Genomic DNA, 144,179 nt, shown 5'->3' on the forward strand with positions numbered 1-144,179 from the left:
GGAAAACACATGGATCGAATTAGATTTCAGATCTATTTATCAAAATCAATCCAATCCAATCTAAAACGTATAATGTCCTATGATTTTGTTGTTTTATTATTATATTTACAATTTTACTTATAATATGTTCAATTTGTTATCATTTTTATATTATTCATGTATTATTATAATTATCTAATAAATATTTTGGATTCAAAATAAGATTTATTTATTTATTTATTTTAACTAACCTATAATTTTATTTCTATTGATATGTTATTGTTAGTTTTTTTAGACATTGTTGGTTATTTAAAATTTGATGATGAGACTTGTTATATATAATTATATATTTAATTTTTTTAATTTACAAAACCGCAAATCCAATCGAAATCGCTTGAAATTGGATTGGATTGGATTGAATTCTTTAAAAAATATCATCCAATCCAAATTACATCGCAAGTAAAATTAGTATTCAGACCGGATGAATTTTTTATTCAAAGCTATTCCAAACCGCACAGTGAATACCCCTAATAAGTGTTAGACGACTAATTGCAAGGTACTCTGATCCCTTCAATTTTGTTTTCAAACAATATATAGCATAAGTAAATGATATCTATAAGTCTAAAAGCTTATAAGGTCTAATTTTATAGTAATTTATAGGCTTGTGTTAGTGACTAAGCAATATCTATGATTGGTCAAAGATCTTTAATTTTTAAGTCCTATTGGTAGAAGCTTGATTAATTTAAAATTTTAGAGGTAGTGATGACTTCAACTCAAGTTTGAATACACCATAAACCAACAATCATCATTTTCTTAACCAATTCATTTTACTCTATTGCCACCTTTCCATCTTTAGGCCCTAATTGAGTGCCTTGCTCAAGCCTTTTGTATATCCAATTAGGGAAATATATCTCACTTGTTTAACTCCATTCTACATTAATGTTCTTCTTTCCTCCCACTATATCAAGAAGCATCATTCCATAACTATAAAGGTTAGATTTATGATAAGGGTTGCCGAAATGTCTATTCCACACTTCTTGAGCTATATACCCTACTGTTCCTCCAACATCTGACATGGAAATAAGACTTTTGTTCCTAGCTCAAAGTTTTGCTATTCCAAACTCTAATATCTTAGAACAAAAATTTTCATCCAAAAGAATATTATGCGGCTTTATGTCAAAATGTAAAGTCTGAGTGTTGCATCCTTTATGCAAGTACTCGAACCCCCTAGCTATCCCTTGATTCACAATTTGATTCAGCTTCTCCCAACTCAACAATGTAGTAGTTTCAACTCCTTCATTTTTGTAAATAAATTTGTCAAGGGAACCATTTAATATAAATTCATAAATAAGAACTTTCTTGTGGCACTCAAAGCAGAATCCAAAAAGCGTGACAACACTAGCATGAGAAGTTTTACTAATGCTAGCTACCTCATTGATAAACTTTTTACCATTTTCTTTGAATGGATTCAACATTTTGACTGCCACATTAGAACCATCGGATAACTTTTCCTTGTATACAACACCAAAACTGCTTTGTCCTAGTTTAACTTTGAAAGATTTGGTCAGTTTCTTCACATCAGAGAATTTATATCCTTTTATAGTTAACACACCATGATTTTTAAAAAAGTTTCAATATCTTGGTTATCTTCTGTCAGAAAGCAGTATTTTTTTAACCATCTTGGTAACTTATATGTAAAGTAACAAATACTGAACAATGCTGCACTGCAGCTGCTGTAGCAACTGTTAATTAGCAAAAAAGAATTAGAAGAACATCTAATATGCTTTTAATTCTATAAACTTTTGTTTTGAAAGAAAAACCAAAATAAATAAGTGTAATCTGTTATACTTCTGGGATCTTCCTAAAGAAAGTTATGATATTTGGCTTGAAATTGATAGAAACTATTTCATGGTCTACCCCCTTTTAATGTGAACAATTGAAAAAGTAGTTGAAATGGACAGATGCCCATAGTAAAAGAGTAAAAGCGTAAGCTACAAATGTTCAGATCACTAAAGAGTCATGTCCATTGCCATGCATAAAATTATTGTAAAGGATATAAAAGTTTAAATTTTTTCATACTTGAGAAAAGAAGAGAAATGTTCTTAAGCATTAACACTTGTTTACTATTCAAGAAGAGTTGATGATTTCTGAATATTCTGGCCAATATAATACGAAACTACCATAAAAGAAAAATATGAAAGGAAACCTTTGGATGTATTATAAAGAATGACTTTCTTAAATCTGGTCCAGTGATTACCTACAGCTGTAATAGTGAGACCAAGAGCAAAACTAATGTTGTTCAATGGTTCCAAGATTCAAAGCAAAACATTCTGCATCACCAATACTTTTAGTCAACAAGAGAATGGAACCTAGTTGCACTTAGTTGGGCCTAATGAATAAGGGCACAAGATACCCAATATTCAGTGTTAATGGATGTCAGTGGAAAATAAAACAAATAACATCGGAGTCTGGATTCATGGAGATGCAAGCGGTGGGCATTCTGGTTGGTATGGTGTGTTGCACAATATCATTCAATTCGAGTATTTTTGTCAGACTACGTACAATATGTGCATGATTAAATGTGAATGGTATGATCCAAGTTCGCGACTAGGAACACAAAAGCACAATGACTACAATATCACTGAAATAAATGTGACCAGAAAATATACGAACTACGACCCTTTTATTCTACCTTAAAATGCACGACAAGTATACTATTTAACTTATCCAAAGTCATACAAGTCTAGTTCGGTGGTTATGGTTAAGAATAGGTTGAGAGGTTGCATCGAGTATGATGGAAAAAAGGGTCACGAACCTTACCAAATTGATGACCCAACTCCTTCGAAAATGGTGGTTGATATACTAGTGATCCAATCACTCTTAGGTCGGCTGTTATGGATAATGACATCATTGACCTTAAGGTAGATGATGAGACACTACCACTAGAGGACAACAATGTTCAAGAAGAAGAGGGGTGGCTAAAGACGAAGAAGACGAATTTGATGATCAGGAAATTACCGCGGAAAAAGGAGGATGATGAACCAGAGGAAGAAGATTATGAATCTGAATAAGGTTAACGTAAATATATCTTAACTAGCTTGTTGTATGTTTATACTTTATTTAGTAAGATCATATAATTATAACGCGCATTGGCCGTAGTTCTATCGTATGTATTTCTTTATCAAACTTTGATTAGATTGTAATATAATTACATTGTTTCAGATAGGGATGACGGTAGGTTGACGTGTTATGAGCATGTTTGTTTTTATTATGACAACGATGACCATCAGGCACCATAGTCATTAGGGCTTTGTTTTGATTAGTTTAGAAGCATCTTATTCCTTCGTGTTTTTATTCTATATATTTGATATTTCACATCATATATAAATCACTGTTTTTAGACAAATTACTAATTTATTCTTTACTAATTGGCAGTTAATTATCAATAATTAACTATAATAGTCCATTATAAATTTTTAAAAAAGATTAAAGCTGCAGTTGGATTCACCATTAGAATTACCCGACGGTAATGATCATCCAATGTAATAAAAAATAATGCCACTGTCAAATTTACCGTCAAATTTTTTCGATGGTAACTCAGCGCAAAGTCACAATGTTAAGCGCCAAATTTACTGTCAGATAATTTCTGACGTTAACTGATATCAGATTTTCTTAACCTTAACATCATATTCCGTTGCTAATTTTGCTGCAAATTACTGTTGAAAAAATAAATTCACTGGTAATCAGTTTCCGGTGTGGTTTATACCGTAGATTGTATCCGACCCAAAATCCTACGGTAACCAATTTACCGATGAATTATTTTCGTTATTCCACTGGTAAATCCGAGGGTACTCAGCATTTTTTGTAGTGTTATATTCAAAGCTTGTGAGAATGATCCGGTTACATATGGAACATAATAACATGAAAATAAATTCGAACGCATTTTATCCTATTAAGCGATGTATTATTTGATAAATTATTTTAACATTTTTGTAAATTAATAAGAAAAATATATCTTTTCATATTTAGCATCTATGCATATCTACAACTTAGATGGTAGAGAAATACATTTAAAAAAATTGCCAAATGACAAATGAGAAAAGATACACGTTTATTAAAATACTATTTATACATAAATATTACCAAATTTGGAAAATGCATTAGATATGCTAACCTTATTAAGTGGTAAATCCACACATTAAAAGGGTGTCTGCATACATTATTGGTGAGTCGTGTTACACTCAAGAATCAAGAGTGAGTGAGAACAATCAACAATGTTACCAAAAAAAGATAATGATGATCGCACTTACAAAGTTCACTCTGTACGCCGTAAGAGAATTCATTGGGTATATGCATATTTCTTTCACCTTATTACAATATTCTGAGATATATATATATATATATATATATATATATATATATATATATATATATATTATTTGTCAATTATCTGTCATATAAGAATATATATTTGATGTTCATAGAATGAAATTGGTTATATATTGTTGTAAAAAAATTAATTATGCTATCATAACAGATTTACTTATTCTATTGTTGAATGTTTAATTATTCTAAAAGTTAATTATTCTGTGAAAAAAATACTTGAAATATCATAAATTTGTGTGTATGAGATTATTGATTAAGGTTTTTTTTGCTAATTTTAATTTTGTGTTCATTGAATATTCTTTTTACAGAAAAATAGTATGTGTGACTGATTGGAGACTTTGTCACATTTTTGAGAATAATGAATCTGATGATGAATATGGATAATTTTTTATTCTATTTTATTTTACTTATATGAGTAAAGGATAAATAAATCCCTCGCCTCTTATCCAGCATACATTTAAGTCTTTAAAAATTGAAAAATACATTTAAGTCGTTGAACTTCTCAAAACTTGGACGCATAAATCCTTCCGTCCATCTAATGCTGTGAAATGTAATGGAAAAGTCTGACGTGAATGCCGTTCTACAAACGTAGCTGTTATGCATGATGTATGACATGGATGGTTTAGGAAAAAGTTTAGGGCCAAGAAAGTCCCTAGATACTGAAACTATGAAACAGCATCGTTTTACTCCCTATCCCCTCCCAAGCTTGTCCCTTTGGTTATTATATGTATTCTCTATACAACCTTAAACCTTTGAACACAATACAAAAAATCCTACAGAAAGATCAAAAGCCAGACTCACACTTTCTGCCTAAAAAAAAGACTGCCCAAGCTTCTTCTTTAGTGCCCCCATTTATCAAAACAAACAAAAAACTCTAAAGTCCCTAAACCCCCAAACGACATAGCACTTTCATCACTCATTCTCCCTTTCAACCCATGGTTCTTCACATTGCTGCAGTCGTCTTCCTTGCAACTGTAGCCCACACTATTCTCCCTCAACATTGCCGCCACCATCTTCCGAGCTCATTGCCGCCACCTCTGCTGCAAAGAGAAGACACCTCCGTTGGCTCTACTTTATCAAAGACTCCTTGGACGTGCTGCGTTTCTTTCCACAAACGGCAAGCTGCACCTCGTCTGCTTCTTCTTCCCCCGACAAGGACGCCATTTAGGCACTAAGAATGATGAGAACACCGTATAACCTTTGTCTTCAACAGATCCCATAGTTGCTCCAATAGTGTTAGTAGTTAGGAATTAGGGTTGATTATGCATTTCTTTCTGAGTTAGTGTTGTGCCTTCTACCTTGTTCTTTATTTTTAATTTCTCAATTTCTGAGTTAGGGTTGGCAAAATTAGTTCTTGCTTTGGTTTTTGGGAACTCATTTGGGAGATTCTTCGGAGAGTTTCTAATTAGAATTCTTGGGGTTTTGCTACCTTTTGCTGCAATTTCTCTTACTGGAATAGTACTACTTTAGAGTCATAGGGAATATAGAAAACCAAAGGAACGAGCTTGTAAAGGGTGATGACTCAAACGACATTGTTTGAGCATTGGGGGCTTTTATGTCCCATTACCTTTTATACCATCCACGTGAGATACTGTAACATCTACGTCTACAGAATGGTATCTATGTCAGACGTCTCTGTTACGCTTTGCAAATACAGATGAAAGGAGAGATCCAGGTTTTCAGAAAATCAGGGACTTATCAATCTTCAGAGACTTAAATATTCACAGGATAAAAAGTCAAAGACCTATTTGTTTTTTTCTCTACTTAGATTGTTATTGTTTATTGCTTTTGATGACTTACATTATCAAATGGCTATTTCATATATATATATATATAGTAAAATATAAATAGGACCGGATGGGAGGATGTATCAAACACTTGGGAGACTTTGGAGAGCCTTGAACATGTGTGTGATTACATTAATAAGTTTGATGCCAAGTATGGTAAAAAAAGAAGCTAGTATATATCAAATATATTTCAATTCAATACTATTTAAGAAATATTAATTGAGTAACTATTCAATGATTTTTTACTATTACTTTTAGGTGAAGATATCTTCACATGAATAGTCATATTTAATTAAATAACTTTGAGTGAGTTTCTGTGTTCTTGAAGTATAAAATCAAGAATTATTGAGAATCTCAAGAAAAAGAACAAAGAAAAGGCATCGTCATCACGTCCTTTCATTACAAATCGATTCAAATTAAAATCGCATTAATTTGAATTTGATTGGATTCTATTTTTTACAAAACACACGGATCGAATTGGATTTCAGATATACTTATCAAAACTAATCAAATTCAATTTAAACTGCACAATGTGCTATAATATTGTTGTTTTATTATTATATTTATAATTTTACTTGTAATATGTTCAATTTGTTATATATTTTTATATTATTCATGTATTATTATTGTTTAATAAATATTTTAGGTCCAAAATGAGATTTATTTATTTATTTTAACTAATTTATAATTTTATTTCTATTGTTATGTTGTTGTTAGTTTTTCAAGATATTTTTTAGACTTTTTATGTCATTATTAGTTATTTAAAATTTGATGTTGAGACTTGTTATATATATTAAATTTTTTTAATTTATAAAACTGCAAATCTAAAGCACTTGAAATTGGATTGGATTATATTGAATTCTTTAAAAAAATTATCCAATCCAAACCGCACCACAAATAAAATCAATGTTCGGATTGAATGAACTTTTTATTCAAAATCGATCTAAATCGCACTGCAAATATCTCTAAGTGTTAGACGACCAATTGAAAGGTACTCCGAGCCCTTTAATTTTGTTTTCAAATAACATATAGCATAAGTTTTGCTATTTTGAGAATTTTATTTATCAATAAGTCTAAAAGTTTATAAGATTTAATTTGTAGTAGTTTATAGGCTTGTGTTAATAACTAAGCAATATCTATGACTGGTCAAAGATCTTTAATTTTTAATTCCTATTGGTAGAGGCTTGATTAATTTAAAATTCTTAGAGGTACGGTAGTGATTACTTCAACTCAAATTTGATTTAGTTTGTAAACATTGTCACTCTCTTGAATCAAATTCATAGAATTAAGTATTTCGAGCATTTTTTGAATTTGTAAAATAGTTCAACTTCTATGATTTTGTAAAGATATTTGTAACTTATTCTTGAACTGAATATTCAATTAATACTTCTTTCTCATTTATTAATTCTCTAATTTTATAAAATCATATATTAATATACTTGACCTTTTATAAAATATTAGATTTTTACACTTTGCACTGACTAATTTATTATCACAAAATATTATTGTGGGGGTATTATATTTCTCGTTTAATTCTCCAAAACCTCTTCTTAACCATACTGTTTGTGTCGCACAATACTGTTACTGTATATTCTACTTTTGTTGTGGAGAGAGCTAAGACAAAAAAATTATACTAGAATCAAAATAAAATTCAAATTCTGAAGTACTTTTCTTATTAGTTATTTTTATATCTCTAACCCAATCACTAATGGTGTATCTAACAAGATTTACTTTACTTTATTTTATAATACCAATTGGATTAGGGAAAATTCAATCGATGGTAATTTGTGAATAGTCAAAGAAATTAAATGAAGATGATTTGTATTGAAGTTGATGACACGCTGCAACGAAGTTCTGCTCCTTTTTCATCATAGCAATGTGTTATCTTAGATTCATGTAGGATATGAATCAGTTGGGAATTGTGGACAATTTTTTTCTCTCTCTATATATTGATCCATCAAACATTCCTTGTCTCTGTCCAAGAATCATAATCTTTAAGTTGTTATCTTTCTAGAACCAATCACAACTAATGCGTGAGAAGAGCAGAAGCAAAAGCATAACTAGTAACATTCATAGCATTGCACAACCAATTATTATTATTATTATTATTTCTTTGCCCTTAACGTGAAAACTTGAAAAATAACATTCTTGCTCTGGCAGTAAGATCAAGTACTTATCTTAGTGAATGCCCACAAGAACCAATATGTGCATAGTGCCCAATGACGAACTTTTGAATATAATGTGATGTACTAATTTAACAAAGTAGAAGATTCTGCAATCGATCTTACAGGAGAAGACAGAGCAGGTCTTGGTGGCATTTTTATGGAATCTATGCTGCCTTCTAACATTTCTACAACTTTACTCATTGTAGGTCTATCATTTGGAATTGTTTGAATACACCATAAACCCACAATCGTCATTTTCTTAACCAATTCATTTTCCTCTATTGCCACCACTCCATCTTCAGGTCCTAATTGAGTGCGTTGCTCAAGCTTTTTGTATATCCAATCAGGGAAATATATCTCACTTGTTTGACTGATTGACTCCCTTCTACATTAATGTTCTTCTTTCCTCCCACTATATCAAGAAGCATCATTCCGTAACTATAAACATCAGATTTATGAGAAGCTTTGCCGAAATGTCTATTCCATACTTCTGGAGCTATATACCCTATTGTTCCTCTAGCATCCGACATGGAAATAAGACTTTCCTGCCCAGGACAAAGTTTTGCTAGTCCAAAATCTGATATCTTAGGACAAAAATTTTCATCCAAAAGAATATTATGTGGCTTTATGTCAAAATGTAAAATTTGAGTGTTGCATCCTCTATGCAAGTACTCTAACCCTCTAGCTATCCCTTTGGCAATTTGATACAGCTTATCCCAACTCAACAATGTAGTAGTTTCAACTCCTTCCTTTCTATAAATATACTTGTCAAGGGAACCATTTGATATAAATTCATAAATAAGAACTTTCTTGCGGCCTTCAAAGCAGAATCCAAAAAGGGTGACAACATTAACATGAGAAGTTCTACTAATGCTAGCTACTTCATTGATAAACTCTTTACCATTTCCTTTGGATGGATTCAACATTTTGACTGCCACATTAGAACCATCGGATAACTTTCCCTTGTATACAACACCAAAACCACCTTGTCCTAGTTTAACTTTGAAGGAGTTGGTCATTTTCTTCACATCAGAGAATTTATATCTTTTTATAGTTAACACGCCATGATTTTTTAAGAAAGTTTCAATATCTTGGTTACCTTTTGTCAGAAAGCTATATTTTTCTCGCCATCTTGGTAACTTGTATGTAAAGTAACAAATACTCAACAATCCTGCAATTACTGCAGCTGTTGTAGCACCTGTTAATTAACAAATAAATAATTAGAGGAACGTCTAATACTTTTAATTCTATAAATTTTTGTTATGAAAGAAAAACCAAAATAAATAAGTGTAATCTGGTATACTGTTGGAATCTTCCTTAAGAAAGTTATGATATTTGGCTTGAAATTGACAGAAACCATTTCAAGGTCTACCCCTTTAATGTGAACAATTGAAAAACTAGTTGAAGTGGACAGATGCATAGTAAAAGAGTAAAAGAGTAAGATACAAATGTTCATATCACTAAAGAGTCATGTCCATTGCCATGCATAAAGCAACTGATATTTAATTTTAAATGTTATTTCCAATTTAAGAAAAAAGTATTGTAAAAGATATAAAAATTTAAATTTTTTTATACTTGAGAAAAGAAGAGAAATGTTCTTAAGCCTTAGCGCTTGTTTACTATTCCTCAGTGAAGAAGAGTTGATGATTTCTGAAGATTCTGGCCAATATAATACGAAACTACCATAAAAGAAAAATATGAAAGGAAACCTTTGGATGTATTACCAATAATGACTTTCTTTAGTCTGGTCCAGCGATTACCTGCAGCTGTAACAATGAGACCAAGAGCAGAATTAATGTTGTTCAATGGTTCCAAGATTCAAAGCAAAACATTCTGCGCATATAAACACCAATACTTGTAGTCCACAAAAGTACACAATGCCTTCCTGAGTCCATAAATATATGTATATCACTGGAATGAAGGCTACTTAGTACTTTCTTTCAGTGGCAACTTTATTTAGAGATTTCAGTTTTCTATGATTTTCACAAATAAAATAATTTAGATTAATACCTAGTATTTTTCTCAACATATCATTGCTTATCTCAACATCTTGATTAGTACTTTTGTTGCTACACTTGCATGATCTTGTGGTTCAAAACATTATTGGGACTTAAGATGTAATTAAAAATTTAATCTGAAAACAGCGTACCTTTTTTACAGCTTTCGGCAACAATTATGCTATCTTTGCATATGCACATGGTCTGCCTAGTAGTTCCATTATATGCACAATACCCATCAGAAAGCTCGCACTCAGCACAATCCACAGCTCTGTTCCAATCAAGAACAAACCCTTTGCTCATAGCTGCACCAAACTCATTGATCAAGTCACCACTATTGATCTGATCATGCTTCACTGCCACCATAACCTCAGCATCACAAGAGTTAGTCCAAGTCCTTCGACCAATATCCGTTCCAACCTCAAACACATAAGACTTCTTCCCCTCACCATTTATCAAACACTTGATAGGCACGGCACCAACCACTGAAGGCTGAGAACTGCAATTGAAGTAGAAAGTGATGTTCATATCCAAATTACTGAAAGACAAAGGTATGTTCCCTATGGAAACGCTGTTCTTTGCCCTTGGACATGGATCATTCATCACATCAATGTCAACAAGTGTGATTGAATGATTCACATAGTTTATGTCTGTAACATAGTATGTGTCAGTTTTCAGTTGGAGGATAGGATAGCCTTTTTTTGAACATTCAAGACCAAAATCCGGATAACCGCAAACTTCTCCGACGGCGGTGCCGGAACGTTTCCAGAAAGGGTACTTAATGGAAACTTCATTACCACAATCAGAAGGAGCACAAATTGGTGATGAATCAGCATAACATGTCATGAATATGGTGGAGAATAATACACATAACAAGTAGAAAGCTTTTGACATGGTGATGACTGTGTAGTTGGAAACTTTAGAGTTGATATTTTGAACAACGATTTTTATTGATATTTGATATTATACATAAATGGACACATAGATCGGTAAATTTCTTCTTTGAAATGAAAAGTATTGAAAAGGACCCGTGTAGACTTTCAAGTCAACTTAATTTTCTTTATATAATTTTATAACTGTTCTTCATCGATACTTGGTAGTTGCTGTTGTATATAATAAGCTTTAAGGGAAGTTTCTGTGTTCATGGTATTCAGTGGAGTCCAAAACACGGCAAAGACTAATTGCCTATCAACACAATCAAGTGAGAAGTCGTCAAATTGTAAGAGAAAAATTGTTAATTAAATTTTGATGATGGTAAAATAAACACCAAGTCGTTTTACGCATTCGAGTCAAGATGGATACATAATCATTCGGCGCTGCTATGGTTTTCTTTCACTAGAAATATATAAATTAAGTAGGGTGTTCAAATCCAAACCTATTTAAATTAAACTGTTTATTTAGTTCAATTTAAATCGAAAACAGATTAAAATTACACTAATTCGAATTCTATTGGATTCAATTTTTTGCAAACTGTTGTATTTGAATGGATTTCAAATCTATAATATTATTATTTTATTATTATATTTACAATTAGTAAAAAATTAGACACCAAACACAAAAAAAATACCATAGAATTGGCCTCCTAACAAACATACTTGTAAGTTGTAAGTTGTAACTTGTAACCCAGCATTTCTCGTTCCAGCTATTCACTAATTCAGTAGTTCTAATGAACTTTCTCAGCAAGAAAACAGGAATTCATTTTTCTTCACACATAGAGCGGGTGTGATAATGGAGGGAAAGAAGTTGCAGGTTTCGTGACACGAGCACAGTCAGTCGAGAACAGTCAACCAGCTACATTGTCAAGAAAATGCAACCACATATATTTATTCATATATGTAGTCATGTTCACACAGCCACACTCAACTCTGTCCGATCCTCTTCTCCACTCAACCAAAAAATGCATGCTTTGGCTTGAATTTCTACTCAATCATTCGTGGGGTTTTCTCCGAGACCTCCTCTCCATACAGGTAGGCCTTTTACTCTCTTGTTCTTTTTTTTATGGCAATTATTAGTTGCGTTATACTCATTTTGGTCCTTGTAGTTTCACATCTGATTTATTTTGACTAATATAGGTCAATTGAATCAAAATTGATTCGTAGATAACAATCCTAAGTTAAATTGGTCATCAAATGTGAGTCAAATTAGTTCATTTTAGTCATGTAGTGTAAGTTTTTTAAAATCTATACAAAGACGAAAGTGACTCTCTTGTGTTCAGAAACCAATTGAGCAAATTAACCCCATTTGCTTTCGGTACTTTGAGTCATAAGACAGTGATCTGATTGCTAAACCAGTTGTAATTTATTGTTATTAGCAATGGCTCATATATTTTCTATATAATAATGTGGAATATATGTGTTAATTCAACACGACGCACTCACTATGCTATGCTTGTATTGTAGACACACATGAGGAGCATCACGTAAATGTCTTTGTTGACTCTTCAATAGAAACTAGTGAGGTTGGATACTTGAATGTTACAAAGCTTCAGGAATTTCAATTATTGTGTCTAGTTGTTCTCTTCCATGATTAGAATATACTTCTAAGGATTTAAGATAAGGAGATTCATTAAGGATAAGTTCCATTTCTCTCAGAAATTTCTGATATAAAGATAAATATGTCATTACAATCCTATTTCTCGTATGATGCATTAAATTTTACCTACTTTTGTTACTTGTCAGTAATGGTTACTCGTAGGTATATACTTTCTCATAATTTATATTCCCTTCTTTCATATTTAAGTTTTATAGAAGTATTGCACTCTAAGATTATTGGTATGGTGTTTGTAAGGACTAAATGCATTAATGTCTATTCCTGCAGGCTCTATGGAGTCATTTAACAGAGAAGCTAGTGGTGTGAGGGACACTGGTCCACTTCACAGTGTGAGAATAGCCTCCCCCTTTCGACAAGTGAGTGGTCCACTATATGCCACCAATGGAACTGGAGATATATTGCAGCAGAATATAGTTGTGACAGGAAACATTGTAGTGCAGAGCAATACAAGAACTTTTTCTGCTTTCCACAGAACAAGTCAACATCACTGGAATAACAACAGTAATAGGAGAAAAGAATACTTATTGATGTCCGGGCAATTGGGAATGTGTAATGATCCATGTTGTACTGCCTGCCCTGCTTACTTAAAGGTTGCTCAGCATGAATACTCAAGAATATCGAATACCTTTGGTCAAAAGGTGCCTTTCTTCCTAAAAGTAGACTTTTATTTCCTTTTTGGAAAACACAGTCTCCTATGAAAATTTTCATCTAGATTGTGTTTTTTTGCTGTGCATCTGGTGGTGTTATTGACTTCCCTTCAATGTTTTTCCTTTCCTACATAGTTTTTAGATACTTGATTGAATCATATTTCACAATGTCCTTCTCAAGTTGACTGCAATTTCATATTTATGAAACATATATATAGTTTTTAAAGGTACCTTTTTATAGCATATAAATCTCGACGCACTCCGCTCTCAACCCGTTTGAATTCTATGGTTTACATCTTCCTTGACCTCTCCATTATTTTGAATAATACACCAAAGGTACTTAGATCGTTTTAGTTGTAGTAGGGTGCTTTCTCCAATTTTCACTTAGTATTTTCAGTTCTCATGCCAAACTTACATTCCATATATTCTGTCTTATTACAGCTTATGCGCAGACTATATACTTCCAAACTTCCCTCTACAAATCCAGTTTCTGGTTAAAATCTTCTCTTGATTCTCCCATAAGATGATGTTATCAACAAAAAACATGTACTGTGGTACAGATTATTGGATATGCTTAGTAAATACCTCCATAACCAATGTGAAAAGATGAGGGCTTAGAGATGACCCTTGGTATAGTCCTACACTAATGAGAAATTCTTCTAGCACACCACATTGAGTCCCCACACTAGCTGTAACTCATTGTATATTATCCTGACATTCTCCTTTATTTAGAGAAAATTTTTAATTGGATAAAATGACTGTTTCTAAAACCTAAAGATTCCTTAACACTTGAAGCGTTTTGTTTAGATTGTTGTATGTTCTCAACAAGATTTACATAAATGCAATGCTCTAGAGCTACAAGATTTACATAAATGCAATTCTCAACAAGATTTACAAAAATGCAATGCAACAAGATTTTAATAATTCTTTTTTGCATGTAGACTTTGGAGTAAAGTAACTCTTTGGGCTTTCCTTGGGTACTTTGCTCATGTGGTTGTATCACGGTATGTCATTATTGACATATGTTACAAATAAGAGAATTATATGATATTTCTATCATATGTTAAAATATCAAAAAGAGTATCATAGATGATCTGTTCTGATTAGTTTCTGTGGGATTTTAGTTTTGATATTATTATAAGCAAAATACTAAATAGCTTGATAAGAAGTTGCATAATATGATGTGTGCAACTGAAAATAAGTAAATAGAATTTTGCTTTTCTTGTCCACCCATGATTTCTCTTTCATGAGCAAAGTATTATCCAGATTCATGATTGGTCAATACTTGTTTTACAAAGGCCATTATGACAAGGTTTACAACGTAATTTGATCATCTTGTAATTTTTCTATTTCTCATTGCGGGCATTATTCATTACTAATTTACCATTATTGTCACATAATGAAGTATAGCCCGTTCACCTATATATTGTGGATGTTCAATTGTTCACAGTTTCATAACGATCATGATGGAGATTTCAAGGGTTTTACTAGAAAAGTTTTCTCTTTCTGCTCTTCATGTATTCATGGTGTTATCAATCCTCACACTAAAGTTGTACAACAATGGAAGATGATTCTAGCTACTTTTTGCATGGTTGCAGTTTTTCTAGATCCATTATTTTTCTTCTTATTCTATGTACAAAAGGTATGGTGATTTCCTATCCCACAATTTTCAGTTACTAACGTTTTCTTCATACTATTACAATTTCCCTTAAATTTTCCCTTTTTATTGTGCAGGATTTGAAGTGTATTGATATTGACTGGAAATTTAATACGACCCTTGTTTTATTTAGAAGTTTAAATGATTTTATATATTTCTTGAACATTCTTCTCCAGGTAATTTTTTAGTGACAACCTTTTTAGAAATATTTGGATGAACGTATATGAGAAGAGTTTTCTAGCATCAGAAGAAATAGGGTTTAGAAACTCTTGCATCAAATAAATTTTCTACTTCAGAAATATGAGAGAATAGGTATCTATAGGTGATAAATGATAATCAATTTATGAAAATTGGCTTCAACAAGTATATTGGGTCACAACTCACAAGTAATTGAGAAGAATAAAATATAATTTTTCATTCAACAAATAAAATTAAGTACCAGTTTGTTCAAGTGTATTATTTTTTATGGAGAATTAACACATGACTTTAGCTTAACTAACTCATTCCAGCTGCAATTTTTACAGTTTAGGTTGGCATATATTTCACCTGAGTCAACAATGCTTGGTGCAAGAGATTTAGTTGACCATCCAAAGAAAATTGCTCAACGTTACTTGCGTGGCTATTTTTTTCTGGACTTGTTTGTTATAATTCCTATACCTCAGGTAATGTCTTGCCATCTTAATATCTTCTTCATGGAAGCATGCCTTTATTTTTGTTTCTTTTTTTTTTTTGGGCTGACTTACTCACATTTTAGTTTAGTATACCAAATATCAAGTGTGTCCATTACCATTTACCAGCAACATTTTATGTGACGTGGAGAGGTAAAAGCCAAACTATACAACATAATACTTAAATTATTTTATCTCCATTTTTTCAAGAAATAGTCAAATTTGATTCAAAATTTCTTTTGCAATTAACTTGTATCATGTATGTTTGACTTGATATAAAAGGAAAGTTATGTAAGTTCTTGCCTTACCAATTTATAGAGCTTATTAGCTTGAATTTGTTAACTATATATATATATAACAAGAAAAAGAATTTCATTAAGGTATAATGGAAACAGTATAATAGAGTGGAGAAAAAGAGTCCTCCCAAAAGAAGTTCAAAAAATCACAACTAAAATGAACTGTAGCTTTCCAATCTCTCATCATGTCTGAGATGGAAAGTCCTCTGAATAAATCATATCCTTTACACCATATAGATGCTAAATGCCTAATTCTATCCCAAACCATAGCTTTTCCTGAGAATCTATCATTAAAAGTGGAATATGTTGCACATTGGCACAAAGATTTTGCCTCTTTCCCTTTCCCAAAACCTGCAAACCTCATCAAGAGAACTGATCTACCAAACCGAGGCATACTAAAAATGCCAAACAAAGAACTCCACAAGGAATCAGCCATAGGATAGTGTAAACACAGATGAGACGCTTGTTTCTATTTTTCTTTTCTTTTCTTTTTAGATTTGTTTAGTGCAATACGATTTCCCTAAATAAATAACAAGTATATGCTAGAAGCTGTAAGATTTTCCACGGTCTATTGTACTTAACATTGTCAAGGTCCATTTATTTAACAATGGTGAAGTGTATCCACATAAATAATATTTATCTTCGTACATTCCTTCATGTAACTTAATGGGGTTAGATCAGTAGATGGAAGTCTAAGATGAATTTTGTCCATAAGATTTGAGTTTCGAATTTTCGGGAACTCTTTTGGGAAGAAACCGTGCCATTTATCACTCGAGGTTTTGGAGTCTTTCTCTGCCTAACATTTAATTTCTGATTCTTGTTTGCAAAGCTCTGTCTACTTAATGTATTTCATGCCAAATGGTCACCTTTTAATTTTTTTTTCAATTGGCATTAATCATAGAGGCTCTTGATAACTCGTCAAGAAACTCCAAGTTGTTTGTCATTTAAGAAAAATGACTTTGTCACTAGCAAGTAACAACTTCGATGCTGCAGAGGCTCAAGAACTTCATGGGTTTTAGTCAGCTAGTTGCTAACTTGCTAGCCTCGTCTTTACAAGCTGCTTCTTGTGCGTTTTTAACATGTTCAATTTGAAGTCGATTTATTGTTACTTATTTTTATTTGGTTTTCCAAAGAATTAATGGTCGATAACATGTGCTTGAGAATACACCATGGCAACGTAAGGAAAGATTTTTCAATCTTTGGAAAAAGATAGAAGCAACTTTAGATTTATTATGTACTCATTAAACTTATTGTCCTGATATAAATAGTGAAATCTGTGCAGATAATGATGTTGTTTGTTGTTCCAAACTACTTGGGTTCCTCAGGAATGAATTATACTAAGAATCTTCTGCGTGCGGCTATTCTTGTTCAGTATATCCCCAAATTATTGGGGTTTCTACCTCTGCTACGTGATCAGTCTCCAACAGGGTTCATATTTTCAACGGTCTGGGAAAGTTTCTTTATACATCTTCTCGTTTTTATGCTATCTGGACATGTTGTTGGGGCTAATTGGTACCTCTTTGGTCTACAGGTGAGTGAAACAACATATTTAGGCTTATTACTTGATTCAGTGCTTTTCATCTCCATATAGTTGCTAGAACATGATAAGTAAATTATAGGCAAATGAAAGTGATTTGTCATTGTAAGAGCGGTAGTGTATAGCATCGTGCATTCAGAAGTTTAAGTCTCCTACCTTATCACTATTATCATTGTGCAGTTCATCCAACAATATAAATTAGTGATGTTTTAATATATTTTCTCCACTTATATCCTTATGCATTAACTTGTCTTAAATATTGTAGAATATGTATATCGAACATTTAAGTAAGTTGGCGATTTCTATGTGCATCAAATGTGACTTATCTTTGTAGATGTAAGAGGCATTATTGTTATTTTGATTTAGTAAATGAAGATTAATAATCAGTTGTTAACTTTTGTCCCTTATTCCCTTCCTTTTTCCTCTTCCAGAGAGTTAATCAATGTTTGCGTGATGCCTGTCGTAATTCTAATATTACTGGATGCATCGAATTCATAGACTGTGGATATAGGCGTTTGTCAAACCAGACATCACATCATTGGAATAACAATGTGAATGCTACTGCCTGTTTTAGTTCCTTGCCTGCCGGTGCTTTTACTTTTGGGATCTATGCTAACGTTGCACCACTTGTTATACATAAAAACTTCATCAAGAAATATGTATATGCACTGTTCTGGGGCTTTCAGGTATATATTTCGTTCTTTTTTCTTTTGGTTGCTTCGGTGCTAGTTGCATAAATTATCAGTAAGGCTTATGAGCAAGTTTCCATCTTGCACCTTTTTAGTTGAACGACACTTGTCCTATCTTTTTCAATCAATTTAATTAATTGACAGTACCTATTTTAGCAGTTGCGATTCCTGTTATTCTTCCCTTGATAAAGTTAATAATTCTTCCCATTGTGGTTGATCTCTCTTTCTCTAGAACCCAATACTGGCAAGCCCTTTGTGTTTAGTGTTGAGCTGAAAGAGATTGCTGGGACTTCTGAAATCTGAACACATGTAAGAATTTGGTACCTCGACAATTATAGAAGTAGAACAGCTGCAGAAACACACTAACGGTAGTAGAAATGGATGGAGCAGGAGCAGAATTAGGAGACTAGAACAGAGAATCGAGATGAGAAAGAGATATAAACTAGGTGCAGAATGATATCAGTGTATTTAGTGTAAGGAAAGGACAAAGATCGTGACAGGGGTACCTCTCTCCCAAGGGTCTGAATCTAGTCGAATTTCCTGAATAATATACTCCAATCCTTGTTCTCCCTCTGAGCATCCTCCTCTCTCCTCTAATAAAATTAGCACACACTATTTCCCCAACGTACTATTTCTCTCCCCTAAATGATATACGAGTAACATCATGCTATTAGATGCTCTAATATCATGTCAAACTAATAATATCTTAAAAGATTTAAGAGATGATAAATTAATATCCTTAACAATATGTTATTCTGATCTTTGATATAGCAAATCTGTACTCTTGCTGGTAATCAAACCCCAAGCTCTTTTGAGTGGGAAGTCCTGTTCGTGATGAGCATCATAGGATTAGGACTGTTCCATTTAGCGGTTCTCATTGGACACTTACAAAGCAGTAGTCAAGGTCTTGTACAGAGGTAGAAATTTATGCTCCTTCTTCTGTGTTTCCGTTAACTATTTGATCAATTGTTTCTCTAACTCACCTGTTCCCCTTTAATAATCTCAGCCATGCTAATGTGTAAATTCATCTACGTATAAATCTAGGAAATTTTTTTGGTGAAATTGTGAAAAATAAAATTGGGTGAAGAGTGAAGATTTTTTACTAAATTTATAAAGAACATGTGTATTGCACATGATAACTTTTTTTGGTGGGCTTTTTCTTTATTAAAAGAAATAATTTTCACTCTTTACCAAATCTTTTCTCGTCACCATAACATTACCCATAAATCTATGATATCCACATGCCTCTGTGTGTTTGAATATAGCTTGACCATTTTCTTTCAACTTGAATCTAACCGTTGTTGTGTAAGCACGTTCGGGCATTTCTATTGGCAGAATTTTGTTTGGGCTTATTGTATGAATCTGGAAAAAAGGATAGTAAACTGTATAAATAATATATAAATTATGACAAATGCTAGGGGCCATCAGAATTTGTTGTTTTTGGTCATTACTTAGCCATCATCTCAATTATTTTAGTCTAGTTCCTTTAGTTTAATAATCCAGCATACTTTATTCCATACTTTTAAACATTGATGGCTAATTGATGGCCAAAAACAATGATTTTGATGGTCCTCTAGCCTTTCTGTATAATTATTTGTCACAATACTGCTGCTTAGTCATGACATGCTTTTATCGAAATTAAGGTTGGGCATTTTGCACTAGCACATAACCGATATAAGACACTGATGCTTTGTTATTAGTTGTTATTATTAATGAAGTGATTTTTTTTTTTGAAACTTGGTTATTGTGTTTGAAACACACTTAGAGAAATTAAATATGATTTTGTTATCTTAATATCCGACTAGAAGACTTAATTTGCCCATCAGACTAGAAGTTAATTATACATATGAAGCTGTTTATCTATGGTCAATAGTAAATAATAACCATTTCTGTTATATTCTTCATGTTTGCCTCAGAAAAAAAATGTTCCAAGTTATTTATTTTGTAATATTTTTAATTTCTACGATTTTTGTTTAATAGAGTAATAAAAATATGATTGCAAATTTGATAAATAAAGCACTTTCAATAAGTAATAAACAGTATAACTAAATCAATAAAAAAAGTCAAAAGAAAAACATTTCTTTAACTTATAAAAAGTTTGTAAAAAAAATTATTATTGGCCCAAATGGATTCTTAATGTGTTTGTTTTGCTTACAGGAGAGTTGAAAACAAACTTAGAGAAAGTGCTGTTGAGGAATGGATGAGTGATTGCTGCTTACCAGAAGATCTAAAATGGTAGAAACATTGCTCTTTTTGACAAATCACTTCCACACTACCAATATCATATTGCTCAATTTTTTTATTCAATTCATTGGTCATTATTCATTAACTCCCTGTGCCCTCCTATGTTAATGTGTATGGGCAATTTACTGTTATAAAGAGTTAAAGGCACAGTCACTGCTGAAGATCGTGTACATGCCATCACTGATTGCCCCCTTGTTTTACTAGTAAATCAGCTTCCTTGAAAATATGACCATGTTTTTCTACTACATATATGATTGTAAATATGCATTTGGTAATATGATCATCTCAGTGGCATCATTATTTTGCAATCCATTTCGATATGATCATGTCAATTTTAATGTGCGTAACAAATAATACTGGTTTATTACTCTATTAATTCTTAAACAGTGCATTTCAAAAGTCTTTTACATTTTAATTTGTTTGTTCATTACAAATTTACAATCATCCTTTTTTCTTGGATTAAGTTGTGTTATTGCAGTGATGTAGAAAATTTGTAATATGTGAGGAACTATTGATATTATAATAAAAGCATGAATGCTTGAATACTATGAAAATAGTATGCCTCCCACTTTTAAATTTTTATGCCAGTTGTATGCCTCATGAAATTGTGGATTATACAATGTACAAGTGACAGAATAATTTTATCATGCAGGAGAGTAAGACAGTCCGAAACGTATAATTGGGCTGCAACTAGAGGGGTTAAAGAAGAAATGCTTATGGAGAATATGTCAGAGGATCTCCAAAGAGACATTAGACGGCATCTCTTCAAATTTATCAAGAAAGTAAGCACTAGAATATCCGTGGCATATGATTTGTTATTTATATTCAGACCAATTTAGCATGCTTGCACTTTGAGATGTTATATGTTTGATGAAATCTGTTTCTTTCATTTAAAATTGTTTCCCTTGAGATCTCTCTTCTTGTATGTAGCCTTCTAGTATTGATGTGGAAGGTGGAAACCAGTTTGGAGGCAAATCTTTTTGCACGTTTGTCATGAAACGAAACCAATGACATCCAAGACCCGTGTGTTTGTTTGTGTGTCTATATATATATATATATATATATATATATATATATATATATATATATATATATATATATATATATATTTGACAACTCTGAAAATTCTCTCTAAATATTTGCAGGTTCGAATTATTGCCTTGATGGATGAGCCCATCTTTGATGCCATTTGTGAGAGATTAAGGCGACGTGTATACACTAGAGGAAGTAATATATTGTGTCGCGGTGGTTTGGTCGAGAAGATAGTCTTTGTTCTGCATGGAAAACTAGAGAGCATTGAAGAAGATGGAACTAGAGTTTGCTTATTCAACGAGGATGCTTGTGGTGAAGAACTATTGATATGGTGTCTTGAAAATTCTTTAGTTAGCACAGGTATAGCAATGCTTGATGCCATGCTGTGACAAAATTCTTGACTAATTGATTTTAGATAAATTGGCACATGTTCATTGATGATCAATATGATTGTGCTGCAGATGACAAAAAATTGCCCCCTGAATGGAGGTTGCTTAGCAGTAGGACGGTAACATGCTTAACCGACGTCAAGGCCTTTTCACTTCGAGCTGTTGACCTTGAAGAAATAATAACCCGTTTCACAAGATTCTTGCAGAGTCCGAGGACGCTAGCAGCCATAAGGTCATTCCCCTGTCTTATTATATCTCGATTTCTACTTTGGGAGGGTCTTGTTAGTTTATTACCGCTTTAGAAATATGAAAATTAACCAAAAGTTGTACTTGCACACACTCCAACTTCACAATTGAATGCTGAAATTTCCATGGTTTCATTATAAATTTTCTTCTTCTTTCTGAAGAAGAAAGATAGTTAGAAATGCCTTTAATGACATGTAATTAGTAAGAACAAGCATGTTAATTTCCAAATCCATGGTTGACGTATATTGTTTGATAACTGCGATATTTTAGGTATGAATCGCCTTATTGGAGATCCCTTGGAGCAAGTCGAATTCAGGCTGCATGGAGAGACAAAAAGAATCGACTACGTGCTGCTTCACAAGCAAATTAGGCTGTAGAGTGTAGATGTTCGGTTTTTAAAACTAAATACTCGTTGCTTGCTTGTTAACTATTTGCAAAATTGCCCTTTTGTTGCGTGTAAAATTATTTAGTACATAATAAAAAAAGTTACAAATTCTAATTTTTTTTCTAATGTCAAGATATATTAAATTATTTGTGTTGGTGTGAATCTTCGACGCTTAGAAAGATTCGACCACAGTACATAAAATGTCGAAGTACACCATGCATGTTGTTGAGTCAAAAAAACCGTTGGAGTTGAATTTTGATTAATGACATGTGAGGTAAATATTTGAGTGTACTACCAACTCGACTCCTATCACTTTTTTAGAAAAACAATGCGACCTCTCAAAATAAAAACGATCCACTTCGGTCCTTGTCTCCTACTTCTATGACACAACGCGGTCCGTGCAGTGATAATTTTCCGTCAAGGCCTGACAGAAAACCTGAGTTGTCACATTAGCAATGTGACCTGTCACGTTAGCTTGCTGACGTGTTCGTTTTGTGCTTAGTTAGATAAGATCAAATAGACAGGGATTTAATTGTCCACCTAAACATCTTCAAAAACGACATCGTTTGCGTGGGAGGAAACTCTTTAGTTGCTTTGGAGACTGTGTTTCCATAAAACCCCATCAACGAAGCTTCACGTTTACAAGAAAACCCTAGGAGAAAAGGTTCATCCCTTGTCGAGACCATTGTTGACGCTTTGTTGGTGGAGGAAAGCGCTGACGTTGCTGCTGGCAAGGATGCTGATGACATCCTAGTTGATAACGGGTGGACGGTGTTGTTGATGGAGCTGGACGGAATCCTCTGACGACACTTCACACGGTTCATGTTAGTGACATTCTAGAAAGTGTTTGTGCCTTGTGCTTTATGTGGTCTAACATGACGATTTTGATTCTGACAACTCATCATTGTTGTCTGCAACCCTTTGTGGTCCTGTTTATAGAAAAGTTCAAATACGAATAATTTTTTTGTATTTTAATAAAAGTTAAATATTGTAGTCATAGTTAACTGTTTGTTTAAATATTTTATTGTTAGTATATGTTAGTAAAGTTTAAATAAATAATTACAGATGTCTAAATATATAATCATTTCTGTGTTTCATCATGGGAGAAGATTTGGCAGAGACTCTGAGAGAAGTCTCTGCTACTTACATAGTAAAGTGAAGATGTTTTCCCTTTTAAACCTGGATTATGTAAACTTCTTTGACTTTGTTGAATTATTTAAAGAATTGAGTTATTGGGAGTATAAGTAGATGTTCTGACTTGATATGGGAGCACCTAATATAGAAGCTACACTTCATGTCATTAAAGGAGATATGGAGGTTAATTAGATTAGGGAAAATAAGTTGAGGTACAGAAAAACTGATGAGTTGTACATTTATTTTGATCACAATGTGGATATGCCTGAGGTAGTTAGAGAAGGTTTGGTTGAAGAGACTGTTGTACTAGGTTCATCATCATGAGATGGATATGAGATAACAGAAGAGGATGAGCCATACAAACCTCCTCTTCTGGATATGAGACAGATGATATCAATAGTGAGGAAGAGAAAAAGAAGAAAAAGGTACCAAAAAATGGAGTTTCAACAAAGATGTGTAATGAGACTATTGGCTATGATACAAAAGATAAGAGTACTGATGAAGAACAAAGAAATAAGAAGAAGAATAGTGTGCCAAAAAAATAAAAAAAAAAGTCACCTAAGAAGAATAAGAGTAATAAGGCTGGTCCATCTAGTAGCAGGCCAAGAAGGACTGCTAAGAAAAGGGCTTCTAGGAAATCTTCTGGTATTATAAGAAGGCATATCTTAAAGGATGGATTAGCCAATAAGGGGATGGAGGGTCAAAATAATAGGCTTGGGGTATTGGGGTTGGATCAATAGAGAAGAGTGCTAGGCCTGTAGGTGAATCAAATGAGGGTGAGGCTCTTAATATGGGTGATGGGCTTGATAACCCAAGCTCAGTCCCAACTAATGTAGAGGTGGATAGTGATTATGATAAACTTTATAAGTATGATAGTGAGGCTTTCAATAGCCCAATTTTTTCTGAGGATGAAGGAAGGACAACTTATGACTCTTTTAGTGAGGATACTGAATATGGAGAGGTTGTGTTTAAAGTTGGACAAATATTCCCAACAATGAAATTGTTCAAAAAGGCTTTGAAGGACTATTTAGTATTTGAGAGAAAGGACATGTTATACATAGAAAATGAGAAGTATAAGCTGAGATCATCATGTGCAGCTGAGAATTATCCATGGTTGATATTAACATCATGGAATAGTTCTAGTAGATGTTTCCAGGAGAAGACTTTGATAGATGAACACACATGTGCTAGAGATTATGGCAGCAACATGGCTGATAGGGATTGGGTTGCATCAAAGCTCATTAAAAGACTACTTATCCATCTTGAGATGAAATCGAGACAGACAATGGATCACATGATAGAGGAGTATAATGTCCAGCTTAACCTAAAAATGATTACGAGGGCTTTAAAAGTTGATAGAGATGTGGTTGTTGGTAATGCAAAGGCACAATATGCGAAAGTTAGAGATTATTTGATGGAGCTTCATCGGTGTAATCCCGGATCCACAGCATTGATGGAAACAATGCCACAGCTTGAATCTCTCCCATTGTTTGATAGGTTATACATAATTTTAGATTTTTCCAAGAAGGATTTTAAGCAGGGTTGTAGACCTTTAATTGGTCTAGATGACTATTTCTTGAAAGGCTATTATAGTGGTCAACTACTTATTACAGTGATATAAGATGCCAATAACTACTTTTTCGTCATAGCATATGCTGTTATTCCTAATGAATTTAAGGACGCATGGAAGTGGTTCTTAACTTTGTTGCAAGAGGATTTGGGAGAGGTTACTCAGCACGGATTGAATTTCATAAGTGATCAGCAAAAGGTAAATTATACTTTTGTGCTTAACTCTATTGTGCACTTGATAAAAATTTCTTGTAAGAATTTTTTTGTGGTTGTCTAATAATTGTAGGGGATGGAGTTAGTTATCAAAGAAGTAATGCCTAATGCAAACCATAGAAATTGTGTGCTTCATATTTGAAAAAACTTCATCAAACACTTTAAGGACCAACAAACTAAGCAAATAGTATGGGAATGTGCAAGGTGCACAACTTTCCAAGAGTTCAATTGCTCCATGGAGAAAATGAAGCAAATCAATTTGGGAGCATGAGAGTATCTTTAGAGATGCGATCTAGCAGTGTGGATGAAAGCCTACTTCAGCTATGGGCCAAAGGTTGACAATATTACCAACAATATATGTGAGGTGTGGAATGTCAAGATCGTAAAATGTCGAGAAAAAAAAATCTTGACAATGTGTGAAGATTTAAGATGCTACCTGATGAGAAAAATGACAACACACAACAAGAAGCTAGAGAATCATCATGGTCACTTGACACTAGTGCAGTAGAAGAAATTGGATGAGTTTATCAAGTCTAAAGCTAAAAAGTGAAGAATCATCTGGGCTAGAGACAATAATAGACTGCTGTTTGAGGTTCATAGAGGAAGTAGCAAAGTTGAAGTTAACCTCCATCAAAGGACCTGCACTTGTAATGCTTGGCAACTTACTGGTAAATTGACAATCATCATAATATTATGCCTCACAGTAACTTTAATTTCTAATTCATACTTATTTTGTTGTGGATTTCATTTATGTGGTGTTTGTTTTTAGGAATGCCTTACTGTCATGCAGTTGCAGCGATGTATAAAATTGGACTCAAGCCAGAGGAGTATGTGCATAAATAGCTCACCATGCAAGCAATTAGGGCAACATACATGCATTGCATCAAGCCTGTTAATTCAGAGGAGTACTGAACCCCTTGTAATGCTCCAAGAACAGAACCTCTCATCATTAAGAGACCAGCTCATTGCCCCAAAATGAATAGGAAGATAGATTCAGTAGAGCCTGAGATGTTCACTACTAAAGCTAGAAAAACTTTTGAAGTGATATGCAGCAAGTGTGGATAGATTGGACATTACTATGAAACTTGTAAAAATGATCCAAAAATCCAAACCGGCACCCATTGACAAAGAAGGAGAGAAGAGTTACTAAGGGGAAGGACTTGCAAATTGTACCATTTGACTCAAGCCAGAATAGATCCCAGGTACTTTGGGGTTCGAACTGCACCACTTAGTATATTCTTAGGGGTTTAAGAGTTGCATGTGAACATTGTGAAGGGTTTATCTTTCTCATATTGAAATAGTCAGGGTTCGACTTGTGTCACTTATGTTAAGTTGTTTATATGAATATGATGAAGGTTCTAATGGAAACAATGATATCAATCAACTTGCACCACCCATAGATCCACTGGTAATATCTATTAAATTGTTATTTATCCATATTGTTGTTAAAGTTACATATTTGATTCTCCCTATACTCACATATATGTGTTACTATGATAGACAAAAGCAAAGAAGAACAAGAAGAAGAACCCAAAGACATTACCAAGGAAGGGGTAATTCAGAGTCTCAGGAACAACAAGAGGAAATTTTTCTTTTACAAATTACACCCCAAGCAAAAGAGGTATAGTGGTTTGTCACTATTGTTCAACATATTTCAACTAATTAACTCATTGCTTTCTTGTTACAGGTTGCAATAGATTCTATCAACCTGAATTAGCCACCTCCTCAATCTAACTCCACACACAACTTCAATCATGCCCAAAGAAGAAAGCACCCTATTGTTAGGCCCCAATTGCTCCCATATCGGGTCCACCTTCAACTGGATTATCTGCTCCACCACCTAGTCCTCCAGTAGTGGGTCTCAAACCCTGTGTTCCAACCAACCAAAATGTGAATCTGAGGACAACAGCAACTAATGTCCCCCATCAACAAAGTGTTATTTCTGCTGAAACCATAGATGCAGCAAGTTTCGGGACTGCAGCAAGACTTTTCAAGTTCATTCCTACCCCTGGTTTTAGACCTCCGAAGAATACTTGATCTCTGTTGTTTTGCTGTTGACTTATATGATATCAAACTGAACTCTTTTTTTGTTAATTTGATGTCAGTGTTTATAAATTAGGAAAAACTATGCTCGATTTAAGTGTATGCATGTTTAGGTTAGTTTGAAACTCTACTAGACTGTGTTGGATGGTGTTTTAATTCAAAGCTATATATTGGCCTTCTTTTTGTTGCTAAAGGGCTATATGTTGTCCCTTTCTCATACTGAAGATGAACATGATCTGCTTGTTTTGTGTAGCTGTTTTATATAAAGCATCTGTTTGGTTTGTTTATCCAATATTATCCATTTAGAAATCTGTGTAACTACATACTAAAATGCATCAAAGTACTAACATATCATCTTCATTGCATCAAAACATTATCTCATGTCAATCAACATATATTCTTCTAAAGTTAGTAATACAATTTAAACCCAGAATCACATAAGGTTTCATGCCAAACAAATGCCTTAAACAAATTTGAGATTACAATTTCAAATACAAAATTAATAATCATAGCTTTAACATTAACGCAACTAACACCACTACCGACATTACAATTCTTAGCTTCAAATTCTAACCCAGCAACTTTATCTTCTAGATCTCTGAGTTTCTCAGCATCTACAACAGCAGCATCAAGTATCTAATTTTGATCTGGCTTCTAACCCTCCATAAAAAGAGAATTTCTGGATAACTCATCAAATGATGCAACATAATCATCCAACCATGCAAAGTATTTGCAATGAGGTGTTGAACTCTGTATAATATACCCACAGCTAAGAAGATGCCACAAGGAGATAAAATCAAAGAAAGTCAAATTAAATTTTAGATTGCCTTGAAGTGTGGACATCCATAAAATAACCTGCTAGGGTTTAGTTCTGTTGAGGAGAGACACAGAATTGCATGCACCCCACAATGACATCGTGGAGTTCTCGGTGCACCAACATTTCCTGCAAAGACGATTGTAACACTTTTGCCTTCCTCTTTAACAGCTTCTCTTCCACTCCCGCCAATGGAATTTGATGCATGCTCCTTGCTCCTGCTCATGGACCTGCTACTACTCCTAGGGTTTTCTTGTAAATGTGAAGCTTGGTTGATGGGGTTTTCTGGAAACACAAAGTCTCCAAAGCAACTGAAGGATTTTTTTCTCGTGTAAACAACATCATTTTTGAAGACGTGGAGGTGGACAGTTAAGCCCCTGCCCATTTGAACTTGTCTAACTAAGCACAAAACGAATACGTCAGCAAGCTAACAAGATAGGTCATATGGTGCGCGAAATTGTGAACAATACTTTTCACAACTCTCATAATCCCCGGTCATGAACTCCAAAAACTTGGTAGTTCAATCCCATGGCATTACACAACTTCGCACAACTAACCAGCAAGTGCACTGGGTCGTCCAAGTAATACCTTACGTGAGTAAGGGTCGATCCCACGGAGATTGTTGCTATTGAAGCAAGCTATGGTCATCTTGTAAATCTTAGTCAGGTAAACTCAAATGTATATGATGATGAACGAAAATAACATAAAAGATAAAGATAGTGATACTTATGTAACTCATTGGTAGGAACTTCAGATAAGCGCATGAAGATGCCTTTCCTTCCGTCTCTCTGCTTTCCTACTGCCTTCATCCAATCCTTCTTACTCCTTTCCATGGCAAGCTCATGTAGGGTTTCACCGTTGTCAATGGCTACCTCCCATCCTCTCATTGAAAGCGATTGCATATGCCCCTGTCACGGTCATAGCGGAATTCATCTGTCGGTTCTCAATCAGGCCGGAATAGAATCCAGTGATTCTTTTGCGTCTGTCACTAACGCCCCGCCCTCAGGAGTTTGAAGCACGTCACAGTCATTCAGTCATTGAATCCTACTCAGAATACCACAGACAAGGTTAGACCTTCCGGATTCTCTTGAATGCTGCCATCAGTTCTCGCCTATACCACGAAGACTCTGATCTCACGGAATGGCTGGCTCGTTTGTCAGGCGAGCACTCGGTTGTCAGGCGATCAACCATGCATCGTGTATCAGAAATCCAAGAGATATTCACTAAGCCTCAGATGCGTGTAGAACAAGAGTGGTTGTCAGTCACTTTGTTCATGAGTGAGAATGGTGATGGGCGTCAATCATCACCTTCATCATGTTGAAGAACAAGTGATATCTTGGACAAAGAACAAGCGGAATTGAATAGAAGAACAATAGTAATTGCATTAATACTCGAGGTACAGCAGAGCTCCACACCTTAATCTATGGTGTGTAGAAACTCCACCGTTGAAAATACATAAGAACAAGGTCTAGGCATGGCCGAATGGCCAGCCTCCCAATGATCTAAGATAGCATAAAACTCAAAGATAGCTACCAAGATGTCAAATACAATAGTACAAGGTCCTACTTATAGAAAACTAGTAGCCTAAGGTGTACAGAAATGAGTAAATGACATAAAAATCCACTTCCGGGCCCACTTGGTGTGTGCTTGGGCTGAGCAATGAAGGAATTTCGTGTAGAGACCTTTTCTGGAGTTAAACGCCAGCTTTCATGCCAGTTTGGGCGTTTAACTCCAAATTTTATGCCAGTTCCGGCGTTTAACGCTGGAATTTCTGTAGGTGACTTTGAGCGCCGGTTTGGGCCATCAAATCTTAGGCAAAGTATGGACTATCATATATTGCTGGAAAGCCCAGGATGTCTACTTTCCAACGCCGTTGAGAGCGCGCCAATTGGGCTTCTGTAGCTCCAGAAAATTCACTTCGAGTGCAGGGAGGTCAGAATCCAACAGCATCTGCAGTCCTTTTCGGTCTCTGAATCAGATTTTTGCTCAGGTCCCTCAATTTCAGCCAGAAAATACCTGAAATCTCAGAAAAACACACAAACTCATAGTAAAGTCCAGAAAAGTGAATTTTAACTAAAAACTAATAAAAATATACTAAAAACTAACTAGATCATACCAAAAACATACTAAAAACAATGCCAAAAAGTATATAAATTATCCGCTCATCACAACACCAAACTTAAATTGTTGCTTGTCCTCAAGCAACTGAAAATCAATTAAGATAAAAAGAAGAGAATATGCAATGAATTCCAAAAACATCTATGAAGATCAGTATTAATTAGATGAGCGGGGCTTTTAACTTTTTGCCTCTGAATAGTTTTGGCATCTCACTCTATCCTTTGGAACTCAGAATGATTGGCTTCTTTAGGAACTCAGAATCCAGATAGTGTTATTGATTCTCCTAGTTAAGTATGATGATTCTTGAACACAGCTACTTATTGAGTCTTGGCCGTGGCCCAAAGCACTCTGTCTTCCAGTATTACCACCGGATACATACATGCCACAGACACATAATTGGGTGAACCTTTTCAGATTGTGACTCAGCTTTGCTAAAGTCCCCAATTAGAGGTGTCCAGGGTTCTTAAGCACACTCTTATTGCCTTGGATCACAACTTTATTCCTTCTCTTTTTTTTCTTTTCTTTCTTTCTCTTTTTTTTTCGGTTTTTTTTTTTTCGTTTGCTTCTTTCTTTTTTTGTATTCACTGCTTTTTCTTGCTTCAAGAATCATTTTTTTGATTTTTCAGATCCTCAGTAACATGTCTCCTTTTTCATCATTCTTTCAAGATCCAACATTCATGAACCACAAATTCAAAAGACATATGCACTGTTTAAGCATACATTCAGAGAACAAAAATGTTGCCACCACATCAAAATAATTAAACTGTTATAAAATTTAAAATTCATGCAATTCCTTCCTTTTCAATTAAGCACGTTTTTATTTAAGAAAGGTGATGGATTCATAGGACATTCATAACTTTAAGGCATAGACACTAAGACACTAATGATCATAAGACACAAACATGGATAAACATAAGCACTAAAATTCGAAAAACAGAAGAATAAAGAACAAAGAAATTAAAGAACGGGTCCACCTTAGTGATGGCGGCTCTTTCTTCCTCTTGAAGATTCTATGGAGTGCTTGAACTCCTCAATGTCTCTTCCTTGTCTTTGTTGCTCCTCTCTCATGATTCTTTGATCTTCTCTAATTTCATGGAGGAGAATGGAGTGTTCTTGATGCTCCACCCTTAGTTGTCCCATGTTGGAACTTAACTCTCCTAGGGAGGTGTTTAGTTGCTCCCAATAGTTTTGTGGAGGAAAGTGCATCCCTTGAGGCATCTTAGGGACTTCATGAGGAGGAGGGTCTCTTGTGTGCTCCATCTTTTTCTTGGTAATGGGCTTATCCTCATCAATGGTGATGTCTCCCTCTATGTCAACTCCAACTGAATAACAGAGGTGACAAATGAGGTGAGGGAAGGCTAACCTTGCTAAGGTAGAGGACTTATCCGCCACCTTGTAGAGTTCTTGGGCTATGACCTCATGAACTTCCACTTCTTCTCCAATCATGATGCTATGGATCATGATGGCCCGGTCTAGAGTAACTTCGGACCGGTTGCTAGTGGGGATGATTGAGCGTTGTATAAACTCTAACCATCCTCTAGCCACGGGCTTGAGGTCATGCCTTCTCAATTGAACCGGCTTTCCTCTTGAATCTTGCTTCCATTGTGCGCCCTCTTCACATATGATTGTGAGGACTTGGTCCAACCTTTGATCAAAGTTGACCCTTCTTGTATAAGGATGCTCATCTCCTTGCATCATAGGCAAGTTGAACGCCACCCTCACACTCTCCGGACTAAAATCCAAGTATTTCCCCCGAACCATAGTGAGATAATTCTTTGGATTCGGGTTCACACTTTGGTCATGGTTCTTGGTGATCCATGCATTGGCATAGAACTCTTGAACCATCAAGATTCCGACTTGTTGAATGGGGTTGGTAAGAACTTCCCAACCTCTTCTTCGGATCTCATGTTGGATCTCCGGGTATTCACCCTTTTTGAGTGAAAAGGGGACCTCGGGGATCACCTTCTTTAAGGCCACAACTTCATAGAAGTGGACTTGATGCACCCTTGAGAGGAATCTATCCATCTCCCATGACTCGGAGGTGGAAGCTTTTGCCTTCCCTTTCCTCTTTCTAGAGGTTTCTCCGGTCTTGGATGCCATAATGGTTATGGAAAAATGAAAAAGCAACGCTTTTACCACACCAAACTTAAAATGTTTGCTCGTCCTCGAGCAAAAAGAAGAAAGAAGAGAGTAAAAGAAGAAGAAATGAAGAAGAGGGAGATGGTGGTGTTTAGGTTGTGTGAAAATGAAGGGTGAGGTTGGTGGGGTTTTATGAAGGATGGATGTGAGTGGTGAAGAGAAAGATGGGATTTGATAGGTGAAGGGTTTTTGGGAAAGAGGTATTGAGGTGATTGGTGAATGGGGGAAGAAGAGAGAGGGGGTGGTGGGGTAGGTGGGGGTCCTGTGGGGTCCACAGATCCTGTGGTGTCAAGGAAAAGTCATCCCTGCACCAAATGTTACTCAAAATCACGTTTTGAGCTATTTCTGGCGTTAAACGCCGGGCTGGTGCCCATTCCTGGCGTTTAACGCCAGGTTCTAGCCCTTTTCTGGCGTTTAACGCCAGTCTGGTGCCCCTTTCTGGCGTTAAACGCCCAGAATGGTGCCAGACTGGGCGTTAAACGCCCAACTGCTAGGCTTACTGGCGTTTAAACGCCAGCAGCATCTTCCTCCAGGGTGTGCTGTTTTTCTTCCTGTTTTTCATTCTGTTTTTGCTTTTTTCATTGTTTTTGTGACTTCTTATGATCATCAACCTACAAAAAGGATAAAATAACAAAAGAAAGTAGTTAACTATAAAACATTGGGTTGCCTCCCAACAAGCGCTTCTTTAATGTCATTAGCTTGACAGAGGACTCTCATGGAGCCTCAGACATACTCAGAACCGTGTTGGGACCTCCCAACACCAAACTTAGAGTTTGAGTGTGGGGGTTCAACACCAAACTTAGAGTTTGGTTGTGGCCTCCCAACACCAAACTTAAAGTTTGACTGTGGGGGATCTGCTTGGCTCTGTTTTGAGAGAAGCTCTTCATGCTTCCTCTCCATGATGATAGAGGGATATCCTTGAGCCTTAAACACCAAGGATTCTTCATTCACTTGAATGATCAACTCTCCTCTATCAACATCAATCACAGCCTTTACTGTGGCTAGGAAGGGTCTGCCAAGGATGATGGATTCATCCATGCACTTCCCAGTCTCTAGGACTATGAAATCAGTAGGGATGTAATGGTCTTCAATTTTTACCAAAACATTCTCTACAAGTCCATGAGCTTGTTTTCTTGAGTTGTCTGCCATCTCCAATGAGATTCTTGCAGCTTGTACCTCAAAGATCCCTAGTTTCTCCATTACAGAGAGAGGCATGAGGTTCACACTTGACCCTAAGTCACACAGAGCCTTCTTGAAGGTCATGGTGCCTATGGTACAAGGTATTGAAAACTTCCCAGGATCTTGTCTCTTTTGAGGTAATTTCTGCCTAGACAAGTCATCCAGTTCTTTGGTGAGCAAGGGAGGTTCATCTTCCCAAGTCTCATTTCCAAATAACTTGTCATTTAACTTCATGATTGCTCCAAGGTATTTAGCAACTTGCTCTTCAGTGACATACTCATCCTCTTCAGAGGAAGAATACTCATCAGAGCTCATGAAAGGCAAAAGTAAATCCAATGGAATCTCTATGGTCTCATCTTGAGCCTCAGATTCCCATGGTTCCTCATTGGGGAACTCAGAGGAGGTTGGTGCATGCCCATTGAGGTCTTCCTCAGTGGCGTCCACCTCCTCTCTTTCCTCTCCATATTCGGCCATGGTTATGGCTTTGCACTCTCCTTTTGGATTTTCTTCTGTGTTGCTTGGGAGAGTACTAGGAGGGAATTCAGTAATTTTCTTGCTCAGTTGACCCACTTGTCCTTCCAAATTTCTGATGGAGGACCTTGTTTCATTCATGAAACTTTGAGTGGTCTTTATTAGATCAGAGACCATTGTTGCTAAGTCAGAAGTACTCTGCTTAGAACTCTCTGTCTGTTGCTGAGAAGATGATGGAAAAGGCTTGCCATTGCTAAACCTGTTTCTTCCACCATTATTGTTATTGAAACCTTGTTGAGGTCTCTCTTGATTCTTCCATGAGAAATTTGGGTGATTTCTCCATGAAGAATTGTAGGTGTTTCCATAGGGTTCTCCTAGGTAATTCACCTCTTCCATTGAAGGGTTCTCAGGATCATAAGCTTCTTCCTCAGATGAAGCTTCCTTAGTACTGCCAGGTGCATTTTGCATTCCAGACAGACTTTGAGAAATCAAATTGACTTGTTGAGTCAATATCTTGTTCTGAGCCAGTATGGCATTCAGAGTGTCAATCTCAAGAACTCCTTTCTTCTGACTTGTCCCATTGTTCACAGGATTCCTTTCAGAAGTGTACATGAATTGGTTATTTACAACCATTTCAATGAGCTCTTGAGCTTCTGTAGGCGTCTTCTTCAGATGAAGAGATCCTCCAGCAGAGCTATCCAAGGACATCTTGGATAGTTCAGAGAGACCATCATAGAAAATACCTATGATGCTCCATTCAGAATGCATGTCTGAGGGACATTTTCTGATTAATTATTTGTATCTTTCCCAAGCTTCATAGAGGGATTCTCCATCCTTCTGTCTGAAGGTTTGGACTTCCACTCTAAGCTTACTCCATCTTTGAGGTGGAAAGAACTTTGCCAAGAAGGCATTGACTAGCTTTTCCCAGGAGTCCAGGCTTTCTTTAGGTTGAGAATCCAACCATATTCTAGCTCTGTATCTTACAGCAAAAGGGAATAGCATCAGTCTATAGACCTCAGGGTCAACCCCATTAGTCTTGACTGTGTCACAGATTTGCAAGAACTCAGCTAAAAACTGATGAGGATCTTCCATTGGAAGTCCATGGAACTTGCAATTTTGTTGCATTAGAGAAACTAATTGAGGCTTAAGCTCAAAGTTGTTTGCTCCAATGGCAGGGATAGAGATGCTTCTCCCATAGAAATCAGGAGTAGGTGCAGTGAAGTCACCCAGCACCTTCCTTGCATTGTTGGCATTGTTGTTGTTTTCGGCTGCCATGTGTTCTTCTTCCTTGAAGAATTCGGTCAGGTCCTCTAAAGAGAGTTGTGCCTTGGCTTCTCTTAGTTTTCGCTTCAAGGTCCTTTCAGGTTCAGGGTCAGCTTCAACAAGAATGCCTTTGTCTCTGCTCCTGCTCATATGAAAGAGAAGAGAAAAAGAAAAATGTGGAATCCTCTATGTCACAGTATAGAGATTCCTTGAAGTGTCAGAGGAAAAGAAAAATAGAAGAAAGAAGGTAGAGGAATTCGAACTTGATGAGATAGAGTTCGAATTGTGCATTAAGAAGGAGTAGTACTCCATAAATAGAAGGATGTGAGAAGGAGGGAAGAGGATTTTCGAAAATTAATTAAAAAGATGTTAAAAACATTTTCAAATTTGATTGATAATTTTCGAAAATTGAAAGTGGAAAAGAAATCAAGTGATTTTTGAAAAAGATTTTGAAATTAGAAATTAAGAAGATTTGATTGAAAACTATTTTGAAAAAGATGAGGTTAAGAAGATATGATTAGTTTTAAAGAGATGTGATTGAGAAGATATGATTTGAAAACAATTTTAAAAGATATGTTTTGAAAACAATTTTTAAAAGATTTGATTTTGAAAATTAGTGACTTGCCTAACAAGAAAAGATATGATTTAAACATTAAACCTTTCTCAACAGAAAAGGCAACAAATTTGAGATGTTCAATCAAATCATTAATTGTTAGTAAGTATCTTTGAAAAAGGAAAGAAATTGATTTTGAAAACATTTGATTGAAAAGATATGATTTGAAAAAGATTTGATTTTGAAAACTTGAAAAAAAATTGATTTTGAAAACAAAATCTTCCCCCTAGCACCATCCTGGCGTTAAACGCCCATAATGGTATACATTCTGGCGTTTAACGCCCAAAATGCACCCTTTTTGGGCGTTAAACGCCCAACCAGGTACCCTGGCTGGCGTTTAAATGCCAGTCTGTCTTCTTCACTGGGCATTTTTGAATGCTCAGCTTTTTCTGTGTAATTCCTCTGCAGCATGTTCCGAATCTTCAATTCTTTGTATCATTGACTTGAAAAGACACAAATTAAAAATATTTTTGGATTTTTTTAATAATCAAAATGCAACAAGAATCAAATAACAATGCATGCAAGACACCAAACTTAGCAGTTTGTATACTACTGACACTATATGAGACATATAAACACTCAAGCCAAAAGAATTCAAAGATCAGAGTAAGAAATCATCAAGAATTACTTGAAGATCTTTAAGACACATGAATGAATGCATGCAATTGACACCAAACTTAAAATGAGACTAGTGTCTCAACAAGAAACATAACATATTTTTGGTTTTTATGATTTTGTAAAATTTTTTTTTTGTGTTTTTCGAAAATTAAGTGGGAAAAGATATCAAAATTCTTAATGAGAATTCCAGGAATCAGTGCAATGCTAGTCTAAGACTCCGGTCCAGGAATTAGACATGGCTTCACAGCCAGCCAAGCTTTCAAAGAAAGCTTCGGTCCAAAACACTAGACATGACCAAAGGTCAGCCAAGCCTTAGCAGATCACTGCTCCAAAAGCAAAATTGATGAAAATCAACAAGCTCTTGTGGTGATAAGTTGAAACCTCGGTCCAATCAGATTAGACATGGCTTCTCAGCCAGCCAGATTTCAACAAATCATCATGAAACTCTAGAATTCATCTTCAAGAATTTCGAAAAAAAATAAATACCTAATCTAAGCAACAAGATGAACCGTCAGTTGTCCAAACTGAACAATCTCAGGCATTGTTACCAAAAGCTTGCTCAAAACTTGAACAATCCCCAGCAACGGCGCCAAAAACTTGGTGCGCGAAATTGTGAACAATACTTTTCACAACTCTCATAATCCCCGGTCATGAACTCCAAAAACTTGGTAGTTCAATCCCATGGCATTACACAACTTCGCACAACTAACCAGCAAGTGCACTGGGTCGTCCAAGTAATACCTTACGTGAGTAAGGGTCGATCCCACGGAGATTGTTGCTATTGAAGCAAGCTATGGTCATCTTGTAAATCTTAGTCAGGTAAACTCAAATGTATATGATGATGAACGAAAATAACATAAAAGATAAAGATAGTGATACTTATGTAACTCATTGGTAGGAACTTCAGATAAGCGCATGAAGATGCCTTCCCTTCCGTCTCTCTGCTTTCCTACTGCCTTCATCCAATCCTTCTTACTCCTTTCCATGGCAAGCTCATGTAGGGTTTCACCGTTGTCAATGGCTACCTCCCATCCTCTCATTGAAAGCGATTGCATATGCCCCTGTCACGGTCATAGCGGAATTCATCTGTCGGTTCTCAATCAGGCCGGAATAGAATCCAGTGATTCTTTTGCGTCTGTCACTAACGCCCCGCCCTCAGGAGTTTGAAGCACGTCACAGTCATTCAGTCATTGAATCCTACTCAGAATACCACAGACAAGGTTAGACCTTCCGGATTCTCTTGAATGCTGCCATCAGTTCTCGCCTATACCACGAAGACTCTGATCTCACGGAATGGCTGGCTCGTTTGTCAGGCGAGCACTCGGTTGTCAGGCGATCAACCATGCATCGTGTATCAGAAATCCAAGAGATATTCACTAAGCCTCAGATGCGTGTAGAACAAGAGTGGTTGTCAGTCACTTTGTTCATGAGTGAGAATGGTGATGGGCGTCAATCATCACCTTCATCATGTTGAAGAACAAGTGATATCTTGGACAAAGAACAAGCGGAATTGAATAGAAGAACAATAGTAATTGCATTAATACTCGAGGTACAGCAGAGCTCCACACCTTAATCTATGGTGTGTAGAAACTCCACCGTTGAAAATACATAAGAACAAGGTCTAGGCATGGCCGAATGGCCAGCCTCCCAATGATCTAAGATAGCATAAAACTCAAAGATAGCTACCAAGATGTCAAATACAATAGTACAAGGTCCTACTTATAGAAAACTAGTAGCCTAAGGTGTACAGAAATGAGTAAATGACATAAAAATCCACTTCCGGGCCCACTTGGTGTGTGCTTGGGCTGAGCAATGAAGGAATTTCGTGTAGAGACCTTTTCTGGAGTTAAACGCCAGCTTTCATGCCAGTTTGGGCGTTTAACTCCAAATTTTATGCCAGTTCCGGCGTTTAACGCTGGAATTTCTGTAGGTGACTTTGAGCGCCGGTTTGGGCCATCAAATCTTGGGCAAAGTATGGACTATCATATATTGCTGGAAAGCCCAGGATGTCTACTTTCCAACGCCGTTGAGAGCGCGCCAATTGGGCTTCTGTAGCTCCAGAAAATTCACTTCGAGTGCAGGGAGGTCAGAATCCAACAGCATCTGCAGTCCTTTTCGGTCTCTGAATCAGATTTTTGCTCAGGTCCCTCAATTTCAGCCAGAAAATACCTGAAATCTCAGAAAAACACACAAACTCATAGTAAAGTCCAGAAAAGTGAATTTTAACTAAAAACTAATAAAAATATACTAAAAACTAACTAGATCATACCAAAAACATACTAAAAACAATGCCAAAAAGTATATAAATTATCCGCTCATCATCATATTACTAACGTGACAGCTCAATGTTTTCCGATCCATCAGGCCTTGAAAAAAAATGACCCACATGGACTGCGTTGTATCACGGAAGTAGGGGACAAGAACCCAAGTGAATCATTTTTATTTTGAGGAGTCGCGTTGTCATTCTAAAAAATGGACAGGGATCCGGTTGGTAGTTCACTCTAAATATTTAGCTCATGGTCAATAAGGATCGTGGGGGTTAAGTGCTTAGAGGCCAAGGTAAAGGAAGAAACGTGAAAGATTCAGCTTGGGGAACAAGGTCTTTCATGGTCAAGACAAGGTCGTGGGTTGTGAGAGACCAAAGAAAAGTGAAGCTAGATCATGGGAGAGAGAGAGAAGCATTTGACAACCCAACATTGTTGTCTATAAATAGAGAAATTAAGAAGAATCAAAGAGGACTTCAATCTGAAGCACTTTAAAACTACACAGAAATTTTACAAATTCCAAGTCACATTGACGCCAAGAAGAACCATGGATTGCAAGTGCATGTAAGTGTCTGAAACTAATTTAAATATATTCATTTCTTTCTTTTTCTGTAATAACCAGAAAAATAAATAAATAAATAAGATAGTGGAGCCCACTCTTTGATATTTTTCTTTCTTTTCTAATCCTATCCCCACACACTCACTCTTCTTCTCACTCACACTTTGTAAAGAAAAGAAAAGAAAAGAGAAGAAATAGAAAGATTGAATGAAAAAGAAGGAAAGAGAAGAGAGGAAAAAGGAGAGGAGGATGATGCTGGCAAGGACCATGCTGCCGTCGTCGTCGTAGAGGAGAGAGAAAATGAGAATGCGAGCAAAGAGAGAAAGGGAATCATCACGGTTGGAGCAAGGATATGCTTCTGCTGCCATTGAGCCACTCTGATGTCGTCGCCATCATCACAGCTGCAGGCATGAAAGCTCGAAGAGAGAGAAACAACTTGAGAGATATAGTGATGCGGAGAAAGGGTCTTCAGAGAGAGAGAGAGAGAGAGAGAGAGAGAGAGAGAGAACGCGACCAAACACGAGAAGAGGGGGAGGAGGAACTTGCCGGAGTAGAAGAAGACCTTGTCGCCGTGCCTCTGGTTGCCGAGAAGCGGCGTTGCTGACGCCAAAAAACACGCTAGAGCTTCCAAACTCACCGGTTCCATTTTTTACCTTATCTCACCATTTCAGTCCCTGTCTTACTCTTGTTCTGATTTATTTTCAGCCTCTATTCTATTTTGAATTTTCCAAAATTGTATCTGCATTTGCCTTTTATTTCAATTAGAATTTATTGCTTTTGCCTGGTGTTGTGACCATTATTGCGGCCATTATTGCTATCATGAGAATTGAAGTTGTTGTCGTTGTCCCAATCCCAAATTTTGCGCTCTTTCATTTTATTCTACTTCAACCATTCTAATCCTTTAATTTGGTATTCAGGATTTGGTCTCTTCGGTTTCTTGGGATCAAGTTATGAGTAGGCTTTTCATTTATAATTATTGACTTTTTTGGTTTATGCTATTATGAGCTTTTAATTATATTTATAAAATTATTATTGAAGAATTTTAATTTGGTTAGAATAATTGATTTATTAGAGTTGAATAATTATCTTTGTGAAGCTCATACCTTAAAAATTTTACATGAGACTATATGTATGTTTTATGAAGTTTTACATTATTTTAGAATATTTGATTTTACTCGAATATGTATTTTTGAAGCATTGAAGTATTTGTTGATATTCACTTACTTTGAAATATGTTTGAAATTCTTTATGATTGAGAAATTATGATTGAAAAGAATTTGGATGTGAAAGTTTTATTTGATTTGATATAATACCTCATAAATTTAAAAGATTTAAAGAATTTATTGTATTTGAAATTATATATTTTGAATTGGTTTAGGAGGCTCGTATTAGAAAATCATAGTTAACGGCGGTTATAACGTTATCCTAGATACATCTGATTCAAATCTCAGCTAGCTAGCATGGGCATTGCTAGCCTAATATGTAGGTCACACGTTGGATCTGTTATTTCGTTGGACACACAAGAGAAAAGGGAACTATTCTTAGAAGTGGAGCCACCCAAATGTGGACTATTTGATTTGATTTCTGTACTGAGAGCTCTTTTATTGATTCAGTTATTTGTATAAACTACTATTTTCTTTTAAAATTATCTTGTCTTGACAATAATGTTTATTTGATGTCATGTAGACTATAAATGTATTGTCTAGTAATTGAGTTGCAAAATTCATTCTATTTTTTTAAAAGTATTTTTCAGGAACAAATACTCGAATATGTGAGTTTTTCTATTCAAGGGTAATAATGTGTAATGAGTATCTATTCTTTGTTGAATTTTTAGACGTTATGTGCTCTATTTGCCACATGCCGGATCCAACCATATTGATTTATTTTATACTTTTATTAAAATAATGTATAACTATTCATTCCAGTAGTTGTAAATTTATTAAAAATATTTGTAACTTGTTTAACTTATATTCGAATTTGTTAGACTTGCTAGGAGACTATTTCTCTAAGTGCCCGTCATGGTTCATTTTGGACCATGATAAAATAGTATCAAAGCTTTAGGTTAATTTGTGTAATATGGAATAAGTGTCGATAAAATTATAATTGTATAAATAGAAATATGCCTATTTGTAGAAATTGTGACACTATTAAAATTCATGGAGATAGAATCTAAAATTCATGAAAATCTATATAAGTGAAACGTCTTGAACAGTGATATAAATTATTAATTGGCATTTAATGACATTACTCTTATTTATTTTAAAATCTTAAATTATTATTTTGTTTTAATTTTGATATAACTTTTATTGATGTTATCCTTTTGGAATATGAGTTTATTTGGTGTCTAGTTGAAGAAATATTAAATTGGTTGGCTAATTATAATATAAGCAATGGATAATGGATTTTTGAGAAATTAAAGTCATAGCATGAGTTTTTTTAAAAAGAGTAAATTATGATTTCTACCTATGGAAGTTTAGAACGTTGATAAATCTACTCAAGAATAAGTAAAACTACTCTTTTTATCTAAGAAAGATGGACTTTTACTAACAAAACTATTCGAACCCTAAAAAATTATTTGAAATTTCTAACATACCCTCCAATATGACCTAACTCTAACTTCTCTTTTTCTTCCATGTCACTACTTCTCCAATCCTAAACTTTACCACTATTTTCATCCTTAACTACCACCGTCACCGTCACCACCGCCGCCATCACTACCTCTACTACTCCCGGACCGGTTCCCAAGCTTTATCTATTAGCTCAAAACTTCACCCCATCAAGAAACACCCAATTCAGCCAACTTAAGCACATGCCAGAGTTTGAATTCACAAAACCTAGAGACCAGATTTATAATTCACAGCCTCAATTAGTGTAACAATAGTGGAGATATCCAATTTTCCATTAAACCCAATGCCCGCAGAAGAAGAAGCTCCACAGTTTCAGATGCAGAAATCTATTCCCGACCATAAAATCATACGAACAACCAAACCCGACTTCAAGCGCCTGATCCTCAACCTCACAGTTCTCTTCTCATTCATGCTAGGTTTTATGTTCCTATGAAAATCCATCAAAATCTACCACGCTCCACTCCCCTTCGACCGAATCGAATTCTTCTCCTTGCAACTGGAATCCAATCCCTTACTTTCCGTGCTGATTTCGAGCCATATTTGCCGGCGTCAAGACTTGGTCGGATCCTGGCGGCGAACATGGGAGTAAACAGTGAAGCAGCAGAGAGAACCCCGACACGGCAGAGAGGGCAGTTTATGTGGGAACAAAGTTAAACATCGTTGCAATCAACATGGAAGGTTTGTGAGTAAAAGAGGCAAGGTTCGAACGTAATCATCGTCTTCGAATTCGAAGTGACAAATGGCACAGTCGCAGCATGAAGATGAACAGCGAGAAGTGTCGTTGAGTTAGCTGGTGTATAGGGCAGCATAAAAGGAGAAAGAGATGGTTTTGATGGTGATGATGTTAGTGGTGGTGGTGGTTGGAGATGAGAGTAGCAGTGAGAAAGGATTTGGGTGAAAATGGTAGCATGGAGTAAAAAAAGAAGTTAGAGCTAGGTTATATTAGAGGATATTTTGGAAATTTCAAATAATTTTTTAGGATTTGGGTAGTTTTGTTAGCAAAAGTCCATCTTTCATGGGTAGAAAGGGTAATTTTGCTTATTCATTGGTAGATTTATAAGCGTTCTAAACTTTTATAGGTAGAAATAGTAGTTTACTCTTTTAAAAAAGTTTTTTTTTTCAAAGTCATTGAATTTTCTATGGTTGAAATTAATGTTTGGTTGTTAATTAGATTGAATTTTAAGTTTCTATACTTGTTATATTCTATTGTCTAGAAAAAATGTTTTAAAAGTTTGTTGAGAATCTGTTATGGCAACTGAAATTTGCATATCAAGGTTTCACTTTTTGCTACTTAATTATTGCCTTTAATGATATATAAGATTAACAATTTGTTTTAGACTTGGGACTTGGGAACTTATTAGTTATTATTGCTTTTTATTTTTGTAAACCGTGAAAATCTAAAGAATAAAAAACTTGACATATTTATTGCATTGTGAGTTTGTGACCTTTTATATATGACATGTGAATTTTTGGATAGTACATTGTAACTTTTCATTCTACTTAACTTAAATATGTCTTTTGGTTATCATAATGCACTTTAATCAGTTAGGTGTAATTAAAGAAGCTCACTCATAATGTTGATTTCTTTCAGAATGCGATTTTACTATTCTTATGAGATATATATAGTCCAAAATTTTCTAATTTTATAAATTGCATGTTTGAAGGTTATGTGTTATTTGTGATATGTGATTGGTACCATTAGTTCGATTACAAGTTAGTATTTTAGATATATTAGATTAAAAAACCCACCATTTTATTCCCATTAAAGTTTTGAAGGCCTTTATCGTAATAATTGCAATGGAGATACTTTTGTCAAAAAAAAAAAATTGAGTATTGTTATAGATTTTTAGTTAATTGATATTAAATAAGACCATTTTTATCTTAGAGCATCACATTGTGTTATGCTATATATTTGGTGTGCCGCATTTTATTGATATGATCTTTTAAAATTTGAGTTTATTTGGCTTTAGTTGAATCAATGTTAGAAATGTTTTTTGGATACGTTAAATGATTTGCAAAAGAATGGTATTAGATAATTAATTTATAATTGAATTTATGTTTACTTAGGTTAGATTGATCCATTGGGAATTCTATGAAATTGGATTGACATGTTTAACTTATTTTGTAATATTCGACTTGTTATTGAACATTTGAATTATTCCATGATATGAAAGTCATTAATAGGGTGTTCTATGTTACTTCATATTAGAGTACTCTTTATATCTTTTTGAGTATTCTTGGAAAAAAAAAAGAAAAAAAAGAGTAAAATAGAATAATAAATTATTCTTATAGAAACGTATTAAGTAATGATGGCACTGGATTCGATGGTTCCAGAACGTTTGGACCATTAAATGATCCCATAACAAAACATGTTTTTTAAGTTTTTTTAACAACTGTTAAATAGTTTTTTTCTAATTTTAATTACAAATTAATCCCATATATTTTATTTAATTATAAAAACTATTTTTTATTTTATAAATTATTATTTTATTATTCATCTATTATGTTTATTAACAATCAAAATAAAAAACAATAACGAATTAGATCTTCCATTGATCGTAATAAACTTTTTGGCCATTCCAATCAATTAAAAGTTTATATTTGATCCATGACGTTCGTTCAGGGCTGTGAAATCGTGTTTATTTGAAAATCAATCGATTGAATTTCAGGTTTCCCATAACTTAATCGATTGGACTACAGATTATCACAAAACAATAGACTAAAAATTGCAAGGCAGCATGATTTTCGTAAAAATCAATCGATTGGTCATATTACCCAATCGATTGAACGATGACTAAAATGTTGGTTTTTTAAAATTCAATCGATTTCTTATACTACCCAATCGATTGAATGCTCCAAAGCAACTTGAGGTCTCACAATTCAATCGATTGGTTGTGTTACCCAATCGATTAAAGTTGTCAAAGCAATATGGATTTGCCCAATTCAATCGTTTGGTTGTGTTATCCAATCGATTCAATTGTGTACTACGCTGTTTTCAATTTTCTTATCGTTTTTATAAATTATTATCTTATTATTCATCTATCTTAACTTTAAAATTCTATCTTCAATTTTTAAGACTTTATTTTGATTTAGATACTCTAATCTTATCTTTTCTTTAATATTATTATAAATTGGAATCGTGTATCAATCTCTTTATGTATCATGAGAGAGTGGTGCAGGCTTATGACTCGATGCCTGGGTAGTTATAATGTCTCTTGACTTATCCTTTTTTGAAATCACGTATTGGCTGGTAATGAATGTTCTTATTTTTCACAAGAAATTCGTTGCTGGAAATGTTTCTCCTTTTTGAGAAATTCATATCAAACAGAAATTCATATCAAACACCCCCAACTGAAAATACCGTTGGTGCAGGGGATATTGGCGGTGCATGAGATATTCAATATTCCCTTGTTTTAACTGCTTTTTATGTCTGCTCAAATGTTTTGTATTGAAATCCAATTATCCTTCTGTGCTCTTCATCGTGCAGAATGGCGAATTGCCGAGTGATGCTGGTGTCATCCCCGGAGCTGTGAAACAAATGTTCGATATATTGGAGGCTCAGAGCACAACATGAAAGTAAGGTTATTAGAGCTTTACAATGAAGAAATAACAGATCGTGTGCCTCTGAGAAAACTGTAAAATCTGAAGATGATAAGTCTAAAAGTCATGTCGCTCTAATGGAGGATTAGAAAGGGGGCTTCCATTGTTAATCTAGGAAGAATTGATTAAAAATTTGTAATATATATACTTCATATATGTCTTAGCAATATATGAACAGATTATTAAAATGCTTTGATATATATTGCATGGTGTTTTTTTTCTAGTCAATATTCAATAGAGAGGTCAAATCTTAAAAAATGAAAAGAACAAAATAAAATGCAAACAAATAAAAAGATATGGAATTTTTTACATAAATTAATTATATAAAATAAAATATAATTCACAAGACATAAAATTTGTATGGCATTATTGTTAAAATAATAAATGAAAATGACATCACTTCATAAAAATATGAGTTTTTTAAACTAAAATATCTCTATAGTGCATAGAAATGGAGAAAAATTGTAAAAGCTTTCAATCGATTGGGTAACACAACCAATCGATTAAATTGGGCAATTCCATATTGTTTTGATGACTTCAATCGATTGGGTAACACAACCAATCGATTGAATTGTGATACCTCAGGTTGTTTTGAAGCATTCAATCAATTGGGTGGTATAAGCAATCGATTGAATTTTAAAAAACTCACATTTTAGTCATCGTTCAATCGATTGGATAATATAACAAATCGATTAATTTTTGCAAAAACCATGGTGCCTTGCAATTTTCAACAGTCCAATTGATTGAGTTATATAATACCTGAAATTCAATCGATTGTTTTGATAATCTAATTGATTGATTTTTAAAGAAACACGATTTCACAGCCCTGGACGAATCAAATATAAACTTTTAATCAATTGGAATGGCAAAAAAGTTTATTACGATCAATGAAAGATCTAATTCGTTATTGTTTTTTTTTATTTTGATTGTTAATAAACATAATAAATGAATGATAAAATAATAATTTATAAAATAAAAAATAATTTTTATAATTAAATAAAATATATGAGATTAATTTGTAATTAAAATTAAAAAAAGGCTATTTAACAGTTATTAAAAAAACTTAAAAAACATATTTTCTTATGGGACCATTTAATGGTCCAAACGTTGTGGGACCATCGAATTCTTAGCCAAGTATGTTGCTCTTGGTATATCTTGTTGACTTATTCCTCTGTTTATTGTCAAATATATGTATTGTTTCTGATTTCGTATTTATGATCTACTTACATGTTTACTTATTTTGTCTCCATTTTTAAATAACTAAATAATAAATAAATAAATCCTACATGGTTTTTTATTATGTATCCCTTAATAAGTTCTAGATACATTATTTTTTTCATGGGATTCGGCATTTCTTGATGCATATATTGATTAATTTTGAAAGTAATAAAGAGCATTATGAACACAAAGAAATCAGAAAAAAAAAACTCTATTTTCTTTTATATTAAAAAAATCATAAGGTTGAACTATTTATTTATTTATTATTAAACTAAAATATTTGAATAATTGAACAATAAGCAGTCATGAATGTGAATTTTGAATACCGTATTTTGTCTGACCAAATTATATTATTTTTTAAAAAATATGATAAAATTAAACCAATTGATAATTTGGTTTGTGTTTATTATATGACTAAAAAAATTAAAAAAATTAGTTCTATGAATACAAAAAAATGTGTAAATTCTGAGTAATTAATAAATAATTAGTTAATAAATTAATTATTATTTAAAAAAAATTAAAAACTTAAATTTTATAGTTTAAAGAAGTAGAAAAAATTAAAATATAAATTTTGACACAAACTTTAAAGATTTTAGTTCAAAATTAGACTGTCGAACCAAACCGATTGAATCGAACTCAAAACGGGCCTAAAGTCCAATCCAACATCACATTAATGAAGCCACTTCCCCCTCAAAGTGAAAGGGAATCACGTTGAATGCAAGAGGAAAGGGGGAAGAACTTCCAAAACCTAACCTCACCTTCAATCTCATCTATCTTTTGATCTGGAGTTTTGATTGATGAGTCGTCAGCGACCATACATTCGTCTTGAAATTCTCTACAAAACTCATAAATCAATTTGGTAAGAATCTAGAAATTTCTTACTCAATCACTCTTCCCTAATTTTGAAATTTAAGGTTTTGGTTTTGAGAGATTATGTGGTTTTGATGTTCTAGGGTCGAATTAACTCATGGATAGTGTTGAGCTTTGTCCATTTTATCCGTGGAAATGGTAAAAACCTTTTGAATTTTTGAAACCTATTGAATTTTCGAGCCCTAAGTTAATTTGGGTGAATTTATATCGTATTAGATTAAATTATGTGTTGTGGAGACAAATTGATGGAATTGGAAGGTTGGATTAAGCTTGGGTGCTGGAATTTTGATGGTGGAGGCTTGTGATCTTGCTACTTTAAAGTGTCTTTGGCTTAGGGAAGAATCGGCTAAGATATGGTTTTGGTTTCTCATAGATAATATGTAATTTCTTATGAAAATTTAGGCTAGATGACCATAGGATAGGTTGGAATGTATGATTATGTTAAATGCTTAATAGACTTGATGAAAAATGATGAATTAGATTAAGAATGAATTGGTGGTTGATGCTTATAGTTGATGGTTGATGATATTATAATTTGAATGAATAATGGTGATACTTTAAAGATTGAGTATCAGGTTGTATTGATTATGAATTCTTAGGTTGAACTTGATGAATTTGTGTATTAATGGGTCATGAAATAAATAAGAAATGATTAGGTATGTTTTGGGATATGGTTGGTTTGAGTTAGAACTTGAAAACACTTTGGCTTTGAAATGGAAATTGTGAAAATAGAGGTTTGTGAATTTTATGCAAAATTTGGTTTTTGACCGAATTTTGGCGAGCCATAATATGGCTTCCGAACCCTCGATTTCTATCAAACTTGTTTTATATGAAAATTGGGTCAGTGAAATTTGCGCCATTCTTTTAACGAAAAAATTATGCGCGTCGAAAAGTTTCTCTGTAAAAGAAAATTCTGCAGCATTAACAGCTTTTTGGCATTTTTGAGGGGCTTGCGTAGGCGAGTGCACACGCGACGCGGCCGTTTGGTTCTGTCTAGATGTGTCCGCGTACGCGGGAGTGTGCCGCGTACGCGAGAGGTAAAAAATATATTCTCACGTATGCAGGCAAGTGCCACGCGACGCGAGTGAGGTAAATGACACCCCCGCGTACGCACAACATGGCATGCATACACGGGACCCTATTTTTTTAGCAACATTGTGTTTTGTGATTTTAACATGATTTTAAACTTCTAAATCTCTATTTTTACTCTTTAAGACCATAAACTTAGTTTTAACCATAGTGAGAGGGTTAAACTTTGAGGGGGTGGCGACTTGGAAGTAAAGAAAGGTTTGGAATAATAAATTGTGGTTGAGGAAGTGCGGAATTGATGATGATGTACGTTTGATGACAGAATTGAGAATGATAAGGTTTAACTTGTGATGTAAAGACGGTTCTAGTAGTAGCATCTATAGTTGTAAAGACGATTCTCATGATGTTTTGAGAATCTCTAGTAAAACATCTCAAGCTAACATAGTATTGTACATTAAAATGTCTAAGTTTTTTTTATAGATACTGTATAATGCATACATTTCGCCAGGAAGAAGAGCATAGTTTCTTTAATTTTTGGATAAGTGGAAATAGGAGAGTTCGCCAGGAAGAAGAGCATAGTTTCTTTAATTTTTGGATAAGTGGAAATAGGAGAGTTTTGTTAGGAGCTGCATAGATGTTTGGTCATTGGCTGATTCTACCTTTTGCCAATTGAGTTTTTTTTTTTAATCGATTAGCATAAGTGCAATTGAGAAATTAAGGGAGTAAGGTCAACACTTTGAAAAAAGTCTTACTCGACTCTAGCTTGTCTTACTAGTTTTTTTTTTTTATTTTGTACTGTAATTATTTAAAAATTCTGATTTATCTTTAGACTGAAGAAATCACTCTAACTTAAGAGACATTAAAAGATAAGACCAACACACCAAGAATAGAAGGGGCGGAAGTTCCAGGTGCAGCCACAACCAAGAAACCTGGATTGTCACAATATCCTATGCATCATTATCCAGTGGTCCATCCTTATCAACCTTATGGTGGAGTCCTCCCTATTCCCTTTAATCCTATTCCAAATGGCATGGCGTATTTCAACCAGTATCCTTCTACTGCCGGAATTACATCATATCCGCAGTTTTGCCATGTCTCGCCGTATTCTAGTGGACACAGTGATAGGAATACATGGGCTGGACTTTTGAATGATGTCATCAACAACAAAAAGCCAGAGTTATAATCTATATATTATATTTTAATTTTCCTACATTTTTTTTTTGGTATAGGATCTTGAATCACAGACTTTTGTGACGTTGACATAATAGGCTATTTATTATGGTCGTTTATGGATGTGTTCGAATTGAGTAGAAAACTGATACAGAAATTTGTTTTCTTTTCATATTTCTTTTCATGTTTAAGGTATTTTCATGTTTCTTTGGTTCAGATGCACCCGACATAATTACCCTATGGAAAACTATATTGGCATTTCATGAATATTGCATCACTGATATGTTGAATCCAATGTACTGATACACTGCTAATGTGTGTGCTGCATGGACAATAATTGAGGAGTCAGGATTGATTTTTCCAATGTGCTTATTTGTGAAGGGAAATAATTCTTTCCTGTTAATTTTACTTCTTGTCCTTGGTATACTATGCTATCATTTAGGCTGTGCTTAAGAGGTTGATGACTGATGTACCTTTTGGAGTTCTTTTGTCGGGAGGACTTGACTCATCGCTTGTCGCTGCTGTGACCAATTGTTTTGTGGCTCAATCTGCAGCTGCACAACAGTGGGGATCGCAGTTGCATACTTTCTGAATTAAGTTTGACCTGAGCTCGCGCTCGATGCCTTCTCTTGAAGATGTCCTGCCTCAACTTCCTATTCTCACTTTGTATGTCCATGAATGGTTTCCTTTCTATGTTTTCCTTTTTGCTCTCCAGCATCCTTTGTTTCTCTATTGCCGCCAGTGCTGCAGCCTTGTCATCCGATTCTTGATTGTTTGCTTCTTCCTACAAATTCGGTTTATGTTCGAGAGCCACTCAACAATAGTGAAGCATAATTGCAAGAATAAACCTCCCAAATGCTGTATTTAAAACTACCAAAATATCAAAAGCATCGGTAGGAATGATGCACTATGGAACCAATAAAACATGAAAAAGAAAAACAGCAACCCCACTTATAGACTTAGAGCTATCTTTAAGATCACTCACATTTGCCAGCGTGCCAGCTTTTATGCCTTCAGAACGGATAATCTCTTGAACAACAAAGTGTAAGAATGTGGTCTTGCCATCTGTTCCTTTTACATCAGATAGTTTCAGGAGTGTATCAAGCTTAAATGCTTGTGCACCACCGCTGAATGTTCCATCATTCATACGGTTGCCAGTTTTGAGAACAGTTTCAAGAAGCTTGAGGAACAGTCAACTGTTTCTTAGTTCCTTACAAGCAACCTGACATATCGGATGAAGGTGCAAGAAGAATCAGATTTCAGGACAAGAAAGGAAGGGGTCACACAAATGTGAGGGCCTCAATTTGAGAAACGGTCGAGTTAGTGAGTGCGTGGCAATTGCAGAACACACTATTGTTTATGTCTATGTATAATTCACACAGCAGAAATCTAACTCCTAACTTCTAACTTGATATAGTTAAACAGAACACTAAAAACTTATATCTCCTAGATACCACATTTTAAAGGATGCATATTCTTTATGGGATTAGTAACTGTAAACATACTCAAAAAATGATAAAAATTGCGTACGAAGGAATCAGACTTTATTTTGTACTACATGAATATTTCATATGAAGGGGAGAAAAATGTACTTGAAAATGTGAAACTCTGAACTAATTAATTCCCACAAATTATAGGTCCAACCGCTGAACGAAAAATAATCAGCATATTAACTAACAATTCAACAATTGGATTACAGAAATAAAAAATATGTAGGACATAAATGAGTCAGTTTAAGGACTCACTATACCCAGCTACTCAAAGTTTACATTGTTACTTTTGCCAGCCTAAGATTGACAGAATAATATATCTTGATGATACAACACAACGACCTTAACAACTAAGCCTTGTCTCACTACGTGCAGTTTGCTACATGAACTAAACAGCACCATAGTGTTCTACAATATAACAATATATCATGTTTATTGGGGTAATATTCCCTCTAAAATCAGTTTATCATCTTATTTGGGATAATCAAACACTTCAAAACTACAAAATTTTAATGCCATGATCATGATTTGGAAATTGTACCTCTAGAACTGCAAAAGGCTCGATAGTAGAATTGAGCTCCTCTTTAAGTGTACTCATGAAAACAAGTGCTTCCATTCGCTTAAAAGCAAATGGAATGTCAACCATCGCTTTCAAGAACTGATCAGCAGGGCCAAGTTGAGATAGCTCACCAGTAAAAAGTCTAAGCTTAAGTTGTTCATCAGTCGTCAGTGCCTCTTCAGTAAGGTTTGGAGGAACTCAGCAGGCAACTCATTTCCTAACAAACCAAAGACAAATTTCAAAGCTATTATACAAGTGGAAGCAGAGACAAGTTAACATTTCTATATGATAAACAGATTTCATCATGATTTACCAAGCAAGCTTCAAAAAGTGATCAATTCACTTGTTCAGAAAACAGTTGTCTGTACACTAACAAAGACTACCACAATCTATGCTCCTCCTTACTCAACCATGATATCATAAATCAAATAATTTCAGAACAATAATCAAACCTAACAACAGCACTACCACAATCCATGCTCCCCACATGCAGCAAAATGGTGCTAGAGTCAAATAATCAACATGATACTGGTTGTCTATAATGTTTTAGGGCAGCAGTGTGACCATGCAAAGTTTTGTGTAACTTGTGTTCCCTACAAAATCTAATATTACTATCACAATTATCAACAGTTTCTTACAAAAAATTGAAGGACCAAGAAAATCATGTTCATAAAGTGCATCACATACTTCTTCCATTGTCACGTTCAATGCTCGCAACAGAATTAATAAATTCTGTGCTTTCTTTTTGTCAATGATCTGGATATACTGAGGTGAAGGGTCTTGGGCGGAAGACGCTTTTCCTCGTTGACCATTGTTTTTATCCACAGCGTTATAACCAAAAAGTGTTTCTTATGGAATGATCTAGACTTGATTTGATTCCAAACCATTGATTGATCAGAGTTAGCTTGAACCTTATCCCAGAAAAATGGCCTTAGCTTGGCTTTAGGAGCATCAACATCACTTGTGCCAGCTTCAATGTTCTCATAGTTTTTGGTTTGCTAGCCCTGATTGGAGGTGGGTGAGGAGGAGGTATACCACCCTTCGAAGGTGGCGGAGGGCGAGGGCCAGGTTTGGCACCAGCTGGAGCTGAGGGAGGTGGAGGAGGACTAGGTTTTGCACCTGTTGATGCAGGAGGTGATGGTGGTGGAGGATTAGTCTGGCCCCAACTGGTGCAGGAGGTGGTGGGAAGGGAGGAGAATGTTGGGCACCAACTGGTGCTGGGTGTGGTGGTGGTGGAGGTCCAAGACGTGGAGCACCGCCAACACCAACCTGTTGTGGTCCATGAGTAGCCAGGGTAGGGCAGGGGCAGGGGCAGGGGCAGGGGCATTACCGAAAGGCCTAAACGAAGGAGGCTCAGGGGGGAGAGGATTCAGCCTGCCAGGTGGAGGTTTTAAAGGAGGCATTCCATAAGGCATGGTTCCTGTCCACTGGGAATGAGTTTTTACTTCAAATGGTGATCCCGAAGTAGCAATAAAAGCTCCTATTGATTGACTTTCTTGAACCTGGGGCTTCTTGTTGTCAACCAAATTATTACTTGATGATTGGAACTCAAGTTTCTCCCCTTTTATTGAATTTTCAAATCCATAACTGGAAGGACCTGTGAGACAAAAAATCAATTTCAACAAGATTAATACAATTCTTTAAAAATAAATAAACGAATGGTAGTATGAATATGATACGCACCAAAAGTTGGGGACCAGGGGAATTGAGACAGTGACATAAATATATTCTCTGGTCTCAGTCTCATGCCTCTGTATTTTCTATCTTTAAGACATTTCATAATATAGAAATAATTATGACCAAAAGCAAATACACAATCTAAGAACAGATACAAAAAGCTTCAGCAACTTTAGACAGAGACTTGAGCAGATATTATCTATATATATACCTGGAGAGCAAAAGCAAGTTTGGAATGCTGGAAAATTGAGGCTTGTGATCTCTATGAAAGGAAAAGATACAAAGCCACACTCCATTTTGGTACACTTCAGAAACTTCAGCAACACAAAGCTTCTTCTGCAATCTGAGGATTGGTGTGGACCTCATTTCGCCATAGGAGCCACTCTCTAAGAACACAAACTCTTTTTCAACTTCCCTTACTTTTCCATCCTTCATTTGGTACACATGCACACTCCTGATCAACTCTGCAAAAATTTACCCAAAAGAAAAAAAAAACCAAAACAATTAAACAGAAAAAAAAAATAAGAAAAACCTCAATTTTGCACAACCCCATCAATAAAAAATCGATTTTTTCCCAGTGAAATGAAGGGGAAAAGGAAGCTTTATATGAAAATGAGGCATGAAAGTTGAGAATCTATAATATGAAAGGTGAAGTGCATGGTGGGGTTGAGGTGGTTACCTTCTCTAATGGTGTTCTTGAAGACTAGGAGGGTGGTGAGCAAGGTGTTCTTCATGGTAAGGTTGAAGATGCTACCATCACTATTGGGTACGAAGCAGGAACAGTGTTGTTGTGGTGAAAGGAATTGATTCAGCAGCGGAGACTTTAACACAGCGACGTTGAATGGAATTGAGAGCAATCTGAAAAGATGAAGAAGATAAAAGAATAATTTTGATTTTTTATTTTTTAGATATATTTTTGTTTTGTTGTTTAAATTATTTGAAAATATAAAATTAGGATTAGTTGAATTTTAAAATTTGATTGATTTAAAAGAATATTTTTATCTAATCAAATAAAATAAAAATGTTTAAGATTTTTTATAAAATTAAATAAAAAAATATGTTTTTAAAAATAGTGATATAATATATATTTAAAAAAATAAATATTAATATGAAAAATAATTTCATATAATTTATTATTATTTGTCTATATTTTAAATATATCAGTACATATAAATTTATTATTGTACTGAAACAACACTTTATTTAAAATATACATAAATTTCTAAAATTATTTCGAAAGCATCTCAATCAATTGGTTATAAGCTCAACGGACTGTTGTTAGTAAACAAAATACTATTTTTAAATTCTACAATATATAAAGCATCAGATGAATTCTAAGTATATTATTATGGGGTATGGACACATGTAATTATTATTAGAAACTAATTAGTAGCACACTAACATTATTCTCAGAAAAGGGGACCCATGTTCTAATTTTAAAGAAAATAACTAAAAAAATTTATATCCACACTTGGTTTGCACTGTGTGCATCGTCTTGAGTTTCTTAGGCTGCATTTGTTTTTAGAGACAGGACAAAATATGACACTAAAACAGAGATGATAGGATGAAAATACTAAAAATTAGTTTTTATGTACTGTGTTTGAATACGATGGACAAAACACTAATATAATATCTAGTATTATGTTTGGATACACATGGACAAGACTAAAATATTATACGAAATGACTAAAATAATTCTGTAATTCCAAATTTTCTACATTAATACAAATTAATTTAATAAAAAATAAGAGTACGTAGGAGTACAGACGGAACTTGAAAAAAATATTTGAAGAGGCAAAAAATTTTAATAAAAAAATATATTAGTATTTATATTAAAATAAAATTTATAAATATAATTATTTTATTTTAAAATTTATTATTAATATGTAGGAATACATATGGTTAATATTAACAAAAAAATAAATTTGAGTTTGATTAATAAAAAATTTTGTTTAAGTTAATAAGCCAAATTAATTTTAAATAAAAAATTAATTTAAAAAAATTCATTTTTACATGAAAAAATAATTAGTTTTTGCATAAAAAAATCTATTTTTATTTAAAAAAAAAACTAATTTTTTAATCTAAAAACTGATTTTTTCTTTATAAAAAACTGATTTTTCTTTAAATTATATAAAATCAATTACAATTTATAAATTATTTTTTTAGCATTTTAAAAAATCAATTTTACTTTTGATAATATTTATCTTTCAAAAGTTTTAAGATTAATTATTTTTGTTATTATTTTTATTACAAATCAAATAATATAATATAAGATTAAAATGGTATTGAAGTAAAACGATAAAAATAAAAGAATTATCTACCTCTAATAAAAAATTCTACAGAAAAGAGAGAGTACCTGGAAAAGAAAGAGATAGAGAAAGAACAGGAAGAAAAAAGTAGCTCTGAACAACGCAATAGGAAAAATAAGAAGGGGTAATAGTGGAAAAAAGGAAAACAAAATTTATAAAATTGTCCGTGTCCACTCTTCCAAATCCCGTGTCCATCATTGTCCTTCGTGAAAGAGTGAACACAAAAGTATAAAAAAACTGTCTCGGAGACAATATATTCACTGTCCATGTCTCTGCTTCCAAACAATTTTTAAACAAGTGTTGTCCATATCTCCATGTCCTGCCCCCGAAAACAAACGCTACCTTAAAGCTTTAGATTAAAGATGTCAATGGGGTGGGGAGAGGATGACTCCTGCTTCCCATCCTCGTCCCCATAATTGATTCTTGTCTTTGTCCTAATTTTCGTTATGAGAAGATAATTGTTTTTATTTTCATTCTCTGTATTTTTTATGAAATCTTATTCTCCATCTTTTTATGTTGAATATTTATATAAAAATTATAGTAAAAAATAAAAATAAAAAACAAAAAACAAACTACAAAACATTATTACAAATACACAAACATATCTTATCTAAGATTCTAAGTTTAGAAATACAACATAGTAAATCATATTTTGTAAAACAAAATTTTAAAATACAATTTTTATTATAAAAAAAGTCATAAAATAAAGTCTTTAATATCAAATATTCTTCCATTGTTAGTATACAACTTCTAACAAACAACTCCATGTTCTCTATTAAAACAACATAAACATGAATATGTTAACATACATGATAAACAAGAATACCATATAATCAGCAAAAATGGCAAAAACAGAGAAGGACAAAAAAATACATAATAGAAAAGATTATACAAAGAACACATAACAGAAATCATACTAATTAATATTTTAAACTACAATAAATCAGTAAAAAGGACAAAAAACATAGAGAGAGATAAATTATAAAGTGCAATAAATCAACAAAAGAACACATAATAGAACATATTATTCGATATTTAGAATTTAAAAAACACATAACAAAGATTATAAAAAGGAGGAGTATCAAACTCTAACTATTTCATAATTATAAACCCTATATGTCTAATTGCTTTAGATAAATAGACGGAGAGAAAATCAAACCTGAAGTCAAGTGAATGGAGAGGGGGAAGAGGACTGGAAAATGGGCAATCGGTGACTGCTACAGCATCAGCAGCGATGCACTCCAGTAAACGACAAGCAGCGAAGAGAGGACGGAGCAGTGAGATGCGACAACGGAGAGGAGAGAATGGACACGGCAACAGTGACAAGAATGGACGCAATCACGTAGATGTGGGAGTGGAGAAGGGAAGAACGCCACGCCCGAAGAGAGAGAACGATGTAGTGAAGCTGTGAACATGACGACACAGTAATGGCAAGCACTGAGCAGGAGGAGTGGCCGGTGACAACTGACGAAGGGGTATGGTGCTATGGCTATGACTGTGGACACAACTATGGGAGTTTTGAATTTTCGAAACTGGAGAGTTGGGGCTTGGAGACGGTGTAGTAACTATGGAGTAGTAGGATAGAAGGGAAGATATTCAATACGGTAGGGTTAAGATTTTCAATAGGTGAAATGACTAAAATTTTTCTATATTAAAAATAAATTAAAGGTATTTAAGTAAATTTAAAAATTTTTTGAAATTATCGAAGACGGAAAAAAATTTCCGTTCGAATTTTCATGTCTGTCTCAAAAGGATTTTAGTCTCCATTCCCACACAAAAAATTTTTCGTATTCGAATCTCCATTTAAGGCAATTTCTACGAAAATTTTCGTACTTCTAGAAATTTTAACACCCCTACTTTAGATACATCGTTGTCTATAAACTAAAACCGTTGATTAAAATTATAATGTCTTCTTATTCTAGGATAATTAGAAATTAACAATGAAAAGTTCTCAAAAAATAATCAAATACAAAAGCAAAATTGAAGACACAGTTATCAATATCATAATAATTAGAATTTGAGGGACAAGGTAAAAGAAAGTGGAACTAAATATAAAATAATTTTGTTCATATAATTAAAAATAAAGGTGACCCATTTTCTATTATCACTACTCATTGGTTGTAGTTTAGGGCTCGTTAAATTACCAGATAACTATTAAAAGTAATCAAAATGTTAATAATTGATTTGGTAATTACCAAAAGAGAAAAAACCAAATATAATCTATGATTTGAGCCATTCTTGATGGTACAAAACAAGTTTAGATAATAGTGCCATAAATGACCTAACTCCTGCTTATTTATCAAACCATTTTTTTTTTATATACCAAATGCCATACATACGATCTATCAGTCTAAAATCAGAAAACAGTTTAAAGGATATAAACCAAATCTAATATTATCGTTGGTTCTGTGCCCTTGACTTAAGAAGGAAAAATAGAGTGCTGCCCGTAGTGATAGAGGATGTAGTGGCCACACGGCAAATAGTGGCGAGATGCGACGACACTGTTCACTATAAGAAATTCGTCGAACACCAGAAGATTTACCAAAAAAATTTACAGGTAATATGTTTATCGTTGGAATAAATCCGACAATATAAACCTCATCAGTAATTGTTTATTGGCAGTTTTTTCATCCGCTACTTGTAACACCCTACCAGAAAGAATATAATAAACTAAGAGCTTTAAAGAACAGAAGAAATAAAAATTAGGAAATAAAAAATGCAACATTTAGAAAACGAGTTAACTTGCGTATTAAGAAAACTATAGCTATCAGTTATAAGATAACAAAAGTTAGAATAGAGGGCTAAAGAGACAAAATAACAAGCTCCTAAGTCAGTCCGCGAAGTCAAAGCTGACCGGAGAATATATACACACATATATACATATCCAAAACCCAAATTTACATAAACGAAACCCTGTCTCTCCATAAGCCTCTAAGAGGGTCAAAAGGATCGAGTCATGCGGAGAGGAAACTAAGTACGTATATATATACATAACTGTACAACAAAATAACCCAATAACCACTTCGCTTAAGAAGTCCAGACGCCTAATGAGGTGCCTCTCGACCTGCATCTGAAAAACAACAACATAGTATGAGGTGAGAACCAGAGGTTCTCAGTATGGTGAAGGTGCCACACATATAAGATATAAGGTCCTGGGAATGCCAGAGGCAATCCTAGAACGCCGACACTCAGATTATTAAGCTTAAAGTATTAAACAGAAACCATAAAAAGGTGATTTTCTAAGAGTATCTAGGTCTAACTTAACTTAATCTTAAATCTAAGTCCCACTGTCTTTCCTCCATACATCCATCTCCATCAACAAATCACAGACAAATAAGCAAATAAAAGCAAGCATAAGAAAGTTACAAGTACTGTAGGTAACAAATATACATTTAACATAGCAAATACAATTAGGCACTCCCAGTTAATGCACAAACAAGTAAATCAAGTAATATGCACATGATGCATGCCTGTCCTATGACTGATGAGTCTCATCTGTCGGTTATCAAGCCAACCCGACAAGTCCGGTTTGCTAAACCTTTGGACTGTCCCCCAACGCGCATCCCATGAGTCTATGCATAACTTTTTCTTATATATATATCAATCGCTCAATGGGGGTACCATTCCCGGGAATTTATAAGTGCCCATTCACCCTTACGTTGTAGGCTCAACAGAGTATCGAGTTTTTTACCTGGTACACGTGGTGGCAAGCCACAGTACTTTACCTAGGGAATCTCGTATCTCAGATCATTTGATTATTCAAGCCAAGTATCATACATGATCATCTGTAACATTTCATAATCAATTCATCACTTTTCAACTTTACTTCACCTCCAAGTTTTCCCCATTTCCTAACTTCATCTGATTATCAGGTTTAATACTATTATTTATGACTAAAGGAATGAAAATAGAGGTTTATAAGTTTAAAATAGGGTTTAAAACTCAGAAAAACATGTTTGCTGAAACAGGGGCCACGCATACGCATGAGCCACGCGTATGCATGGAAGTGTAAAAAGGCAGCTCGCACGCGCATTTCCTTGTCATGCGTATGCGTAGGTGAGTACATTCACGCGTACGCATGGGCGTGCGTTTTCCCAAAAACCTGATTAGGCAGAAAGCTGTAGATTTACATAATTTTTAACCAAACTTCTGACGCACATAACTTAATCATTTTAAATCGTTTTTCATTCGTTCTTCGAACGACATAAACTTCACGAACCCAATTTTCATTTAAAGCAAGTTGGAAACAAATTGAGGGTCCGGAAGCCAGGTTATAGCTCACCAAAGTTCGGCCAAAAACCAAAATTTTTTACAAACTATCAAAACCTCATTTTCAATCAAAACAAATCCCATGACATTGATCACCAAACATGCACTTTCTAACACATTATGTCGTTCTTCATTAACACATCAACCACCATAAAAAATCATGCCTCAAACCAACAATAATTGCACATACACTTTTCAAATCCAACAACCAACACCATAGCTTACAAATCCTAAATTTATATACTTATGTCCTCAAATGATTGATCAATAATTCACTAAACCATCAACCAACCAACAGCACCAACCAAACATATTTATTAGCAAAACACTAAACAATATATATACACATACATTCCAACATATCCTATGGTCATCTAGCCTAAGTTTTCACAGAACATTATATATTAAATACAAGAAACCTAAACCATACCTTGACCAATTTTTCACGTATTGTCTAAGGCAACTTACTAAAATAAACACAGCCCCCAAAAGTTCAATAAAACAGCTTCCTCCAAGTTCTGATATCCACAATTTCAAGCTCCAATTATTTATTCACAACCTAACATACATTCATAACACATATACACCCAATTTAATACCCACAACACAAATTCAGAATATTTAGATAGAATTATAATATCCTCAATTTACCCAAGCTTCATATAAGCAAGAGTGAATATTTTTCTCAAACTAATTGGATCCTAAAACATCAAAAACAAGGAAATTCAACACCTCCACAAGATTTTTTCAAAAATTGGGGAAGAAGAGGATGAGAGTGAATAAACGAATTACCTATGATATTGTTCCAGTAGAATCGTAGAGCTCGACGCGGTGGTCGCGTGGCAGCAAACGGTGCGGCGATGGAAGCTCGAACGGAGGAGATACGGCGTTTGGAAGTTGGAATAAGGGTTTCGTTCCCTTTCTTCTCCTCGTTGTGTTCAGCACTGCCTCTATTGCACTTGGAGAAGAAATGAGCTTTGGCTCATTTAAATGCTGGGCCGATTGGGCCCACGGGCCCGGTTTGGATCCGGTTCAATCGGCTCGGCCCATTCGGTCCAATCTTAGGCCAAATTCTTTGAAATTAGTGTCCAAATTCTTGTTTTGATGAGCTCTATCCTAATTTAATATAATATTCACATTTTTAATTTTCTTTATTAAAAATTAATTTATTAACTAATTATTTACTAATTTAACGGGGTTTACATCCTACCCAGCTAACAAAGAATTTCACTCTCAAAATTCAAATTTAGTTACCTGAAAAGAGATGTGGGTAGTCCTTCTGCATATCTGATTCGAGTTTCCAAGTATGTTCCTCAATACCAGCTCGACTCCAAGCTACTTTTACCAGTGATACTTCCTTCCCGCGTAATCGTTTAATGCTCATGTCATCAAGCTTCCTCGGGATTACTAGAAGTGTTAGATCTTCTCTCACTTGAATCGGTTCCAGTTCCGGAACATGACTTACATCAGGAGTATACTTCCAAAGCTGTGACACATGAAAGACGCTGTGCAAGTTTGAAAGGCATGGCGGTAAAGCAATCCTATAAGCCACCGGCCTAATTCTTTTTAGGATCTCAAATGGTCCAATATAACGGGGATTCAGTTTCTTAGTCTTAATGGCTCTTCCCACTCCGGTGGTTGGTGTAACCTTCAGAAAGAAATGCTCTCCATTTTCAAACTTCAAAGGCTTTCGCCTTTGATTAGCATAGCTCTTCTGACGACTTTGGGCTATAAGCATTCGGTTACGAATCTTCTTTATCTGCTCAGTAGTTTCAGCTATCATCTCAGGCCCTAACAAACTTCTTTCTTTAGCTTCATACCAACATAACGGAGATTGACATTTTCTGCCATATAAAGCCTCATATGGAGCCATTCTGATGCTCGCATGGTAGCTGTTATTATAAGCAAACTCTACTAATGACATATACTGATCCCAGCTCGCCGGCTGGTCCAAGACACAAGCCCTTAGCATATCCTCCGAGGTTTGGATAGTTCTCTCTGATTGACCATCTATTTGAGGGTGATATGCAATACTCAAACTTAACTGAGTCTCAAATGCACGCTGAAAATCTCCCCAGAATCTCGACGTGAAACAAGGATCTCTGTCGAATATAATGGTGGAAGGTACGCTGCGAAATCTGACAATCTCTTTGATGTACATTCGAGCCAATTCTTCCATTGTGCAACTTATCTGGATGGGGGAGAAAGTGAGCCGATTTTGTTAGTCGGTCCACAACCACCCAAACAGCGTCATAACCAGTCCTAGTCCTAGGCAAACCTATCACAAAATCTATTACGATACTCTCCCATTTCCATTGTGGAATCTCTAAAGGCTGAAGGGTTTCTGATGGTCTCTGATGTTCGATTTTAACCTTCTAACATGTTAAACATTTAGATACATGCAATGCCATATCATTCTTCATTTCTGGCCACCAGAACATTGATTTCAGATCTTGATACATTTTGGTGCTTCTTGAATGGATTGAAAACCCGCTCTTATGAGCTTCCTTCAAGATACTTTGTCGCAAGTCTCCGACGTTTGGAACAATAATTCGGTTCTTGAACCTCCATAAACCATCCTTATCTTCTGACACTCTCCACTGTTTTCCTTGCTCAATCGGCAGCAATACTTTACGTAACGCTTCACCATCTTGATGAGCCTTCAGAAGTTCTGATTTTTGAATCACTTTAAATTTGCAACTGACTCAAACATAGAATTCTGGATTCTTCCTTAACTCCCAGTTTCAAATCTTGAAATGCCTTTAATAACTTTTCTTCCCGTAGCATCATCCAAGCTGCATACAAAGACTTCCGACTCAGGGCATCCCCCACAACGTTCATTTTTCCTGAATGGTAATTCAATTCGAAATTATAGTCTTTCAAAAGCTCCATCCACCTCCTCTGACGCATATTCAACTCTTTCTGCTCAAATAGATACTTCAGACTCTTATTGACTGAGAAAACGTGAAACTTAACGCCATAGAGATAATGCCTCCAGATTTTAAGAGCAAACACAACGGCAACAAGTTCTAAGTCATGAGTCGGATAGTTCATCTCATGCAGCCTTAATTGTCATGAGGCATATGCTACAACATTTCGGTGCTACATCAGAACACACCCCAAACCCTTTAATGATGCATCACAGTACACTTCAAACGATTCACTTGGCTCAGGCGATACCAACACGGGTACAGTAGTCAACCTTTGCTTCAATGCTTGAAAACTCTCCTCGCACTCCAAAATCCAGACAAAAGGTGTATCCTTCCTAGTCAACTTAGTTAAAGTTAAGGCGAGCTGTAAAAATTTCTTAATGAAACTCCGATAATACCCTGCCAAAGTTAGCATATAACTTCCTGTCTTTTAGAATTTGCAGCACAGTTCGCAAGTGATCAGCATGCTCTTCTTTAGTCTTAGAGTAAACAAGAATATCATTAATGAAGACAATAACAAACTTGTCCAGGTACGGCCGGAATATTCTGTTCATATAATCCATAAATACTGCCGGAGCATTAGTTAATCTGAAAGACATCACCGTATACTCATAATGACCATAATGCGTCCTAAAAGCAATTTTCGAAATATCTTCGCCTCTAACCCTTATCTGATGCTACCCGGATCGCAAATCAATCTTAGAGAACACACCGGCACCCTGTAACTGATCCATTAGGTCGTCGATTCTAGGTAATGGATATTTATTCTTCATAGTAATCTTATTCAGTTGCCGATAATCGACACACAAGTGCATGCTCCCGTCCTTCTTCTTTGCCAGTAACACTGGCGCTCCCACGGAGAAACAATTGGTCGAATAAAATGCTTACCCAATAGATCTTTTAGCTGAGCTTTCAGTTTAGCTATTTCTAAAGGTGACATCCTGTAAGGAGTAATCGAAATCGCACCGGCTCCAGGCACCAACTCAATCGCGAATTCAACCTCCCGGTCAGGTGGAAATTCATTAATATCATCCAGAAACATGTCTGGAAATTCACATACAACCGGAATCTGTTCTAAACTCTGATCATCACCTGATACTCCCGCAGTTAATAACATAATACCCTGACATTCAGTTCCAGAACAATTTACTATCATAGAGTTTAAATAGTAACTATTCACCACAACTGGCGCTTCCGACCCTTCTGGCATTAACTGTACTGACTTCTTAGAACAATCAAGCAAAACATGATTCTTGGATAACCAATCCAATCCTAAAATGAGATCAAGACCAGTCATCAGCAAACAAATCAAATCATGCACAAATTCATGTTGTTGTACTCGAAATGGAACTTGTGGACATCCTAATCTAGTCACCATAGCTTCATGAGTAGCATTATGCACTTTCAAATTATAACCTAAAACCACCATTCTCAATCCTAGTTCATTAGCCATTTCAAATGCAATAAATAAATGTGTTGCTCTTGAATCAAATAAAGCATTTAAGATTTTACCAGCAATTTCACAGTTACCTCTAATCAGTGTCTCAGATCCCTCAGCACCTGTTGCAGAAGTTGTGTACACTCTTCCTGGCCGCTGTGTCCTACCAATCTCATACTTTTTCTTCTTCGGACAATTACTGGCCAAGTGGTCGGGGTGTCCACAAAAATAGCATACTCCAAGTTCTGATCTGCACGGAACTCCAGAATGATACTTCCCGCACCTTTGACAGTTCAAATCCTGTTGTGGCTGCTTTCCAAACCTTTTTCCTTGATTAACATTAGTATTCAATCTTTTATAATTGCCCTTACCTTGATTCTACTGCGGAACAAAGCCACCACGCTTGAAGTTCCTACCTCTCAGAGCAAAGTTTCTCCCCGGAGTTCTTTGAAAAGGCACCCTCAAACTTCCTTTCTCTGCTGTCGCCTTTCTCACACATTCCTCAGCCACGCTACTCTTATTCACCAATTCAGAGAACACTCTGATCTCCATTGGGGCAACGAAGCTCAGAATATCGATTCAAAGACCTCCATCATATTTAATACATTTCCACTCAGCAAAATCTTCAGGCGCATCTTGACAGATATGAGAAAAGCGACATAACTCCTCAAACCTGCTAGTATACTCAGTAACAATCATCTGGCCTTGCTTTAATTGCATCAATTCAAGTTCCTTGGTATTTCTGCTTGAATTAGGAAAGTATTTCTTATAGAATTCTGTTCGGAAGACCTCCCAAGGAATCGCAGCACCATCTGGCTGCCGAATACGTCGTGTTCCCTGCCACCAACACTGAGCCTTGCCTTGTAGCTGATAAGTTTCAAACTCAACCCATTGCTCCTCAGGAACCTGTTGATCCTACAGTGCCCGTTCCATAGCCTGAATCTAATTGTCTGCATCAGTGGGATTTGAGGTTCCCCTGAAGGTCGGAGGGTGAACTTTCAGAAATGTTGGAAGTGTCATAGGACCGTCCTCATCATTATTATTCCCATGATTACCCTGGTTTATTTGATTACCCAGTACCTCGGTTGTCCCCTGCATAGCTGCAACCATATTTCCTAGGGAAGCCATAAAGTTTATTGGGTCATTCTCTGCAAAGCCAGGATTAACAATGTCTATCCTACCTCTACCTCGCCCGCGACGGCGTCTGCGAGTCGACATCTGGTCCCTATACAAATCAAACAAGTGATATTAAGTTGATCAGTCTCAATATTGCAGGTTTAATGCTTTAAGTTCCAAATGCATGCTCACAAATGTTTATGCCATGTATATCAGTTAGATATTCTAATAGCACATAGACACATATACAGAGAATGCACAGAAGCATAATGAGTCCGTGTTTCAGGCTCTATAGGAACAAACTGCTCTGAAACATAATGTAACACCCTACCACACAGAGCTTTACGCTTAAGCCGTAAAATAGAGGTGATGTTGTATTACGACCTCTAAAATAAAAAGTGTACGTATAATAGCAGAAAGAATATAATAAACTAGGAGCCTTGAAGAATAGAAGAAATAAAAATCAAAAAATAAAAAATGCAACGTTCAGAAAACGAGTTAACTTGCGTACTAAGAAAACTATAGCTATCGGTTATAAGATAACAAAAGTAAGAATAGAGGGCTAAAGATACAAAATAATAAGCTCCTAAGTCAGCCCGCGAAGTCAAAGCTGACCGGAGAATATATACACATATAAATACATATCCAAAACCCAAATTTACTTAAACGAAACCCTGTCTCTCCATAAGCCTCTAAGAGGGTCAAAAGGATCGAGTCATGCGGAGAGGAAACTAAGTACGTATATATATACATAATTGTACAACAAAATAACCCGATAACCACTTCACTTAAGAAGTCCAGACGCCTAACGAGGTGCCTCTCGATCTGCATCTGAAAAACAACATAGTATAGGGTGAGAACTAGAGGTTCTCAGTATGGTGAAGGTGCCACACATATAAGATATAAGGACCTGAAAATGCCAGAGGCAATCCTAGAACGCCGACACTCAGATTATTAAGCTTAAAGTATTAAAAAGAAACCATAAAAGGGTGGTTTTCTAAGAGTATCTAGGTCTAACTTAACTTAATCTTAAATCTAAGTCCCACTACCTTTTCTCCATACCTCCATCTCCGTCAACAAATCACAGACAAATAAGCAGATAAAAGCAAGCATAAGAAAGTTACAAGTACTGCAGGTAGCAAATATACATTTAACATAGTAAATGCAATTAGGCACTCCCAGTTAATGCACAAACAAGTAAATCAAGTAATATGCACATGATGCATACCTGTCCTATAGCTGATGAGTCTCATCTGTCGGTTATCAAGCCAACTCGACAAGTCCGGTTTGCTAAACCTTTGGACTGTCTCCCAACGCACATCCCCATGAGTCTATATATATATCAAATCGCTCAATGGGGGTACCATTCCCGGGAATTTATAAGTGCCCAGTTACCCTTACGTCGTAGGGTCAACACATTATCGAGTTTTCGACCTGGTACACATGGTGGCAAGCCACGATACTTTACCCAGGGAATCTCGTATCTCAGATCATTTGATTATTCAAGCCAAGTATCATGCATGATCATCCGTAACATTTCATAATCAATTCATCACTTTTCAACTTTACTTCACCTCCAAGTTATCCCCATTTCCTAACTTCATCTGATTATCAGGTTTAATACTATTATTTATTACTAAAGGAATGAAAATAGAGGTTTAGAAATTTGAAATAGGGTTTAAAACTCAGAAAACCATATTTGCTGAAACAAGGGCCACGCATATGCGTGACTGACGCGTATACATGGAAGTGTAAAAAGGCAGCTCGCGCGCGCATCCCTTTGTCGTGCGTACGCATAGGTGAGTACAGCATGTCACGCGTACGCGTGGACATGCATGTTGGTCCATTACGCGTACGCATAGGGCTACTCGCGTACGCACAGGTAAAAATTCCATGCCACGCATATGCGTGGGCGTGCGTTTTCCCAAAAACCTGATTAGGCAAAAAGCTTCAGATTTACATAATTTTTAACCAAACTTTCGACGCACATAACTTAATCATTTTAAATCATTTTTTATCCATTTTTCGAACGGCATAAACTTTCACAAACCCAATTTTCATTTAAAGCAAGTTGGAAACAAATTGAGGGTCTGGAAGCCAAGTTATAGCTCGCTAAAATTTGGCCCAAAACCAAAATTTTTTACAAACTTTCAAAACCTCATTTTCAATCAAAACAAATCCCATGCCATTGATCACCAAACGTGCACTTTCTAACACATTATGTCGTTCTTCATTAACACATCAACCACCTTAAAAAATCATGCCTCATACCAACAATAATTGCGCATACACTTCTCAAATCCAACAACCAACACCATAGCTTACAAGTTCTAAATTTATATACTTATGTCCTCAAATGATTAATCAATAACTCACTAAACCATCAACAACCAGCAGCACCAACCAAACATAATTATTAGCAAAACACTAAACAATATATATACACATACATTCTAACCTATCTTATGGTCATCTAGTCTAAGTTTTCACAGAACATTATGTATTAAATACAAGAAATCTAAACTATACCTTGGCCGATTTTCTGCGTATTGTCCAAGGCAACTTACTAAAATAAACACAGCCCCCAAAAGTTCAATAAAACAGCTTCCTCCAAGTTCTAATATCCACAATTTCAAGCTCCAATTATTTATTCACAACCTAATACACATTCATAACACATACACCCAATTTAATACCCACAGCACAAATTCAGAATATTTAGATAGAATTATAATATCCTCACCTTACCCAAGCTTTATATAAGCAAGAGAGAACGTTTTTTTCAAGCTAATTGGATTCTAAAACATCAAAAACAAGGAAATTCAACACCTCCACAAGATTTTTTCAAAAATTGGGGAAGAAGAGGCTGAGAGTGAATAAGAAAATTACCTATAAAATTGTTCCGGTAGAATCGTAAAGCTTGACGTGGTGGTCGCGTGACCGCAAACGGTGCGGTGATCGGAGCTCGAACGGAAGAGATACAGTGTTTGGAAGTTGGAATAAGGGTTTCGTTCCCTTTCTTCTCCTCGCTGTGTTCAGCGCTGCCTCTATTGCATTTGGAGAAGAAATGAGCTTTGGCTCATTTAAATGTTGGGTCAGTTTGGCCCACAGGCTTGGTTTGGTTTCGGTTCAACCGTTTCGGCCCGTTCGATCCAATCTTCGGCCGAATTCTTTGAAATTAGTGTCAAAATTCTCGTTTTGATAAGCTCTATCCTAATTTAATATAATATTCACATTTTTTAATTTTTTTATTAAAAATTAATTTATTGACTAATTATTTACTAATTTAACAGGTTTTACACTACTAATTACCGTCATAAAATTTTCGCTGGTAATTTTTACCGTCAGATTTTTCCTCAAATAAATTTGACAGTAATATATTATTAATTAATAATTAAATTAATAACTACTAACAGATTTAACCGACGCTAAATCCGACGGTAAACTTAAATTTTAAATTTTTTAAAAAATTTGTTTAAAAATTCAATATGTAATTTTAATATTTAAATTCAATAATTTTTAAACTAATAAGTCAGAAAATACAATACTAATTAACTCATAAAATAATTAACTAAAATAATAATAAACTTAGAAAATGAATAACAATAAGCCAATAATTAACTCAGAAAATAATAAACTCAAATAACACCATAACAGAAATAAGAACAATGTAATTGGGGATCTTACACTTATAAATTCATTCGGATGAGCAACACCAGGTCATATTGCTCCTTAGCTTCTGTGTCGCTAATGTTCTCACTTGAACTGATATCAAACTGCATAATTATCACATAATTTGAAACAAAATTATAAAGAGAGAATTAAAAATCAGAATAATAAACACAAAATTTAAAACACAAAATCATCAAAACATATAAAATTCAAAATCAAAATCATAAACAAAAATTTAAACGCGTAATCGTTAAAATAGAATTAAAAAACCTAAATCAAAACAGAATTAACAAACCTAAATCAAAATAGAATTATTAAAACAAAATTAAAAAAGCTGAATTGAAAATCAAAATAATAAACAGAATTTGAAACACAAAGTCATCAAAAAAATTTCAAACACAGAATTATCAAAATATAATTAAAAAAACTCTAAATCAAAATAAAATTAAAAAAAAAATTCTAAATAAAAAAAATTTAAAAAATCATAAATCAAAATAGAATTAAAAATCAGAATAATAAACACAGAATTTGAGACACAAAATTTGCAAACCAAACAAAAATTAAAATTCAACGGCAAATTTTATTAGGATTACTTAATAGCCGCCTTAGCCTAATATAGAGGATAGAGGGATGACAATAACAGATCTCTTTTCTTTCCCTAACGCTTTAATTGCTTTGTCCTTGCTAAGAGAAGATGAAGACGAATCACAATCCGTATTGTTCTCCAAAGAAAGATCGTCGAACTCCTTAGTTAGATTAAATATATATTTCTACTTTATCTACTATCTCATTTAATAATTAAAACCATGATTGATTTTCCATTTAGTTAGCGTGTTACTAAAAAGGGCGGAGGAAAATCAGTACCAAATGCTTGGCAATAATTGGTAGAGCTTATTTATGATTTCGTGCCGAACCTGGTAAACGAACAAATAGGTGGTCTTTCCAAAAATGTGAAACAAAAATTTTTCTCTTGCATCTCGGTCACTTTTACTTTTTCTTTATTTTGTAATCTCCAGGTATGCTACCTTATAGTTTAACAGTTACAAGTCATTTTCTCATTACTTTGGGTCTCTCATTTTCATTTTTATTGGCATTACTCTAGTGAGATTTCAAAGAAATGGGCTTCATTTTTTAAGCTTCTCATTTCCCGCAGGAGTCCCACTTTCGTTGGCACTTTTTTTAGTACTCCTTGAGCTAATCTCTCATAATTTTTGTGGATTAAGCCCGGGAATACGTTTATTTGCTAATATGATGGCCAGTCATAGTTCAGCAAAAATTTTAAGTGGGTCTGCTTGGACTATGCTATGTATGAATGATTTTTTCTATTATCAAAACAAAATTTAAAATCAGAATTATAAATAAAAGTTCAAACACAAAATCATTAAAAACAAAATAAAAAATTCTAAAACATATTAGAAAAACCAAAATCAAAATAGAATTAAAATAACCTTAAATCGGATACCGTCTGGTGTGTGATGCTGCTGTCTGTGGAGAACGATGGTGACTGTTAGTGCGTGGAGGACAACAGCAATTGCTAATACGTGGTGCCATGGAGGAGGACAGAGAGAGAAGCACTTCGAGGATGGAGAGGCAAAGGAAAGGGTTATGCTGCCGCAGGACGCAAGTCAGGGTGTTGTGGGGCGGTGTCGACGGCGAAGAAGAGGGAGGAGCTTCGTCGCTATGAGCGGTTGAGAGAGTGAGAGAAGACTCAGCACTGGAAGAGTGGGAGTGGTGGTGTTTCGATACTATGAAGAGTGAGACTAAAGAGGAGATCTTTTGGATGTTGTTGTTGGCGCCGGCACTGACAGGGGGGCTGTTAAAGGTGGTTTAAGGGAGAGAGATGCAGAGAGAGAAAGAAGAGGTTTAGAGGGAGAGAGTGTGGATGGGTCTTTTAAAATGAGGAGAGAGAGGGCACATGATTCCAATTTAGGGTAAAATTACTGTCGAATTTACCGGCGGATAAATACGACGGTAATGCATTGCATGTGACCAAAACGCCGCGTTCCATTAATTGAGCTCTACCGGCGTTCGATAGTAATGATCATGCCAATGAATCTTTTTTTTAATCCAAACATTTTTATCATCTGACTTATCTTGTTGTTCTATATTAGATTGGACAGTATTTGAAATACTAAGTTGATTGCCAATGAGTTAAAGCTCAAATGGCATAGTCTCCCCATACTCATCTAAGAGGTTGCAGGTTCGAGTCTCCCTATCTTTGGTAAAACAAAAGTTGATTTTCTTTTTCCGACTTTATCTTCTCATTATCAATATCTGGTTTAGCTACTTCTAGACATTATGATCTGTATCTACCTGATTAACTTTTTAAATTTTGTTTCTGAGCTTACCATTACGGCGACCTTATCAAAAAAGACATTTCTGCAGGCAATAATCTTAGAAAAACTTACCTCTTTTATACGCCATAATCTATAACCTTTTCACCCTTCATGCATATCTTTCTAATCTTCTTATATTTAAAGCTTATGAGAATGATTTTGTTACATACGAAACAGAATAATACAAAAATAAATTCTAATGCGTTTTTCTCTTATTAAGAGATGAATTATTTGATAAATTATTTTGCAATTTTTGTAAATAAATAAAAAATATATATGTTTCCTTATTTAGCGTCCATGTGTATCTACAATCCAGAGAATAGAGAAATAAATTTAAAAGAATTTCCAAGTAACAAAAGAAAAAAGATACACATTTATTAAAATACTATTTATACATAAATATTACCAAATTTGAAAAATGCATTAGATGTTAACTTTATTAAGTACTAAATCCACGCATTAAAAGGGTGTCTATATATATATATATATATATATATTATTGTTGAGTGAAAGAGCATTTTCGTATGGTTAGGAATTTCACACAAAATAATTTCGTTAGTAATATAGTTACCAACCAACTAATAATACTCAAATCAAATTTTAAAAGTTTTGGTTGTCACAAGTACAAACCCCAATGAAAATTAATCGAAGTATTTAAACATCGGGTCGTCTCACAAGGAATTGCAATGAAGTGATCAATTATTGGCTATAAAGAACAAAGGGGTTTGATTTGTAATTGGCAAGAAAATTAAATAATAAGAAAGTAAATGACAAGAACTAATAAAATAAAGGACAAGAACTCTTGGCTAAGACTTGGAAATTGATATCACCATCCTTGTCTACAAACCATGTATTGACAATTATGAGGAACCAAGCTCATTAAGTCTACTTCTATACTTGAAGAATGTCAAATGGCTTGATCAACATCAATCCATAAGTCCTAACCTAGCTACTAATTGACTTAGTAGTAGGCTAGTGTCATTGGTTATCAAATTGACCACACAGGGTTCTCAAATCACCAATTCAATGAGACCTAATGACTCAAGGTCACTCAATTCCCTTAGCCTAGGCCAAGAGTAAAGAAAACTACTCAAAAACTAGTGAAAATATTTCATCAAACACATAGAGTGCAGTAAAAGTAAACATCATAAATTGCAAGAATTAACAAAATCCATAACTAACATAAGCAAGAAATCAACCATAGTAATGAAGATAAACATAAAAGAAGACATGGAAACATTTAACAAACATATCAAGGTATCGAATGGAATTAAAGCGAATTAAATTTAACAATTTTAAGGTCTAAAAAACATGTTTCACTTTTAAGCACAAATTAGGGAGAGTTTACAAAATTATGCTCTTTTAGTGAATAAATGTGAGATAAGTTGATAAAATTCCCTAAATTTAACACAAGATAAACCACCAAATTGGAGCTTATCAGTGAGTCGTGTTTTATACTCAAGAGTGAGTGAAAACAATCAACAATGCCGCCAAAAAGAGAGATTGATCATCGCATTTATGAAGTCCACTCTATTCGCCGTAAGAGAATCCATCGGGTATATGCATATTTCTTTGATTTTATTACAATATTCTGATTGATATATATAGAAAATCAAATAAGTTATATGAAAATATAAAAAATTAATTATCAGTTAACTATCATTAAGAATATATATTCGATGTTCATAGGAAAAAATGGCTATATATTATTGTAAAAAAGTTTAATTATACCATCATAATAGATTTACTTATTCTATTATTGAATACTTGATAATTCTAAAAGTTAATTATTTTGTAAAAAATATGTAAAATAACATATATTTATATGTATGATATTATTGATTAAGGTTTTTTTGGCTGATTTTAATTTTGTGCTCATTGAATATTGTTTTATAGAAAAATAGTATGTGTGACTGATTAGAGACTTTTTCACCTTTTTAAGAATGATGAATATGGATATAGTTTGGATTCTTTATTTTAATTTATTATGTTAATATATTATTCTTCATCGTTATGGTGTATGCTATTGTTATCTATTGGTTTATTATGATCAAATGCTAATCAAAATCTTTGAATATGGGAATGTCATATACACGGTAAGCCACAATACATGCCCATATGGTTAGTGCTTATGATTATTATTAATGCTCTTTTCTTCTATTTTATTATATCTATATTGTTATTGTTTATTGCTTTTGAATTTTGATGACTCACATTATCAAATGGATATTTCAATTATGTATGTGGTGAAATATAAATAGGATAGGATGGAAGGACATATCAAACACTTGGGAGACTCAGGGGAGCCTCCATCATATGCGTGATTATGTTAATGACTTTGATGCCAGATATGGTGAAAAGAGAATCCAGTATGTATCAAATATATTTCAATCTACTGTGATTTAAGAAACGTTAATTGAGTAATTATATAATAATTTCTTATTATTATTTTTACGTGAAAATATATCTTCAAGTGAGTAGTCATATTTAATTAAAAAACTTTGAATGAGTTTTTGTGTTCTTGAAGAATAAAGTCAAGAATTCGTGAGAATCTCAAGAAGAGGAACAAGCATCACACCACTCCTTTACAGGCATCGTCACGTCCTTTTATTGCAAATCCATCTCCTCTTTTTTCTGAGTCAGAAGAGGAGTCATCATAAGAGGAGGAGGACGAAGACGAGAATGAGGAAGAGAAGAAGAAGAGAAAGAAGAAAAAGCTAAGGATGATAAAGAGGACTCTGATTATGATGTGAATGCAAAAGTCCCCCCTGGTGTTAGACGACCAGTTGCAAGGTACTCCCTTCATTCCATCGAGTTTTTATCTATATCATTATTTAACAACACTATTCACCAGTAAAAGGATATTATGAAATCCTAAATGGAATGAATCCACATTCAATTTTGTTTTCAAATAATATATAGCATAAGTTTTGATATTTTGAGAATTTTATTTCTGCAAATTGATCATAATAAGTAAATCATATCTATAAGTCTAAAAGTTTACAAGGTATAATTTGTAGTTATTTATACGCTTGTGTTAATAACAAAGCAATATCTATGACTAGTCAAAGATCTTTAATTTTTAATTTCTATTGGTAGAAGTTTGATTAATTTAAAATTCTTAGAGGTAGTAATGACTTCAACTGAAATTTGATTTAATTTAACATTGTTTTTCTTGAATCAAAATTGTAGAATTAAGTATTTTGAGCATTTTTTTTAATTTGTAAAATAGTTAAATTTTCAAAAATTTTGTGAAGATATCTGCATATTGTTCTTGAGTCAGACAATATGTAGCAATAACAAAATAAATGCTCCATCAAAGTTTGTGTACTCTTAATGAAACTAAACTATGTTGCTTCATTGAAAAATCATTAAAATTATACAAAACATGTATTTAATTTTCCATGATTAGTGTTGATAAGTATAACTAATAATTATTTCTTGGAAACAAAAATGTGAAGAACTTGCAAGAATGTGAAGGAACAAGAGTCACGTACCTTCAAGTGTTGATAATCGTATACATGTGTCTTCTGAAGAAGAAGATTCTGGGAAAGAAGATTGTAATATCAATATTGCCCCTACTCCTCTTCGGACCTCGAATCATAGACCATCACATGATGATGGCAAGCAAGACGATGCTCAACCAGATCCTGAAGTGCATATTCTCGCCAATCCTCAAATTGTCCCTTTTTCTGATCCAATTTAAGAAGGAGGAGGAGATGTTAGTGTGGATTTGATGCATGCTTTGAATAATAATTACCAATTCAAACTTATATTATTGGTGATGTTTATTACTTTGTTTTGTTTGATGGGAATAAATTATAATAGTTGTCGAATGATTTAGTAGTTCTTGGTATGAAATGAATAGTTAAACATTTTATTCCATGTTTTGGACATGGATTGGAGATGATTATAATAAATTGTTCGTATCTCTAATGAATTTCCTAGCATATTTAATTTTTGTGCATTACCAATGTTTTGCTTGGTGATTCTTAGATGGAAAAGAAAAAACAAAATATAGAATTTGTGTACTTTAATGTTTCTGAGTGATACTTGTTAGAAAAACAAAGTAACAAGACATAATAATCATAGACAAATTAAAAATGCATGCCAAGGCCATTGTAACAGAATTACATATACTGTCATTTTATCTTATCTTTTTTTTTTTAATAGCTTGATTGAGTGTCCGGAGAACAAAAAGTTGTGTATAGTTGGTGTCCACATCTATGTCTATGTCTATGTCTATTATAAATATGAATACCGTGACAAATATTTACTATTTATTTAGTGGGATACAAAATTTGAAAGAACATTATATGAAATACATGTATCTAATGTATTATCAGAGATTAAACATGAGACATAAAGTTTTATTATAATTTTGTTGCTTTAACCTAGTTGGATTAGTCTAGTAGTTAGCTCACTACTCCGGTTAAGTTAGAGTCGGGGGATGAAATACTGCTTTATGCATGCAGCAACGTATTGGCTAGCGACAAATCCTTAAATAGATTTTTGATCTGCAACAGATTAATGCTTAGTCTGCTGGGTTAGGAGATGCCGTGGAAAGCCAAAAAATAATTTTGTTGCTTCGAAATAAAATAAGTAACAAAAGCTAAACTCATAGTATCACATCACATGACATAATACTTTACAGACTCTATCACTCTTATATCAAAACGGAGACAAAGTATTCATCAATACTTTCACTCTCACATAACACTCACCAATAAACCAAAACTTATCACCTCTCTAACAAGACAAAACTCACGGATCAAAAATGCTCAACTCATCAACAACAAGTCTTTAACAGATATAGATGCAAGATATACAAATAAAATTAATTTAAACATTATATACCTCTTTCAAGATCCAACTGTGCTTAAAACAAATTTACCATTCATAATATACAGTATAGTTTTGGTTAACTATTTTAAGGCTTCTTCAATGAAATGTCATGAAAGATATCTAGTAATATATATATTAAATTAGAAACTAGTTAATAACGTACACTACTAGCATATAAATAAAAAAAATCCTCTGCTACAATAATCATGCCATGAATATTTGACTACAAAAGTGATACTATATTTTCAAGAGTAATGATCAAATTCCTGACCACATAATTAATAAAAGATGTGAATTATTAACATGCTAAAAAAGACCTTATCTACGATTATACTAATCAGCAGGGGAAAATAAATCATCAATGCTAGAAGTTGTGCAAGATTCTACTTTGGTTTGAGTTGGGGAAAAATTGAAAGGCTTAACTTTGGTTTGAGTTGAGGATATTTCCTGAAGAAAGAAGAGGGTGTTTTTTTATTTTTTATTTTTTATTAATTTGATTTAACTATGATTAATCATATATAGTTTATAATATATATGTATTGATATTTATACAAAAATTATATTTAATATATTTTTAAAATACATTAAATTTTATTTTTCTTTTAGAATTATTTAATATACGTAAGGTTTTTCTTCTCTTGTTTTTCTATTATTTTTATCATCTGACTTATCTTGTTGTTCTATATTAGATTGGACAGTATTTGAAATACTAAGTTGATTTTCTTTTTCCGATTTTATCTTCTCATTGCAATATCTAGTTTACCTCCTTCTAGACATTATGATTTGTATCTACCTGATTAACTTTTTAAAATTGGTTTCTGAGCTTACCATAAATACCATTACCGCAGCCGTTTAAAAAAGGAGACATTTTTGCTGGCAATAATCTTAGAAAAACCTACCTTTTTTATACGCCAGAATTTGTAACCTTTTCACCCTTCATGCACATCTTTCTATTCTTGTAAGACCCAAAACCCTTGAAAAGTCTTATTATGATAAAGTCTCAAATCATATAGTTATTTATAGTCTTAATTTCATAAATTATTTTATTAAAGATAATTAAGACAAGTTTTGATTTATCGAATTTGAGATAGGTTATGATTATTATCCAATTTTATAATTATAGGATTATTTTCTATATTTGAATTATAAAATTGGTAGTTGTGAAATAATGAAGATTTTACATGATTTGGATTGGATAAGTAATATTTTAAATATTAATACTACTATTTTGAAAAATAAAGAAATAAAGTATATTATTTCTAATTATCTGATTTGAACATTTTATTGAAAATAATTTGTGAAAATGATAAACAAATAGTATTTTCTATATATAATTAGTGTTGAATTTAATTGAGTTTCAATTACTATATTAGTAACAATTTTATGTGAAATTACTAAAATGCTCCTAACCCTAATTTTTGAAAAATAAAACCCTAACCCTGAAACCCTAACCCATGACCCGGTTCCCTTCAACAACACCTCAACCTCTCTTTGCTCTCAGCAGCAACAGCAGGCCTTTTCCCCCCTTTCCCCAACTGAACGCAACATGCACACAAGGCTCGCTATTTCCATGAAAGAAAGAAATTGAGGCAGAGAGGGAGAGGGAGTTTGAGTTGCGGCAGAGGAGAGGCGGAAGGAAGCTCATCCCGTTGCCGTTGCCTCGCCGCCGCCCAGCCGCATCCAGCCCACCGCCAGTCGTTGCTGTCACCGTCGACCTCGTCGCAGCCACTCCCGCCAGAGCTCATGCCGCCGCCATGGCCGTCGCGGAGGAGGGAACCCAGAACAGAGAGGCGCACGAAGAAGAGAAGCTCGCGGCTAGCCTTGTCGCCGCCACTGCTTCCGTGTCTTCCAACGGCGCTACTATCGCCGCCGTGAATCGCGGCCAGAGGGGGAAACGAGAGACCGGGAGGGAGGCGTGTCACGCTCTGCTGCAGTCGAGCCAGCCTTGCTGCCTCCGTTGCTGGGGGTTGATTCCGTCGCTGTCGCCGGCGAGAGGGAGAGAGCAGTGCGGGGGGAATAGAACGCGATGGAGGAGAAGCCGGCTTCGCTACTGCCGATCTGCTGCTCTGCGGTGCCTAGCTGAAGCTTCTGCACTGTTGCTGCCGGAGGAGGAGGAAGCCTTGCCGCTGTTCTGGTCGTCAGGAGCAGTCCTGTGGCCACCGGAACCACCGCCAGGGATGCCGCCGCTTGGCTCAGTCACTTCTCCTTAGTCGCGGTAAGAGTTACATTCCGGAGCCCTTGAAATCTGCATATATTTGGGTAAGAATCCTAAGTTTTTAATAACGTAGGGCTGAATTCGAGTTATGGCATGTCATGGATAGAGTTGTTGTTACTGTTACGAGTAGTTGGAGCTGAGGCTGCCTCTGTCGCCGGAGAACGCTCTGCCGGTAAGGATTTTAAATTTGTGGTTTCGGTCATTTTGAGTTTCGAGAAGGTTTTGATGCTGTGTGGTTTTTATAGATGACCCACCAGAGCTTCTGGCCGCCGCCAGAGCTGTTGCCGGGCCGGTTCCAAATCGCAGCTATTCTATTTTGTTAATTCGGAGTTAGAATCCGGTTTGTTTATGCCGCTTGTAGCTGTTTCTGCTTTCGAGAGAGCAAGCAGAGCCGAGGTTCTGATTGCCGGTGATTTCGGGTTGAGCAAAAAGGAATCAGTTAACGAGTTTGGGTTATAGTTTCAATTTGTCGGGGTAGGGGCGCTTTCCAAAAACTTTGTTTTATGTATTGGAATGATTACATATGAATACTGATGTGAGACATTGTGTATTTGGTAATTGTATCTGCCTTATGTATTATTTGAGTGTCTCGAATGATTATGGATGTTTGTTTGGCTGAATTGTTGTGCGGCTTTGTGAAATGTAATGTTTTGAAGTTGATTCTTTAAAGATCTGAAATCTGAGTTTAATCCGTTAAGGATTGGTTTGAATTGAGTCAATTATTTTGATGATGTGAAAAGTCGAATGCACTTTTGAATTCAGCCTAGTTTACTTCAATTGACTTGGTTTTGATACATGATTTGTTGCTGAACCGATTCTTTGAAACTTTGGAAATGAGTTAAATCGGTTGATATTGAGTTGATTTTGAAATGGTTTCCTTGAGATATGCCACTGAGGCGACTTTTAGATTTAGCTTGCTTTTGAATTGATTTCTGGTTTTGAGTTGTTGAAAAGGAATGAGAAACGGTTTAGTTGGGACCCGAATTGGGTGGCAAAAGTCCAAGTTTTAGGGGAGGTGTTGCCGAAATTTCTACAAAATCCTAGTCTTGTTTGAAAAGTTATTTAAAAAGGGTTGGATTTGAGAAATTGTATTATTTGATTTATTAAGAGAATATTTATATTTTCAAGCTTAATTTATTTAATGAACTTTATGCGTTGAGTTCGACTTATTTAGAAATGAACTATTTTTACCATTTGAATCACTGAAAGAAAGAATGATGCTCTAATATTGATTTCAATATAAAAAGGAGATTTTAGTGATTTTAAAGGAAACTAGACTTTTGATTGAGTAATTAAGTTTGAGGCATTTTGGAAGAGGTTAGAAAAATGGGTTCCAAAAAGAAATCTGAAAGTGGTTTGATTCAAATGAACCGGTTTCGTTTCAAATGAGTTGATTTTTGGACCGGATTGGAACTTGTGATTTTGTATGGTTTGGTTTCATAATAAATTCAATTTTTTTTCTTGAGCCGAGAATCTATGATTTTAAGAGTTTCAATGAATTTTAAGGAATTGATATAGGTTGACCTTTCCTAAAGACTTGAGACTCTGCCGAGAAACTTTTGTTATAAAATCCTATTGTTGGATGGATGATTTTGAATACTTTGAAATAAATCCTTAACTTGCCATGGTTTTGGAAGTTTTGGAAAGAGAATGCCGAGAGTGGCTTTGTTTTAAAAAGGGAACTCACTTTGAGTAAATTTGGCTTATGAGCCTGAGATGATTTGAGAAATGAGGTATTTAAAGCCAAGGCAGAAAAGAGTTGGAACTTGATTTCAAAGTGAAATGAATTGAGAAAAAGCGATTTATGGCTTAAATGCCGATTTTTATGATTTTGATGATGTTGAATGGTGGAAGTGCTATTTTGTTATGGGCCGGAATGGCTATGTATGATTATGAAAATTGGCTGGTTCTGGATTGAACCGTGAGCCGGAATGGCTGTTTATGATATGAATATTGGCTGGTTCTGGACTGAACCGTGAGCCGGATGGCTGAGATGGATGTTGATCCATGGCTGAAAATGAATGCATATATATGCTGATTGTTGATAATTGTGATTTGCACTTCCACTATCAGAGGCACGAGTTCCCTGGGAGAAAGCAGTGGCTAGCCACCACGTGCTCCAGGTGGAGACTCGAGACTCTGCTGACCCTATGTCGTAAGTGTGACCGGGCACTGTGAAAGTCCCGGATGAGCTCGCCCCTGTGAATATACACCAGTGAGGGTGTTGGATATGGATCATAATTATGATCAAGTTTATGTTGAGTATAACTTAAGTTGGGGATGCACGACAGAGGAACAGTCCAATGGTTAGCTACCAGGACTTGTCGGGTTGGCTCTATAATCGACAGATGATATCATCAGCCACTAGGAATAGGCATGCATCATATGCATCTATGTGACATTGTTTGGGTGTATATATTGTACTTGGTTTGCCTATGAGACTACTTGTGATTAACTGCTATTTGTTCTACTTGCTATAACTGTTGTTTGTGCTTGAACTTCCTACTTGTATTTGCAATTGGGACTCTGTTGGATTGTGGTGATTGGTTGTTGGTTGGATTGTTTGGGCCTAGGACCGTGGTTGAAATGAGATGGACTGATGGTTGGTTCCGGTTTTGTGTTTCTGGTTTGGAAAAATATGAAAAGCTATTTTGGTTCAGTATAGATAAATCTTTTGAAAGACTTTTGAATATTGTCATAAATGAACAGTTTCCTCTTTCAGAAAAGATTTTTCCGACTTTACTTTATTGTAAACCGTTGTTTTTGAAAAGAGGCATAAGACGGTTATTAATCACTGGTACGGCTTATCTTCACGTATCCTATTACAATAATTCCCAAAAACCCTCTACTGAGAACCCTTTCGAGGATGATGTTCTCACCCCCTACATTTTTTCCTTTCAGGATATGGACGCAGATGTCACGAAGAGTTTATTTAATTATTGTTGAGATGCTCTGTATTGCTTTAGATTATTATTTTTGTACCCTCGCCGTTATCTTGATATATTCTGTAAGAGGGATAGTAATTATATTGATGAATGCTTGTAATATTAAATAAATAAATATATATATATATATATATATATATATATATATATATATATATATATATGTATGTATGTACTCTTTGTGAGTTGTTGTAAGTGTATTGAATGTATGGATGTATGTTGCTTAGCAAAAATATTTTTTTGGGAGCGGTATTGCGGTTCAAAGTTTTAAACAGACTCATATTTTAGTATTAAATAGTATAAGTGTCATCGTAATGTCCGAGCTATCAGAGTAGCGCACCTGGAAGCGTGAGTTTTGGTAGTTAGGGTGTTACAATTCTCATATTTAAAGCTTATGAGAATGATTTTGTTACATATGGAATAGAATAATACAAAATAAATTCCAACGCATTTTTCTCTTATTAAGGGATGAATTATTTGATAAATTCTTTTGACATTTTTCTAAATAAGTAAAAAATATATTTGTTTCTTTATTTAGCGTCCATTCATATCTACAATTCAGAGGATAGAGAAATACATTTAAAAAAATTACCAAGTAACAAAAGAGAAAAGATACACATTTATTAAAATACTATTTATTCACAAATATTAGCAAATTTAAAAAATGCATTAGATATTAACTTTATTAAGTGATAAATACATGCAATATATATATATATATATATATATATATATATATATATATATATATATTGGTGAGTCGTGTTTTATACTCAAGAGTGAGTGAAAACAATCAACAATGCCGCCAAAAAAAGAGATTGATAATCGCACTTATGAGAATCCATCGGGTATATGCATATTTCTTTCATCTTATTACAATATTCTGATTGATATATATAGAAAATCAAATAAGTTATACGAAAAAATAAAAAATTATTTATCATTTAACTATCATTAAGAATTTATATTCGATGTTCATAGGAAAAAATTGGCTATATACTGATGTAAAAAATTTTAATTATACTATTATAACAGATTTACTTATTCTATTATTGAATGTTTGATTATTCTTAAAGTTAATTATTTTGTGAAAAATACATAAAATAACATATATTTGTATGTATGAGATTACTGATTAAGATTTTTTTTTTGCTGATTTTGATTTTGTTTATTGAATATTTTTTTTATAAAAAAATAGTATGTGTGACTGATTAGAGACTTTGTCACCTTATTAAGAACAATGAATCTGATGAATACGGAAACAGTTTCGGATTATGTTATTTTAATTTATTATATGTTAATTTATTATTCTTCATCACTGTGGTGTATGTTACTGTTATCTATTATTGGTTTATCATGATCAAATTCTAATCAAAATCTTTGAATATGGGAATGTCATATACAGGGTAAGACACAGTACATGCTCAAATGGTTAGTGCTTATGATTATTATTAATGCTCTTTTCTTCTATTTTATTAAGTTATTATATTGTTATTGTTTATTGCTTTTGATGACTCACATTATCAAATGGATATTTTAATTATGTATCTGGTGAAATATAAATAGGGCAGGATGGAAGGACATATCAAACACTTGGGAGACTCAAGAGAGTCTCCATCATATGCGTGATTACGTTAATGACTTTGATGCCAGGTATGATAAAAAAAAAAGAAGCATGTATATATCAAATATATTTCAATTCAGTGTGATTTTAGAAAGGTTAATTGAGTAACTATTTAATGATTTTCAACTATTATTTTTACATGAAAATATATCTTCAACTGAATAGTCATATTTAATTAAAAAATTTTGAATGAGTTTTTGTGTTCTTGAAGAATAAAATCAAGAATTCGTGAGAATCTCAAGAAGAGGAACAAGCATCAGAGCACTCCTTCACAAGCATCGTCACGTCCTTTTATTGCAAATCCATCTCCTCTTTTTTCAGAGTCAGAAGAGGAGTCAGAAGAGGAAGAGGAGGAGGACAAGGACGAGCAAGAGGAGAAGGAAGAAAAAGAAGAAAAAACTAAAGATGATAAAGAGGACTCTGATTATGATGTGAATGTTAAAGTCTCCCCTGGTGTTAGACGACCAATTGCAAGGTACTCCCTTCATTCCATCGAGTTTTTATCTGTCATTATTTTAACAACACAATTCACCAGTAAAAGGATATTATAAAATCCTACATGGAATGAATCCACTTTTAATTTGGTGGAAACTCAGATGCAGTCAATTTTACGTGAAGTTGATAACTGAAAGTCATTAGATGAAAATTTAGTTAAATCATCTCATATCTATGAGTCTAAAAGATTATAAGGTATAATTTGTAGTAATCTATATGCTTGTGTTAATAACTAAGCAATATCCATGACTAATTAAAGATCTATAATTTTTAATTTCTATTGATAGAAGCTTGATTAATTTAAAATTCTTAAAGGTAGTGATGACTTCAAATGAAACTTGGTTTAATTTAACATTGTCTCTCTTGAATCAAATTCTTAAAATTAAGTATTTTGAGCATTTTTTAATTTGTAAAATAGTTAAATTTTCAAAAGTATTGTGAAGATATCTGCAATTTGTTCTTGAGTTGGACAATATGTAGCAATAACAAAGTAAATGTTCCATCAAAGTAAGATCGTGTACTCTTTATCAAATTAAACTATGTTGCTTCATTGACAGCATGTATTAAATTTGCCATGACGAGTGTTGATAACTATGACTAATAATTATTTCTTGAAAACAAAAATGTGAAGAACTTGCAAGAATGTGAAGAACAAGAGTCACGAATCTTCATGTGTTGATAATCCTGTGTGTGTGTCTTCTGAAGAAGAAGATTCTGATAAAGAAGATTGTAATGTCAATATTGCCTCAACTCCTCTTCAAACCCTGAATCGTAGACTATCACATGATGATGGCAAGGAAGACAATGCTCAACCAGATCCTGAAGAGCATATTCTTGCCAATCCTCAAATTGTCCTTTTTGCTGATCCAATTTAAGAAGGAGGAGGAGATGTTAGTGTGGATTTGATGCAGGATTTAAATAATAATTACTAATTCGAACTTATATTATTGGTGATGTTTATTACTTTGTTTTGTTTGATGGGAATAAATTATAGTAGTTATGGAATGATTTAGTAGTTCTTGGTATGAAATGAATATTTAAACATTTAATTCCATGTTTTGGACATGGATTGGAGATGATTATAATAATTTGTTCGTATCTCTTATAAATTCTAGCATATTTAATTTTTGTGCATTTCCACTATTTTGCTTGGTGATTCTTAGATGGAAAAGAAAAAATAAAATATAGAATAGTTCAGTATTTCTGAGCGATACTTGTTAGAAAAACAAAGTAACAAGACATAATAATCATAGACAAATTAAAAATGCATGCCAAGGCCATTGTGACACATTTACATATACTATCCTTTTATCTTATCTGTTTTTTATTCTATTTTTAATAGGTTGATGAGTGTGCAGGTAACAAAAAGTTGTGTATATTTACAGTCCACATCTATGCCTATGTCTATGATAAATATGAATATCGTGACAAATATTTACTATTTATTTAGTGAGATACAAAATTTGAAAGAACATTATATAAAATACATGTATCTAATGCATTATCAAAGATTAAACATGAGACATAAAGTTTTATAATAATTTTGTTGCTTTAACTTAGTTGGATTGATCTAGTAGTTAGCTCACTATTCCAGCTAAGCAAGAGTCAGGAGATGGAATACTGCCTTATGCATGCACCAATGTATTGGCTAGAAAAAAATCTTTAAATAGAATTTCGATCTACAATAGATTAATCCTTAGTCTGCTAGGTTACGAGATACCGTGAAAAACCAAAAAATAATTTTGTTGCTTCAAAAAAACACAAGCAACAAAAGCTAAACTCATGGTATCACATCACATGACACAATACTTTACAGAGTTTATCACTCTTATATTAAAATAGAGACAAAGTATTCATCAATACTGCCACTCTCACATAACACTCACCTATGAACCAAAACTTATCACCTCTCTAACAAGACAAAACTCGCCGATCAAAAAAACTCAACTCATCAACAACAAGTCTTTAACAGATATAGATGCAAGATATACAAACAAAATTAATTTAAACATTATACACATCTTTCAAGATCCAACTCGGCTTAAAACAAATTTACCAATCTATAATATGCAGTATAGTTATGGTTGACTATTTTAGGACTTCTTCAATGAAATGTCATATATATAGAAACTAATTAATAACGTACACTAGTAGCATGAAAATAATAAAAGATCCTCTGCTATAATAATCATGCCATGAATATTTGACTACAAAAATAATACTATATTTCCAAGAGTAGTGATCAAATTCTTGACCACATAATTAATAAAAGAGGTGAATTATTAACATGCTAAAAAAATTTATCTATGATTATACTAATCAGCAGGGGAAAATGAATCAATAATGTTAGAAGTTGTACAAGATTCCACTTTCAAGGCTTATATAGGTGGACTTTGCAACAGATCAATGCTTTCTTCAAGCATTTCAATGACCCTACTCATTGGAGGTTGAGGATATTCCCTTGAAGAAAGAAGAGAGTGTTTTCTTTATTTTTTATTTTTTATTAATTTGATTTAACTATGATTAATCATATATAGTTAATAATATATATGTATTGATATTTATAAAAAGGTTATATTTAATATATTTTTAAAATACATTAAATTTTAAATTATTTTTAGAATTATTTAATATACGTATGGTTCTTCTTCTCTTGTTTTTCTATTATTTTTATCATCTGACTTATCTTGTTGTTTTATATTAGATTGGACAGTATTTGAAATAATAAATTGATTTTCTTTTTCCGACTTTATCTTCTCATTGTCAATATCTAGTTTACCTACTTCTAGATATTATGATTTGTATCTACCTGATTAACTTTTTAAATTTTCTTTCTGAGCTTACCATAAATACCATTACCGCAGCCTTATAAAAAAAGAGACATTTTTGTTGGCAATAATCTTAGACAAACCTACCTTTTTTATACGCCATAATCTATAACTTTTTCACCCTTCATGCATATCTTTCTAATCTCATATTTAATGCTTATGAAAATGATTTTGTTACATATGGAACAGAATAACACAAATAAATTCCAACGCGTTTTTCTCTTATTAAGGGATGAAATATTTGATAAATTCTTTTGACATTTTCGCAAATAAGTAAAAAATATATATATGTTTCCTTATTTAGTGTCAATGCGTATCTACAATTCAGAGGATAGAGAAATATATTTAAAAAAATTGCCAAGTAACAAAAGAGAAAAGATACACATTTATTAAAATACTATTTATACATAAATATTACCAAATTTAAAAAATACTTTAGATGTTAACTTTATTAAGTGCTAAATCCACGCATTAAAAGAGTCTCCCTCTCTCTTTATATATATATATATATATATATATATATATATATATATATATATATATATATATTATTGGTGAGTCGTGTTTTATACTCAAGAGTGAGTGAAAACAATCAACAATGCCACCAAAAAAAGAGATTGATGGTCGCACTTATGAAGTCCACTCCATTCGCCGTAAGAGAATTCATCGGGTATATGCATATTTCTTTCATCTTATTACAATATTCTGATTGACGTATATAGAAAATCAAATAAGTTATATGAAAATATAAAAAATTAGTTATCATTTAACTATCATTAAGAATAAATATTTGATGTTCATAGGAAAAATTGGCTATATACTGTTGTAAAAAAGTTTAATTATACTATCATAACAGATTTACTTATTATTTTATTGAATGTTTGATTATTCTAAAAGTTAATTATTTTTGTGAAAATATGTAAAATAACATATATTTGTATATGAGACTACTGATTAAGGTTTTTTTTGGCTGATTTTAATTTTGTGTTCATTGAATACTTTTTTACAGAAAAATAGTCTGTGATTGATTGGAGACTTTGTCACTTTATTAAGAATAATGAATTTGATGAATATGGATACAGTTTGGATTCTATTATTTTAATTTATTATATGTTAATATATTATTCTTCATCATTATGGTGTATGTTATTGTTATCTATTGGTTTATCTTAATCAAATGCTAATCAAAATCTTTGAATATGGGAATGTCATATACAGGGTAAGCCACAGTACATGCTCAAATGGTTAGTGCTTATGATTATTATTATTAATGCTCTTTTCTTCTATTTTATTATACATATATTGTTATTATTTATTATTTTTGAATTTTGATGACTCACATTATCAAATGGATATTTCAATTATGTATGTGGTGAAATATAAATAGGACAGGATGGAAGGACGTATCAAACACTTGGGAGACTCAGGAGAGCCTCCATCATATGCGTGATTACATGAATGACTTTGATGCCAAGTATGGTGAAAAAAGAATTCAGTGTATATATATATATATATTTCAATTCACTGTGATTTCAGAAACGTTAATTGTGTAATTATTTAAAGATTTTTTACTATTATTTTTAGGTGAAGATATCTTCGTTTGAATAATCATATTTAATTAAATAATTTTTAATGAGTTTTTGTGTTCTTGAAGAATAAAATCAAGAATTCGTGAGAATCTCAAGAAGAGAAACAGCAGTCACAACACTCCTTCACAGGCATTGTCATCACGTCCTTTTATTGCAAATCCATCTCCTCTTTTTTCTGAGTCAGAAGAGGAGTCAACAGAGGAAGAGGAGGACGAAAACGAGGAAAAGAAGAAAGAAGAGAAAGAAGAAAAAACTAAGGATGATATAGAAGACTCTGATTATGATGTGAATGTTAAAGTTTCCCCTGTTGTTAGACGACCAATTGCAAGGTACTCCCTTCATTCTATCGAGTTTTTATGCGTCATTATTTTAACAACACTATTCACTAATAAAAGGATGTTATGACATCCTATATGGAATGAATCCACGTTCAATTTTGTTTTCAAATAACATATAGCATAAGTTTTGATATTTTGAGAATTTTATTTATGCAAATTGGTCATAATAAGTAAATCATATCTAAAAGTCTAAAAGTTTATAAGGTATAATTTGTAGTAAACTTATACTCGTGTTAATAACTAAGCAATATCTATGACTAGTCAAAGATTTTTAATTTTTAATTTCTATTGGTAGAAGCTTGATTAATTTAAAATTCTTAGAGGGAGTGATGACTTCAACTGAAATTTGATTTAATTTAACATTGTCTCTCTTGAATAAAATTCTTAGAATTAAGTATTTTGAGCATTTTTTCAATTTGTAAAATAGTTAAAATTTCCAAAGTTTTGTGAAGATATCTACAATTTGTTCTTGAGTTGGACAATATGTAGCAATAACAAAGTAAATGCTCCATCAAAGTAAGATTGTGTACTCTTTAGGAAATTAAACTATGTTACTTCATTGACAACATGTATTAAATTTGCCATGATGAGTGTTGATAAGTATGACTAACAATTATTTTTTGGAAACAAAAATATGAAGAACTTGTAAGAATGTGAAGAACAAGAGTCAGGAACCTTCACGTATTGATAATCCTGTACGTGTGTCTTCTGAGGAAGAAGATTCTGAGAAAGAAGAGTGTAATGTGAATATTGCCCCTACTCCTCTTCGAACCCCGAATGATAGACCATCACTTGATGATAGCAAGCAAGACAATGATCAATCAGATTCTGAAGCGCATATTCTTGCCAATCCTCAAATTGTCCTTTTTGCTGATCCAATTTAAGAAGGAGGAGGAGATGTTAGTGTGTTTGATGCAGGATTTGAATAATAATTACCAATTCAAACTTATATTATTGGTGATGTTTATTACTTTGTTTTGTTTGATGGGAATAAATTATAGTAGTTGTGGAATGATTTAGTAGTTCTTGGTATGAAATCAATAATTAAACATTTTATTCATGTTTTGGACATGGATTGGAGATGATTATAATAAATTGTTCGTATCTCTTATGAATTTTCTAGCATATTTAATTTTTGTGCATTACCACTGTTTTGCTTGGTAATTCTTAGATGGAAAAGAAAAAACAAAATATAGAATAGTTTAGAGTTTCTGAGTGATACTTGTTAGAAAAACAAAGTAACAAGACATAATAATCATAGACAAATTAAAAATGCATGCCAAGGCCATTGTGACACAATTATATATATTGTCATTTTATCTTATCTGTTTTTCATTATTTTTTTAATAGGTTGATTGAGTGTCTAGATAACAAAAAGTTGTGTATACTTGATGTCCACATCTATGTCTATGTCCATGATAGATATGAATACTGTGACAAATATTTACTATTTATTTAGTGAGATGCAAAATTTGAAAGAACATTATACAAAATACATGTATCTAATATATTATCAGATATTAAACATGAGACATAAAGTTTTACTATAATTTTGTTGCTTTAACCTAATTGGATTAGTCTAGTAGTTAGCTCACTACTTCACTTAAGCAAGTGTAAAGGGATAGAATCTCGCAATGTGCATGCAGCAACGTATTGGCTAGCAACAATTCTTTAAATAGAATTTTGACCTGCAACAGATTAATCCTTAGTCTGCCACTCTCACATCACACTTACCTATAAACCAAATCTTTCGGGTTGGGAGATACCGTGAAAAACCAAAAAATAAGTTTGTTGCTTCAAAATAAAACAAGCAACAAAAACTAAACTCATGGTATCACATCACATGACACAATACTTTACAGAGCCTATCACTCTTATATTAAAATAGAGACAAACTATTCATCAATATTGCCACTCTCACATGACACTTACCTATAAACCAAAACTTATCACCTCCTTAACAAGACAAAAACTCACCGATCAAAAAAGGTCATCAACAAGAAGTCTTTTAACAGATATAGATACAAGATATAAAAACAAAATTAATTTAAACATTATACACCTCTTTCAAGATCCAACTCGGCTTAAAACAAATTTACCAATCCATAATTTGCAATATAGTTATAGTTGACTATTTTAGGACTTCTTCAATCAAATGTCATGAAAGATATCTAGTAATATATATATTAAATTAGAAACTAATTAATAACGTACACTAGTAGCATGTAAATAATAAAAGATCCTTTGTTACAATAATCATGCCATGAATATTTGACTACAAAAGTGATACTATATTTTCAAGAGTAGTGATCAAATTCCTGACAACATATTTAATAAAAGAGGTGAATTATTAACATGCTAAAAAAAATTTATCTATGATTATACTAATTAGCAGGGGAAAATGAATCACCCGTGCTAGAAGTTGTACAAGATTCCACTTTGGTTTGAGTTGGGGAAAAATTAAAAGGCTTAGGTGGACTTTGCAACAGATCAATGCTTCCTTCAAGCATTTCAATGACCCTACTCATTGGAGGTCTCTCTGATGGAATTGTTTGAATGCACCACAACCCTACAATTATCATTTTTCTCACTAGCTCACCTTCCTCATTGCTCATAGTAGTACCTTGCCATGCTACACTACTCTTGTCACTTTCAATATGCTTGTATATCCAATGAGGAAAATACAACTCACTAGAATGACTAGTTACCTCAGCATTTGTGTTATTATGCTTCCCTCCCACCATTTCCAGAATCATCATTCCGTAACTATATACATCAGATTTATGCGACACTCCACCAAAGTGTCTGTTCCATACTTCTGGAGCTATGTACCCTATTGTCCCTCTAGCATCCAACATTGTGACAATGCTGTGTGTCTTTGAGCAAAGCTTAGCCAACCCGAAATCCGAGATTTTAGGGTTAAAGTTCTTGTCTAGGAGGATGTTGTTTGGTTTTATGTCGAAATGGAGAATCCTCGTGTTGCAACCTCGGTGCAAGTATTCTAGCCCCCGAGCTATCCCTTTTGCAATCCGGTGTAGCCTTTCCCAACTCAAAGGTGGATTGGTTATAGGATCATTGTTATGTATATACTTTTCAAGTGATCCATTCGGCATGAATTCATAGACAAGAGCTTTTTTCTTGTTACCTTCGAGACAGAATCCGAGCAATGCAACAATGTTTACATGAGATGTTTTACTAATACTCGTGACCTCATTGATGAACTCCTCACCATTCCCTTTGGAAGCTTTGAGAAGCTTTACAGCCACAGGACCACCATTGTTAAGGAATCCTTTGTATACTTCTCCATAACCACCTTCCCCGAGTTTCGACTCGAAAGAATTGGTCATCTTCTTGATATCTGAATAAGTGTATCTTTTTATGGCTATGGGTCCATGAGTCTTCATGAAGGCCTCAATATCTTGGTCGTTATTTTTTATCTTCAAAATTTCTGGCATGATTGGTGATAGTTTGTGTCTAAAAATGTAAAGTATGATGCATGTTATAGGCAATACTCCAATTCCTGCAGCTATGAAACCTGTATGCAGAGATAGAAACCCAATAAGATGAATAATCAAGATTCTACATTTGGATTATAATCCAATATGAACTGTGGTGTTGTAATTAATAGGGATTAGATTATGTGATTTAACTTTGGACTTAAATTATGTATCACAAAGGATATAATCAATGACATAAAGTAGCAAGGTAAAGAAAACTCTCATCTTGTAAAACTCTTTATTTATCTTCCATTGTGAAACCTTTTAATGACATTTAATGAACAATTTTGATTATTATTGTGAGAAACAAGAGAATAATAGAAAAAATAATCGTATGGCACACTATACCTATAATTAATTTCGACAACCTGCTCTTGCTTTCCCCTGCTACTGAAACAGAACACAGTCAATAATAAATAAAAGTTAAATTGAATTAAAATTTCAAACTATTGGCAAAATTAAAAACATGAAAACAACCATGTCAAAAAAAAAATAACCACTATTCCTACCCTACAATTACATATAACCATATGACTAAGACGCCTGTATAACATAAATAGTAACTTTATGAAACAACATAAACTAAAACATCTTTAATACTAAATTTTGAATAATATTATTTGAGTGAAAATTCTCATGACTGTTAGATGATTTGACATGTTTAATTGAATTATTATCTAAATGTTTTCAACTATCAACTTCGTATGAAAAAACCTTTATAGAATAGAAATATGGAAAGAAATTGTGATACCTTGACAATTGTTGGTCCTTACAGTACCATCCTTGCAGAAACACAAGATCTGTTTGTTAGTACTACTATATCCACAATATCCCTCAGAAGCCTCACACTCTTTGCAAGTCTCTTCAGTTTCCCATTCAAGCACAAACCCTTCATTCATAGCCCTACCAAACTCACTCACCAAACCATGTTCACCACCATTACTACTAATCTCATCCTTCATCACTGTCACATCAACATTCTCCTCACACCTCTCTGACCAATCAAAACCCTTGCTTTCATTCCCCTTCAAGAACACAAAAGACTCTTTTGACCCTTGCCTCAAACAACTTATATCAGGAACATTAGAAGGGTGTGAAGTAGTAGAAGTAGAACAGTTATAGTAAAAGCTAAGGTTCAAGTTCAATGAAGAATGAGAAAGTGGTAAGTTCCCTATTGGAAAACCATGAAGTGCCCTTGGACATGTTTGGTTTGTGGTGTCGAAATCAATAAGCTTAATGCTATGGTTATCATAGTCTATGTGCTTAACATAATAGTATAAACCTGGTGGTGGAGAGAAAATGGTGTTGCCATCGTCTAAGCATATTAAACCAAATTCTGGGTAGCCACAATATTCTTGAGGGGGAGAACCATGTGAGAGCCAAAAAGGGTAACTTATGTTAGGTCCATTGGGGCAAGTTTTTGTGCCACAAATTGTTGAAGATGAAGTGGTGTTGATGATGTTGTTGCCTAAGGAACTATGGAACAACAATGGGAACACAACTAAGAGGAAGAACAATGCAAGTTTCAACATTAGGGAAAAAATGTTATGTGGTGTTTGAATTTGGTTAGAGATTGATCACAGTTTGAACTCATTTAAGGAACGGAAAGTGTACGGAATTGGAATTATTATAATAGAGCATGCGTGACGCTAAAGGAATTAAGGAAGTGACTTATTTTCTTGGTGTTGAACTTGGCATATAAGTCATGACTTAGTCTTAAGAAAATTAAATGGCTTCAAACTTTAGTTCTCACTTGTTGAATATTAGTGAAATTTCGTTTAGAAAATTAAATAAGGGTATGAGTTGCATATGCTTACTACCTTTGGAATTGATGGATATTGGAGAGTCAATTTCTCACTTATTATATTAATTACTTTGACTTATTTAACCTGCACGATTAAGGACAACCTTTGCAAATGTTCCTTTAGAAGTAAAACTTAATAACTATTCTATTTTAACTATCCAGTATATTAGTTAGTCTAGTTACTCATAGGTCATAACTTTACAAGGGATTCGAGAAGATTAAGATTTTCAAATACAAAGCAATTTAGTATCATGAATATATTTAAACAAAAATAATATTTACCTTCAAAATCAACTATAATATATTTATGTATAAATATATGTATAATTTAACTTACTTTTAGTGTATTTTATATTTTTATGTATATTTATATTAATGACTAATTTTAGTAGTTAATTTTGATATACACTTATAGTTGATATTTAAAATATTTTTAATTAAATTGTTTATAATTCTTTTTTCCTATTCATGCTCTGTATTTTTTTATTATTCTTTCAATTCGCATCTTGCTTTATATATATATTAAGAGAAATAATGGTTGTACAATATTTTTGTATAGAATTTAGATCTTTTACAGTGAGATGATTGATAAAACGAGAGGTTAATAACAGTTAAATTTATAATTCTCATATGTAAATTTTACTATCTTAATTTAAAAGTAATGAATTTCTTACTTCAAACAATTAAGCACGTGCAATGTTTCTAGTGTTGCAGAGCTTGGCGACAGAGGAGGTGAAATGCCGGAGCCAAACCCAGGTGGTGGTGCAGCATGGAAGAAAATAGAAAAAAAGCAGGATGAAACAAATAGTGAAAAAGAGAAAGTTATGTTATGGGAGTAAGAGGAAGAAGAAGAAGAAAAAAAAAAAAGAAAAGAAAAGAGAGAGATATGAGGAGGAGGCAACAATTGAGAATGAAAGTGAGGAGTGAATAAATTAGGGATTTAGGTTTTTTAGGTTTAAATATAATTTTAAATTGATAATTGTGTTGAATGTTAAGTTTTATTAGTTTAAACTTTAAAGTACATATATTAGAAATATTAAATTTCAAAATTTATTGATATTAAATTATTAATTTTAGATATTTAAAGTTTTATATTTATTTAAACCGATTCAATTACGATTAAACTACAATTAAATCATTAAACTTTTAAATTAGTCTCTTGATATTCTTAGACCCTTCACAATGAATTTAACATTACCATACCAATCCATCCAAAAACTAAATCCAGAAAATATGGATCAGACATTAGGGAGTTTGCTACGTTACAATAGATATCATATTCCATGATCAACATTAATGGCATAATAACAAAAGCAACTCTAATTTAACTAATAATAATGGGCATAGCACATAACCCTAATTTGACTCTTCCAATCCTTGCCTCTATTTACAACGCAATGTCAACTAGTTGACTAAATTGTCATCTTATATTATACTCTATATATATTATTGTTGGACACAGTATTTAGGGGCACCCTACCTACAAAGATTGTAAGTAGCATGCCTACACATACATACTGTACATTGTGTGTAGGAATTTTTGTTACTCCTAAATATGTCTCCTTGGAGCCTCGTCAATGACACAACCCGAAGTAGGTGTTATATCACCGTCCGATTGAGATCCTGATGAAAATCCATAGGGAAATCCATTGGTGAATGATGCTGTGGTGTATCCTGGGTTACTATTATTCAGGGACCACTCCATGGACCCCATTATTATTGAACTATTGTCATTGTTGTTATTACTTGGTACATAGCTGGCAGTAGATTTGTCACCATAATAATCGTTGCTATCATATGTTACCACCGAACCTGGATGATTATTTTGATATTGCTCCATATTTGCATCACCTATTTATTATATAAAATTCAATTAAATAATGGAATTACTATCTTATCTTTAACTAACTTAATTAGCCTGTTCATATTCATTTGTATGAAATTATAATTAATGTTGCATACCTTGGGTTAACAAAGCAATGTTATCATTCAAAACCCCATCAAATTCCTCCAAGTTTTGCCATTTAGCGTATGCTTCTCTCACCAACTTCTCTATATAAGCCTAAAATTGTAGACAATAATAAAAATAATTATTAGAGATAAAATTATTTATATATTTTTTATTATTTTAAATTAAAAAAAAAACAATTTTATGTCAAAAAAAATTATACAAAATTTACAAAAAAAACGTGTTAAAAATATAACATTTCATGTGTTGCTTACCCTATTCAAATTGGTAAGCTCTTTGGTAGGAAATGTGTGGCCATTGACATCAGCTTTAATCAATTGGCAAATTGGATTAAGAAAAAGAGTGAAATGAGGGCCACGGTAGATATAGATCTTGCTTCCCATTTCACAAGTCTTTGCATGCTTGATTGTCACTTCCCACATTTTATCTGACATCCCAATGCCCAAAATCTACTTCCAAATATCATACAACAATAAATTAAATAATTATATATTATTTTTGTTTAATTAATATATAATTATTATTTCACATAATAATATAGCCTATTTAAGATTAGGATGTATGGTGCTATATATATAATACTCAGGTACCTTTCTTAGCCTATGAGGATCAATAACTGATAGTTTGAGAAAGTCTTGAACTGTTTTGATCCCTTCTGAGCTCAATTTTTTGTGGAAAGCTCCATCTTTTCCAATCTTTTCTAGCCGCCACACTTCGTCATTTAGCATTGGTGGGTGATGTTTTTTGTACACTTCAAATTAAATATATAAAAACAAAGAAAAAGAAATACGGTATTTAGCATATATATAATCGCATGAATATTGAATAATTAATAAATGTTTAGGTGCAACTTTAAAATTTATCAACTTAGCTAGCATTAATAGTCAATGCTATGCATAAGATTAAAGAATGTTCTCCCCTTGCTAAAAATGTGAACCCTAAAACAAGTCAATGCAAGAACAATTATTTAAAGTACCACTAGCTACTTGCTTGGCTTTGTATATTTCATTCACAAATGGCAAGTTGGCGAGTAATAGGAGTAGAATTTGCATAAAATACAATATATAGAAACATAAAAGTATTGATAATTAGGTATCTACCTATCTTATTAATTTATCATCATTAAAATGTTTGTTAAAAAAAAGTGGTCAAATATTTTAATATCTAATTTAATTTGATGTATATTTATAAGTGTTTTAGAAGGTATATATATGTACAAATATAATATTACTCTATACTGGGTCAGAGTTTATATATGTTGCATCAATATCATGTGGGTTATTTTAGTTTCACATCATAGGTAGTTGCATTGGTGGGACCTTAGCATCTATGTTCATGGTGGACATGGACATGGTTCTTAGCTGTATAAATATATTGACCAACCATCACTTTCCACTTCATAGTTTACAACCACCATAAAATTAAAGAATGTACAAACAAAAGAGAAAAGAAAAAGTAAAAAAGATGCATTATATTATGTTATATGATCATTGATGGATCATGGCTATATATCACACTAGCTTTCTACAAAGGGTGAAAAAGATGCACCCTTGCAACTTGGGCTACTACTAATGCAAGTGTTTAATACTACTACTGCATAAAGTGTGACAATAATAAATTTAGAATCATAGATAAGGTTAGATAATCAAATTTTTTTTGTTAATAACAGTTACTTTTTTTTAAAATTATATTATTTATCTTAAATTTTAAATTCTAAATTTTAAATTATAAATCTTTAATATTAAATTCTAAATTATAAAATTAAATACTAATATTAACTAACTAAAAATTAATTTTTTTATATTTTTCGTAATATAATCCAACACGAGTTAAATTTGTATGTACTCTTTCAAACCAGCAAATTATTAATAGACTTTAATCACTATACCCTAAATTTTAGATAACTTCAACTGCATACAGAAAATATGTTGGATTACTAGGCACATGCATGTAACATCAAAATTAATTTACTTTGTATTTTTCTGTTGCATGGAGACAATAGTAATCAATAACTACTACTTTTCTTCCATACTAGTTTTATTTGAAAAAGTCTAAGAATATCTAAATATTTTTAATATTGTGTTATCAATAATCACCAGAACGTTTCTTCGAGTAACAACAAAAGCTATTGACTCGAGAGACTTATATTTTAAGAAAACTAGACTTCCATGTTGATTATTAGTTATCAACAACCTATCTAATATGTCAATTATTTAAACAAAAGCATAGTTGTATTTATCAGCTAATTATTTATATATACCGATAGTTGTTATATATCAACTACAAATATATATTGAAAAATAAAGTTGAAACAACGGTCAATGCTGATAAAAGATCACATATATCTACATTAATATCTACGATGTGAGATTGAGAGGGACTTATGCACTTGTCTATCATTTAATGGAACAATATAATAATGATAGTTCTTAACCAACAACTAAATTTACTATTCTCAGGAAACATATTTTTTTTATTATTATTTATTTGAAACCCCTCAATAAGCTTGCAAATGTATATATGCTTAATTTAGCTATAACGTTTTTCTTTGTTATCCACTTTCAAATTTTTATTATAGCGAAAATTTTAACTAATTAAATTTAAAAATTAAAATTGTTTCTTAATATGTTTTTTAATAAAAACATAAAATGAGATGCACAAGTCATTATAATATAAATATATATATATATATATATATATATATATATATATATATATCAAAAATGTTATTTGTACCATAAAATCAATCACTAAAATCAGTTATTAATATATTGTGTATAAATATATGTGTAATTTAATTCATTTTTAATATATATTTATATTTTAACATGTATTTTATATTAGTGGCCGACTTTAGTTGATAGTAAAATGATAAATATATGAAGTTGAGAAAACTTACATTCTCCACGGTGATCCTTGACAACAAAAGCTTCAGTAATGCCTTCTCGAATTGCAAGAGCATGGTGGTTAGTCCCCGGAGCCACCCTAACGGCAACCCGGAACTTCCGGCTGCGAATCCAGCTACTATTATCGGTGAACTCAATGTCCCCAGTTGGTGCAATGCCATCCCTCATGGTGAGGTTCAACTCTCCGGCAAGCAAAGGTCTCTTGCCAGTTCTCTCCTTCACTATGCGGCTATTGAATTCTTCACTACTCCAACCACGAGAAGATGAAGAAGATGAAGAAGAGTTGTCATTATCAGAAAGGGGGAAATCGCCGTCGAGCACGAGGAGTTCGAGCTTGATTGGGTGTGGGAGGCTTGTTGGAACCATCTGGCCACTGCTCTTGTCCATGAGAAGTATGCTTATAGGGTTGCCTTCGACGTCGAGGATTCGGCTTCCGGTGAAGATTGGAAGGGATAGCCTCTTGCTGAAGACCAGTTGCAAGGTTGATGATGGTTGATCATCGTCAAATGCTTTGATTCTCAATGATGGTGACCTTGTTAAGGACCTTGACGAAGAACAAGAACACCATTGCCTCATCGCTCTATCAACCTCTTCACTCACCTAACAATAGTAGTTCAATATCTAGGTTATAAACTCGAGAGTTAATTTCAAAAAGACACAAAAAATAACACAAATACCGTTTATCGTTTAGTTCAAAACTCTTACCACTCTCTTGAGCACAGGTTCCAAGGCTACTGTAAACAAGTTTTGCAAATTTTTCACCTTAACAGCTTCGGTTATTACCCTGTCAAATAAGATATAATTAGAGAAAAACTAATTAGTAAGTACGAAAATAAATAATAATTATATAACCCTAGGTAGAAATTAGAAAAGAAAAGAAGCTAATTAAGTAGTAATAATACATACGAAGCCAAAGTAGGCCTATTAAATCTAATCCGTTTGTCGTTTGGCTTATCTTGGTCTCGATCATCAGAATCATCCAAAAACCTTTTCGCCGCCATTTTTTTTTTCTGTTCTGAAGAGTTTTAGTACCAAATAAAGAGAGGTTTTCAGGAATGAAGGAAGGAATTGAAGGAGCAAGTGCAATTGCAAGAAGAGGGGTAACCGTATGACTTGGCTTTTATACCCAAAGTTATATATATACTATAGTATTATTACATTTCATAAATATAATAAGAATCTATAACATATAATATAAGGAAGGTTCTTGGAATGGTGAAGGAAATAATAGCGAAGCAAGTAAATAGAATGATAGATAGATAGAGCAAATGAAAAGAAACAGCGCGCGACGAGTATCATATGATGTAACGACTTTGACGTCAACACCCATCCAAAGTCAACTCCTTCAATATAGCAATCAAAAGAAAAGTAATCTCTCTACAAAATTATGTTTTATATTAAACTTTAATGAAAAAAAATTAGGGATCAATATTTTTTGTAAAAAAATGAAAAAAATATTGATTAATGTTAAATACAAGATAAATGTACGAAAAATATTGGATAAATACTATTTCTCATTTTAAAATATGTGTTAAAAATTGGTTGAGAAAAAAAAAAACAATTAAGATCACTCTCAACCAATATAGTAAAAAATGCCCTTCTAATTTCTAAGGATAACTGTATCTAAAAAAGATGTACGTATGTAGAATACTTTATTTTTATATTAATAATATTAATTATGAATAATTTAAATTTATTATTAAATAAATCTATTTTTTAAGATATAAGATCCTATGATTTATATAACAAATCTCACTTGATAGGATAAGGTTTTATATTATTATTATTATATATTGTATATTTGGTCATTCATGGTAAATATTATTATAATTAGGAAAAGTATAGGTGAACAATGAAAATATTGAACAATATAAATAATAGATATATGGATGTTCATTTTACTAGTGTATGGATAGTTATTTTAATATTAAAATTTAGAAGGTTAATTTGAAAATGTAATGTATTTTTATTTGATTGGTAGTTGTTCATATTGTTCAATAAAATCATTATCCCCTAGTATTCCCCTTACAATTAAAGTACTTGTATATATGTATTGCTAATATTGTACATTTATTTGTACTATTGTATGTAAGCCAAGTCTCTGGTGGCTATGTCTATGGTAACTAGTGGTGGCTAAAACTACACTTTTAACTTAAAACCGCAACTCTTCACAAAGAAAAGCGTCACCTAATGGAAAAAAGTAAATTAGAAGATTTAAGAGAAGAAATAATTAAGTTATCAAAATTAATAGATCAAAAATTAATGATTTTAACTAATGTTAACTGTAATGACATTGAATTCTTAAAATCAATACAAAATGATTTTTCTCAAAATCTTTATTTTACTATAAGTTTTATTGAAGGGCTTCAAAAACCTGAAAAAACTTATTTTTCACACGGAATTTCTAAAAAATGTTACCATGAAAATGATTCCCTACATCTATATCATACTTTTAACCCACAATTAAATTCTATAGTAGATATGCTTGAAGAAATATTAACATCCATAAAATTTCAAAGAAATAAGGAAAAAGAGAATCCGAAGGAAGAAAAATTTCAAAACATAATTAACATAACAGATTTAAAAGTAAAACCACCACTAAAATTATGAATATTGAAGAAAAATTAGAAGAAGTTACAATGCTTTTTAAACAATTAAAAATGGCTCAAGAAAATGATATTATGGAACAGGAATTTCAAATAGAAGAAGAATTAGTAAATTCTGAAAATATAGAAAATGAAGAACATATCTTAGATTATTCAAGTGACGAAGAACCAGCAATTCCAATACAAGTTAAAAATGAAGCCGGAACATCTAAGGATAATCAATCTCAATTTAAATGGGAAACAGGTTTTGATAATTATGCTTTTAAAAAAGGGTTTATAAATAAAGATTCAAAATATACAAAAATACCATCAAAATACGTCCCTAAAATCCAGAAAATGGAATGAGAAAGAATGCTTGACTTAGATTGTAAAAATAATGAAAAAGAAATTTTCGAAAATTGGTTGAATTCCTTTTTATTAGAAGCTTTTACTAATCCAAAGCTTAGTGAATTGTCTGAAAGAGATATTTGGAATTACATAGGGTTTCATACTAAAAGAACTATAAGAGATTATATGACATCAATAGAAAACCAAATAATAGAAGATTTAGCAACAAAAGCAACAGCTTATGATAAGATATTATATATAATGATGATGCTATATAAAGAATTTTTTGGAAAAAATATTATAGATCATAAACAAGAAGTCTATAATAAAGAATATCAAGAAGCAAAAAACCATTTAGCTAATATTCAGATATATGATCTATGTAATGTAGAATCTTATATATGCGAATATAGAATACATTATTACAAATTAAAAGAAGAAGATAAAAATCATTATCTTAGTATGTATATAACAAAACTTTCATATCCTGCTAATGAATTTATAATGGGAAGATTTATAAGAGAAATAAATAGAGGGACAATTGAAAATAATTTTGGTGGAGCAACCTCTGCAATAAGAGAGGAAATAAAAGAACGATGTATGCAAGAAGCAACTCAAAAAAGATTTGCGAATATAATTAGAATTTGTTGTCAGGATAATGAAGAGATACCCCAAAAATATGGTCTTAATAAAAATTTTCAAAGAAAAAGAAAATATCAATTTAGAAAAAGAAAATACTATCCAAACTGGAGAAAAAAGAGGTATTTTAGAAAAAGAAATAACGATAAAAACAAAAGACAAAAAAATGACTATTGCCCGAATAAAAAAGAAAATTGTAAGTGTTGGTATTGCCAAGAAAAAGGACACTATGCAAATGAATGCCCGAAAAAGAAAGATAAGAAGGATCTTACTAAATAAATAGAAATTGCTAAGTCTTGTTTCATGGAACCATTAGAAGAATCTGACGATAACTTAGACTATATTTTTGAATATGTCTCGGAAACAGACTCAGAGACTGAGTAATAATGCCACATTTATTACTATAAAAATAACAGAAAAGTTTATAAATGCTTTCATAGATTCTGGAGCAACACAATGCTTTGCTAGTTCAAATATAAAACTTGATTGGAAAAAATTAAAGAAACCATTAAGAGTTAGAATAGCTGACAAATCAATACATAAAATTGACCAAAAAGCAGAGATGGTTGAAATTTTATTCAAAATTATAGGTTCATTGTTCCATCAATATATATGTTAGATTCTGGAATGGATTTTATCATAGGAAATAACTTTTTAAAGCTATATCATCCATTCATTCAAGAATTAACATATATAGTTTTAAAAGCTCCACACGATTCTTCAATAAATCAAAAATCAAAACGTATAAAAATACCAACTACTACTATAGATAAGATCTTAAAATTTAAAATATTTTCTATATTAGAGACATATTATTTAAATTTATACTTTCAGATAAATATCCCAAAAAATAATCTTGAAATAAAGATAGAAGAACTTTTGTATGAAATTTGTGCTGAAAATCCTTTAGATATTAAAAATACAAACAACGAATTAGTAAGTATTAAATTAAAAGATCCTACAAAAGAGATAAATGTTCCAAATAAAATCCCTTATTCTGCAAGAGATAGAGAAGAGTTTTCATTAGAATGTAGAGATCTTTTGGAAAAAGGAATTATAAGATTAAGTAAAAGTCCTCATGCGGCTCCAGCCTTTTATGTCGAAAACAATAATGAAATTAAAAGGGGAAAACAAAGAATGGTTATTAACTATAAGAAGATGAATGAAGTAACTATTGGCGATGCCCATAAACTTCCAAGAAAAGATTCTATTTTAGAAAAAATCAAAGGAGCAACTTGGTTTTCATCTCTCGATGCAAAATCAGGATATTGACAACTTCGTTTAGATGAAGAAACAAAGAAATTAACTGCTTTTACTTGCCCAACAAAAGAATCAACAAGTGTGTTGCTCTATGAATGGAATGTATTGCCATTCGGATTAAAACAAGCCCCAGGTATTTATCAAAGATTTATGGAAGAAAATCTAAAAGAGTTAAATGAATTTGTTTTAGTATACATTGATGATATACTAATTTTTACAAAACAGGATAAAGAAGATCATCTTCAAAAATTATTAATAGTTTTAGAAAGATGTAAAGAAAAAGGATTAGTTCTTAGCAAAAAGAAAGCAAGAATAGCAAAACAAGAAATAGAGTTTCTTGGATTAATTCTATCTACTCAAGGTAAGCTAAAACTTTAACCAAATGTTCTAGAAAAGGTAAATTTATTTCCTAATAAAATAGAAGATAGAAAACAATTACAAAGATTTTTAGGGTGTATAAATTATATTTCCGATCAAGGATTTTTAAAGAATATAATAGAATACATTAAAAGCTTATTTCCAAAAATAAGTACTAAAAAAGAATGGAAATGGGATGAAAAAGATAGTATGCAAATTCAAAGAATTAAAGAACTTTGTGAAAAACTTCCAGAACTTTATGTTCCAGAAGAAAATGATTACTTAATAGTAGAAACAGATACTTCAGACATAACCTGGTCAGGATGTCCAAAAGCTAAGAAAGCTATAAAAAGTTTGGAACAAGAAAAAGAATCACTAGATTCTAAATATTCCCCAAAAGAATTACTTTGCAGGTATATTTCAGGGACTTTTACTCCAACAGAACAGAGATATACCACTCATGAAAAGGAAACTCTAGCAGCAATTAAATCTCTTAAGAAATGGAAAATTGATTTACTACCCAGAGATTTTACATTAAGGACAGATTCAAGTTACCTAACAGGTTTCATACGATATAATTTAAAAGTTGATTATAATCATGGACGATTGGTAAGATGGCAATTATTTTTATTACAATATCCAATAAAAATTAAATATATTAAGGGTGACAAAAATGTTATTGCAGATACATTAACAAGAGAATGGAGTTCGTCTACAACGCATTAGATCAAGAAATTCAAAAATACGAACAAGAACTCGAAAAATGCAAGCATTGTCAGCAAATAAGGACACAGATCCAATCCCTCAAGAAGGCCATCGAAGCAATGAAATCAACACAACAACCAAAACCATCAGAGTTCAGCCAGCTAAGTGTGGTGGACAAATCAGGTGAAGAAAAAATTCCAGAAAATAAAACAATTGCTGAAATTATCAAAAAATCCACCTAAGATAAAAAATATTATGTAATTTATAATGGCCCCATAAAAGGAGTATATGATGCCTGGGAAAAAGCAGCACCATTTACACATCAATCAAAGATAATTCATAAAGGAGGATTTTTAACACTGGAAGAAGCAAAGGAATCTTTCAGGGAATATGAAGCTCTTCATCCATAGCAAACCCTAAAAAGAGCAGATAAAGCTCCACTTCAAACCCAGAGAACAGGAATAATAAGAAATATTCCTACAAGGGCTGAAATCAAGGAAAAGAGAAGGGTCTGTAGATCAAATCTCAGAGAAACCCTTAACATAGTCCTGAATTGGACTGAAGAAAAAAGGGCAATCTTGGGATATTATCCTATTGCCAAAGAACAGCTAACAAATCTGGTTATATTTCCAGATGCTTCCCCATCTGACACCTATCAGTTTTTCCAGTATGGATTAATTGATACAATTTTAATTTTTAATGATTTGAAAATTATTAGTGAGTTTCCTGCAGGATTCATCGATGCAGTAAAGAGATTTAAAAATATGATTGACAACGTAAATCCAAGGGATATATCCCTAAAATTTACGAATAGTCAACCTATTTTTAATGAAGAAGAAGAATGCTTGGTTCCAGCACATCAAGTAATCTTCATGTCCGTCTTCCCAGGAAATTTTTAACCAATTAATCAAGTTCAAGATTTAACAATCTACAGTCATGAAGGAAGACTAGCCAGTACACTAGCAAGGGTCTTCGAAAGAACTCAAAAGATAACAAGGGAATCTCACACAAGAATCAATTATAAAAGCAGAAATACTTTGCTTGTATCCAGTAAAAGGAACGAAATTGAAGAAAGAGAGATGAGACTCTTAGTGGAATTTGAATCAGCATTCTACAACTTATCTGGACTCTTAGAAAAGCTTCCCGAAGGGATAAAGAGGAATCTCTGCTATTTGATAAAAGATAGAGAAGACCACAAGTGCCAGCTATGTGTCTCAGAGTTATCTGAAGAAAGCAATAATAAAACGGAATCAACCCACATGATAAAGGAAGAAGACAACGCATCTGAAGGTCACATAATGAAAGAGGAGGACAGCACATCTGAAGCATCTCTCAACATTATTGCATAGTGACGTAAGCGCTTAGGTCATAGAGCACCAACAATGTAGCTGGTGCAAGATAATAAACAATGACGTAAGCAATGACGTCATAAGAAGGGTAAGGATGGGAATTGTCCATCAGACCCAACCATTATAAATAGGTTACTTAGGCAATTGTAGAAGGCATCAAAAAACAGAAAGCAGGAGGCTAAGAGTACTCATATGCTAGGAGAGCAAGGAGGAAGCTGCCGAGGCGATTCTGTAGTCTGAAAAAAGAATTCCCTTAGGAAAAAATAGTTTTAAACTCCCTCTGGAGTTAATATCTATAATCTCCCCTCTGGAGATAAAAACATCTTATGTAAAATATACTAAATAAAGGAAGTTTTTCTCCAGAAAGGTACGCCTTTATCCTAATCTCTTAGTTATGAATTATTTAGAAAGCTTAGAATTAACGGAAGAATCTGATTATTATAGATTATCTGCTTTTATTAGATAATGAAAAACAGGCTGTTCTAAAAACAGAATTAAACCTCAAATCAAATGAAAATTTTAATAAACAAAATCTTTTAAAAGAAGTTTTTAATAGAAAAAATATAATATACTATGGAAAAATTCAACTTGAAACCCCTATAAAGATAAAATCTGCAAATGGGAAACTCGAAATAGCTTTGATAAATGATGAAGAATTGAGTAAACAGATTGAGAAAATTAAGGATCAACAAAAAAGATGTAAAATTGGATGGATTCATATTAGTACTATACAAGTCTTAATCAAATCTACATATATGAAAGGAATTAATTCACCAATAAGTTTAGCAATCTGTGACAAAAGAATTACTGATGACCCAATAGATCAAATAATTGGAATTGTTCATGGAAACTTAGCAAACGTAAATGTTAAATTCATTGCCCATCTTGGATACGCTATACCTTTATCAACTGAAAATCTTGGAAGATCTATAAGTTTAGCTTATAAATTTCACAGAAAAAATTTAATGGAACAAGATGATGAACCATTTTCAATCACATATGCAATAAATTATGCTTTAACAAATAGCCATCATATTATAATATTTAAAAACAGAGAAAGGATTTATGTTGATGAATTATTTCAGAAAATTGTAAAAACAGAAATACCAAAATATAAAGCTATTGAAAACCCAGTTCTATTACTAAAAGAACCATCAGGAAAATTAGTTTCATCGAATTTTCAAATAAGAGAATCTAAAATTAATAGCCCTTTAAGTTTATCTAAGTTAAAAATTAAAGAAGAAAGTTCTGAAATAAAAGAACTAACAAAAAAGGTCAAAAAATTAAATGAGACCCTAAACACTAAACTATGACAATAAATAAAGAAGAAATATATGTAACTTATCAAGACAAGAAACAAGAGCTCTTTGAAAGAGAAAATCGTTTAAATTATTTACAGTTTTCTGAAATAAATCAAAGAGCATTTGAAACCCTAAAAATAATCTATGACAAGTTAAAAAGAGAAGTTGAAGAGCTAGAAAAATTAATAGAATCTCTAGAAAATAGTGATGAATCGATGATAGAGTTTGCGAAAATTTTAAATAATGAAGCATAAAAAGATTGAAAAACCAGAAAATAAAATAAAAAGAAATAGGACGAGAAAATTAAAAAGTAAAATAAATGAGTATAAAAGGGAATTAAATAATCTTCAGATTAAAATTGAAGATCTTATAATAAAAAGGATAGAAATAAGAATAAATATAAACAAGTTGGAATTAAACTTAAAAAATTTATAAATGCCTGGAAAACCATATTATGACTTAAAAGAATTAAAGCTGCTGAAAGAAAAAATGGAGAATGAAATTGAAAAATTAAATAGATATTTAGAAACAAGAGAAAGTGTAGAAATAAAAGAAGTTATTGAGGATTTGAGAAATTATATTAAAGAAAAAGACAAACAGATAAAAGATTTTATATACAGTAATCTATGCAAAAAAGAATATTATAAACTAAAACAAGATTAAAAAGTTATAAATATACATCAAAGTAGTAGAAATGGTCAATACTATAGAATTTACAAATTATTTTTATTCAAAGTTAAAAATTTGGTATCAGAACCAAGTTAACACTTTAAGCAACACTTTTAGTGATACGCTTTGAAAAAAAAAAAAAAAGCCAGATGTCCACAATTAATTGGTAAACTTCTTTGTAGTCACCATAGGCATAATAAAATAATAGGTACCACAGAAGACACCTTGTATATATACATTATTTCTGTGAGATTATATAATTCTTTTTGTAACTAATTAAGCAGTATTTTTATATACCGATTGAGAAATATTTAAGATCATTAAAATTTATTATTTTTTATTATTATTTAATTATTAATATTTAAAAATATAAAATAAATATATTATTAAATTAATAACTTAAAAATTAAATTAATAATTAAATAATAATAAAAAATAATAAATTCAGATGATTTTTAATATTTTTTTATTGCGATATATAGGGAGAGCTAACTGCCAATGCAAGTAGGACCCAGAAACTCTGGAACTCCTCTCTACCTATGGAATGGCATAAAAGAACAAAAAGTAGCATTCACTATAAATAAAGAAATTAAATTAGAATTCAAGGAAATTAGATTTTCTTAGTGGCAATAATAATGCATGACTATATCTAGTTAGCTAGATAACCCAAGCTGATTTCAATTCTCATATTATTTGGTGGGTATGATATATTGTATGACAAGGAACAAATTATTGATCTCTCTTACTGTGATATGGAATAAAACATTTCTTTAACTAATTTCGTCAGCGTAGTCTGATTCCAAGAATTTCAATAGATAATCACATCTTAATAATATGATATAGTGGTAGCTTTTGTACAATAACTAATTTTCTTTGTTATAGAACTTTGGTCAAACTACATGCATGTTCCTAGGAAGGATCGGATATAGCGTGCCGGAGATTGTGTGTAATCCTCAAATTCACCAGAGTTTTCAAAGAAAAAACAAGAAACTCACTTGTAATTACTTCTTGTATGACTCGTATAGCAACAAAAATAATCAAACAGAATGACATTTTCTTCTTCTGTATGTGAAATATCTAAACAATATTTTTCTTTTCTTTATTCGTAAAATATAAATTTTTTTTATAAGATTAAATAACTTATCGTTTAATATATTTTAACTAAAATATCTATTAGTAATAATTATAATTATGCATATAAATTAATGATATTTATTTTATTAATAATAATAGTATCATAGTTATCAAAACCGGATCGGACCGGCCGGTTCAACCGAAAAACCGGTCCGGTCTAACTTTTGGACCGCTTAAGACATTGATCTGGTCAAATCCGATATGAACCGGTGAAAACCGGTCAAATCCGATGAAAACCGGACCAAACCAAACCGGTCGGATCTGAAGGGGGAGCCTACGACGCACTAGCGTTGTGGAAGAACACCATACTCCATATGCCTCCAGTGCTGCCAAGTGTCAAGCCTTGTGAACTTTTAGAAAATTTTTCAAAATGCTAAACATAGGGTTCGGACTCCCTCACTCAAGGATACAAGGAGGAAGCTTATACCACCAGGCTGACACGCATCTTGTTAATACATATACATATTATAATATAGAGTAAAGTATCGTTTTTGTCCCCAACGTTTGGGGTAAGTTTCAAAGTTGTTCCTAACGTTTTAATCGTCCTATTTAAGTCTTTAACGTTTTAAAATTGACTCAATGTTGTCCTGCCGTTAGGGATCCGTTAACAGAATTAACGGCGGGACAAAATTGTGACTATTTTAAAACATTAGGGATTTAAATAGGACGAAAACGTTGGGACAAAAATAATACATAGAAATAAATTTTAGTTTTATCCTTCAATAATGTCAATTTTTTACTGTACATAGTATTCAATTATTTTTTAATCACACCTAAATAAATTACACTTAATCACATTACTTCCATTCTAAATAAATTTATTTTTTTTATAATTTTGCACTTAAAGTTATAAGTTAATATAAAAATATAAAAAAAATATTTAGAATGAAAGTAACGTGATTAAATGTAATTTACTTAGATGTAATTAAAAATAATTGAATATTATGTACAATAAAAAATTGATATTATTAATGGATAAAATTAAAATTTATTTCTATGTATCGTTTTTGTCCCCAACGTTTTCATTCTATTTAAGTCCCTAACGTTTCAAAATTATCTCAATTTTGTCCCGCCGTCAATTCTGTTAACGAATTCCTAACATCAGGACAACATTGAGCAAATTTTAAAACGTTAAGGACTTAAATAGGACGATTGAAACGTTAGGGACAACTTTAGGACTTATCCCAAACATTGGGGACAAAAATAATACTTTACTCTATAATATATATATACTAAATTTTTATTTTATTTATATTCAATTTATTTTTATTTTAAAGCCACTCATTTTTAAATCAATTATATTTTATTTAACTATAAATTTTATTAAATATACAAATTAAAAATATAAAAAAAATTTATTAATCATAATTTATTTTTTTCTTTTCATGATTATATGATATCTATTAATATTATTTTTTTCAATAAATACTTTTAGTATATAATAATAGGTAAAGACTCATATGCAGAGTTGTCTTCATATGAAGTTGATAGTTGAAATTTCTTAGATGATATTTAGTTAAATTTGTCAAATCATCTAACAGTTCTTAAATATCAACTTCACATGAAAACAACTGTATGTGAGTTTTTACCTATAATAATAAAATAAATATATATACCGGGTTGACCGGTTCAACCAGTGACCTACCAGTTGAACCAATAACCCAGTGACCTAATAACCTGACCGGTTCGATCACCGGTTCGGTTCTGATAACTATGAATAGTATAAAATTTATATTTATTATTATGTAATTAATTTTATTTTTGTTATTATTTAAAACAACTAAATAATTATGGTTAACTTGTATATATAATTATAATGATTATTGAATGGACTAAAGTATATATGTGTTATTTTAATTTTATAGGAGATTATTAGAGTGTGTATTTTATAAATAAAATATATTATTTAGACATCTTGTAAAAGAGAAAAGTGCATGTCATTTTTCATTAATTATATGGGGCCATCTAGTGTACAGATGTGCCTGTACAGATTTTTGTCCTTTTGTGGCTGAAAAAGCGTGTCATTAAAAGTGTTGCTTAAAGAAAAAGTGTTACCCTTAACTGTTAACTTGGCTCTGATACCAATTTTAAGAATGAAATTTAATTTGCAATTTTCATAATCAAAAGTATTGACTATTACTATTACTAATTCTGATTTCATTTTTATAGTTTTTCAATCTTGTTTTAGTTTATAATATTCTTTTTTGTATGGATTATTGTATATAAAATCTTTTATCTGTTTGTCTTTTTCTTTAATATAATTTTTCAATTCCTCAAAAACTTCTTTATTTCTACACTTCTGTTGTCTCTAAATATCTTTTAATTTTCAACTTCATCCTCCATTTTTTTCTTCAAACAGCTTTAATTCTTTTATGTCATAATATTGGTATTTCAGGCATTTATATATTTTTTAAGTTTAGTTCCAACTTGTTTATATTTGTTTTTATTTATCCTTTTTATTATAAGGTCATTAATTTCGACTGAAGATTATTTAATTCCCTTTTATACTCTTTTATTTACTTTTTAATTTTTTCCTTTTTCTTTTATTTTGTTTTCTGGTCTTTCAATCTTTGTATACTTCATTATTTATCTTAGAATTTCTGCAAATTCTATCATCGATTCATCACTATTTTCTAAAGATTCTATTAATTTTTCTAACTCTTCAACTTCTCTTTTTAATTTGTCATAGATTTTTAGAGCTCCAAATGCTCTTTGATTATTTTAGAAAACTGTAAATAATTCAACCGATTTTCTCTTTCAAAGAGCTTGTTTCTTGTCTTGATAAGTTACATATATTTTTCTTTATTTATTGTCATAATTTAATGTTTAGGGTTTCATTTAATTTTTCGACCTTTTTTGTTAATTCTTTTTATTCAGAATTTTCTTCTTTAATCTTTAACTTGGATAAACTTAAAGGCTATTGATTTTAGATTCTCTTATTTGAAAATTCGATGAAACTAATTTTCTGATGGTTCTTTTAATAATAGAACTGGGTTTTCAATAGCTTTATATTTTGGTATTTCTGTTTTTACAATTTTCTGAATAAATCATCAACATAAATTCTTTCCCTGTTTTTTAAATATTATACTATGATGGCTATTTGTTAAAGCATAATTTATTGCATATGTAATTGAAAAGTTCATCGTCTTGTTCCATTAGATTCTTTCTATGAAATTTATAAGCCAAACTTATAGATCTTCCAAGGTTTCAGTTGATAAAGGTATAGCGTATCCAAGATGGGCATTGATTTAACATTTACGTTTGCCAAGTTTCCATGAACAATTCCAATTATTGATCTATTGGGTCATCAGTAATTCTTTTATCACAGATTGCTAAACTTATGGTGAATTAATTCCTTTCATATAATGTAGATTTGATTAAGACTGTATAGTACTAATAGAATCCATCCAATTTTAGATCTTTTTTGTTGATCCTTAATTTTCTCAATCTGTTTACTCAATTCTTCATCATTTATCAAGCTATTTCAAGTTCTCCATTGGCGGATTTTATCTGTATAGGGGCTTCAAGTTGAATTTTTCCATAGTATATTATATTTTTTCTATTAAAACTTCTTTTAAAAGATTTTTGTTATTAAAATTTTCATTTGAGTTGAGATTTAATTCTGTTTTTAGAACAGTCTGTTTTTCATTATCTAATAAAGCAGTTAATCTATAATAATCAGATTCTTCCGTTAATTCTAAGCTTTCTAAATAATTCATAACTAAGAGTTTAGAATAAAGGCGTACCTTTCTGGAGAAAAACTTCTTTTATTTAGAATATTTTACATAAGATGTTTTTTATCTCCAGAGGGGAGATTGTAGATACTAACTCCAGAGGGGAGTTTAGAATTGGTTTTTCCTAAGGGAATTATTCTTCAAACTATAGAATCGCCTTGGCAGCTTCCTCCTTGCTCTCCTAGCATATGAGTACTCTTAGCCTCCTGCTTTCTATGGTTTGATGCATTTTACAATTGCCTAAGCAACCATTTATAATGGTTGGGTCTGATGGACAATTCCCATCCTTACCCTCTTATGACGTCATTGCTTACGTCATTGTTTATTACTTGCACCAGCTACATTGTTGGTGCTCTATGACCTAAGCGCTTAGTCACTATGCAATAATGTTGAGAGATGCTTCAGATGTGCTGTCCTCCTTTCATCATGTGACCTTCAGATGCATTGTCTTCTTCCTTTATCATGTGGGTTGATTCCGTTTATTATTGCTTTCTTCAGATAACTCTGAAACACGTAGCTGGCACTTGTGGTCTTCTCTATCTTTTATCAGATAGCAGAGATTCCTCTTTACCCCTTCGGGGAGCTTTTCTAGAGTCCAGATAAGTTGTAGAATGCTGATTCAAATTCCACTAGAGTCTCATATCTCTTTCTTCAATTTCATTCCTTTACTGGACAAGCAAAGTATTTGCTTTTATAATTGATTCTTGTGTGAGATTCCCTTGTTATCTTTTGAGTTCTTTCGAAGACCCTTGCTAGTGTGCTGGCTAGTCTCCTTCATGACTGTAGATTGTTTAAATCTTGAACTTGATCAATTGGTTGAAATTTTCTGGGAAGACGGACATGAAGATTACTTGATGCGCTGGAACCAAGCATTCTTCTTCTTCATTAAAAATAGGTTGACTATTCGTAAATTTAGGGATATATCCCTTGGATTACGTTGTCAATCATATTTTAAATCTCTTTACTGCATCAATGAATCCTGCAGGAAACTCACTAATAATTTTCAGATCATTAAAAATTAAAATAGTATCAATTAATCATACTGGAAAAACTGATAGTGTCAAATGGGGAAGCATCTGGAAATATAACCAGCTTTTTAGCTGTTCTTTGGCAATAGGATAATATCCCAAGATTGCCCTTTTTTTTCAGTCCAATTCAGGACTATGTTAAGGGTTTCTCTGAGATTTGATCTACAGACCCTTTTCTTTTCCTTGATTTCAGCCCTTGTAGAATTTTCTTATTATTCCTGTTCTCTGGGTTTGAATTGGAGCTTTATCTGCTCTTTTTAGGGTTTGCTCTGGATGAAGAGCTTCATATTCCCTAAAAGATTCCTTTGCTTCTTCCAGTGTTAAAAACCCTCCTTTATGAATTATCCTTGATTGATGTGTAAATGGTGTGCTGCTTTTTCCCAGGCATCATATACTCCTTTCATGGGCCATTATAATTACATAATATTTTTTATCTTGGGTGGATTTTTTGATAATTTCAGCAATTGTTTTGTTTTCTGGAATTTTTTCTTCACCTGATTTGTCCACCACGCTTAGCTGGCTGAACTCTGATGGTTTTGGTTGTTGTGTTGATTTCATTGCTTCGATGGCCTTCTTGAGGGATTGGATCTGTATCCTTATTTGCTGACAATGCTTGCATTTTTCGAGTTCTTGTTCGTATTTTTGAATTTCTTGATCTAATGCGTTGTAGACGAACTCCATTCTCTTGTTATGTATCTGCAATAACATTTTGTCACCTTTAATATATTCAATTTTTATTGGATATTGTAACAAAAATAATTGCCATCTTACCAATCGTCCATGATTATAATCACTTTTAAATTATATCGTATAAAACCTGTTAGGTAACTTGAATTTGTCCTTAATGTAAATTCTTTGGTAGTAAATCGATTTTCCATTTCTTAAGAGATTTATTGCTGCCAGAGTTTCCTTTTCATGAGTGGTATATCTCTGTTCTGTTGGAGTAAAAGTTCCTGAAATATACCTGCAAAGTAATTCCTTTGGGGGATATTTAGAATCTAGTGATTCTTGTTCTAAGCTTTTTATAGCTTTCTTAGCTTTTAGACATCCTGACCAGGTTATGTTTGAGGCATCTGTTTCTACTATAAGTCAGTCTTCTGAAATATAAAGTTCTGGAAGTTTTTCACATAATTCTTTAATTCTTTGAATTTGCATACTATCTTTTTCATCCCATTTCCATTCTTTTTTAGTACTTATTTTTGGAAATAAGCTTTTAGTGTATTCTGTTATATTTTTTTAAAAATCATTGATCAGAATATAATTTATACACCCTAAAAATCTTTGTAATTGTTTTCTATCTTCTATTTTATTAGGAAATAAATTTACTTTTTCTATAACATTTGGTTGTAGTTTTAGCTTTTCCTTCATGGATAGAATTAATCCAAGAAACTCTATTTCTGTGTTTTGCTATTCTTGCTTTCTTTTTGCTAAGAACTAATCCTTTTTCTTTACATCTTCTAAAACTATTAATAATTTTTGAAGATGATCTTCTTTATCTTGTTTCGTAAAAATTATATATCATCATGTACAAAAAACAAATTCATTTAACTCCTTTAGATTTTCTTCCATAAATCTTTGATAAATACCTGGGCTTGTTTAATCCGAATGGTAATACATTCCATTCATAAAGCTTGCTTTCTTTTTGCTAAGAACTAATCCTTTTTCTTTACATCTTTCTAAAACTATTAATAATTTTTGAAGATGATCTTCTTTATCTTGTTTCGTAAAAATTAGTATATCATCAATGTACACTAAAACAAATTCATTTAACTCCTTTAGATTTTCTTCCATAAATCTTTGATAAATACCTGGGGCTTGTTTTAATCCGAATGGTAATACATTCCATTCATAAAACACACTTGTTGATTCTTTTGTTGGGCAAGTAAAAGCAGTTAATTTCTTTGTTTCTTCGTCTAAACGAAGTTGCCAATATCCTGATTTTGCATCAAGATGAAACCAAGTTGCTCCTTAGATTTTTTCTAAAATAGAATCTTTTCTTGGAAGTTTATGAGCATCACCAATATTGCTTCATTCATTTTCTTATAGTTTATTACCATTCTTCGTTTTCCCCTTTTAATTTCATTATTGTTTTCAACGTAAAAAGCTGGAGCCGCATGAGGACTTTTACTTATCTTATAATTCCTTTTTCCAAAAGATCTTTACATTCTAGAGAGAACTCTTCTCTATCTCTTGCGGAATAAGAAATTTTATTTGGAACATTTATCTCTTTGTGGGATCTTTTAATTTAATGCTTACTAATTCGTTATTTGTATTTTTAATATCTAAAGGATTTTCAGCACTTTATTTCAAAGTTTTCTAAAGTATTTAAATAATATTTTTATTAAATAATCTTATCTAATAGTAGTATTATTTTGTTTTGATTTATTGAAGAATCGTGTGGAGCTTTTAAAACTATATATGTTAATTCTTGAATGAATGGATGATATAGCTTTAAAAAATTATTTCCTATGATAAAATCCATTCCAGAATCTAACATATATATAGATGGAACAATGAATCTATAATTTTGAATAAAATTTCAACCATCTCTGCTTTTTGGTCAATTTTATGTATTGATTCAGCTATTCTAACTCTTAATGGTTTCTTTAATTTTTTCCAATCAAGTTTATATTTGAACTAGCAAAGCATTGTGTTGCTCCAGAATCTATGAAAGCATTATAAATTTTTCTGTTATTTTTATAGTAATAATGTAGCATTATTACTCATCTCTGAGTCTGTTTCTGAGACATATTCAAAATGTAGTCTAAGTTATCATCAGATTCTTCTAATGGTTCCATAAAACAAGACTTAGCAATTTCTATTTGTTTAGTAAGATCCTTTTTATCCTTCTTTTTTGGGCATTCATTTGCGTAGTGTCCTTCTTCTTGGCAATACCAACATTTACAATTTTCTTTTTTATTCGGGCAATAGTTTTTCTTTGTCTTTTGTTTTTATTGTTATTTTCTTTCCTAAAATCTCTTTTTTCTCCAGTTTGGATAGTATTTTCTTCTTCTAAATTGATATTTTCTTTTTCTTTGAAAATTTTTATTAAGACCATATTTTTGAGGTATTTCTTCATTATCCTGACAGCAAATTCTAATTATATTTGCAAATCTTTTTTGAGTTGCTTCTTGCATACACGTTCTTTTATTTCCTCTCTTATTGCAGAGGTTGCTCCACCAAAATTATTTCAATTGTTCCTCTATTTATTTCTCTTATAATCTTCCCATTATAAATTCATTAGCAGGATATGGAAGTTTTGTTATATACATACTGAGATAATGATTTTTATCTTCTTCTTTTAATTTGTAATAATGTATTCTATATTCACATATATAAGACTCCACATTACATAATCATATATCTGAATATTAGCTAAATGGTTTTTTGCTTCTTGATATTCTTTATTATAGACTTCTTGTCTATGATCTATAATATTTTTTCCAAAAAATTCTTTATATAGAATCATCATTATATATATCTTATCATAAGCTGTTGTTTTTGTTTCTAATTCTTCTATTATTTGGTTTTCTATTGATGTCATATAATCTCTTATAGTTCCTTTAGTATGAAATCCTATGTAATTCCAAATGTCTCTTCCAGACAATTCACTAAGTTTTGGATTAGTAAAGGCTTCTAATAAGAAGGAATTCAACCAGTTTTCGAAAATTTCTTTTTCGTTCTTTTTGCAGTCTAAATCGAGCATTCTTTCTCCTTCCATTTCCTGGATTTTAGGAACGTATTTTGATGGTATTTTTGTATATTTTGAATCTTTATTTATAAATCCTTTTTTAAAAGCATAATTATCAAAACCTGTTTCCCATTTAAATTGGGATTGATTATCCTTAGATGTTCCAGCTTCATTTTTTACTTGTATTGGAATTGCTGGTTCTTCGTCACTTGAATAATCTAGAATGTGTTCTTCATTTTCTATATTTTCATCATTTACTAATTCTTCTTCTATTTGAAAACCATGTTCCATAATATTATTTTCTTGAGCCATTTTTAATTGTTTAAAAAGCATTGTAACTTCTTCTAATTTTTCTTCAATATTCATAATTTCAATGGTGGTTTTACTTTTAATTCTGTTATGTTGATTATATTTTGAAATTTTTCTTCTTTGGGATTCTCTTTTTCTTTATTTCTTTGAAATTTTATAGATACTAATATTTCTTCAAGCATATCTACTATAGAATTTAATTGTGGGTTAAAAGTATGATGAAGATGTGGGGAATCATTTCCATGGTAACATTTCTTAGAAATTCCGTGTGAAAAATAAGTTTTTTCAGGTTTTTGAAGTCCCTCAATAAAACTTATAGTAAAATAAAGATTTTGAGAAAAATCATTTTGTATTGATTTTAAGAATTCGGTGTCATTACAGTTAACATTAGTTAAGATCATTAATTTTTGATCTATTAATTTTGATAATTTGATTATTTCTTCTCTTAAATCTTCTAATTTACTTTTTTCCATTAGGTGACGCTTTTCTTTATGAAGAGTTACGGTTTAAAGTGTGGCTTTAGAAAGTGTGGTACAGATAAATCTTTAAATCTGTACCAACTTTGGCTCTGTATACTAAAATTCTCCTTAAATGTTTCATTCTTAGCACTATAAGACATATGGATATTATCAGTGATTCTTTTGGGTTTTGCGGTGGACCACCGCTAAATAGAATATCAGCGGTTTATGAATCGCCCTCTTTTAGAGCATCGGGTTTGAATTTTGCAACGGTTTTTAGCAACCGTTGATATAATTGTTGTTAAATGAAAAAATTATTCGCAACAGTTTTTAACCGTTGCTATTTGAAAAATAAGTTTTTTAAAAAACAAGTTGTTAACTGTCGCAATATTAGCATGTATTTTTTTTAAAAAAAATAGCACTAGTCTATAACCGCCGCAATCTTCACTATTATATTAAAAAAAATTATTTCTTCACAAAGTTAGTTATTTTTTTTACAACTAACCCAAAAATAATTTTATCAAGATATATAAATAAAATAATAAAATATTATATAATCATACTCAAATTGCTATGTTATTATTTATTAGTATGGAGTAATATTTCATGTATTGAACGTTAAATAAATTAATAAATAATATAATAATATTCTAATTTTTTTGTCATACACACATATCCATCCAATCACACATATACTAAAAGTTTATGAGGCAAACAAGTCACACACACTAAAAGTTTATGAGGCAAATAAGTTTATCACTCACTCATATATTGTCTCAACTCTCAACCACCATTACAAGATAAACGATAAATTGCGGCAGAAAATCGTCGGCTGTTTGTTGAACCGTCGACACTACAAGATAAACGGCACCATTTTTTTCCATTTTCGTGTGAACTTTAGGGGGAGCAAAGGCACCAATTATCATCTCTGAGATATTCCGCCACTGTGACTCTTCCCTCTATCAGTTTCAGCTGGTATGTCCGTGTCATCGTTCTTCCTCGTCACTGGTATGCTCCCTCCGTCGTGTAGCTCTTGCGTGCGAACGAAAAGTGGAAGGGGTCGTCCAAGTCTTCTCACTCCGCCGTGCACGTTCATGTCGTCGTTGGCGTCCTTCCCATCCGTCTGTCCTGGTGTCATCATTGGCATACTCTCCACTTGCCCTGTTGTGCGCTGCTCGATCGCTCCATCTCTTCTCTCTCTGGTTCGTTTTTTCCCCTTCTCCTTTTGTCCTAATTTAATTTTGTTCCAATTTTGCTATTCTGAATTTTATCCCAAATCTGCTAGGACTTAATTAACTACATTGGTGGTCCTCATGTGTATAACTAGTCGTCATAGATACAATTGTTGTAAAACTGTACAAAATGATAATGAATGATAATATTCTCTACTTTGCTCTCAATTTACAATTCATCTTCTGACTGCTGAGAATGTACTAGTTTGTGATGAAATTTTTTTCTATTTTTTCATTTCATTTCAAATAATTCATAGTTGTTAAAAACCTTTATATTGGATGTCAATAACTTACTCTGTAGTGTCATTTTTTTCAACTTCATTCATAGGACTTCATAAATTCTCAAGGGAAGAGATTAAAGTTTAATGTGAAGTATCATGCCAGTTTTGATGGTATCTTTTCTGAGTTATCAATTCCTTTTACTAAAGGAAATTGCGGACCTGCCTCTGCTTTAGGCTTAAATTTGTCATTAAAAAAGCTATAATTGAGCCAATAAGGGATGTAGAAGATCAGGATTGATTTAAAGGCTCAGATGAGAAATAGAAAGTAACAATAAATTTTTTGTTTCTTATTAAATCACAGTGTTACCCTTGACTTGTTGTGCAAAGTTATTCTTTAAAAAGCAAATTTTTTGTTTTCTGAGCTTATTGTAGTGTGAAATAATGATTCTGCAATCATAAAGAAACATTTCTAAATACCTTTATTCTAGAAGTAAATCTCTTGAAATTATAATGTTCCTCTTACAAAATTTCAAGTATATCTACGCAGGAAATATAAGGGAGAAATGGATCCTAAAGGTGACATATGGGCGGCTCCGTATAGATGGGATTGCATGGTAATAGCGTACAAGACAAATAAATTTCAAAAGCATAAGTTGGCTCTTATAGAGGTGAGTTGTCTTTTAATAAACCCGTTAAAACTCTTGCAAGGCATTTTTTATGGCTTAAATGTTTACAGAGAAAATGTTTTGAAAGTTCAAGGTGTGTTTTGTTTGAAAAATAAATTAGAGTAGAGATTTGAGAATTTATTCTTTGTTTAAGTGTATTATTTCAGGATATAATCTCTGTATGCAGACTCATTATTCATGTATTATTTCAGGAACAATGAATGTCTTGTTTGTCGAACACATTGTGCCAGTCGCCGTTCTTTGAGAGATGATCCGAAATATGATGTCTTTATTGCTGCTTTATATCCAAATATTAAGAAGTATGAGGAAGAGGTATGAGTTGACTTATGTTTACTATGTATTATGACCATGTGTACAAAATTGACTAGTGCTACTATTGTGTTCTCTGCTTTCTGTTTATTGCAACTAAATTATTTTCTTCTATTGGTGTTATTCATTAATTTTTTTCAATTATACAAAATTATGGTTTTATCTATTTAGTCCCTTTTTATAAACGTATCTTAAGTTTAATCAATTATGATGTAAAGAAAATAAGTTATAGTAAAAAAAAGGTACAATATATTATAGTCCAACAATTTTTTTTAAAATTTCATGTAGCCCACTGCATTTTTTTAAAAAGCATCTATCAGAATTGCGGCGGCTGTAATTTTTTAAAAAAACTAATAAAAAAATAGCGACGATTTAAATCAACCGACATTATATATTAATTTTGCGGTAGTCATGTCAGCAATTCGTAAAAATCGCTACAAAATTAAATGACCACATCCTAAATTGCAATGATTATAAAATTGCTAGTATGTCGTTTTGCTGCGGTTTAAAACTGCCGCAATTTCCAAAAAAACTGTATATTTCTCAGTTCCCTTGTAGTGCACAAGCTCTGCACATGATTTTAATTTGCTATACTCCCCGTAACTGGAGTAGGTACCCAAGGATGATCGGTACTGTTACATTAGTGACTCAATATATTATTGAATGCATAAAGTTGTAAACAAAAGCTATAGTGCATTATATTCTGCTGCAATTTTAATTAATTGGTATTAAAAATATAATTATTTATGTATATTTTTATATCAGTTTAATTTTTTTTAAAAATAATTTTATGATCGAAAAATTAAAATTCGATCTTTTTATTGAATTCCAAAAAAAAATTCAGTATAAATAAATAAACGAAAGAAAAAAATAAACTATCAAAATTTATGCAAACTCAAAAACAAACTTTAAATAAAAAATATTAAAAATATAACTATTTATATTTTTTTTTTACCTAACTTAAATTTTGAAAGAAATAGTCTATTGTCATGGTCCAATTATACCTTTAGACAATAACCTGAATGAAGTTTGGTAGATGCTTCCTATTTGCATGTGGCAGTGTGTGTCATCTCTAAATCTATCTCACCATTTCACAAAGGAAAACTTATTTTTCATTTTTACAAGATAGTTTTCATTTATAGTAGAACAGACATATCATCAATTTCTAAAGTGAAAACAATTACATTCTATTATAGTACGCATTTTAAATATTATAGATGAAGTATGGAAATTTTGGGTTCAAATGCCGTATAAAATAAATAACATTTTGATTATTATCATCTACATAAAAAGATTCATGAATTCATTTTAATTCACTAATTAAAATTTTTAAGATGATTTTAATCGAAATTTATGTTGGGTTTTTTCTCTCCTTTGTGAGGTCCAAGCCCAATATTTTGGGGGTGTATTCTTACACCTTAGTGCCACAACCCTAATTCTAATTTTGGAGGTCATTTTGAGAGAGAGAGAATAGTCACCAAATAAAAAAAGAGAAGGGGGAAAACAGAATTTCCATTTTTTTTCAAAACAGTAAATTTTAAATGCCAGTTTCTCAATTGTTCACCGTTGGATCGGCTTGAAATTTAAACTGCGTGTTCCTATCATTTTGTTCTTCATTTTGGGTGATGGAGATGTTGATCGGTGATTTGCAGTGAGAGAAATTGGCTTCGCAAGAGAGAAATTAGGTTTTTTGTTTTTACACAGAGCAGCAATCTTGGAACGACAGTTTCTCATTTTTTCACCGTTGGATCAACGTGAAATTTGGACTGTAGATTCTTCACATTTTGTTCTTTATTCTGAACGGTGGAGATTTTAATTGGAGATCTGTAGAGGAAAAAATTGGCTTAGACAGCAGCTCTATTTTTTGGGTATATTTTATCTTCTTGCTTCTTATTTGTGAGCTTTGGTGCTTTGATGTTTTGGCTGGTTATATGCACATTTTTTTGCTTTGTTTGAGACTCTCTTGTATCTCATTTGATTATAGTTGAGCTATTTCATTGGTCTGGACAACCATTGATTTTTTACCTCTCACATTAAGGGGGTTTTCCACGTTAAAATCTCTGTGTGTTCTTGTTATTACTTTACTTACTATATTTACTTGTTATAGTTGCTGTCATATTGAGTTATGAGTGCTTTCATATTGTTCTTGTGTTGGATATTTGTGTCATTTCCGATGCTAGGCTCTTTTGATTTAGAGTTAAAATAATTTTTAGAAAACCCAAAATCATCCAAGAAAATATACCTTAATTAATTATTTTGTTGATCCTTATAATTTTATCAAATTTTTAATTAAATCTTTATAGTATAAAAAAGAGAAAATACCATTCTCCTCTCCTGCGAGATATTAAAATGACACTCCCCTCCCCTTTATTTATAAAATATATATTTTTCTCCCTTATAATTTTTAAAAAACCTCTTTTTTAATCCATTTTAAATTTTTTGTGTTAATTAATGTTAACTTTATCCATTTTTCAAAAAAAAATAAATTATTCTTTATAAAAATATCTTTAGCAAAATTTTTTTTAACATTAAATTTTATTTACCAAAATATTCTTTAATAAATTTTTTTTTATTGATTAAATTGTACTTTTACCAAAATATTTTTTAAAAAATTTAATAATTAAATTTATTTTTTCTAAAATACCCTTCAATATTTTTTAATTATTAAATTAAGATTTTACCAAGATTTTTGTTAATAATTTTTTTTATATTTTACTATTAATTTTCTGATATCAATATATATTATTTTAACATTAAATATAAAAATAATTATTAACGAAAATTTTGGTAAAATTATAATTTAATAATTAAAAAATTATTGAAGGATATCTTAGAAAAAAATAATTTAATTATTAAAAAAATAATTTATTAAAGACTATTTTGCTAAGTAAAATTTAATGACAAAAAAATAAATTTTTTGTTAAAGAGTATTTTTGTAAAAAATAATTTAGTTTTTTTTGAAAATGAATAAAGTTAATATTAGTTAACATAAAAAAATTTAAAATGAATTAAAAATAATATTTTTTAAATGTTATAAGGGAAAATATACATTTTATAAATAGAGGAAAAGGGAGTGTCATTTTAGCATCTCGCAGGAAAAGAAAATGGTATTTTCTCTTTAAAAAAATTATAATTGAGTCTTTATATTGGATAAAAAAATATTTAAGTATGTTTTTTCAAATTATTTTTAATTAAAAATATAAAATATTTTTTGGAATATTCGTTTTAGTGTTTGATATAAAATAAATTATAAAATTTCTTAAAAATAAATAAATATTTTAATAATATTAATTTTTTGAAAATAGCAACTAAAAAATTTAGTTATAAATTTTATCTAATAAAAAATCTAACTGTAAATTTTTAAATTGTAAAAAATAAATTAATAATTTAGTAAAACTATACAAATTAAGAGAATAATTGAACCAAAATTTTAATTCACAAACTAAGTGATAAAAAACCAAATATCTTGCACTATACCACATTTGGACACATCTCAAACAAATCCACATGGCACATGCTGCCGGCCATTAAAGAGTAGGGACAAATTAAAGTTACATTAACAACAGCTGTGCTATGTAATTTAGTTATTCAATTTTATTTGACTAAACAACAAAAATGTTGCAATTCAAATTCAAAATTCCGTAGTTAGACTTGAGAATAATTATTACGCGGTGTAGATGATATGTACATACACGTCCTTATTATGGTTAACTTTATTGGAAAAATTTCATGTATTCTAAAAATACTGATATTTCAAACAGTTTTAGTAGTTAATTTAAATTATAAAAATATATATTATTTTAAATTATTTCAACCACCGTTATTATTGAAATAATTAAAAATTTTCCATTTTATTACTTCGTCTTGAGATTTTTGGTCCCTCAAATTAATAATTAGACTGTGAGAGAGTGAATGAATTTCGCAGAAATAGGAGAAGGATGATAATGCAACATAGCGTGCGTGGCAATAAGAGTATGCAATTAATTAAAGGCACTTTATTGGCATGAGAAACTGAAGTGAAACTTTCAAGCAATTTCTTCGTAACTTTATAGCAGGACTTCAAAGTTCAAATGTTTGTTCCATCTTTCTGGTCTTAGTTTGGTCCACATTACACTACAAAATCTACATTAAAATATGTGCTACGTCTTAGTTTGGACAGGCATATTTATAATTGAAAACTGAATGTCATAAAAAGGTTTCAGCATAACACAGAATATTTTGTTCTCTTACTAGAATACAATAAATCCTCATAATGGAAAAAATCATATAGTAGTATTGTAGATTTGTAGTAGTACTTCAATATATTCTAGCGCGCTCCCTCTCTGAGGTGTTTTTTGCCCGTAACATTTTTAAAATTTTTTAAAATTGTTCTAAATATTTAATTTAATTTAATTATATCTCTAATTTTTAAATAAATTTTATTTTTATTTTTTATTGTTAAATTTTTTACCGTCAACAATTAGTTAATTCTTTTTATTTTTATCTTTATCTTTTATCAGTTATATATTCAAATTTTTCTGACAACTAAGTCTAACTACGTCAGCTTAAGTTTAACAAAAATCAGTTTTATTAGTGAGAACGTGAATACATGCTCAAACTCCCAGCCGCTAACATGAACGTTCATATCCTTCTTCTTCTTCGTGTAAACCCCGCTAAAATTAGTAAATAATTAGTTAATAAATCTAATTTTAATTAGAAAAATTAGAAATGCAAATCTAATATTAAAATAGGATAGAGCTCTTTAAAACGAGAATTTTAACACTAAATTCAAAGAATTTGATCCAAAATTGAGTCGAACGGATCAAATCAGTTGAACCGAACCCAAAATGGGCCCAAAACCCAACCCATTAAAGAAGACACATCTTCTTATTTCCCTTCTTCTTCATCAATTATGCTGGGAAACATTTTATGGAGGGAGAAGAACTAGAGCAAAACCTAACCCTCATTCAATTACTCAAACCACTATAACTTCCTCATCCGAGCTCCGATCGCTGCACCGTTTGCGGCTACGCGTCCAGCGCATCGAGCTCTACCATTTCATCGGAACAATTTCTTTGGTAAGTCACTTTAGCATTCCAGCCTCTCCTTTTCCTCAATTTTCGAAAATTATGTGTGCCCAAGTTGAGAATTTGTTAAATTTGATTCTCTAGATTCAAATTAGCTTGTGGAGCTTGTTAGTTTTGGCTCTATTAGTCCGGTGTACGGTGAGGTTTCTTTCCTTGGCCAAATTCTTGGTTTAGAGTATGTGAATTCTGAATTTTGAATCATATATGCATAATAGGTGTGAACTAGGTGTGTGTATACAAGTTTTGGGATTGAATTGTGGACATTTGAAGGCTTGGTGAAGGATTGGCATCAAGGTCTTGGCGTTTTTGTGAATTGTGGGGCTGTGTGTATGATTTAAGGGTTGTCTTGGACCAACGCGAAAATTGGCCAAGGTATGGTTTAGGTTTCGCGCATTTAATATGTAATGCTCTGTGAAAACTTAGGCTAGACGACCCTAGGATAAGTTGAAACGTGTAATTATGTTAATATTTAGTAACTTTGATGGATTTATTAAATGATATTGAGAATGAGTAGTGATTGATGATTTTGTTAAAAGTGTAGTGTTAGGGGTGGCAGGAGTACCCGAACCCGCGGGTACCCGACCCGCCCCTACCCGGTCGGGGCGGGTAATTACCCGCCCCAGAAGCGGGGCGGGTTTTTTCGGGGCGGGTGCACTGGCGGGGCGGGGCGGGGTCGGGGCTGGGGTGAACCCGCCCCTACCCGCCCCGGAGTATATATTATATAATATATATTATAATATAAAATAAAATATATAATATAAATATATAAAAATTATTAAATATAAAAAATATATAAAAGAATTTTATAGTTGTGGGCTTTGTGGCTAGGGTTTCACGTTCAGAGTTTCACTCTTACTCTTCAAAGTTAAAATCCTAATTTCTTCTCCAGTTGAGCTTCTTCTTCTCCAACCCCCCTGGCTGCCGTCGTTCTCAATCTTAGAGAAGGGCTTTGCCTCCGTCCTCCGTTCGAGAGCAGAGCTTCGCCGCCGTTTTCTGTCTGAGAGAAGAGCTTCGCAACCCACCTGCATCTGAGAGCAAAGCTTCGCCATCCTCCTCCATCCTTCGCCGTGAGCCCGTTGCCGTCGCCGTCGCTGTCGTTGTGAGTCCGTCGCTGTCTCTGCATCCTGCAAATCACTAGATCTGTAAGTTTCTCTTTCTCTTTCTCTCATATTATGAATCTGCAACTAAACCCTGGAACTAGAACACTGGATCTGTAACTAGAACTCTGTAACTGTGAGTTAATTTCCTACTATTTGATGTTGATGGGTCAGGTTGTTTGTTTATCTGAGTCATATTAGGAGGTGTTTGCAACGTTCATACTTGTATTGTTTCTAATCCGTGGCTAGATATAATGTTTATTCTGGATTTTCTGGTTTTACATTAAAATTTCATAATGATATATGCAAGGGCTACAGAACACAGAGGTAGAAGAATGTCTACCCACACCCACACGAACAAAGAACCTTTTCCTTTTTTCTCTATTAATAACTAAATCATTTACATATTAATTATTAATTAACAATATACATCATTCTAAATAATAGTTGATGGATAGGGATGAAATACTATTATTGTTTTTTATATAATGAGCTATATTATTGTTCCCTTTTGGCTTCGATTCATCTTCATTTATCAATTATTCAAAGGAAAGTTTGTGATGTACATTGAGATATCCAATTTGCACGAGGGCCTCTGTTTTGTTATCTTGTGTTTTTTATCTCTTGGCAGAAATTACATTTTTTTTTTTTTTCTTCTTCTTCAATGACATTATAGCTTCTCCTTTTAATAATTGTCACTCCTACTTCAATGACAACATTTGACAATAATAATCATATTTTCATTCTAGAATGATGTGCATCAAAGAAAGAAAAGATCCTTCTTATTATTGACAAATCATGTACTTTGAAATTATTGTTTGTTTATCTGAGTCATATGCTTATGAGTTATTATTGGCAATGAATCTGGACAATTATTCATTCTAATAATTTAAAGTCTTATACTATAATAGCACTTAATTAATTTTTTCCATCTGCTTTACATTTACCCCTCGTGTGTTTGAATGACCAAATACTTATAATTTATAATACTATAGTGGTGTGTGTGTTATTATTTGTTTCAAACTTATATTAAGAAGACTAATATGCTGTTTATTCATCATATTACTTGAATTATTTGTTTGTTTGTATTGAAGGATTTTTATGAAGATGTGAAAAGTGATCAAGAATAAGGATTGAAGGCTATTTTATATCTAATATTGTAATTTATTTATTATGTTGTTAAATTTATAGTGATTTAACACTAGCTTTTTTTTTAAATTCAAGTTATTTGAGCTAATGACATTGTATGAATTTTATGTCTGTATTTTAATTTATCAATGAATTTTAAGTTTTTGTCTTCATTTATATATGAATATGTAAAAATTAAAATGATATTCGATTTTTATAACGACGGGTAGGGGCGGGGTGGGGCGGGTACCCGCAGGGGCGGGTTAGGGTACTGCAGTTTACTACCCGCGGGTAGTGATGGGGCGGGTAGTACCTGAATAAAAGGACGGCGGGGCGGGGTCGGGTAGGCCAAAAACCCGCCCCTACCCGCCCCACTGCCACCCCTATGTAGTGTTAGTGTTTGATGATGACTTCAATTAAGTTTGATGGAAGTTGATTTAGTGTACTTGATATAAATTAGCAATTCTTGATGTAAATATTGAGCTATTCATAAGAGTGATGTGGAGTATTTATTGTTGGTAATTGTTGAATAAAAGGGTTAAGTGTATATGTTGGCATGTGTGACAAGGGAACTATGTGTATACATGAGTATATTTGCCATTGATTTAGGTTGAGGAATGGTGAAGATGTATGTGCATATGTAGGGAGTTATTGAATGGTTGAGAATATTGGGTGTGGTGTGTTGTAAAATGAATGGAAGGTATGGAGTTGAGTATTGGTATGCTTTAGCTGTGAAATATTCTGGTATGGAATGAGATTTTGGTAAAAATAAGGGTTTGGTAATTTTGGAAAAAATTGATTTTTAATGAACTTTGGTCCATAACTTGAATCTCAAATTTTGGATGAAAATGAGATTTTTTTCGAATTAAAGAGGGTTTTATAAGCCTGAGAACGATATAAATTTTGCAAAAAACCAAATTCTGTAGAGGAAGTTATGCATGTCAAAAATCTTATGCAAAAAATTAAAAATTTTTAAAATGCAGCAGAACCAGAGTTTCTGGTGTGTGCCTATGCCCACTGATGTGCGCACGCACCCAGCAGTAGCAACAACTTCACTTGTGCGTACGCACGCCTTTGTGCACACGCACACCTGGTGCTTTAAGAAAATGTGCATACGCACGCAATTATGCGCACGCACGCACCAGGATATGCTTTCTGCTGGTGGCGCTCGCATAGGTGAGGCGGACGCACACCAAGTAGTGTCTGGTTGGTGTGCGCACGCACACGCTCTACTTTTCACAAATTGTGTGGACGCACAAGCACTTGTATTTTTATGATTAAAACATGGTTTCGAACCTATAAACTTCTATTTTTATCCTTTTAACCCTAGATCTTATTAGTAAGCTTAGTGATTAGTTGAAGCTAGGAAATTGAGGTAACTTGGGGATGAAGAAAAGGGTGAATGTGATGAGTTACAAGAGAATGAGGTGAAAGTCAAATGAATACATGTTACTATGGCTAAATGAATGATTATATGATGAATGAGAATGATTTGAATATTATGCGGCCTATGAATTTAATGATATCTGAGATACGAGTTTCCCTGGGTAACAGAACCGTGGCTTGCCACCACGTGTTCTAGGTTGAAACTCGATACTCTGTTGACCCTACGTCGTAAGGGTGATCGAGAACCTATAAATTCCTGGGAATGGATATCCCCCATTGAGTAAGTTATATATGAATGAATGTATGTATGAATTATGAATGAAATGAGAAAATCTATGCATAGACTCATGGGGATGCGCGATGAGGGACAATCTAAGATTTTCAGACTTGTCGGGTTGGCTGGATAACCGACAAATGAGCCTCATCAGCCATAGGACAGGCATACATCATGTGCATTCTGTTTGTTTTGTCTGCTATGCATTACTTGGAATTGTCTAACTGAATATATATTATACTAATTGTTATATGCTACCTGCACTACCTGTTTTCTACTTGTGCTTGAATTTGTTTCGTTGTCTGTCTCTGCTAAATCATTGGTGATGGATGAGCAGAGGAAAGGTGGATCGGTTTGGTGATAAAGTTAGGATTAAGTAAGTAAGTTTAGTATTCCTTAGAACACCTACCCTTTTAGTATATGTGTGTGTGTGTGTGTGTGTGTGTGTGTGTGTGTGTGTGTGTGTGTGTGTGTGTGTATTTAGCTTTCTCTCCAAAAAACTTGATTATTTTGTCCCTCATAGAGGTTAAAGAAGAGTTAAGTGTGTGTGTGTGTGTGTGTGTGTGTGTGTGTATTTAGCTTTCTCTCCAAGAAACTTGATTATTTTGTCCCTCATAGAGGTTAAAGGAGAGTTAAGGTTTTATTTCTGTATTTTGGATATTTTGGGGTACTTGTATATGTATGTAAATATTCTCCGGCCAGCCTTAGCTTCGCAGGCTGAGTCAGGAGCTAGTTATGCTATATTCTTGGCTATCTATCCACTATTTCGCTTATTCATATCTATGATCTTTAAGTTTCTTCACACGCAAGTTATTCCATTTTCGGAGCGTTGCGCTTTTTATTTCACGATTTTGTTTTACCCATTTTTCAAGGCTCCTAATTTATTATATTCTTTCTGCTATTATATGTATGTATTTTATTTTAGAAGTCATAGTGCCTTGCCACCTTTGTTTTACATCCTAGGTGTAAGGCTCTGTGTGGTAGGGTGTTACACTTCACGTTCCTTCTTCTTCTTCGAGTGTTTTATCCCCATCGTTCTTTTATTAATGTTGTTGTTGTGTTTTTTTTTCTTTTCTTCCTAGTAATTTTGCAGCATTAATTTTTTTTCTTTTTTTTTATTTTATTCCTCTTAAGAGAATAAAACAAGAAGAATTACGAGAAAATGAAATAAGAATAAGAAGATGAAAAAGAAGAAGAAAAAGAAGAAGGAGTAGAAGATGAGGGGGAAGAAGAGTTTTGAATTATGCAGAATTTATTAGAATAAATAACACCAAAATTTCTTAACAATAATATATAAATTTCTTAATTTTAACACCGAAATTTTACTATAAAAACACAAAAATGTCTTCTTTAATGTTACATTTTTTTTCTTCTTCTTCTTCTTCTTTTCTGTTGCTCTTATTTCTTCTTTTGGAAGCATTGCTTCTCATATTAGAATTGAATGAACATATTTGTAATATATTACAATTTCATTTAGTTAAATAAATGTAGGTTCCTCCTCTTCCTAGTGATTTTGTAGCATTATATATTTTTTTTCTTTTTTGTTTGATTTTTTTATTCTTGTTAAGAGAGTAAAACAAAAAGAATTATGAGAAAGTAAAACAAGAAGGAAAAGCTGAATAAAAAAAAGAAGATGATGATAGTGAAGGAGGAGGAGGACGACGACAACGGGGAGGAGTTTTGAGTTATCATTAAGTAATTTAGGTGCATTCTAGATTTAAATAAGGTGCATTTTTTGTCTGTGCTTGTTTTGAATTGAGTTCATTTGTGTGACGTCATCATTAAGTAATTTCAGTGCATTCTAGATTTAAATAAGGTGTAGTTGGTCTATGCTTGTTTTGAACCGAGTTTATTCATGTATCATCAGTAATTTTGGTGCATTCTGAATTTAATTTTGGTGCATTCTGGATTCAAATAAGGTGCACTTTTAGTCTGAACTTATTTTGAACTGACTTTGTTTGTGTGTCACCATCATTAAAGAATTTTGGTGCATTCTAAATTTGAATTGTTATACATATAAGAAGAAGACGATGATGGTGATGATAATAATGATGATGGAGTAAGGGTGGAGACAGCGTAGGTGATGTCCGGAGGTGAGATGGTGAGGTACATCAATCTCCCTATAAGCCTTCTATAGCTTCGGGATCCTTGAACAACTCCCCATATGAGCTACTAATCCTTAGGTTGAGTTGCATAGGCAAAGAGGTGGGTTTAGATTCAACGAAATTGGTGTCTTCAAAGATGCTAAGGGTATACTTACGTTGGCTAAGAACAATTCCCTCATTTGATCTTGCCAATTTTAAATCCAAAAAATACTTAAAATCACTAAGAATCTTCAATTTTGAAGAGTGATTCCAATAACTTCTGTATCTTGTACAACATGTTCTTAGATGGACTGGCCAGAATAATGTCGTCTACGTATACAAGGAGATAGGCCATTTGGTCGCCACTACCATAAATGAAAAGGGAGTAATCACGCCTTGATTGTTTGGTGGTGGCTAAACAAAGCTGAAGAGAATTTGCAAAACCATTGATGTGAAGCCTGCCTCAGACTATAAATGGACTTGTTCAACCTACATACAAGTCCAGAATTTTCGGAGTTGTACCTGAGAGGTAGGTCCATATATACCTCTTCGAATAAATCCCCATTCAAGAAAGCATTGTTCACATCCATTTAAAGCAAAGACCATTTGTTTACAACTGTCAACGACAGAAGCACTCAAACAATGGTGAGTTTTTCCACGAGTGAGAATGTGTCCTTGAAGTCTATACCAGCTTGTTAGGTATATCCTTTTGCAACTAGCCTGGCTTTATATCTGTCCACAAAGTCATCTGTTTTGCATTTGACTTTGTAGACCATCTACACCCAATGGTGTGTTTTCCAACGAGCAGGGGCACCAAAGACCAAGTGTTCGTGTCTTCCATGGCCTGAAGTTCTTCATCCATTGCTCTTCGTCATTCTAGAAACTTGACCACTTGACAGAAGAAAGCGGGTTCAGGGATTGCAGCAACATTGGCAATGAAAGCATAGTGAAGTTGAGAGAGATATTTAAAATTCACGTGATAAACATTATGGCAATGATAATTCTTGAGGTACGGAGGTGGCCTTGATGGTCTAGATGTTCGGTAAAATTCAGTGGTGGGAATCGCCTGAGATGAAGCTGGGACTTGTTGAAGTTGTGGCTCTACATTGGTAGTTGGTGAAGAGAAACTAAGTCTCACATTTGGAAGCCAAAGAGGCATGACCACATCAAGAAAGATATCAACAATGGTGCTGGAAGTCTTAGAGGATTGTTGAAATGAAAACTCATACTCCACAAAGGTAACGTTCTTCGATATAAAAATCTTCTTAGCAATTAGATCATAGAGCTTATATTCCTTGTAGCCAGAAGGATATCCATTGAAAATTGACCGCACTGCACGTGGAGAGAATTTGTGTCATTTGGAAATGAAGGTGGAAGCATGAGCTAGACAACCAAAAACCCGAAAAGAATAGTAGTCTGGCTGTTTAGAGAATAACTTCTCATATGGTAAGCTATATTGAAGGGCTGAACTTGGTAATCTGTTGATGAGAAATGTGGCAGTCAGAATACATTCGCTCCAAAATTCAACTGGAGCCTTGGAATGGAAGAATAGAGCCCAAGCCACATTGAGCAAATGCTGGTGTTTTCATTTCAACTATGGAGTTCTGCTCAAGCCTTTCAACATATGAGAATTAATGCACTATCCCTTTCGAATTAAGGTGTTCGGTGAGTGAAAGTTCACTTACATTGTCTGATCACATTTGCTTTATCCTGGTCTTAAATTGAGTCTCAACCATATTGAAAAAATTGATAAAAGTATTAGCAGCATCAGATTTATGTTTCAACAAGAAGGTCCATGTGAATCTAGAGTGGTCATCCACAACAGTAAGAAAAAATCTCATATTATTATATGTAGGGACACGATAAAGCCCCCAAATGTCACAATGAACCAAACAAAAAATGGCAGAACAAAAGTTATTATTTGATTGAAAGGATAAACGCGTAAGTTTGGCTAATGGACACACATCACAATTCGAGTGATTGAATTTTAAGGGCGTTGAAGACAAAATAGAATTCAACCTATTGAAGACTTTTTCAAACGTATGACCTAATGTTGCATGCAAGTAGAGCTACTAACAAAAGAAACTAAATGATAATTATCAACATCATGAGAGGGAGCATGCATAAAGGGTGGTGATTACAGAACAAACAGATCATCAACTTTATCACCTTCGCCAACCACCGGATTGGAGTTCTTGTCCAGTATAAAAAATGATAGATCAGAAAAATGGACACTACAATTTGATAATTTTAGAAGAGAACTAACCAAAATCAAATTGACTCTAAAGGATGGAATGAATATGTCACTAACAAGTGTTAAACAGGGTTGATAACAACATTACCAATGGCTAACGCACGAATTTCGGTATGATCAGGTAAAGCAACAAAGTGGTTAGATAGTGATTTTAGGTCAACTAGAGAACTAAAGGAGTTGGTGATATGGGTGGTAGCACCTGAATCAATAATCCAGGAACTTGGAATTGCCTTTTGGTTCATGTGACAAGAAGAGAACACTTCACCTACATATATCTTGAGTTCAATGTCTTGAACGGCTTGCTGTGCTTGAAGAAGGGCCATCAATTGGTTGTATTGAGCTGTCGTGAGAGAGAAGGTAGAGGTGGGTGATGAATCTTGCACTTTTTAAGCATGATTCACTTGAGCCACATGATGTACCTGAGGCTTAGGAGTCTTGTTTTGTAGATAGCCTGGTGGATAGCCATAAAAATGATAACACTTGTCTTCAGTGTGTCCCATGAGTCCACAATGAGAACAAGTTGGACGATCTTTCTTATCCTTTGGCTTCAAATTTTGATGCAATAGAACTTCGAGAATTTTTTGACTGCAAATGCCATGTGCTGGCTAGGTTGATGAGAAGTGAGTGCCTTTTGTTTCTCTTCTTGCAAGACTAGAGAAAAAATTTTCAATTGAATGGAAGGGATCCGATAATAGGATTTGACTTCTAACATTTATCAAATTTTCATTGAGCCCCATGAGGAACAGCATGACATATTCTTAATTGAGGTAGGTTTGAATTGATTTGACACCACTGCATGTAGGAGCACAAGACCAAAGGCTTGAAGATATTGAGTTCTTTCAAAAGGATCTTCAACTTCGTGAAGTATTGTGAAACAGAGAGAGCGCCTTGGGTCAGTGACATGAGAGATCGTTTCAACTTAAAGAGGCATTGCTCTGAGAGAAATGAGTCTCCATGTCCTGCCAAAGGAGAGCGGCTGAACTTGCGTAGATCACGCTCGTAGCAATGTCCTTGGAGATCGAGTTTAGCAACGACATTGTGACGATGTCATTGGTGCATTGCCAAGATTCTACAAGCACTAGATGAACAGTTGGATCTGGTTTCTGTAAAGAACCATCAATGAAGCCAATCTTGCATTTGTCACTCAATGCAAGACGCATTGATCTACACCACGAAGCATAATTGTCTTCTTGTAGCTGCTGAGAAACAAGCACAAGTCTTAGATGATCGCCGAACTGAAGCGAATAAGCCTCGGGAATCGGCGAAGACTGTGCCGGAGAGTTCAAGTTGCCTTGAGAGAGATTCGATTTAGAGATGGTGGACATCTTAATCGAAATCAGTGAAGCAAGCAGCTCGAAAAAAAAAGGTAGGAAAAGAAAAATTGAGGCGAGAAAATCGAAAATTTTTTTCAGAAAATCACAATGAGAAAGTAAGTGTAGCGGAATCGTGAAGAGAATTTACTCTAATACTAAATTAGAACACGTAAACGCAGAGAGAAAATGGATAATCTTATTGATTAATTAGTTACAGATTGTATGTATATATATACATGTACATAAGCCAGATGAGCTAACTAATTAAGTTATATGAGTGACTGACTATTGGTCAAGATACTGACTAATTAACTTAGATGATCCATAATAACTACTGCGTTAGAAATATGCGTCGTCCACCAAGACGTGTCGGAATGCTGAGGTGATGACCATGTCACAACGCCGTTGTCACAGTCTCTACCCATTGGTTGCCATCGTTGTTGCATGCAATTCTGTTCTACCTCCAGCTTCATCTTTGTCACCGGTCTGAGCTTTTACCGTTTGGATATTCTTTTTCAATAATTTTAAATGCTTTGTTTTGTTAGATTTTGGAGATTATTTTCAACGATTATAGATGTTTTTTTTTTGTTATGTTTAGGACACTTCTTTTTGTTTAAGCTTTGGGGTGTTTAAGTTCTTTTTCAGTGAATAAAAGAGTAATGATCCACGAGTAGAAGAATAGATGCAAGTTTATCGCCTATTAGATGAGTCGGATGCTTCATCCTGCTATTGATAACTGCCACTACTATTCATTGTTGCCGCGAACAGAAAGATCCGATGCCGAGTGAAGGACGTAATACCGAGATAGTTGGTGTCGCGATGTCCGTCGTGAAGAGAATGATGGACGGCAGCAATGCAAAACGTTGAGCAATAATAATGATGATCAATAGAGGACGCGGCAGAAAGGAAGAGGAGGAGTCACGAAAGCGCACAAACATTAAAGAGTGATGGTCAGTGAAAAAACACGGCATGAAAGAAGCGTGACACATAATCAGAACGTAATTAGGGGTAAATCAGTATTTTGTTAATTTAAATCAGCGTTTTATTTGTTTAAATCAATATTTTATTAATTGAATCAGTTTTTTTGGGATAAAAAGTTGGTTGTTTTATTTTACGAGATAAATAACAAGAGAGTGCATTAGTTATCTAGACTTTAAAAAAAAAAATTGGAACACTAGTACATTTTTTTAGAATAAAGACATCATAAAAAGATATAGCACGCATTATTTTTTTTTAATTATTTTTCATATATATTAGATATTAGTTATTTGTATAAAATATATATATAAATATAAAATACAAATTAAAAATAAATTAAATATTATATATATTTATATATAAATATATAAAAATTTATTTTGTAACTGATTTTTTATATGGAGATAATTGTTTGTCCAGGCCATCTTTTTCTTTGGTCTGATGCTATGCCAATCATTTTATATCTTTTACACACCATATAGACAATTATTTGTATGCACTCTAAAGAATCTTTGCATATTTATCCAATGCATATTTTTGCAACTTATACAATCAATAGCTTTCCTAAATCCTACTAATCCACGATTAATTGTTTGTTTGGGCGTGATTAAATTAATAAAATAAATTTTTTAATAAATTTTTTTAGTATATTTAATAAATTTTTAATAATAAAAGTAAAAATACTAAAAAAATAAAAAATATTTATATTTTTTAAAAAAATTGTAATTTATATCTTTTTTTAAAAAAAATTTAATACATTATAAATGAATAAAAAAGTATTTTTATCTTATTTTACTCAAATATAATTGATAAATAAAAAGATCTTTTTATATGAGATATTTAAATATAAAATCACTTTTACTTTTATAAAAATTTTTTAAAAAATATATCATTAAAAAAAGATTTTTTTTTTTAAATGGCATTCAAACAAACTTTAAATATGTTATATATGTATGTATTTGGATATACTCTATGCGTCTACTATATGTTTAACTAAATGGATTGATTCCATGTCATGCCACATCTCCTGATTTATTATTTTGAAGTAAGGTGTGTCTCCAAACCTATAAAAATTACACTTATTTCAACAATTTTTATTTATACAATTATTTTTAAAATAGTCGATTTTATGTTTGATTACTTTAGTTAAAAGTAGTTTAATATAATTTATCGTGTTTTATATATGAAAAATAAACTACTTTTAAGAGGTATAATTATAAAAATAGATATGAAATGGTTGTTTATGTTATTTAATATTTAATACTTGAAATCAAATTAGTAAAATCATAATAATTCAAAAATAAATAAACTTTTCTTATAATAATATGTTTCAAAATATTGTTTTCAAGCATAATTACTTTCTGATATTAAGACTTTTTAGCAAAAAGTTTCTTTTTTTTCAATTGTTTCTCTGTGGGTATGTCACTGTCATGCAAGTAAAAACTCCTACTAGTCCTATAAAAAAATAAAAAGTAAAAAGAAACTCCTACTAGTGACTATTAAATAAGATTATATACATCATTAAAAAAATATTCTATCTTCTAATTAATCCTACCTAATAATTGGGTCTTTTTGTTAGCTGATGTTTGCACACTATTAATTAAGTATACATGTTTAATATGGTAGAAGTACATAGAAAACTAAGGTGACTTGACATGCATACACATCAGTGAAAGCAAAAAATTGAAGAAAAACAATAGAAAGAAGATTCTTGACAACTACAAATTAATCTTATAAACAAATGAATATGATGTAAAAATCAAATCAATATTTTAAAAAAAAAAGTAAATAGAATGCAAAAATACAAGAAGATCAATTGAATTGCATTATCTTTGGAGCAAACCTCAACAATCTATCCAAAGCATGAAGGGTGAACTTCCTTGCAAACAAATGACAAACATTGGTGATCTTTCCATTGTACATACATGTAGTTCCATACCTTAATTTCTCCAAAAAATCAATAGTGACATCAAACCTTATGTACCTTGATGGATGAGGTCCACCCCTTGACCAATCAACCTTTGTTAATGTCCTATTAGAGTTCTTCCTCCAAAATTTGATACTAACCATTGTGGGCAAGTAATGTTCATCACTATAGCATTGAGGCTTGCAAAACTTTTGAAACACCGGGAAGTACTGGCGGTCGGCGACCATGTCGACGGCGAGGGCACGGTCGATTTGGAACCATTGGGAGCCTTTCCTCCATTGGGAAAGCCTAATTTGTGGCCTCATTTTTGGGCTATATCTTCCACGGCCTACATCACTTGGATCATCATAGGCCTCCACAAAGGTTTGAGGTGTGTTGATTAGGTATGTGTATATGGTTGAGAAATTGAAGAGAGGAATGCATGACTCTGAAAGAAGAACAAATCTTTGGTTGGAGAAATCAAGAAGTGCATTTGCTAGTAGGCGTCTCTCTGCCTCTATCATGCTATTTTCACCCCACTTTACCTCCTGCATGCATGTTACCAAACAAATTTACCATCAAACTTTAATTTTAGAAAAAGTTTTGGGAGACACCATTCGCCCAATAATTCAACATTAAAAAAAATCCAAAATTAAAATAAAATAAAACCAATTTAGAGTATAAAATTTAGAATTCAGAATTTAGAATTTAGAATTTAGAATGGTGGCTGATAATGGGTAGATGAAATTAGTAATATTGGAAGAAAAGAGAAGTAAAAAGAGGTAAAAGAATAATTTAAGAAAAATATAAGTAATTGACTAATTTGATGAAATTAGTTAATTTTTTGTTGGCTTCTTTTTTTTGGTCATGAATTCTTTGTTGGCTTCTTAGTTGGATGCTTTTTATTAAACTTAATAGGCCTAGAGTTTATTCATAAAAGTTGTGAAAAAAAATCATAACCGGGCTAACAAAAGAAACAGATGATGGGTTCAAGTTCCAAAAAAAGCTAAATATGTTAAATTGGATTGCTAGTTAAACTAAATAACCGTTGTCCAAAAACCAAACATTAATAACCAAAAATATATAAAGGCCAATAGTTTTGAACTTTTGATTGGCTGCTAAAGTTCTTTATAAATTACATATTAATGGAAGTCTTAATTGGCTGCTAAAATCATATGAAACACTCTTTAGTTGACATTATTATTGGTGCCTATTCTTTATGCTGAATTCTATGAACCTTAGAGCTAGCTTTATTTTTGTAGCACTTTTCAATCGACAAATTATCAATGTGCCATACAAATATTGAATGCATGCCCAAAAGTTCTTGTTAATATTAATGCAATACATACTTTATATTTATTTTTAAGGTAAAACATATTTTTGTCTAATAAGTCTGTCAAAAATTTTAAAAATATTCTTAAATTTTATTTTATTTTAATTTTATTTCAAAAATTTTTAATTTGTAATAAATATATGCTTCATAACTAAATTTTTTAAAAAATTTAAAAATAATTTAACAATAATACATAGAAATTATACTTAATTTATTTGGGTTAGAATTTTTTTTGGAAAATTATTATTGAATTGGTTTTAAATTTTTTGAAAAATTAGTCGTTAGGAATATATTTTTATGCAAATAAAATTTTTTTAAGATAAAATTAAAATAAAATAAAATTTAAAAATAAAAAAATATATTTTACCTTTATTTTTATATGTGTATTTAGATTCTAAATTGAATGCGATAGACAAAGTATGTGAAGAAAAGAATTATAAAAAGTTTAGGAGGGGTCTGTGTGGGAAAGTGTGCTTTGGAGATGGGGAATAATGGATTTTTCTTAGAGATGCAAAACGAGTGGAATCAAAGAAAAGGATGGAACAGCTTGCTTTAGCCAATTCCGGAAGCAACCAATAATAATAATAATAATAATATATTATTTTCACTGTGCCTTGACGGTGCGTTGGTCCCAATTGACCATGGACCATAAGTCCAAAACTATTTGCTAAAATTATATTGGAAATTTAGGTTTTTTTTTTTTTTGTCTTTTTCCAAACTAGAGGTTAACTACATATATAAGCTGGGTGAATTTTTTATTTTTAATATTGGAGTGGTAGCGGTGTTTCTCGTAAATGTGGATTGTTGGGATGTTTTACTCAAATGTGAGATCGTTTAACTAGAGAAGCAGAAATCGGTGCGACCGATTTTTGAGAGGTACACAAATCGGTGCCATCGATTTCTGGGAGGTACACAAATCGGTGCCAGGGATTTGTGTTAAAAAAAATTAAAAAATTTTAAGTACAGAAATCGGACCCAGCGATTTGTGTACTCCCACAATTTTAAAAAACACCAAAAATTACCATATTAAAGTATATCACCACTTTTTTTTCCATAACAAAAAAAATTAGCCGGGTGAATTTTCAAGTCAAAGTCTCACTATACAAGCAAAGCAATCAACGAGTTCGGATCAGGATCACAATTCACAACGATAAACTCCAAAGTGGGGCTGCTCTAAACTTTTCATTAATAAAATTAAATTAAAATATAACAAAATGTGGCTGGTTGGTTCAGGTTCATGCAGACAGGTATTTACCAAGTTAGTAGTCAAATATAAAAGAATATATACTATATTATGGTACAAATCAAAATATTTTATGTGGTTGAAGGATGTGCACATAGATTTTTAAAATTGGAAAGTAAAATATTTATTATATGTATTGATATAAAATTACCAACTATGCTATGTGTATATAAAAAAATAATTATTAAATTAGTTATTTATATAAATTATATATTATAGTACCATATATATTTTAAAAATAAATTTAGTTATATATATTTATATATAAATACATTATTATGACTAATTTGGTCAATATTTTTATAGCAATTTTTTAAATTATTTACATATATATTTAGTTGTATGTTTCTATATTGGTAAAAATGCTCAATTTAATTATTTTTTATATAAAATATTTTTTAACATTTTTTATACATGAAACTTAAATTTAAAGAAGTATGCAAAAAAGATATTAAGTGGAATATACCAATAATATTATTATGCATGTGCGTGTGGAAAGGCATATATATACACATTCACACACATGTTACTATAATTAAGCCGAGATTTTAGGTATATATTGTTGGCATTCATTTTGAAGTAAACAATATGCACATGAACTGTTGTAATTAACATTAAATAAGGCTTCTATTAAGGGAATTATCATGTTTGACATAATCTATATTAAGGACTCGTTGATTGATGTTAAAGTTATTAAATACATTTGGAAGAAACATAAAGAATTTATTGAGATCGAAGTTGTAATTAGTTAATATATATATATTAGTTTGGTGGATCTATTTGTATTTTGTGAATATGTGGCTGAAACTGAAAGTAACTGATGACGTGACGAAGAATCATAGGAGAGTATCACAACAGAGTTTACAATAGTGAATTATTATAATGTTACTAGATATACAATTTTGTATGCAATTCTTTTCAATTATATTATTATAACATAATGTTCTATAGACATATTTGACTAACTTTATTAAAAAGAGAGTAATTATATTATTAAGGATTCAAATTGATTATTCGTACTGTATGAACTAATAGAATTGAGATAGAAGAATCAATTTTATTCATTTTTCAATTCCATGGAGTTAATACGTTGAAATTATAGTTCTAATTTTATACATTATTATCGCAAACCCTAAACATTAGGATGGAGGAGTTGACTTTCGATTCTAATTCTAAACTCGAGTTTTTTGACGCCAAAGAAGTGCTAAAATAAAGTTATCTAAAAAGCATTTGAGAGAGGCGAAAACTGAATTTTTAATATGCTTTTTTAGTTATCACTTTAAATTTTTTTAACATATAATAATAATAATAATAATAATAATAATAATAAATTTTCTCGTTTTTAATATAAATTTCCCTTTTACTTTTTAAATTTAAAATATATTTTTTAATTTAGTTTTAATTCATTATCATTCTATTAATATAAAACAATTTTACATATGTATTTAATTACTAAGATTATATCAATAAAAATACTTATTTTTTATATTTATTGTCTGAATGATCATTAGAAAAACGGATGTGATTAAATGATGGTGTAAAACATTTTTTACATTATTAGTGCATAAGAATTAAAACTCATATTAAAAAAAAGAGTAAAGTATTGTTTTTGTCCTCAACGTTTGGGGTAAATCTCAAAATTGTCCCTAACGTTTCAATCATTCTATTTACGTCCCTAACGTTTTAAAATTGACTCAATGTTGTCCTGCCGTTAGGGATCCGTTAATAAAATTAACGGCAGGACAAAATTGAGACGATTTTGAAACGTTAGGGACGTAAATAGGACTAAAACGTTGGGGACAAAAACGATACATAAAAATAAATTTTAATTTTATTATTCAATAATATCAATTTGTTACTGTACATAGTATTTAATTATTTTTAATCATATTTACACTTAATCACCTTATTTTCATTCTAAATAAATTTATTTTTTTAATTTTACACTTAAAGTAATGTATTTTTTTATAAATAAATAAATTTTACACTTTTATTCTAAATAAATAATGTAATGTGATTAGAATGAAAGTGTAAAACTATAAAAAAAATATAAGTAATGTGATTAAGTAATGAAAGTAAAATTACATTATTTATTTAGAATGAAAGTATAAAATTTATTTATTTATAAAAAAATTATATTACTTTAAACGTAAAATTATAAAAAAAATTAATTTATTTAGAATGAAAATAAGGTGATTAAGTGTAAATATGATTAAAAATAATTGAATACTATGTATAGTAAAAAATTGATATTATTGAAGAATAAAATTAAAATTTATTTCTATGTATCGTTTTTGTCCCTAACGTTTTAGTCTTATTTACGTCCCTAACGTTTCAAAATCGTCTCAATTTTGTCCCGCCGTTAATTTTATTAACGGATCCCTAACGGCAGGACAACATTGAGTCAATTTTAAAACGTTAGGGACGTAAATAGGACGATTGAAACGTTAGGGACAATTTTGATATTTACCCCAAACGTTGGGGACAAAAACAATACTTTACTCTAAAAAAAAAAGAGAAAATAAAAATGAAGTGAAGAAATGGGCAGATGCAAATGATGGAATAATAAACTAACCTTGCTGGGGATTGTTCGGCCATGAAAAACAGAGGTTTGGTTGAATGTTCCATTGAAAGAAGGTAAAGGATGAACATAGATAGAGTAGAATTGTTGATTGATGCCTTTGAAGAATCTTTCCCAAAGAGGAGCCAATGGCAAAGGCCCTTTTGTCAAGAACATGAATGCAACCTTTGGTGTGTAATTGAATGGTGTCTTATGGATTTTGGGAGCAATTGATGCTCTCCACAACAACTCTTCTTCGTTCATGTCATGCATGGCCTTTCTTGGTGCCTTCAAGAACTCCCTCAAACCAATTCTTGTTGTGCTATTGACTACCCTTTTGTTAGTATTATTATTGATCACCAATGATGATGAATTCATGGAAAGCTTGTTGGTTGAGATTTGAGGAGGAGGAGGAGAGTGTTGGAGTTGGAAAGTAATGTTTTTGAGGGAGAAATTGAAAGTGGTTTTGAGGGATAAAGTGAGAGTGATTCCAATGAGTAAGCCAAAGCCAAAGACAAGAACATAG

General features: G+C 32.5%; 7 protein-coding genes, 1 non-coding gene and 2 pseudogenes across 13 annotated transcripts in view; 4 read left to right on the forward strand and 6 right to left on the reverse strand.

Annotated features, from left to right (window-relative positions):
* Positions 1–8,199: 8,199 nt before the first annotated feature.
* Positions 8,200–11,243, reverse strand: LOC130947558 (LEAF RUST 10 DISEASE-RESISTANCE LOCUS RECEPTOR-LIKE PROTEIN KINASE-like 2.5; annotated as a pseudogene).
* A 236-nt stretch (positions 11,244–11,479) lies between these two features.
* Positions 11,480–22,775, forward strand: LOC130947556 (probable cyclic nucleotide-gated ion channel 20, chloroplastic). Of its 4 annotated transcripts, none has more exons than XM_057876255.1 (14): positions 11,480–11,533; positions 11,995–12,281; positions 13,132–13,502; positions 14,962–15,153; positions 15,246–15,344; positions 15,693–15,830; positions 17,415–17,663; positions 18,101–18,355; positions 19,130–19,275; positions 20,516–20,593; positions 21,255–21,384; positions 21,748–21,994; positions 22,096–22,255; positions 22,540–22,775. In XM_057876255.1, exons 3-14 carry the CDS (start codon positions 13,137–13,139, stop codon positions 22,637–22,639), a joined length of 2,160 nt encoding a protein of 719 aa, XP_057732238.1. In that variant the 5' UTR covers positions 11,480–11,533; positions 11,995–12,281; positions 13,132–13,136; the 3' UTR covers positions 22,640–22,775. The 4 variants fall into 4 exon arrangements, with proteins under 4 accessions (XP_057732238.1, XP_057732237.1, XP_057732236.1 ...); XM_057876254.1 differs by having other exon boundaries at positions 11,506–11,668; XM_057876253.1 differs by lacking the exon at positions 11,480–11,533 and having other exon boundaries at positions 11,893–12,281.
* A 12,321-nt stretch (positions 22,776–35,096) lies between these two features.
* On the forward strand, positions 35,097–35,204 carry LOC130952735 (small nucleolar RNA R71). The gene has a single exon (XR_009074911.1). It is a non-coding gene; the product is annotated as a small nucleolar RNA R71 (small nucleolar RNA).
* Positions 35,205–50,233: 15,029 nt separating this feature from the next.
* Positions 50,234–62,648, reverse strand: LOC130949035 (uncharacterized; annotated as a pseudogene).
* A 1,535-nt stretch (positions 62,649–64,183) lies between these two features.
* LOC130949036 (uncharacterized) lies at positions 64,184–65,389 on the reverse strand. The gene is made up of 2 exons (XM_057877871.1): positions 65,254–65,389; positions 64,184–65,166 (listed from the first exon to the last, which is right to left on the reverse strand). Exons 1-2 carry the CDS (start codon positions 65,387–65,389, stop codon positions 64,184–64,186), a joined length of 1,119 nt encoding a protein of 372 aa, XP_057733854.1.
* Positions 65,390–79,114: 13,725 nt separating this feature from the next.
* On the forward strand, positions 79,115–84,960 carry LOC130949037 (uncharacterized). The gene is made up of 5 exons (XM_057877872.1): positions 79,115–79,240; positions 83,372–83,397; positions 83,533–83,619; positions 83,802–84,065; positions 84,717–84,960. Exons 1-5 carry the CDS (start codon positions 79,115–79,117, stop codon positions 84,958–84,960), a joined length of 747 nt encoding a protein of 248 aa, XP_057733855.1.
* A 2,551-nt stretch (positions 84,961–87,511) lies between these two features.
* Positions 87,512–89,724, forward strand: LOC130949038 (uncharacterized). The gene is made up of 5 exons (XM_057877873.1): positions 87,512–87,583; positions 88,132–88,157; positions 88,301–88,387; positions 88,568–88,831; positions 89,481–89,724. Exons 1-5 carry the CDS (start codon positions 87,512–87,514, stop codon positions 89,722–89,724), a joined length of 693 nt encoding a protein of 230 aa, XP_057733856.1.
* A 1,340-nt stretch (positions 89,725–91,064) lies between these two features.
* On the reverse strand, positions 91,065–93,904 carry LOC130947557 (LEAF RUST 10 DISEASE-RESISTANCE LOCUS RECEPTOR-LIKE PROTEIN KINASE-like 2.1). Of its 3 annotated transcripts, none has more exons than XM_057876259.1 (3): positions 93,089–93,904; positions 92,686–92,721; positions 91,065–92,375 (listed from the first exon to the last, which is right to left on the reverse strand). In XM_057876259.1, the coding sequence occupies exons 1-3, from the start codon at positions 93,867–93,869 to the stop codon at positions 91,225–91,227; spliced, it is 1,968 nt and encodes a 655-aa protein (XP_057732242.1). In that variant the 5' UTR covers positions 93,870–93,904; the 3' UTR covers positions 91,065–91,224. The 3 variants fall into 3 exon arrangements, with proteins under 3 accessions (XP_057732242.1, XP_057732241.1, XP_057732240.1); XM_057876258.1 differs by having other exon boundaries at positions 92,686–92,724; XM_057876257.1 differs by having other exon boundaries at positions 92,686–92,727.
* A 1,560-nt stretch (positions 93,905–95,464) lies between these two features.
* LOC130950996 (protein SAR DEFICIENT 1-like) lies at positions 95,465–100,158 on the reverse strand. The gene is made up of 7 exons (XM_057879600.1): positions 99,923–100,158; positions 99,722–99,800; positions 99,010–99,616; positions 96,701–96,861; positions 96,365–96,559; positions 96,104–96,203; positions 95,465–95,992 (listed from the first exon to the last, which is right to left on the reverse strand). Exons 1-7 carry the CDS (start codon positions 100,015–100,017, stop codon positions 95,691–95,693), a joined length of 1,539 nt encoding a protein of 512 aa, XP_057735583.1. The 5' UTR covers positions 100,018–100,158; the 3' UTR covers positions 95,465–95,690.
* Positions 100,159–138,332: 38,174 nt separating this feature from the next.
* Positions 138,333–144,179, reverse strand: part of LOC130951570 (glycosyltransferase BC10-like) — a 6,085-nt gene continuing 238 nt past the window's right edge. The window contains exons 1-2 of the mRNA XM_057880258.1: positions 143,669–144,179; positions 138,333–139,065 (exon numbers count right to left, since the gene is read on the reverse strand). The exon at positions 143,669–144,179 is cut by the window's right edge and continues 238 nt beyond it. Of these exons, the coding sequence (XP_057736241.1) occupies positions 138,424–139,065; positions 143,669–144,179 (1,153 nt within the window). The 3' untranslated portion in view covers positions 138,333–138,423. The remainder of the gene's footprint in view (positions 139,066–143,668) is intronic.

This window comes from Arachis stenosperma, chromosome 9, assembly GCF_014773155.1.
Source record: "Arachis stenosperma cultivar V10309 chromosome 9, arast.V10309.gnm1.PFL2, whole genome shotgun sequence".
Lineage (NCBI taxonomy): Eukaryota > Viridiplantae > Streptophyta > Magnoliopsida > Fabales > Fabaceae > Arachis > Arachis stenosperma.

What these genes read in the sequence shown, in the direction of transcription:
- LOC130949038 (XM_057877873.1), top strand. Translation starts at nt 87,512, where the DNA reads ATGCCACCAAAAAAAGAGATTGATGGTCGCACTTATGAAGTCCACTCC. An exon ending in GCCGTAAGAGAATTCATCGG is followed by an intron (nt 87,584 to 88,131) that starts GTATATGCATAT and finishes TGTCATATACAG; the next exon opens with GGTAAGCCACAGTACATGCT. An exon ending in ATGAATGACTTTGATGCCAA is followed by an intron (nt 88,388 to 88,567) that starts GTATGGTGAAAA and finishes GTGTTCTTGAAG; the next exon opens with AATAAAATCAAGAATTCGTG.
- LOC130947556 (XM_057876255.1), top strand. Translation starts at nt 13,137, where the DNA reads ATGGAGTCATTTAACAGAGAAGCTAGTGGTGTGAGGGACACTGGTCCA. An exon ending in CACTGTTCTGGGGCTTTCAG is followed by an intron (nt 18,356 to 19,129) that starts GTATATATTTCG and finishes TCTTTGATATAG; the next exon opens with CAAATCTGTACTCTTGCTGG. An exon ending in AGTCAAGGTCTTGTACAGAG is followed by an intron (nt 19,276 to 20,515) that starts GTAGAAATTTAT and finishes TTTTGCTTACAG; the next exon opens with GAGAGTTGAAAACAAACTTA.
- LOC130947557 (XM_057876257.1), bottom strand. Translation starts at nt 93,869, where the DNA reads ATGTTGAAACTTGCATTGTTCTTCCTCTTAGTTGTGTTCCCATTGTTG. An exon ending in AAGGACCAACAATTGTCAAG is followed by an intron (nt 92,728 to 93,088) that starts GTATCACAATTT and finishes GTTCTGTTTCAG; the next exon opens with TAGCAGGGGAAAGCAAGAGC. An exon ending in GTTGTCGAAATTAATTATAG is followed by an intron (nt 92,376 to 92,685) that starts GTATAGTGTGCC and finishes CTCTGCATACAG; the next exon opens with GTTTCATAGCTGCAGGAATT.
- LOC130949036 (XM_057877871.1), bottom strand. Translation starts at nt 65,389, where the DNA reads ATGGAGATCAGAGTGTTCTCTGAATTGGTGAATAAGAGTAGCGTGGCT. An exon ending in GAGAAACTTTGCTCTGAGAG is followed by an intron (nt 65,167 to 65,253) that starts GTAGGAACTTCA and finishes ATGTTAATCAAG; the next exon opens with GAAAAAGGTTTGGAAAGCAG.
- LOC130950996 (XM_057879600.1), bottom strand. Translation starts at nt 100,017, where the DNA reads ATGGCGGCGAAAAGGTTTTTGGATGATTCTGATGATCGAGACCAAGAT. An exon ending in CAAGGATCACCGTGGAGAAT is followed by an intron (nt 96,862 to 99,009) that starts GTAAGTTTTCTC and finishes TTTAATTTGAAG; the next exon opens with TGTACAAAAAACATCACCCA. An exon ending in ATCCTCATAGGCTAAGAAAG is followed by an intron (nt 96,560 to 96,700) that starts GTACCTGAGTAT and finishes ATTTGGAAGTAG; the next exon opens with ATTTTGGGCATTGGGATGTC.
- LOC130949037 (XM_057877872.1), top strand. Translation starts at nt 79,115, where the DNA reads ATGTCATGGATAGAGTTGTTGTTACTGTTACGAGTAGTTGGAGCTGAG. An exon ending in ACACAGTACATGCTCAAATG is followed by an intron (nt 83,398 to 83,532) that starts GTTAGTGCTTAT and finishes AAATATAAATAG; the next exon opens with GGCAGGATGGAAGGACATAT. An exon ending in GTTAGACGACCAATTGCAAG is followed by an intron (nt 84,066 to 84,716) that starts GTACTCCCTTCA and finishes AAAAATGTGAAG; the next exon opens with AACTTGCAAGAATGTGAAGA.